Below are 105,941 nucleotides of genomic sequence, written 5' to 3'. Positions count from 1 at the left end.
CTCTTATAAATAAATCATTGAAAATTGAAAGATTTTTAAAATGGCAATTTTGCTTTGAAATTCTACTATAGCTGTATGCTTATCGTTTGAATATTTGTTGCAAAGTTTATATTATTGTTTATATATATATATATATATATATATATATATATATATATATATATATATATATATATATATATATATATATATATATATATATATATATATATATATATATATATATATATATATATATATATATATATATATATATATATATATATATATACATGAAAAACATGAATAAAATAAAAACTAAATGGTAGAGAAACAAGAATGGTAAAAGCAAATAGTCGTTGTCAAGACACATCTATTGCTATAAATGCGATATTTCTGAATAAAGAATAATTATCCTAAGATAAAAATTATTCTTTATATGTGTCGATATCGCAAAAAACCTTATGTTGTAAAAAATCATGAAATAAAAGAAAAATGTAAAAGGAAATCAAACTTACCGGCGTGAATTAAAACGCGGTTAAGGTTTAAAAGTACAATAATAAAACAGTTAACAAAAATCGCGAAGATGTAAAATATTGCTTATAGCTTGAATCGAATATAATAAAATTAAAGAAACATTTGATCGAAGAAGAAGAAAAAAAAATGTTTAAGTAAAATATTAGTGCTGCCATCTATGAGAAACAATTAGTAAAAAGGTAATAAAATTGAAATAATAATAAAAATGTTTAACGGATTGAATAAATCAGCAGTCTTAAAAAAAAAAATAATAAATAAATCATTTATAGGGAAATTAATTTAAAAGTCAGTCTGTCAGGATAGAAAGCCATTTATAGACTTATCCTTCATTCATAAATTCTAACATAATTTTACAGAATACACATATCCATCTTTCATAGGGTGACTTATTTAAAAATCAGAGCCTGCATACAGGAATAGAAAACCGTTTATAGGTTTTATTCTTCATTCATAGAACCTTACATAATTTTAAAGTATACACGTATCACCTGCATTCATTTGGGGTGGTTCTTTACGAACCAGAGCCCATTCCACTTATACAAAAATAATAATTAATTAAATAAATAAATAAATAAATAAATAAACTGTTTATTATACTGGACTATTAAAATTAAATTAATTTTAAGAGGCTACAAATATTAAAAAGTAACTAAAAAATATTTAACTAATACAGTATAAAAGGTCATACATCCAAACTATTCCGTCCAGTGGCTTTAGGAATAGTTTATCATAGTTAGTTCCTACAGTGCCGCTCAAAAGTATCAGTACACCTAGAAACTTATAAAAAAATGGCATAATTCAAAGTGTCATAACTTCTTTAAAAATGATCAAAAATGCTTCTTCTTTAGCTCATTTTGAAGCTTAAAATCTCTACTTTTATGTACTCTAATTGTTTTTAATTAATATGTTTTGAAACTATGTACAATTACACTCTAAACAATCATGGAAAATTGTATTAATTTTTTGTGAAGTTTGACGCGATATACGGGCACAAAGGGGTCAGATATTGTTAATTTTTATCATACCATTGAAAAATTTGGACTTTTAGCTTTCATTTAAAGAAAAAAAATCCAAAAAAACATGTTTTTTGACGAAGTTATTATCAAATAAAAAATAAAAAAATTTTCAGAATTTAATGATTTTTCAGCAATCTATTATATATAATTCTCTTACGTGGCTCCCAAATTTTGGCTGTATTTCTTTTCCGCCGGTGGCAACGTTTACTTCGTTTTGTTTACGTTTTGAAAACACCAAAGCATTCTGCCTTTTAATGATGTGTTTCTGATCTAATATATATATTTCTCTTACGTGGCTGAAGTACTTTGCACAACTAAATAAGATTCTTTTCACAACACTTAAATATTTACTTTATTTTCTTCATATATACAGAGAACAGTCGACAAAGAATTCTGTTAGGTTAAATAACATTTCTCTAAAAAAATTACGAATTCTAAAAGAAATAAAAAATAAACAACTTAAAAAATAAAAATGCTGTTGCCAGCCATAGAATTTTTTGAAAGTTAACTTAGCAACATAAATCAAAATGACATAGAAGCGCAACTGGATCAAAATTATGATACCTGAGCGCTTGACGTAACAAATCCTTCAATTCTAAAAGTGTTGTATCGCCAAATGCCCAAATTAACAATTGTGTTCTTAAAGAAATTCTATAAAAAGTTTTAAATAAAAAACCTACTTCTACAACTGCTTCTTGAAGAACTTGGCTCATTGATTAAAAATATTGTTTTAATTTTACAGTACTAACTTTACTTCAACTTTCATTATTGCTATGACCCTCTTTCATTACATTTTACAACTTCATGCTAAATTTGAGGACTTTAAGTTGTTTTGTGGTTGAATACTGACATTTAGAAATGTGTACATAAAAAAGCAATATTTAGAGGTTAAGAGTTTGCCTCAGAAAAATTTTAATTGTTGACATTGAATTTAACAATGGAAACAATCGTTTTTGTGAAAAATTGAATTGTATTGTTGACATCAAAACTAAAAATATTGTGTTTCAACTTAACAATACTACCTTAATTTATACTTTAGAATTGCCTCGGAGAAATTTGAATTGTTAGAAATGATTTAAACAAAAAGTTTTATTTTAACTGACGCATACTATATTATAATTTTAACTTTTTCTATGACTATACACATTTTCTTACTCTTTTCTTTGTTTTTTATACATTTTATATTTTTGTGATAAAAAAAAAACTTATTGTTGTTCTGCTTCTGAACACCGATGAAAACACAAAATGATGGGCTTCATCAACAATCAAAAATATCTACATTTATTTTACAAATTGCATATTATTAGGGTGGCGCCCTTCAGAGAATTAAAAATACAAAATTATCTTCATCAAAGACGATGCTTTACATCCGGCGTTCAGTGGCAGACTACTATTTCATATTGTTTTACAACACATGGCTTTAGCCCTCTGGTGGGAAAGACTTTGAAATAAAACAGTTACTTTTCTCAACAACTGAAATTTAGAATAGTGTGATTAAGAAAAATATGTGAACTGCTTGCAATTTCAAATTAATATTGAAATGTACAGGTTTAGAATTTTCTACAGTGAAAAGTTTTCGGAACTTCAGTGTTCAAAAAAGTATACAAAAGCTAGACGCTAAGAACGTATCCAATGAGCGAGCAAAGCGAGCATTGGATTGCGAAGCAATCCGAAATGAACTGCGAAAGCAGTTCCGGGGGTTGGTGAGCGTTAGCGAGCAGGGGGCGAAGTCTCCTAGTTATAATGAATTCCGCACAGGAACTATTTAGGTTCGTCCTCCTACCTTTGGTCTTCGATCCATTAACCAGCATAAATCATATGTGGAAAGTCTTTCAAGAGCAGTGGCGCAAAATAGACAAGATAACATTAAAAAAGCTGATTGATCGGATGCCTCGAGTGTGTACTGCAGTTATAAAAGCGCGGGGAGGATATTTTGAAGAAAGCAAAATATGATGTAAAATATTTTTTCATTATTACATTTTTGTTTTCAAATTTTTTCTGAGAAAAATACGAAAAAATAAATTTCAAAATATTAAATTGTAAACGTTGATTCTTATTTCATTAATATTATCGAGAAAAATTAAATTTTAATTTATTTTAATTAAAAAATTTTCATATCATATTATAATTACACTAAAAATCATTATAATTGCTAAAAAATCATTAAATTCTGAAAAAAACCCTTTCTTTTATTTGACAATAACTTCGTCAAAAAACATGTTTTTTTGGAATTTTTTTTTTAAATGAAAGCTAAAAGTCCAAATTTTTCAATGGTATAATAAAAAATAACAATATCTAACTCCTTTGTGCCCGTAAATCGCGTCAAACTTCACAAAAAATTAATACAATTTTCTATGATTGCTTAGAGTGTAATTGAACATAGTTGCAAAATATATTAATTAAAAACAATTACAGTACATAAAAGTAGAGACTTTAAGCTTCAAAATGAGCTAAAGAAGAAGCATTTTTGATCATTTTTAAAGAAGTTATGACACTTTGAATTTTGCCATTTTTTTATAAGTTTCTAGGTGTACTGATACTTTTGAGCGGTACTGTACCTTGAAAAAATCAGAGCTTACTTAAAACAGAAAAATTAAATAAAAATTAAAAATTAATGTACCAAGTTTTTTAAGATTTTTTTAAAATAGAAATTAAGAAATAAACTAGGAAAATGGCTATTAATTAAATCTTTTTTATATATATCAGTATCTAATAAAAACTCGTTATAGTTAGAATTATTCCTGTAAAATCTATGAATTTGATTGGCAATAATATTAGAAAAAACCTTATTGGCTAAGTTAGAGTTGAAATCTATGCATTTTTTAACTGGAAATTTAAAATCATTTCTTTTGTCAAAAAGTTTAAATGTAATATTTTTATCTGCATTAATATTAAGAGTCAAATCTAAAAAATTTGCTGAAGAATTACTATTATTTGTTTTATTAAGAATTAATTCATTTGGATAAATATGTTTTGCTAGAATATCGAAATCATTAAAATTAATATTAAAGTATATATATATATATATATATATATATATATATATATATATATATATATATATATATATATATATATATATATATATATATATATATATATATATATATATATATATATATATATATATATATATATATATATATATATATTTACAGAGCTTATCCACAGTTCCCTGATATTACTGAGATGGCCTAGGCTGTAAATAGCACATGCGCGGCGGCGCAGAAGAAGAGACAAGCAAGCTACTGCTCAGCCTTCCCCTAGGATATAGTTCTGAATTTATACCTAAAAGAAAAAGTAATCTCTCCTAATAAACTACAGAATTTATGTAATTGTTGATAACAATAGTTTGCTAGATATTTGATAGTTGAAAACTAGTAACTGTACTAGCTCACTTCTTCATGTTTGATCACAAAACTGCTATTTTCACTACATGTTATTTTCTCGCATTTTACCCACGTTAATTATTTACTAAGCAGATTGTTATTACTTATTAGAATATTGGGCAGAATGAAATTAAATCCGATTTCAAGTTTATATGACAATTTGTTTCAAGGTTATGAGCTTTTTCATGCAGCTGTTTATGGTTCACTACTTCAAAAATGTGCGAATTTCGGAAATCCTAAATATTTTAGAAATAAGTCAGTATAGTATGCAATTTTAATCCTGAATTGAATAAAATCAATTGCAAATAAAAACATTTATTGTTGAAAGTAATATGCATTATTTAGAGTTTCATCCTATGGGATGTGTATTTATATTTAAACAAGTGTTTGTAACAACTAACTATTAGTTTTATTCTGCTCGGTATTATGAGTTATATAGGAGATATTATACTCAACTTATTTTAAAAGTACTATTTCAAATCATTCTCTCTTAGACATTTTCCTCACATAAAATTACTCACAACTTTAAAATAAATGCTCCTTATCAGCTTGTAATTTGTTCTATTCGATTGAGTTTAAAAAAAGAATAAAAATTGGTACATAACTTTAAAATTTTAATTTATTAAAAGATTGTAGATTCTTGATTACATTGATTAAAAATTATTAAAATAACTATTTTTTAAGAAACTCTGATGTGATTGACAATAACATAAGTCCTTTTCAGAATCAGTGTCAAAAATTTTAAAAAAAGCTGCTAGTTTCTTGAAGTCTGACAAAAAGTTGAAAAATATAGACTAGGTTTATTGAGTTTAAAGATTTTTAAAAAAGAAAGGGAAGGAAATCTAATTATTAAACTTACAAGTACCATAATGTTACAGATGTAAAGAAAAATAAAAAGTGTTAAATTTGCATAATAAGATTGGAATTATACAGGGTGTTTATAAAGTCCCGGATCCATTTTGATGTTTAATAACTCATAAAATAATAAAGATAGATTAAAATTAATAACATTAATGGTTAGAGAGACTCAAAAAGTTTCATGCCCCTTGTCAATGAACTTCCACGTGTGCCCCCTTCGTCGCACGGAGAATATCAAGTCGATAGTCAATTTCACGAGAGGTAGCTTTCTTTTTTACAGAAAAGACAATCTCATCAGTCGTATACTTAGACATGTTGGAAAACTTCGTCTTTCCACAACTAGAAGAGCTTCAGCCACATGTCTTTTTGCAACAAGATGGTGCACCACCTCATTGGGGTATCATCGTTCGTAGTTTTTTGAATGACCATTTTACAGGAAGATGGATTGGGCGAGGAGGTCCAATTCCTTGGCCACCCAGATCACCTGATATAACGCCGCTGGACTTTTTTCTTTGGGAATTTATAAAGGACAATTTTTACAGGAGGATCGTGTCGAACATTGATGGCCTAAAAGCCAGAATTACAACCGCAATAGCCTCTGTTCATGCCGACATGCTTGCCGCTACCTGGCGTGAAATTGACTATCGACTTGATATTCTCCGTGCGACGAAGGGGGCACACGTGGAAGTTCATTGACAAGGTTCATGAAAGTTTTTGAGTCTATCTAACCATTTATGTTATTAACTTTAATCTATCTTTATTATTTTATGAGTTATTAAACATCAAAATGGGTCCAAGACTTTATAAACACCCTGTATATTTGAATTTATGTAAATTTTGTTAATGGTAATACTGTCTTCAGTGTATTTTATTTCGTGGCTGTGATACATGTCATGCTTTTTAGCTACGAGGATTGAATAGAAATGGCAGAAGATATTTATTTGAAAAGGAAAATTAATTTCATCCAGTTAATTTAAATGATAAAAAAAATACTTTCTAATATTTTAAGACCTGCCACTATTATTGTAAATATGACTTTCTTACTAATTTATATTTTTTTTCCTCTTAGGTTCCAATAATTACAAGTTTCAACATGTAGACGGAAACAGTATTTAAAATAATTTTGTTGGTTTGTAAAAAAAGTGAAATTTTAGTTTTAAATAAAAGTACTTTGAATTTCAGCTGATTAATTATTTAAATTTGTAGTTTTATAGCTTTAAAAATTCAAGCACCTTAGACAACTATCTTCTAAAAATACGAGTATGAGTTCCCATAAATAATTTTTACTAACTGTAGAATTTGGATAAGTGTTATTTTAAGATGATTTAAATCAATCTATTAAAATTATAGAAGAATTATGCATTTGAAACTTTCTTTTATAGCTTAACAAAAGAAGCAATTACTGCCGAAGGTTCAATATTAAAAATTTCAGGTTGATAAATGATCTCTACTAGTAAAAAAAAATGTAATGTACATTATTCTTCATATAATATATATAATATCTTTATATATATATATTATATTTCTTATATAGTGAGTCTAAAAATTAATAAACTAGGTGGTCCGTATAACACCTCACCTTCGTAAGTGCTAAAAAAAACGTCTTTGGTTGATAAATTAATACTTCTAAAAGTACAAAAATATATACTTGAGGTTACAAAATAATAACTTAAGGTAGAACATGGAACACATGGCGCAAATTAAAAATAACTTTTCCAATTGTTGAAAATACACTTCAGGTTGATTTATAACAACCAGAAGTGTAAAATAGCCCACCTTAGGTTGAAAAATATATACCTCTACAAGCATAAAATTATATACCTGAGGTTGAAAAACAATTACCTGATCTCGAACAAAATACACCTGAGGTAGATTTATAATAAGCTGAAGTGTAAAATGACACACCATAGGTTGAAAAATATCTACCTCTACAAGCATAAAATTAGATACCTGAGGTTGAAAAATAATTACCTGAAGTCGAACAAAATACACCTGAGGTTGATTTATAATAACCTGAAGTGTAAAATGACACACCTTAGGTTGTTGAATAAATACTTCCACGAGTGTAAAAAAATATACTTCAGGCTGAAACATATATAACTCTGGAGGTATATTTAAGGTATATTTGAGGTTGATTTTGAGGTATTCATTTGCACCCTTTTCAACCTTTACGACGTATTTAAACAACAACCTCCTTTTTACCTTTAAAATATACCTCGTTTATACCTCATTTATACCTCGATTTTTTCATAAGGGATGGGTACCCAGATTTGATACACTCTTACAAAGTCATTCAGACTAAGGTGCGAATTTCACTTGTGCTGTTTTTAAAGGATTATGTCAAATGCTCGGAATAAACAAAACTTAGACAAAGCCTTACATCCTCAATCGGACGGCATGGTTAAGAATATAACCGAACTATCTTGAATAACATCCCAAGTAGCACATAATATTATATAACATCAGAAAATCGGTAAAATCTAACGTTATCTTGCACAACTTCTAATATTAGAAAGATACAAAAGATCGCTGTTTGCTCAGCCTTATATAATATTAGATTCTATACAAACTAATATTATCTAGCGTTCGCCATAATATTATTTTGCATTAGTTTTGATGCTATATAATATTAGATTTTGAATTTTTTGATATTATTTTGCTTCACTTTGTAAAGAGATCCAGAATGTTGGGACTTAAAGCACCAGCTGTTCCTGCTTGCATTTCGCAGGGCTGTTCACGAAACTACGGGATACACAAAACACGGGATACTAAGTTGCTGTTTGGTAGTAAACTTTGCCTCCTTAGTGATCTTCTGTTCCGCCTGAGCCTTCATCGCAGGAAGAATACCTTCAGAATCGACACACGTTTGGAAAATGTTCACTACTTTGGCATAAGCGAATCAACGGGACACGAGTTCAAGGAAGATGATAGTCCAATCCGACGTAAGGGACTTTCTCCCAAGTTACAATCTAACTGAGCCGGAAGAGTCTCCTCAAAAGACAGAATGACGTCGAGGTTCGAAAAAGGAAGTCCCCATCTCCAACACCAAAGGTACATTGTGTACCTTGATACATTGCGATAAGCTAGCCCGTCACCACGGAATAAATTAATTTTACCATTGTCTTTTTAATTGGAAATAAGGCCAAATTATTTCATATTTCTAAAGTGAATTTAGTAATTTTATCTATGTAGTGTTATGTGATGTCATATTTTACAATTTGTAAGTTTTATGTAAGCTTAAACTTCATAATGCTGTTCCATAGTACTGTATTATTTTTGTGTCCCTTGCGGGGATTGTACTTCCCGGGATATGCCGCCCCTGAGAGGAAGGCAATATTACAAATTTGAAAAAAATTTGTAGAATGTTGTAAATATTGTTTCGTCATTAGGATAATATCTCAGACAGTTCAATTGAAAAAGTTATTTTATGAAAAGTCGCGAAATTCTAACGTTATTTTGAGTGAAATAACGCCTAATGCATTTCTTATGGGAAACTCTTGTCAAAAAAGACGCCAAACAGACTTTGTTGCCAACTTGACAATCGATATTTGACCTTCAATTTTGACGACAAAATTATAGTTCTGGAAAATTCGAGTTTCGAAGAGATGGAACTAATTTTTACGGAGTTATTCGAGAAATGTCTAAGATCACGTCGAAAGTTCCGGGGTTGCTTCTCCAAGCCTATATAAATAGGAGTATGCTTTATAGTATAAGAGAAGAGAACATTAGACTGTTTGTAACTGCAATCAGGGCCTGATTATAGCCTAGGCCCAATAGGCTTGGGCCTAGGACCCACAATTTCTGAGGGGGCCTCAAAAATTAGTAAAAACGCTAATTAAAGGTGGGCTAGCTATGTCTTGATTTAAGTACTAAAAAAAGTGACTTTTAGCAAAAATCACTGATTTCAATTGTTTGTGGTCACCAAACTGTTTTTTATTCTGACATAATATTGTATTGTTGCTTTATATTTTGCTTTAATTTATATATACGTAAACTTTTTCTTAGAAAAATAATATTCAATTGTCTGCTTTTAAAATTTCTTAGAATGTTTCTCTTGAATCATGCAGATTAATGGATTCTTTTTCTCTATTAGGACTACTCTTCAGTAATTTAATTTCAAAATATTTTGTAAGGGGCCCAGAAAATTTGGTGGGCTTTGGGCCTGAATTTGTCTTGATCGGTCCCTGACTGCAATAGTGTTCTGATTTGCGAGTCTCTTGTGAACCGTCTGAAGTTTCAAGGTTTGTGATTTGCTGTATACTAGCCAATTATTCATGCTATAACTCAGTGCTGGAAATTGCTGTATTTTCTGGAAAATTCTACCAATAAATTTTTGAAGTTTTAAGAACTGTTTTATTCATTTCCAACCCACTCGAATCCCTGTGCCTGGTACAATCTTTATATATATATTTCGTCTGTTCGTGTGTATGTCCATGAACTCCTCCTAAACGGCTGGACTGATTTAAATGAAATTTTCTGTGTACCTTCAGAAGGATTCGAGAATGGTTTAGATTCACAAAAGAACATTCTGCCACAAACCGTTCCAGCGGTATCAGCGAAAATCGAAATGGAATTTTCTGATTGGTTAAAAGTTAGCCATTGTTTTAAATTTTGCTGTACACGAATCAGTTCTCAAATATCTTGAAGATAACAACAGTGATATTTTCTATCTTATAGCTCTATTCGTTTAGAAAAGTAAATTACATATACTTTAATATTTAATCATAATTCGGTTCTTTATTTCAGGTGAGCACAAGCACGTAAAATCAACGAGAATAAGTTTCGTAATTATTGGTCGTATCACGGATTTAGTATTCGCGATCGCAACGCTCGAGTACGCCGTCTAGCGGGAGCCTGTAAATATCGGACATTAATTTATCACGTTTTCATTTAGTTCCATCAAAGTCATTGACTGAATCAGACGCCATTTTTTAGCAGCAAATAAGAAACAAAATTTCCCTAAGGAAAAGGCCGAAGAACTTGAAAAAAATCTCCAGAATATTAGTAAATCTTTCAGGAACAGAACACGCCAAACATTTGAAGAAAAATTCCTCAATAATTTTTTATTTCTATTATCAACAAACTTGCAACTGATGACTTCCGATTTCGGATACTGTTACAGATGTGTGTATTAAGGTAAAATGCATTTCTTCTGTCCTCAATTCATTACGAATTAAAGTGAAGTCAACATTGCTTTCGTCATTCCAGTGAATAAATATGAATTCAGAACATACAGAATTGTAATAGTTATAGCATATTCTTCTTCGTTATGGAATAGTATATATTTCTGTATCCATATAATTCGGAAAACAACAATAAAAAATTATCCAAGTTACTTGAAATAGTGCCATTTGTGCTGATTCTTAATTAATTTAAATCGTTTTCTTGGTAAGTTTTTTTTAATTTTGAAAGAATAAGTTCAACTAGAATTCAGCTATTCTGTTTTTAGCTACATATTCAAATTCATATCAATTATAAAATTTTGCTGTGTAGTATGTTATCTAAAAGTAATGAAGGTATAAACTATGTATCTATTATTTGAGAATAAAGTTTTCAAACAAGGAACTTATCATTTTGGAATTCTCCGGGAATCATAAATCAGGTAAGTGCAATGATTTTTACAATAAAAAATTTGCTTGTAAATATTTTTTTTTTCATTTGATGATGGTTCTCTACAGAATGGTTTTTTACGTCTGATTAAGAACTATAAGAATAATAAAAAAAGAAACAATATGAAAGTTTTTATTTCAATGTTAATAATTCTTAAAATCGTTTTTTTTATCCTAAGAATTCTTTATTTTCCGTTTTTTAGTTTATAATTTTTTGATAAAAATTGTTCTCAAAATACTTTTGAAAAATTAAATGGTATAACATTATGTGTTTATGTATACTTCTTGTATATTCCAATGTTTGAAATAATATGATTCAGAAAAGTATGGAATAAAAATTCGGTACTTACGACGTATTAACGCCACCGCCGCTACAGATTTGGCGGTTTTTAAGTGCCGCCAATCTACACTTAAAATTTTTGCGACAGTTCATAAAATAAAACACTTTATTTAAAATCAAAATAGTTAATTGGATTTCGGTGGAAAATGAACCGATATAGAGTTTAGCATAGATTCAAAACAATCATATCGCCATATGAACTCTGATGAATAAGATTCCAAATGAAATAACATTTCCAAAACGTACGTTTGCCAAGATAAAGTTTTATGTTGCGGGAATTGGTACATTTTCGTTTTTTCGGTAAAATATTTCCCTCCTGAAAAAATAAAATTGCATCTTGTTTTGTTTTTGGCAAATCCCAAAGACGAATATTCGTAGCACTAAAAATGGCGACAAAAAAGAATTGTTTTTTTTGTTTTTGTTTTTGTTTCGTCAACATTCTTTATTTTACGTTTCTTAGTTTCTAAATAATGATTTTTATTGAAACTTGAAATTTTTTGATAAAAATTGTTGTCAAAAAACGTTGTTTACAAAATTAAATTTCATAAAATTATGAGGCTTATGTATACTTTTTGTTCATTTTAATTTTTGAAGTAATATGATTCTTGAAACTATAGAATGTAAAGTTTAAATGGGCCTTTCATGTTATATCATTAAATTTAGTAATACTATTTCTCGGGCATTAGGTTTTAACTCTTATAAGAATATACATATTTTTTTCTGTTAATGTACAAATATTTTTCCGATGTGTTTTGGATATTCCTTCTCTAATAAAAAGAGATACCATTTTGTTTTCGGTTGTACAAGAAAGAAGATCAAGCATTTTTCTTTTTTAAATTTAATAAGCCACATTAAAGAAGGAACGTTGCAATGCTACACGCTACATTAACGACGTCTCCAGAGTAACTGAATGACGGTTCATATGGAAATCGCAGGTAAGCGTCTCATATACGACCCCTATAGTTCTGTTACCGCGGTGTTCCGCGCAAACAGGAATGGTGATAAACATAAGTTACCAATTTCGTCAAGGGGCACCCACAAGTATATTTTTACCAAAAATAGATTTTTGTTTTAAATTTTATCATTATTATATTTCTTATTTAATTTATTTCATTTTTATTGCTTTTTTATTATTTAAAATAAATACGTGAATTTTCGAATTAGCAAATTTTTCGACCACTGTCAACTTTTACATTTCTTTTTGTTTGAAAGAGAATATTTGCAAAAATATGCCGCCTAAACGAATCGCTCTTAGTCGTTCAACATCTCAAGCACGCAAGAAGAGAACTAACCGTGTTTCAGAAAAATCGGAGCACACGGACTTGAAACTAATCGAGAACACAATGCTTTAGCCCATTCCTTAGAAACGTCTGAGAAACAGGAAAGAAGACTGTTAACAAATCAACTACGCACTACTCACGCCTGTTCCTTGGAAACATCAGAGCAACGGGAAAGAAGACTGTTAACAAATCAACTACGCACTTATCAAGCCCGTTCGTCGGAAACATCAGAGCAACGGGATGCAAGAATAAAAATCAATCAAGAACGCACTTCGCAATTCAGACGCTGCCAATACTCTGATTTGAATCTCAGTGCATTTCACTATGATCCGACCAACTATAGTCTTTCACCCAAGCGTCATCATCGGAAAAATGGATCAATTATGTATGTTTTGTAGTGCTCTCAAATTTAAGAATGAAACAGCTGGAATTTGCTGTTCTGGAGGTAAAGTGTAACTACCAGATTTAACGTCGCCAGCCGAGCCATTATCAACGTTGTTATCGGGTCAAGCAAATCAATAGAAACTTTTCTTGGCGAATATAGGTCAGTACATTCGTGTTTCCAAATGACTTCATTCGGTGCTGCTACAAGTATCGGTGCGCATATGGACAGCTAGAGTTATTTATTACATTCACATGCAATCCTGCTTGAGCTAAAATTAAAGAGCTTTAGTAACTTAGGCAAACATCATCGGATCTTCATGATGCATTATCACACGTGAGTTAAAACAAATATTAAGCTCTAAACTTGGTTTTATTGCGAAAAGTCATGCTTTTAGAGAGACACGGTGTTTGATGCATTCTATTGAACGGCAGAAAAAGAGAATTGCCACATGATTTGGCTTATTGAAAAACTCACACCAGGACAAATTAGTCAGCTCATATCAGCAGTAATATTCATGACGTCATTGATCCAGAATTATTACAGATCATCATCCAAAATATGTTTCATGGTCGGTGTGCATCACCATACATGTCTGTTTGAAAATGCACTAACGATATCCTAGAGAATTAACTGTTGAGACTATCACTGGTTTTTTCACCATTAAATAAAATTCTCTATTCAAATCATAATCACAAATCTCATTTACACACTTAAGTACAGCTAGTATATATATATATTTAATGACGGGCACTTGGGTCTTTTTTCCATTGATCTCAAGTGCCAGAATTGCTTCTCTTATCGTTACTCAGTGGGCTCCTGTGAATAAGCCAATATTCCATCGCCCACGTCAAATAACCACAAGCCCATTTGCAGGGCGGTTTGTGCTCAGGTGGAGAGAGAAATAAAGTTACATCCATACCTACGTTCGGATTCGAACCCACAACAATTGGCCCTGTAGTCCAGTACAGTAACACCACCAAACCAGTGATCTTTTTGTTTATATATATATATGTATATATTTAGGCCTAAAATATTTTTTTATTCACAAATGAGTGTAATGTATTGGTGATCGCAACACTCGAATACGCCATCTGGGAAGAGACTGGTTTCATGCCTTTAGCCCTTCTCCTTTCCATCTCCTCCTCTTTTCAGTTGTATAGGAATGTACTACGATATTTTCCCTTTTCTATATATTTTTCCTTTTTATTTAATAAAGATATTTTTTTAAATTTCCGTGATACTTTTCCTTAGAAATATGTTTAATTTAGTTTTCAGTTCCATATATTTTTCCAACTTAAAAGATTTTAATCTATATGAAAATCAAGAGAGAGACGAAACTAACGTACTTCCTTCCTCTATAACTTCCCACCATTATAATGGGGAAAGCATGTGAAGTTTTGCCATAGGTAGAGAGTTCTGCTCTACGCCACCTGCAGCCCATTCCGATCGCTAATATAAAAGCCCAATTTAGTTGTATTTCTATTCTTTACAATTTGAATGATCCAGTCATATTTAGGATATTTGTTAAATTATTTATTTTATTTTTTCTTTCACATTTTATTAATATTTCTAGATTGGCGATCGAAATGGACAGCAGGTGGCGTAGAGCAGAACTCTCTAGCTATGGCAACACTTTACATGCTTTCACCATTAGCGTGTGGAAAGTCATCGAAGGAGGTACGTTAGTTTCTGTCTTGATTTTCATATAGATGAAAATCTTTTAATTTGGGAAACTATTTGAAACTGAAAAGTACAGTTCTAAAAGAAAGCACCAAACAAATTTTAAAAAATATTTTTCTTAATTTAAAACGAAACATATTAGGAAAAGCAAAAATATTGCAGTACGTTCCTATACAACTAGAAAGAGGAGGGGAAAGAAGGGAGAAGGGCCAAAAGCACGGAACCGGTCTTCTCCCCAGATGGCGTATTCGATCGTTGCAATCGCCAGTAATTCACAGGGGCCACATTATTTGTTTTGGCTTTAAGGGCCATTCGCATTGAATCCTATTACCCTAAGCATACAAATGTAAGCTTAAACAATAGATATATTAACTGCTTGTGCTAGCATGACTCACACTTGCGTGCAATCTCATGCAGTGGAAGTTCTCCCTCGTTCAGAACTAGAGCCCCTGAATTAGACAGGCCGACTTATCTATTTTTGGAGCAAAGAGCTAACATAAGCACAATACTAACATAACGTTAACTTGCGAACTTGTTTGCTCCAATATTGCTTGGTAGGTCAGCTCAGATAGTATAGAAGCCTTAACTAGATCCAATAGGTTGTTGACCCTCAAAAAATCGATGACAAGAAGTGGAGTAGCGTATAAGTCCTCCTTGGAAAGGCCCAAGCAGTCAAGGATATGTTCGACGAGGCCTGTTGTTGTTGTTTTTATTGTATTCCTTTTTATTTCACTAAGATCAAATAGTTACTTTCTTAATCCTGGCTCATTTAATTTTGATTTTAAGCTATTTATGGTAATATATCGCCTGAAGTTCAAACGATTTGTTTACATTTATCATAAGAAATCTATTTAATATGCGATTTTTCATCTATTTTTAATCTACCAATTTTTTTTCGTTGTAATTCTTGCGTTAAATTGCTGAAATAATTAGTTTCTGTGATTGAAATTTTCATGGGAGTATGTTTATAAATTGTAAATTCAGCAAATTCCGTCTTCTAACTATTTTCGCAGGTTCATTTTGAAGAATCTCAACTGGAAATAAATAGAAAAGATTGTCACGATAAAGTTCCACGGAACCCCGGAGTTCTGTAAAGAAATACAGGGGTTCCGCTAGTCAGTACTTTTTATAGCCACATGTAGCTGACCACTTAACTGGAGCATTTTGCTTCTGCACCTTTTAGCCCAAAAGGTGCAGAAAGGTTTTTTAATCTATAGATTAACCGTTCTGTGGAAGAGTTACATCGATTTCACGAGATAGTACTTTTATAGCCACAAGCTGCCGAACACCCAACTTGAACATTCAGAGCTTTTGCACCCTAGAGTAGGAGGTCTAAAAGAACAGTTCCCAAATGGTGTTCCGCCGAAAAGTTACAGGGGTTACGCGAGTTAGTACTTTTTATAGCCAGTGATGTGTTTTGAAACCTCAGATTATATATATTTAGATGCAATCTACAATTTTTTTTAATACTTTGGTTGGCTTTGTGAAATTATTTCTAATAAAATACCAATAAAATAAAGAAAATATAACATTTCTAATAACAGCAGTATAATGAATAAATTATGAAAAGGACAAGCATTCATAAAATACTGCATTTGTATTTCTCATCACGCTCTTCCGATCAAAATAATAACCTTTAATAACCATTTTTACCGTGCATAGCAGTTTTTCTAAATTTTCATTTCGTAGTAAACCGTCCACAATTCGGCTTATTTCAACTTATTTATTTCAACATATTTAGTTTCAACTTATACACTTGAAATGAATTCTTAGTTCGGCTAAATATAGCATAAGAACTAAGAATTTAACGGTTGTTCGGTTATAAAACCGAATTTAATATTATTAATCATAAAACGATGAAAATTTTTCTTTCCTCTAGAAAAATATTTGAAAAATAGTCCTTAATAGGCTGTAAAGTTCACTATAAACTTTAAAAAGTCGGGGGTTCCGCCTAAAGAAGGTTAATTATTTAGGGTTGCGTAGTAGGGATATTTTGAACCGCTGCCCTAGATCAACTAATTAGTGATTGATCTCTATGTCTTTGTCAGAGTACACACAAGCAAAGGAGGGGATACTAATCTCTATATTCTTTGTCTACGAAGTACTTCGATTGGTTGAATAAATTATCAAACCGAGCATAGGTATTAGTAAAATTGCACAAGACAAAAATGCGAAAACTGCCATTCTAGTAAACCTGAAAAAACGAGATAAAAACGATGGTGTTATCGACTAATCAAATGCCTCTATTTATTAACAAGTCGGGCAGTCAAGCAACAGCCATTACTTTTTATAGTCAGTGATGAGTTTTGTCTGTTTGTTTGTTTTTATTTACGTCGCACCAGAGCTGCACAATGGGCTATTGGCGACGGTCTGGGAAACATCCCGGAGGATGATCCGAAGACATGCCATCACAATTTTTGATCCTCACCGGAGGGGATGGCACCCCCGCTTCGGTAGCCCGACGACCTGCACGCGAAGTCGAGCACTTTACGGTAGAACAGTTTAACGAGGACCAATACCGCACACCCTCGGTCCCTACGCAGACTGATCCAAGTGGTCACCCACCCGCACACTGACCGTAGCCAGTGATGCTTGACTTCGGTGATCTGCTGGGATGAGTTTTGAAACCTCAAATTATATTTAGATACAATCCATAATTTTTTTAAATATATCGCTTGCCTTTATGAAATTATTTCTAATAAAATGCCAATAAAATAGAAATGGCATTTTTTAAAAGAAAATATAACATTTCTAATAACAATATAATAAATAAATTATGAAATTGTCAAGCATTCATAAAATACGGCATAAGTATTTCTCATCACGCTTTCCCAATCAAAATATTTATCTTCTTTAATAAAGAAATATGTTTACTTAATAACCATTTTTAACGTTTATAGCAGCTTTTTTAATTTTCATTTCGAAGTAAACCACCATTCGGCTTATTTCAACTTATTTATTTCAAAATATTTAGTTTCAACTTAAATTCTAAAAATGAATTCTTAGTTCGACTAAATATAGCATAAGAATTGGGAATATAACTTTCGGTTATAAAACCCAATTTAAGATTATTAATCATAAAACTATGAAAATATTTCCTTCCTCTAGAAAAATATTTGAAAAATAGTCCTTAATAGGCTATAACGTTCACTATAAACTTTAAAATGTCGGGGGTACCGCGGAAAGAAGGTTAATTATTTAGGGTTGCGTAGCAGAAAAATATTTTGAACTGCTGACCTAGATCAACTAATTCAAATACTGAAAAAATCTAAACTCATTTATACCACCTCCTTTTATAAAGACTCTTCCATTATAACGACCATTTAAGAAAATGAATCAAAGAATTGATTCATAAATCTGTTCATTTTAGTGAATTGATGCAAAAGAATCGATTCATTTCAATGAATCGATAGTCACATCACTACCCACTTGATCTTCAAAAACTATAGTTGTCACTATAGTGAAAATTTCGAATTATGTAGAGATTAGGAAGAAAAAGGGAAAAGCTACGTTATCTCTCGGCAACAATAAAATGTTACCTTTTTTGTTGAATTTAGAACTATACCTCGCTAACTGGCATACTTTTGTTACTTCCGCAAAACGTTCGCTATGAAACCAATTTGATAGGATCAAAGTAAGGCTCTTCCATAATGAGAACAGAACTGTCCGCCATTATGGAGCAAACAAGTTCGCTAGTTACGTAGTGTTAACATTAGCGTGAGTGTTTAGATACTTAAAATTATTGATATGGGTAATTGCGCAGTGATGAATTTGGCAAACAGTTTTCTGAAAAAAGTGTTTTCTAATGTTAATATTTTCATTAGTTCTCGAAGGAAAGAAGAAATGGGTAATAAATTGCAGAATATACAGAACTATCAGCTTCGAAGTGGAGCTCACTTATGAGAGGTAAATGCTCATTTATTTATAATTTATTGAATTTATTTACTAATATACGAAGTAATCATAGTTTATTAGTAATTTTTATACTAATATATGTAGCTACATATATTAGTATAAAAATTACTAATAAACTATGATTACTAATAAACGATGATACTAGTATATAAACTATCTTAAGTTGTTAGAATTTGTTTCTGAAAGCTCGGTTTTGTCAGTTTACTAATATTATCTAAAGTTCGCCAAAACATTATTTTGCATTATTTGTGAGGCTATACAATATTAGATTTTGTATTTTCTATTATATTGCGTTGCATATCTTATTTTTTTGGACTAAGCAAGGGGAAGATTCGGATAGTGGTAGAATGATTCGGCAATACAATTTTACTTAATTTTCGGTATTGTTGTGTAGCAGTAAAGCATGGAACAATAGTTTTATAACTCATTCCACGCATTATTTACAATACTCACAAAAAAAAAAAAAAAAAAAAAAAAAAAACATTATGTTACCGAATTTTGCTACATCCATTTTCTACCCTCTTATTTCAAAGTATATTTTTGTTCCGGTTGATTTTTTGGAATTACTAAAGATATATTACAGTTCGTTTGAATTTGTAAATTGTGCAATAGTTTTTGCGTATTATCTCTTTCGATTACAAAACTCCACGCATTCTTTGATGAAGGAAGTATTTTATTATAAAAGTTCTTTTACCTTTTTTTTTCCATATAGTCAGAGAGTTTGAATTATTATTTTTATAAAATTGAACTATCGTGGAACTTGGGCACTCACAAAGTCTTCTCCGAAGACGTGTACTGTCTCAAGATCTTGAGTTCCCTTTTCTTCTGGGTTCAAAAAATGACAAGACTAAACTGATAGCCGTAAATCCGAGCGACTATGATAAAATAAAATCTACAATTGATAAATATCTAATCTTATAAAATAATATTCATTAACTTAAAATGAATATACCTTTAATTCCAATTACTTTTAATATTCACAGTAGACATACTTAATAAATACAATTTTTCTCTTAATATTGAATCAATTTATTTAAAATGTATTAATTAATATTGAATAGATTAATAATAATTACAGCCATTTATATCAACTATATTTATATTAAAAAGTAACTAAAATGACGAGTTATTAATATATCCTCCTTCAAACACTTTAAGTAATAGATGGCGCCATTAGAATACACACAGTATCTCTTAAAATTATTAAATTTATTTTAAAACCTTAAATTTTCCTCTGATCTCTGTGCATTCAAGGGATACTGGTTAGCGAAACCAAAAACTAGTATCCTGTGAAAGCATTTTGGTTCCGAGGTAGTGAGTTCAACGCCCAAATTAAATATTAACATTTATTTATTTACATATATTTTTTAACATTTTCTAATTTCCTTGAAAAAATAGTAAATATTATAATCACTAGATGGTACTACTAGAGTAAAAGCATGATATCATTTATTTATTATGTAATAAAATATGACGTCATTATTTCTTAATATGCGATTTCTCCCAAATAGCAAAGCTAATAAGTATTGCCATCCTAAGTAAGTGAAATAATATTAATAAGTGTTGCCACCCTCGAAAAAGTAATAAATGAAAATAATATCAAAAAATGAAACTATATGAAAAACAGAAACCGAAACTAAAACTACAGGCGGGCAGAAATAAGCACCCCTTGACTTTTCATGACGACGTCACTTCCGTCCCTTAGATCTCGTGGTATACTACTATATATATATATATATATATATATATATATATATATATATATATATATATATATATACATATATATATATGGGTCATTCTCACAAAAACTGTCATTTTTCAGTTCATAAAATCCCCAAAAAGTAAAGTGAATAAAAAGCTCTGAAACTTTTTATATTAATAGAAATATGTAATGTTATTATAAAGAAAGTATATATCCTATAAATTATACTTAATATTTAAATTAATAAATTTTTTAAATAATTAATTTATAATTAATTAATTTATAATAATTAATAATTAATTTATAATTAATTAATTTATAATAATTAATTTATAATAATTAATATATAATTAATTAATTTATAATAATTAATAATTAATTTATAATAATTAATAATTAATTAATTAATTTAATAAATAAATTTATTAATTTAATAAACTGATTTATTAGTTTTTTATTTTATTTTTCAAATTAATTAATAAGTAAATTAATTATTTTCACTATTTAAAAAGTGAGGGAATGACACTAATAGTGAGGGAATAATATTTTATTTCAATACATGTTTTTATCTAAGTTTCGTCCACCTAAAGTTTGAAAATGATAACATACTAAGTATATCTAATATTTATTATAATTTAGTCTTATATATTTAATAGTTTCTGCAGGTTTGGAAAATAAAATTGGCTGGCACGATTGAACAAAAAAAAATTTGATAATATACTCATCTTGAATCATTCCCTCACTTTATACACTAGTGAGGGAATGATGAATTCAATAAAATTTAAAAATAACAGTTGGGCCTAATCAATTTCTGAAGTCAATCACATACAATTATATTCATACAAGAAAACAACATATAATTATCCACTTTCTCGATGAAGTTGTATTTTATTTTACTCTAAAAAATGACATGAGGGAATGACAAATGTAGAAAATTTTACCTGGTTTGATTCATTCAAATTTATTCCACAGCAAAGCTTCTTTAAGTTGAAGATGGAAACATACTGCAATTTTGTTCTATGATGCCAGTTGTTAACTTCTGAAGTTTTTATTAAAATAATTTTATTCTAAGAAGATTGCAGGCAGTGCCGTAACTTCACCCCTCGGGCCCTGGGGCAAAAATTTCTGGCGGAGGCCCTTTCAAAAACTTTCACTACTCCATCTCTAATCGTCATTTTAGCTATTTATGTATTATGTTAGCGAATATGTTTATGAAAACAAGTTATTTGTTCGCATATAAATTGCATAACAAAGCATTGTAAGTTTTCCACATGGCAAAATACAAAATTTCAGCGAAATCGATTAACCCTGAGAAATTAAATTTTAAAAAAGTCGTACTTATAAAACTCAATTTCTCAAGAACTAATCAACCAATTTCGCTCAAATTTTGTATTTTCCATGTGGAATTAGATACTTTAAAATGATAAAAAAAAAAAAAATATGCCTTGCGATTCAAAAGTTTTCAGACTATTATTGTCCCGTAGTGGACTGATCGTTGAGACACGGTTCCCAGCAGATCACCGAAGTCAAGCCTCACTGGCTGCTGTCAGTGTGCGGGTGTGACCACTTGGATCAGTCTGCGTAGGGACCGAGGGTATGCGGTATTGGTCCTCGTTAAACTGTTCTACCATAAAATGCTCGACTTCGCGTGCAGGTCGCCAGGCTACCGAAGTGCGGGTGCCATCCCCTCTGCAGAGGATCAAACCTCAAGGGATGTTTCCCAGACCGTCGCCAATAGCCTATTGTGTAGCACTAGTGCAATGAATGATCAACAACATCAGACTATTATTAAATAAAAAATACTAAATATTTACTAAAAGTCATTTTTTGCATGGAATTATCTTTAGATAAAAGAATTTTATAACAGTGCGCAAAAATTTTTCAATTCCCTTAACATTTGGGGGTTCAAACTTTGGATAGCTCACCCGACCCAACTATTGGGACCATATTTCCCAGATTACAGCTACCTATATTACGGGGGTTAGAAAATCGAATCGATTGAGCAAAGTTATGTTTATTCAGGGAAAGTATGTTTTTGTGTCTGATTACGTAACTTAAAATAAAATATCGTGCACTAAATTAATTTGCATATTTGAAGTCACACCCTCGAATTATTAAGATGGAATCCTAGAACGTGAAGATCCGATCATTAAATTAAAAGTTATTCAGGATGGTACGTTTTTGGTTCACTGCACGTAAGTGTTAGCAATTTACGTCATCTCACCGAGGAAATGACTAGGGGGGGAAAAGGCTATTCATGTTGTCTCCTCTTGTCCCCCATGCCCACAGTAGCCTCCTTTTCCTTTAAATATAATGCTAATCATAAAATACCAATTTTATAAACCTGTTGAATCCGGTTACTATACCGTTAGGAAGGTCTTTTCAAGACAAAATCATTATAATAATTAAAATTATTTTTTAATTTCAAATCTAAAAGTTTTTGATCGCGTTATGGAAACTGAAGGAAATTATAGACTTTTTTTTCTATCGGCACATATATCCACATTTTGAAAAGTCCTAATTGAAAAAATAAACAGAAATTTTTTCTCTATATACATTGATTAACAAAAAGAAAAGTTGCTTTACTCCAATATGGACAAGTCCCTAGAAAATATAGCTATATTTTGAAAAGAATTCGTTCTTGAATATTTGGCCTATGTATTCATGACGCCATGTTATCATATCTCTGGTTCAAAACTAAAACGACACTTCTGCACTCACTTCTCATTCAAATAACATGAGAAGATAGTGCAGAAGTATCGTTTTAGTTTTGAACCAACGATATGTGGCAAAATTATGACAAAGAGTAATAGTTTTTTTTTTCTTTTTTTTTTTTTTTACGAAAGAAAAATGAGAAAAAAATCAAAGCATATTTGCTAATTAAAAAAAAAAATTATTTTTAATGGTTTGTCATGGCAATGAATTTTAATTGCTACGGATTTCTAAGCTGATGTTCATAGCTTTTTTATTAAATTAAATATGATTTTTTTTATTTAAAATAAAGATTGCATTTCATTTTTTAATGAAAGCAAAGTTGTTAAAAACCCTAAAAATTCGAAGTTCCAATTTAAAAAATTTAAAGGTCTTAATAATTTAAAAAATATAAAATCAGAACAAAATCCATGCACGCAATAAACAGTAAAATTATCAATTAAAATTTAAATGTATTAAATGAGTTAATGCAAACATTTACTTACCTCTTTATAAATAAATTTACATTTGGTTTTCTTGTTTTCCAAAGAAATTTTTTATTAAGAATGGGAATTATTGATATCACGATTTATGTTTGAAAAAATGAAGTTGCAAATAATTTTAAAAACTCTTAATTAAAGTTAAATTTTAATTTCAAAAATTAAACAAAACAAAAGGTAACAGAAAATTTATTTCTCAATTAAAAATGGTTAATATAAATGACGCAATTAAATGAGTTAAAAACTGGAATTTAACTGCAACGTTTTACGTTTGTCTCAGAAAAAATCCCTTGACAAAATGACCTAAGTAAATGTTAACAAGAGTCATCCCCTTGGATCCCTTAAAAGCTTACATCCGTTTTCCTAGAACATCTAGATAATTTCTAGTTTAAGACAACTTAAGGGACATATAGATGGTACTGTAAATATATGACATTTTATAAAAGCACAAAAGAGCCCAGGGTCATAAAAATGATTAAGGCAATTTATAGAAGGAAAAGGTCATTTTCCCATGGTGTAAAAGGAGATGGCTATTTTTTGAGGAGTCAGATAACTGTGGGTCAACTCTGTGGGGGGTATGAAGGTTTTAACACCTTCATACCACCCACAGTCAAAAGATGCTTTCAAATATATCTTTAGTCTCAGTGAAGAATGCATTTTTCAGGATGCAAAACAGTGGTGCTTATTTTAGTTTTCTAAACACTTGTTAGGTTTTTTATGATGTGCTCCTCTTCTCTTTTCGTGTTTTTGTTTTAAATTTTTTTAATAAATTAAAAGTTGTAATATGTAGAAAAAAATTTGAACAAAACCGAAGCATTTTTCTTGGGGGGGGGGGGAATTTCTATTTCAATTTGAAAAATAGCTATCAAATTGGGAAAAAAAGTAATTTCTTTTCCTGAAATTCTCAATTCTGTTTTACTTTATTATAGCGAATGCCAAATTTTCAGAAGGGGAGGCTAAAGTTTTCGATTTGGAAAATAGCTTTAAAGTCCAAAATAAGAGTTAAATATAAATTTCACTCGACTTTATTCTAGCGAATGTCTGAAATTCAGAAGGAGTGAAGTATATTCTTCACCCCCTCACTTTAAGAAGAAAATAAAATTTTCTTTTTGAAAAATAGCTTCAAAGTTTTTTTTTTAAAAAAACAATTTTACTGGACTTTATTATTTCAAATGTCTAAATTTCTGAAGATACAAAAATTTTCTTTGCCCCCCTTGCTTTATATCAGAAGAAATTAAACTTTTCTATCTAACTAACTCAGTGGCGCGACAGCCCATTAAGAGGGCCAAGGCCGACTGTGCCCATCTCAGTTTTCTTGACCTTTGGGCTCTGGGGTGCAGGAGCATATGTTCCGGTCAGGTGGTCAGCCGAACGCGAAACCCCCAGTGTTAGTTCCCAAGCATGCTTGGTACTCATTTTATCGACCCACTGAAGGGATGAAAGGCTGAGTGAACCTTCCCCGGCCCGAGGATCGAACCAGGGACCTGTGGCACGACAGCGCGAAGCGCTACCGCTCAGCCACCGGGCGTCAAACTTTTCTATCCCCTTACTATATTTTAAGAGGAAAATGAAGTTTTTTATTTGGAAAATATCGTCGAAGTTATGAAACAAAACAATTTTTTTCTTTTAAAATTTTCTATTTTACTTGATTTTATTCTATTAATGTCTAAATTTCAGAAAATGAGAAGAAAATTTTTCGCCCCCTTACTTTTATTTCAGAAGAAAATAAAGCTTTCTATTTGGAAGATAGATTCAAAGATGACATTTTTTTCTTAGTTACCAATTTTTATTATTTTTGAGCACTTGGAAATTTCAGAAGGGGCGAAAAACTATGTTCGCCGCCTCATTACTATTTCGGTAGAAAATAGAGTAAAAGTTGGAAATAAAATACTTTTTCTACTTTTACTTTACTTTTTCAAAAGTCAAAAAACATATTAATCACCCATAACAGAATAACTTGATGTATATCTTCAAAGCTGAAAAAGAATAGCTTTTTTTTTCCCTCTAAAATTACCTATTTTACTAGACTTCGTCTTGGCGAATAACTAAATATCAGAAGAGGCAAGGCACATAAATGTTAAAGGAATATAAAGTTTTCTATTTCAAAAATAGCTTCAAAATTGAAAAAAATCTTTTTTTTTAAATTACTGATTTTACTTGACTTTATTTTTGTGAGTGTCTAAATTTCAGGAGGGGTGAAACGCATCGTTTGCCCCATCATCTAAATTTTAGAGGGGCCCTCTGCCACTGGGTCTGACGCAATCAACTACATGCAGCTGTGGCCTTTCCCCTTCTCTGCAAAGCGTGTTTGTTCTTTTAAGAAAGAGAAATAATTTGTGAAAAGGTGTTTTACCGTTTTTTACCCTTCCCTTTATGTTATAGTAGGTACGCAATTACAAAAATGAAAATTTTCATCAACACTATCTTAACACAATTTCTTTCCTACATATATATAATTAGAGTGCTTTATTTTGAAAAAAAAAAAACATAATGTGGTCTCTTCATATGAGGCCCCCTTGACCATCGGGGCCGCGGGGCGGTGCCCCGGCGTAGTTACGGCCCTGGTGATAAGAACATTGTTGTGAGGGAATGACGCGAAACACTGGGGACAAAGTTTAAAATAGTGCTGTGTTAATATTTTTATCAGAAATTAAATTTAAAATTGATTTTCTGAATTCTATATTTCAGTATTCTGAAATAAAAAACACGAATTTGTAAAATTTTTATTTTTATTTTAGAAACAATTTTTTTCTTTTTTTAAATCAGCAGTGGGGACAAGTGAGGGAATGACACATTGGTATATTTTAATTACCTAAAATAAATAAAAAATAAAAATTGATAATTTTATTTTTATTCTTTTGTTAGCTTGCATTCTGAAGGACACTTTCCCTGAATTTTTTTTTTTTTCGTAAGCTGTAAAACAAACATAAAATATACTGGGAACATGAAAATGACTGTTTTTGTGAGAATGACCCATATATATATATATATATATATATATATATATATATATATATATATATATATATATATATATATATATATATATATATATATATATATATATATATAAAGGTTGCAATTAATTTTTGAATGAAAACAGAGTTGTTAAAAAGCATAAAATAATTGAAGTTCCAATTTCAAAAATATAACGGTTTTAACAATTTAAAATAAATAAAATAAGAACAAAATCCATGCATACAATAAACAGTAAAAACATGAACTAATGTATTATATAATTTGATAAACGAACATGGAAAAAAAGAAATTCTTATGTGGCCATTCATATAAAACAATTCTAACATATAAATACACAATTTTAAATGTCTTAAATGAGTTAGTGCAAACATTTGCTTACCTCCTTAGAAATAAATTTACTTTTGGTTATCTTGTAGTCCAAAGTAAATTTTTATTGAGAATGAAAATTTTTGAGATCACGGTTCATGTTTAAGAAAGAAAAAAAAAAAGATTGTTGCAAATAATTTTATTTAGTCTCACTTAAAATTAAATTTTAATTTCAAAAATTGAGCGAAATGAAAGTTAACAGAAAATTTATATCTGATTTAAAAATAGTTGATATAAATTATGCAATTAAATGAGCTAAAAACTGGAATTTAGCAGAGAGTGATTAGAACGTTTGTCTCAGAAAAAGTCTTGACTAAATGACCAAAGTAAATGTCAACAAGAGTCATCCCCTTGGATCCCTTAAAAGCTTACATCTGTTTGCCTGGAACATCTAGATAATTGCTTCTTTAAGACAACTCAGTAAATATACGACATTTTATAAAAGTTCAAAAAAGTCCAGGGTCATAAAAATAATAAAAACAATTTAAAGAAGCAAAATGACATTTTCCCATTGTGTAAAATGAGATGGCTATTTTTTGAGGAGTTAGATAACTGCAGGTCTTCTTTGTGGGTGGTAGGAAGGTGTTAAAAGTCAAAGAGACGCTTTAAAATATCTATATTAGTCATCAGCTTAGGATGCATTTTATTACTCTCTCCAGGATGCGGCAAAGGGCAAAAGAGCCCTTATGAAAATTTAAGGTATATTTAAGGTTGATTTGAGGTATTTTTGAGGTATTAAGGTTGTTTTGAGGTATATTTGAGGCATATTTAAGGTTGCAGAGAAAACAGCAATAAAAATTATACCTCGTAAAGGTTGTAATTAAGGTGTACGAGGTTGATTTATATATACTTCAGCTTGTTTTGAGGTTGTTTAAAATTCACTTCAAATCAAGCAGACTGATAAGGAGATTTTTAAGGTATACCAGGTTTATTTTCTTGCACTTGTAACAAAAGAGGTATTTTTGAGGTATAAAAATTTTTACCTTATTTCAACTAACGATAAAAAGGTATTTATTGAGGTATATGAAATCATTTTATTTATACCTAAGCTTATTTTGAGGTTGTTTTAAATTCACTTCAAATCATCCAGACTGATAAGATGATTTTTAAGGTATACGAGGTTGTTTCTCTTACACTTGTAACAAAAGAGGTATTTATGAGGTATAAAAAAATCAACCTTATTTCAACTAACGAGAGTGAGGTAATTACGAGGTATAAAAAATATACCTTTTTTCTACTAATGATATTGAGGTATTTATGAGGTATAAAAAATATACCTTATTTCAACTAAAGAGCGTGAGGTATTTATTGAGATGTTGAAGTCATTTTATTTATACCTAAGCATGTTTTAAGGTTGCTTAAAGTACACTTCATATTAACTAACTCACTTCCCAGAGTTCCATGCGAGCCGGCAAATGACGTGTGTGTTGACAATCGAAAGTCTATTCGAAATTCGGTAAGTGTGCTTGACATTTATTAATTTAGTTTTATCACTTTTAATCAAATATGCTTCAATTTTGAAACTTAAATTTTATTATTTTTGTTTTAACGACGCGTCCTGATCTTAAATAATTTAAGTTGGAGGATATTCTTAGAGGTTATCGTTGTAGGCTTAGCAATAAAAGAGAATAACCGAAATATTTCTCGTCACTGTTTTGGGTAACATTACTGGTGAATCGTTACAGCAGGTCATGTACAGTATATTTTATTGTTTGTAGTTCAGTCAAATAGAACTATTCCTTTTATTTTGCCTAAATGTATATGTTTTAACGTAGCAGTATGCACGCTGATTAATTGAGAAAAATGTTCACAATTTCTCTTATAAATAAATCATTGAAAATTGAAAGATTTTTAAAATAGCAATTTTGCTTCGAAATTCTACTATAGCTGTATGCTTATCGTTTAGATATTTGTTGCAAAGTTTATATTATTGTTTATATATATATATATATATATATATATATTTACAGAGCTTATCTTCAGTTCCCTGATATTACTGAGAAGGCCTAGACTGTAAATAGCACATGCGCGGCGGCGCAGAAGAAGAGACAAGCAAGCTACTGCTCAGCCTTCCCCTAGGACAGTGGTCGGCAAAGTGCGGCTCCGGAGCCGCATGTGGCTCTTTGGCTCCTTAAGTGCGGCTTTGGCACAAATATCCATGGAAGGCGCAATAATATTTTCATTTTAAAAAAAACTTGGTAAGAAAAATAATTACATCTTATTTTGATAAATTAAAATTCTTCTATAAATCGAGAACATGTATAATTTTTTGTTTAAGTTAAAAGATAGATAGGTAATTAAAATTTTATATTGTAGTAAAAATACGTAACGAACATCGAGTTAAAGTTTATTAGTTTTCATAAACGTAAACACAAACCATGCACAAGCTACAGGCTGAGATTGTTCGTATGTTTTCGGCGTACACCAGTGTGATGCAAAGGTACCACAAGCATGCGCACATACTTTTTCTAAAGGAGTGGGGGTACAAATTGGCATCACAACACAAGTGGTCTGCTTTGAATGACCTGGAGAAGGAAGACATGATCATATTCAACGCTTGGAATAGTATTCCTGACTCTTACGATCAGCTGAAAACGCTCGTGTTTGCTGTTCTTTCCCTTTTCGGTTCTACAGATATATGCGAACAATGTTTTTCAAGCATGTACAGTCCGCAAAAAAAAAAAGATATCACCCTGAATAACTTTTGTTCTAATGATCGGATTTTCACGATCTAAGTGTCAATCTTAATGGTTCCCGGGGGTGACCTCAAATATGCTAATTAATTAGTGCTAACTATTAATTAAGTTACGAAATCAGACACAAAAACGTACTTTCTCTGAATAAACATGTATTTTTTTTTACATATTTGGAATCCTGACCCTTAAAATAGGGGGGTAGACAAAATTTCGAAAAAAATGGGTTGTAAATTATGTCGCAATAGGGATTTATATATCTGGCGATGGTTTAAAAATATGCCAAATTACCTCGCCATAGAAGGGGAAATAATTTATAACAACCATAAAGAAACTGAATGAATGACAAGATGGGAAAAGATAGTGCTTCTTGTTGCTAAGCAACCAAAAGAATTTTTCACGTTGCTTTCTGGGGTTTTTTTTTTTTTATAAATCTCCTTTAAAAAGGAAATTTAAATAAATTAATAAATTATTTTTGATTCTCCAAGATTATAGAATCTTTGAATTTTTATCTGACATTATTTATTTTTGTAAAGCTGTTTTAATGTAATTTGTATGACAGTTTTGAATTAAAACCAAATTTTCATAAGTTATCATAAATTTATGAAGAGTTGTAGGGTTAAATGCTTTTGCCCCGCACTTCGAGTTTCTTAGGAATGGAAAAAAAAGTGATCAAGCAAAGGTGGACCTGAAAAAAGATAGCTATTCTGATGCATAATCGCAAAATTTTATAGAAATCACGGTATTTATTTTCGATAAAATTGTAGAACTTAATAAATGTTATAAGGCATTTTAAAAGCATTTTGATATATATATATATATATATATATATATATATATATATATATATATCATAATAAATAAAAACAAAAAAAACACGGGGAAAATTACGAAAAATAATAAGTTTTATTTATTGCGCATAAGCTGCAAGTAAATAGAACTCATAAAATAAGTAAATAAGTTCAAAATGTAGAAAAAACTTGGGAAAAATTACGGAACAATAAAAAAGGGGGGAAGAAAAATAATAATAAAAAATAAAACAGCAAGAAACCGGAAAAAAAATTCTAAAAATATCCGGAAAATAAAAGATATAATCTTTTCATCAGCTTACACGATTATATCAGCAAAAAAATAGTACTTTCTATTATTGTATCAATATAGCCAAAGTAAAATATATCAATGCAATAGTTTGAGAAGCACTCAAAAAAATTTTACAAAAAAATTACAAACATAATGGAACACAATAAGTAAAAATATCAAGCGAAATCAGAAAATTAAGTATAAAGAAGAAACAGAATAAAACATGAAACGAAATCTATAAAGCGAGCTGCGAATTCAAATGAACTTATTACATGAACGTGAAATTTTTAAAGAATTATTTAAAATATTTTCGAAAAAGATTGCCACATTACAAAATATGAAACCAAAAGCGGAAATTGAGCTAAAAGCTTAAATAGAGGGGTTTTGTATTAAAGTGCGTTCTTACTGCAGTGTTTTGGTTATACCTATTTTATATAATGTGATTATAATGCTTTTTGAATTTATTATTCTGTTTATATCGGAGAAAATAGTAACTTCGTTAAATCATGAAAATTCTTGGAATTAGACATGAAAAGTTATGAATTTGAAAATCTAAAATGTAACAGATACCCTGTATTAAGGAAAATAAAATATTTCATTTGAAATCTATTTTTTTATTCAACATTATTTCATTTTATGCTTTACAGAATATTAAAACGGTGCGGAGATCAAGGAGGTATGTAAATAGGAAAATATATTAAAATCCATATCTTAAGTTCAGAACCTTTTTTCATGGCACTTGTTAACCAAAATGCTGTAATGATATTGTCAGCATTTCAATTAAAAGAACTAATTCGTTCTGTTTAAAACTATTTCTATCACACGACTTTTTTTTTCCGAATGTCGCATACCTCCCTTAACTATATCCGTACTTCTTCAACTACGATTAAAATAAAACTTTATTTTAAGGAGCAAGTCAAGAATTTGTACTTCTTAATATTTGCAAATGATATTAAGTAAACTTAGTTTGCAGTAAAAAGAGTTGATGTTATTTACACACTCCTTTCGTTAGTTCTTTAAAAAACATGATTAAACGAAAATTAGGTTTATAATACCCTTAATTAAACAAGAGTAACAATTGTTACAGTTTTTACAATAATTTTTCATTTCTGACACTCTTTTCATGAGATAACTTCTTTTGCCAACGATTTTGTCCCTTTTTTTTGTTAGTTGAAACCAGCTTACGCATTCTTGTAATTTTTACATTTTATCTTTAAAATTTCAATCTCGAAAGACATGCATGAAGTGACGCCTAGTCCAAAGAATCTAAGTTAAATAGTTGTAAGGCCGATTATTACGAAAACAATTAACTACTCTGGTTCAATGAAACAATTACAGTAAAACTTGGGTAAGTTGACCACTTCATGTGCATTGTTTTAGTGGCCAACGTAGACAAGTGGTCAACTTATAGAAGGGGTGGGACATTGTTTACTTTTTCGTTTCCTACATGTTGCTATACATTAAAAAAAATTTTTTTACTTGACTTTAAAATTTGATTTAGCAAATGGCCAAATGAATATCTCAAGAAATGTGTTTAAACCTAAACGAACTTCAATTTGTTACACAGAAATAATTTTAATATTTAACTAACTTTTAAAAAAAAATTATTTTGTTAGTTATGCATGTGAAGTGTTTAATAAAAATAATTTCTTAAAATATCAGAACACGAAAACATTGAAAACTTTAACAAAACAAAATTATTTTAACACTTTAAAATTTATTCTGTTATTACTACGCATACAAGCCTATTTGCTCACTATTGCAACTGGAAGAGCAACTTTTCAACTAACACACCTGTTTTCAATGAATGAATGAAAGAAATGGTCAAAAGCTGACTCCCTACAGTTTCCCCAGATGGTCAACTCACAAAAAGGTTTAGATTAGCTTTTTACACTATTTCACCAAACAAGTGAAATATTAACATACATTGCGAAATGACAGATTATTTTCTGAATTTTTTTTCTGGTCAATTTATGAGGGTTTTAGAATAGAATTTCATAATACTCCTAGACAAAATTAACTTATTTCAGTGGTCAACATACAAGATAGACAGGTGGTCAAGTTACAAAGGTTTTGCTTCTTTATTATGTAGGAAAATTTCCGTTCTTGATAATTGAGGTCAACTTATTCAGGTGTAAAACTTACAAGTGTGGTCAACTTGGCAGGTTTCACTGTATAAATAAATCATTAATATTCTTGTTTTTTTATTACGAAATATTAGGAGAAATTTGTATACATAATTTCTTCGAAACGTGTGTTAAAACTATGATTATAAGTTATTTAAGAAGAAAAAAGTCAAATGGAGTAAAAGAACAATTTTTGAGATGATGATTCTAAAAATAGCACATTTTGCAAATCTTTTTGCAATTTTTTATTTTAGTAGTTGTTTAACAAAACAAGGCATATCGAACATTTTCCTGATATAGCAATATTTTTTTGAACTGTGCAAAAGTTGAGAAATTATACAAACAACTTTTAAAGAAAATATTTTCAACTTTTTAAGACAAAAGGGTAACTTAAAAGGGTTAGCGCACAAGATTAACTTTGAATGTTGAATTAAAATTGCATGCCCGTAGTTTTTTGTTCATTTAAAAAACAAAACAATCTGTTAAATTTTTCCCCTGTGCGCACATACGCATTTACTTTTCATTACTCGAGTAAATAAGAAGTAATAAAAAAAAAAATTTATAATTTATCTTCATTTTTCGTAAACAATAGTATTTTTAGTAAATAGTCAGCTGTTCTGCTTCGAATGATATTGAGTGTGATCAGTAGAATATTTTTAATTTCTTAACAAGATTTAATTCTCAGATAGCTGGCAATAATTTTAAGTTTTCTTTCAATAAGAACTTAGCAATAATTTAAAAAGTAATTTTATTTTAAAGAAAAACATAAATTAAAGTACTTAAACAATTGATTAGTATATTATTGGAAAAAAATATACATAATAGAATTTTAAAAAAAAATTGCATTAAAATTCAATAAAAAAGTTAGAAAAATAATTCTGCGAAACACGCATAGACAGGTAATTTACAAATTTATTTTAAGATTAAGGCGATATATAAGATGTAAAGAAGTTTTAAAAAACTCTACTCTAAACTCAGCTGCACGACAGCCCATGGAGGGCCAAGGCCTACTATGCCCATCTCAGTTTTCTGGACCTAGGGCTCTGGGGTGCAGGAGCAGATGTTCCGGTCAGGTGGTCAGCCGAACTCGGAACCCCCAGTGTTTAGTTCCCAATCATGCTTGGTACTTATTTATCGACCCACTGAAGGGATGAAAGGCTGAATCAGCCTTGCCCGGCCCGAGGAACGACAGGGCGAAGCGCTACCGCTCAGCCACCGGGGGAAGTTTTAAGATGATTAAAAATGTTGACTACGCATTCGTATTAATAATTATAAAATATATATTCAAGAAATTGATAAATATATTATTCCAAATCTATGCATACGTGTGTATATTATTGAAATTGTATCAGTTATTGAAAAAGAAAATCAAAAATTAAAAAATAATCACATTAAGTAAGCACGATCTGGTGCATAATCATATTCTATCAGAAGCACGCCTTTATAAAACTAGACATTCGTTGAATAAAGTGTTTTTTATTCAAAATGTTTTATTCATAATTTCTTTACTAAATTACAAATACATTATTAAATGACTAAAAAGAAACATCGTATTTTATAGTTTGAAAGAAATGAAAATAAAAAGATTAGCAAACGATTATTAGCGAAAAAAATATGAATGAAATTTTACACTACGTGCGCGAAGTCAAGTTCCTCGCAAGTTTATCACATTTTAATATTAATCGCCCCATTTAATCATTTTTTTATTGTCGCCAAATTATTTTTTTAAAAATAATTAATTTTAATTTTTTTCAGCTTCTAATAAATAAAAACAGTTGAAACTTTAGATTTTTCTATTGAAAAATATGTAGATTATTATGGTATAAAAAAATTCATACCTTATAATTCAAAATTTTTTCATCCTCAATTTAATTAAATAATAAAAAATAATTAATAATTATTAAAAATTATTTTTTTCATGAAATTATCTTTAGGTAAATGAGTTTTATGAGTGGGTGCAATTTTTTTTGAATTGCTTCATTAGTTTTGAAAATATGACTGAAAACGCAAAAAGCGAAATTAACATTAAGGGGTACGAACTTTGGATCGCTCTCCTGACCAAACTATGGGGACCACATTTCCCAGATTGCGGCTACCCCCTATATTTTGAAGGTTAGAAATCCAAATATGTAAAAAAAAATACATGTTTATTCAGAGAAAGTACGTTTTTGTGTCTGATTTCGTAACTTAATTAATAGTTAGCACTAATTAATTAGCATATTTGAGGTCACCCCCGGGAACCATTAAGATTGACACTTAGATCGTGAAAATCCGATCATTATAACAAAAGTTATTCAGGGTGATATCTTTTTTTTTTTTTGCTGACTGTACATTATCAAGAGTAAACTGAGAAGTCCTCTTATTGATGAGAACTTGGAATCATGAACTCAAACTAAACTTAGTGGCGCGACAGCCCATAGAGGGCCAATGCCTACTGTGCCCATCTCAGTTTTCTTGACCTTGGGCTCTGGTGTGCAGGAGCAGATGTTCCGGTCAGGTGGTCAGTCGAACGCGGAACCCCCAGTGTTTAGTTCCCAAGCATGCTTGGTACTCATTTATCGACCCACTGAAGAGATGAAAGGCTGAATCAACCTTGCCCGGCCCCAGGATCGAACCAGGGACCTGTGGCACGACAGCGTGAAGCGCTACCGCTCAGCCACCGGGCATCGACTTGGAATCATGCCTTAAAATTAAAAACAACAGCAAACAGATCTGACTTACTCAAACTTTCCAAGGAGATGCAAGCACATTGTTCGCATTTATAAATATTTATTAAGTATGAAATTTAGTTTTATTTAGTGTACTACTTATTTAGTGTAATAAAAATTTACTAAACAAGCAGATTTGGCTCCCTATTTGTTTTAAAAATTGTTGTAATGTTCATATTTGGCTCTTTGGCTAAAAAGTTTGCCGACCACTGCCCTAGGATATAGTTCTGAATTTATACCTAAAAGAAAAGGTAATCTCTCCTAATAAACTACAGAATTTATGTAATTGTTGATAACAATAGTTTGCTAGATATTTGATAATTGAAAACTAGTAACTGTACTAGCTCACTTCTTCATGTTTGATCACAAAACTGCTATTTTCACTACATGTTATTTTCTCGCATTTTACCCACGTTAATTATTTACTAAGCAAATTGTTATTACTTATTAGAATATTGGGCAGAATGAAATTAAATCCGATTTCAAGTTTATATGACAATTTGTTTCAAGGTTATGAGCTTTTTCATGCAGCTGTTTATGGTTCACTACTTCAGAAATGTGCGAATTTCGGAAATCTTAAATATTTTAGAAATAAGTCAGTATAGTATGCAATTTTAATCCTGAATTGAATAAAATCAATTGCAAATAAAAACATTTATTGTTGAAAGTAATATGCATTATTTTGAGTTTCATCCTATGGGATGTGTATTTATATTTAAACAAGTGCTTGTAACAACTAACTATTAGTTTTATTCTGCTCGGTATTATAAGTTATATAGGAGATATTATACTCAACTTATTTTAAAAGTATTATTTCAAATCATTCTCTCTTAGACATTTTCCTCACATAAAATTACTCACAACTTTAAAATAAATGCTCCTTATCAGCTTGTAATTTGTTCTATTCGATTGAGTGTAAAAAAAGAATAAAAATTGGTACATAACTTTAAAATTTTAATTTATTAAACGATTGTAGATTCTTGATTACATTGATTAAAAATTATTAAAATAACTATTTTTTAAGAAACTCTGATGTGATTGACAATAACATAAGTCCTTTTCAGAATCAGCGTCAGAAATTTAAAAAAAAAGCTGCTAGTTTCATGAAGTCTGACAAAAAGTTGAAAAATATAGACTAGGCTTATTGAGTTTAAAGATTTTTAAAAAAGAAAGGAAAGGAAATCTAATTATTAAACTTACAAGTACCATAATGTTACAGATGTATAGAAAAATAAAAAGTGTCAAAATTGCATAATAAGATTGGAATTAGATTGGATGTTTATAAAGTCCCGGACCCATTTTGATGTTTAATAACTCATAAAATAATAAAGATAGATTAAAATTAATAACATTAATGGTTAGATAGACTCAAAAAGTTTCATGACCCTTGTCAATGAACTTCCACGTGTGCCCCCTTCGTCGCACGGAGAATATCAAGTCGATAGTGAATTTCACGAGAGGTAGCTTTCTTTTTTACAGATAAGACAATCTCATCAGTCGTATACTTAGACATGTTGGAAAACTTCGTATTTCCACAACTAGAAGAGCTTCAGCCACATGTCTTTTTGCAACAAGATGATACACCACCTCATTGGGGTATCATCGGTCGTAGTTCTTTGAATGACCATTTTACAGGATTGGACGAGGAGGTCCAATTCCTTGGCCACCCATATCACCTGATATAACGCTGCTGGACTTTTTTCTTTGGGGATTTATTAAGGACAATGTTTACAGGAGGATCGTGTCGAACATTGATGGCCTAAAAGCCAGAATTACAACCGCAATAGCCTCTGTGGATGCCGACATGCTTGCCGCTACCTGGCGTGAAATTGACTATCGACTTGATATTCTCCGTGCGACGAAGGGGGCACACGTGGAAGTTCATTGACAAGGTTCATGAAAGTTTTTGAGTCTATCTAACCATTTATGTTATTAATTTTAATCTATCTTTATTATTTTATGAGTTATTAAACATCAAAATGGGTCCGAGACTTTCTAAACACCCTGTATATTTGAATTTCTGTAAATGTTGCTAATGGTAATACTGTCTTCAGTGTATTTTATTTTGTGGCTGTGATACATGTCATGCTTTTTAGCTACGAGGATTGAATAGAAATGGCAGAAGATACTTATCTGAATAGGAAAATTAATTTCATCCAGTTAATTTAAATGATAAAAAAAATACTTTCTAATATATTAAGACCTGCCACTATTATTGTAAATATGACTTTCTTACTAATTTACATTTTTTTTTCCTTTTAGGTTCCAATAATTACAAGTTTCAACATGTACACGGAATCAGTATTTAAAATAATTTTGTTGGTTTGTAAAAAAAGTGAAATTTTAGTTTTAAATAAAAGTACTTTGAGTTTCAGCTGACTAATTATTTAAATTTGTAGTTTTATAGCTTTAAAAATTCAAGCACCTTAGACAACTATCTTCTAAAAATACGAGTATGAGTTCCCATAAATAATTTTTACTAACTGTAGAATTTGAATAAGTGTTATTTTAAGATGATTTAAATCAATCTATTAAAATTATAGAAGAATTATGCATTTGAAACTTTCTTTTACAGCTTAACAAAAGAAGCAATTACTGCCGAAGGTTTAATATTAAAAATTTCAGGTTGATAAATGATCTCTACTAGTGAAAAAAATGTAATGTACATTATCCTTCATATAATATATATAATATCTTTATATATATATATTATATTTTTTATATAGTGAGTCTAAAAATTAATAAACTAGGTGGTCCGTATAACACCTCACCTTCGTAAGTGCTAAAAAAAACATCTTTGGTTGATAAATTAATACTTCTAAAAATACAAAAATATATACTTGAGGTTACGAAATTATAACTTAAGGTAGAACATGGAACACATGGCGCAAATTAAAAATAACCTTTCCAATTGTTGAAAATACACTTCAGGTTGATTTATAACAACCAGAAGTGTAAAATGGCCCACCTTAGGTTGAAAAATATATACCTCCACAAGCATAAAATTATATACCTGAGGTTGAAGAATAATTACCTGAGGTAGAACAAAATACATTTGAGGTTGATTTATAACAACCAGAAGTGTAAAACGACACACCACAGGTTGATAAATATATACCTCTACAAGCATAAAATTATATACCTGAGGTTGAAAAACAATTACCTGATGTCGAACAAAATACACCTGAGGTAGATTTATAATAAGCTGAAGTGTAAAATGACACACCATAGGTTGAAAAATATCTACCTCTACAAGCATAAAATTAGATACCTGAGATTGAAAAATAATTAGCTGAAGTCGAACAAAATACACCTGAGGTTGATTTATAATAACCTGAAGTGTAAAATGACACACCTTAGGTTGTTGAATAAATACTTCCACAAGTGTAAAAAAATATACTTCAGGTTGAAACATATATACCTCTGGAGGTATATTTAAAGTATATTTGAGGTTGATTTTGAGGTATTCATTTGCACCCTTTTCAACCTTTAAGACGTATTTAAACAACAACCTCCTTTATACCTTTAAAATATACCTCGTTTATACCTCATTTATACCTCGATTTTTTCATAAGGGAGTGGCAATTATTTTACTTTTCTAAACACTTGTTTTATTATTTTTTATTTTGCTGTGCTTTTAATTTTTAGTGTTCTGCTTTTTTTTTTTCTTTTTGTATTTTAGTTTATACATAATTTCTTTTTTTTTCGAATGAAAATTGTGCATATGTAGAAAAAAATTGAAACTAAGCAGAACTTTTTTCAGGGAGAAAAGTTTTCTATTTCAATTTGAAAAATAGCTACTAAAATGAAAAAAAAAAAAAAAAAAAATGTAGCTTCTTTTTCTAAAATTACCAATTCTACTTTACTTTATTGTAGCGACTGCCAAAGTTTCAGAAGGGGTGGCGCACATTAACTTCCCTTTCAATTAAATTTCAGAAGAAAATAAAGTTTTCTATTTGGAAAATAGCTTTAAAGTTGAAATTGAGAGTTAAATATTAATTTCACTTGACTTTATTTTCGCGAATGTCATGAATTCCAGAAGGGATGAAGTATATTCTTCTCCCACTCACTTTAATTTAAGAGGAAAATAAAATTTTCTTTTTGGAAAATGGCTTCTATTTTTTTTAAACCTATTTTATTTGTCTTTATCACAAAAGTCCAAATTACAGGAGATAAAAACACATTTTTGCCCTCTTACTTTAATATCAGAAGAAAACAAAGTTTTCTACTCCCTCAACTATAATTTAAGAGAAAAATTAAGTTTTCTACTTGGAATATAGCGTCGAAGTTATAAAAAAATATAACTTTTTTTTTTCCTAAAATTTCCAACTTCACTTAATTTTATTCTGCTAATGCCTAAATTTCAGAAGATGCGAAGCAGATTTTTCGCCCCCTCACTTTTATTTCAGAGAAAAACACAGTTTTCAATTTGGAAAATAGATTTAAAGATGAAATTTTTTTACTTACCAATTTTTCTTGACTTTATTTTTGCTCACGTCGAAATTTCAGAAGGAACAAAACACTTTGTTCGCTCCCTCATTATTATTTCAGAAGAAAATCAAGTTTTCTACCCGGAAAATAGAGTGAAAATTGGAAATAAAATATTCTTTCTACTTTTACTTTACTTTTCCAAATGTCAAAAAGCACGTTATTCGCTCATTTAGTTTAATTTTAGAGCACAATAAAGTTTCCTACTTAGTGTATAGCTTTTTTTTTCTTTCTGAAGTTACCAATTTTACTTGACTTAAGCAAATGTCTATATATTAGAAGGGGCAAAGCACATTGTTCAATCCCCCCCCCACACTTAAATTTTAGAGGAATATGAAAGTTTCTATATGGAAAATAGTTTCAAAATTGAAAAAAAAAAAAAATTTTTTTTCTCCCTCAAATTACTGATTTTACTTGACTTATTTTTGTGAGTGTCCAAATTAAAGGAGGATGGAAACACATTGTTTGCCCCATCACTTAAACTTTAGAGGGGGCCTCCGCTCCCAGTTGATACGCTGCTGGGTCTGACACTAGATAGTAGAGGAAACAACTAAGACAAAAATACAATATACAGAAAGTGTTAAGAATCAACTACATGTAGTTGTGACCTTTCCCCCTCTCTGCGAAGCGTGTTTGTTCTTTTGAGAAAGGAAAATAATTCGCGAAAAAGTGTTACACCGTGTTTTACCCTTTCGTTATATATATATGTAACATAAAAAGCTTAAATTAATCTTTTTATGTTGGATTCTTTGTTACAGAACTTCATCCTAATTGATTATTCTAATCGAAATACCTTCTCACATTTTTAAAAGCCACATCCTGTTCTTAAATCTATTTTTGGATCAAGTATGCATTTAATTAAAAGCAGGACATTTTTCCCTTTGCCTTCTGAGGAAAACGCTCGATCTATTTCATAAACCAATAGCAACTACTAAGATTTCCCTAAATTGAAACATTTTACTGGTCTTACTTCGCAGGATTTTCCCTAACATATAACCAATGAGCGCAACTTTTCGTGTTCACTTTTACACTCCTCATGACTGCTCTGTCTAATAATTAATAAACAAATTTTGTACCCTCCTTCCCGGCCTAACACCTGTTTTAATCCTTCCACTCGGCAACGACGTTATATATATATATAATTGAAAGAAAATTTGCAAAAAATATGTGATGCAGGAGATAACCCCTTGACCATCGGGGCCCAGGGGTAGTTACGGCCCTGGATAAAATGAGTAATTTGAGAAAATATAAAAGGTTGCCATTTACAATGGGGGTGTGTTTGAGCCTCCTAAACCCCTCCCTTACCTACCTCCTTGCTATCAATGCTTACTCATGCATATAAATTTATACATATCTTTCTTAATATTTTATTCGAGATCTTTGTGTTGATTCCTTTAGTCCTAACAACAATAATTTTTTTAATTTTTATTTATTTTAAAGAAAATGATATTATGACACAGTTCTAAGATTCCCAAAGCATGGGGTTTTATTTTTCAATCAAATTGTTTGAAAAATAATTCCTCAGCAAATGGTAAATCAGAAGAAAGTTTTCTAGCCCATGTCTCGTAATGTCTCCTACATCTAAAACAATCACTAACACAGCACAGCATGTAGTAACTGTCGTAACATACATTGAAAGTGAAAGTCCTTTACTAGATGGCACAAATATCTAAACTGATTTAAAGTACGGCACTCACTCAACTACGATAGTTAGGTTATAAAATCATATAAATTAAACTTTTCATAATGTTGTGCAATCACATTTGACATAAAATACGCTATTAAATCACACAATAATGAACAAACAACTAGAATGCTATCTATTCTGTGAAAAAAATTTATTACACAAACAACAAAAATCAGGTTTTTCAGCATTAGAAACATGAGAGCTAAAAATGTTGAACATCTTTATTTTTACATAAAATACAATAATAATTTACTCCACAGAAACATATTTATAATAGCTACAACATTATTTTGCTTAAAAAAAAATTCCGAAGATATAAGAAAAAATAAATTTTAAGGAACAGCTAAGAAAATTATTTGAAATATTTTTCTAAATCAATTTCTTTAAATAATGCAAAGTTTAATATTAAATAAAGTGCATTTCTTTTAACCATATAAGAATAAAACAATAGCAAAACATAGTTGGTTTTTTTAGCATAGGTTAAATTTTTTAGGCTAGACTGCATACATATTTCAATAGAATAGCTCTTTAATATAACAGATTTTAAAAAAATCAATCTTAGAAAAACCCGTCCAGGTTTTCCTGGGTAGGTGGGTTTTTTTTCAACCCTGGCATGAACACTACTATGTCCAGTCAAATTAGCTCTTCTTGAAAATCTCTTACTAAATATACTACAAAAATAAGGTTTCTTGCCAGTATGGACACGATTGTGAAAAGTCAGTAGACGTCTTTGTGAGAAACACTTATTACATACACTACAAGAATAAGATTTTTCACCAGTATGAGTACGTGTGTGTATAGTCAGTGTACCTCTTTCTGAAAACCTCTTAATACATACACTACAAGACTAAGGTTTTTCACCAGTATGAACATGACTATGTTGAGTCAAATTACATCTAAATGAAAATCTCTTATTACATATATTACAAGAAAAAGGTTTCTCGCCAGTATGAACACGAATGTGTTCAATCATATGACCTCTTTGTGTAAAACTCTTATTACATGTACTACAAGAATAAGGCCTCTCACCAGAATGAACACGATTGTGCTCAGTCAAATAATTTTTTCGTGAGAAACTCTTATTACATACACTACAAGAATAAGGTTTCTCACCAGTATGAACACGACTATGTTCAGTTAGTTGACCTCGTCGTGAAAAACTTTTATCACATGTACCACAAGAATAAGGTTTTTCACCAGTATGAGTACGTGTGTGTTTAGTCAGTGTACTTCTTACTGAAAAACTTTTATCACATATACTACAAGAATAAGGTTTTTCACCAGTATGAGTACGTGTGTGTCTAGTCAGTGAACCTATTTCTAAAAAACTCTTATTACATGTACTACAAGAATAAGGTTTTTCACCAGTATGAGTAAGTGTGTGTTTAGTCAGAGTACTTCTTGCTGAAAAACTCCTATTACATATACTACAAGAATAAGGTTTCTTACCAGTATGAACATTATCATGTGTAGTGAGATGAATCTTCTGTGAAAAACTCTTACTACATAAACTACAAGAATAAGGCTTCTCACCCATATGAACACGATTCTGTTTGGTCAGAAGACCTCTTAGTGATAGACTATAAGAATAGGATTTCCCAACTGTATGAATTTTGTAGTGCTTAGTGAGACTTCTTCTTTTTGATAAAATCTAGTTACTTATATTACAAGAATAAGGTTATCTTACAGGATGAAAAACACCTTTTACTTTTCTGAGAAAATCTTTATTTGCTCAGATTGAACAAATAAGGTTTCTTAACAGTGTTAAGACAAATGTAAATAATTTGAAGAAAATTTCTAATTACATGAAATGCAAGAAATAAGTTTTTTGCTTACATGACCTGTATAAAGTATGGGTCTCTCTCTTCCAGTTTTAAAATGTAAATCACTTCACTACCAAAATACTATGCAAAATATTGTTGCAAAACACTTTTGCATGTGTTACTAGAGCAAGATCTCAAGAATAACAATTATAAATATGCTGCAAGAAATGAAGATATAAATCAACTGTGCAATGATATTAAAATGGAAATGCATAAATATAAGAAAAAATATAGATTTATTGTTCAAAACAAATTTTTTCTTTTTTTATTTGAAACAAATAGCTATAATTAGATATTGGGAAAATAATTTGCCATTAAATAAAATGAAGGCAAGAATTCAAAATAATTTTCACAACAAAAGTAACTCATTCAAACAGCACAATGAATCCTTCAATAGCATGTTGTATCAATCACTTACTGTGATTGAATTTTCTAATAAATTACTGTAGAAATATGATCACTTTATTACAAGAATTCAATTTATTAATAGGTGTATCTGTGAAAGAATCAATTCATATTTTTTTGAAATTTCCAACAAACTTTACTTCAATAATATTTCTATTTCACCATACATACAAAGATACAAAACTAAATTAAATGATTTCACTTTATGGTTTTTTTTTCTTGCATAAAAACTGCAGAAACAATGAACCTCTTTATGTAGGAGATTCCTTTAAATTTAATACACTATGAATGAATGCATTCTTAGACACACTGCAAAATTAATGTTATTTGTCATTAGGAAAATTTCTTACAAAAATAAACATAATGCTATTTACTATTATGAAATTAAATATTATATACTAGAAATTAGAGCTCATTTACAATTTATTACATACACACATCTTGCAAAAAATATGGTTCAATATATACTTTTATGTCAGACGATATTTTTTTTTTTTTTTTTACTTTCACTGATTTAAAAGGTTTGACATTATAAATATATATATATAGATTTAAGAAATTAAATTGCTAATTTTTATATCAATGTTTCATCATATCTGATAAATGCATGCTCTTATAAATTAACATAAATATGTTTCTATATTATGAACACACAACATTTAAATGAAATTATTTCTTATGGCATACTTTCTATTTTGAATAATGATTAACTACACTTGGAAACTCTTCAATAAAGTGCAAACATTAAATTTCTATGAAAATATTTTTCTCTTAGAACATCATTGCAACTAAGTGTCACACTTTGCCCAGATACTTTTAACCGTTTGTGTCACAGCATAGAATGTTATTGCCAACACAGAAAGATATTGCCTACTATCTCCTTCTGCCAGGAACCATTTAACACACACTGCATGTATAGTTTGTTAACTACATGAATCGAACAGAAAACACAATTCTTTTTAACATTTAGGCACGCACAGCACGTTTTTGTTTTCAGTATAAAGAAGATATCATAGAAATACGATCTGCATGGAAATAACCCTTTCAAAGCACTTTCTATAGATTTTCAATTACTATGAATGTAATTTAATAATCTTCTAAATCCAAACAGCACATTAAGTGAAATTTATTGAGGTGGAATGCAGATTTCTGAAGATTGCGACGAGCTCTTTGCGGTAGCTTACAGCTCTGTATTTTCATTAATGTAGTTTATGGTTGAGGCTTGATCGTGAGACTTGATAGCTGGAGGTTGTTGTGTCTCTAGTCGCCGAAGATCAGGTGGGTCGAAATAGGCAACCGAAAACGTAAATAACTCTCACCGCATTTATGCACTTGTTGAGAATTTTTAACCGAGTTATACTATATTAATTAATACCTTCTTCCATAGTCTAAATAACACTTATACTTACCTGATTTTGTAAGGAAAAGCTTTATAAAATTGCTTTTTAATTTGCAATTTACTTAATGTCATATTTAGAATTAGAAGATCTAATCGTTCTTGGAGACGTGATATTATAAAACGCACAATATCTATGCCTGCGTATTCAAAAAACCTTTCCTATGGAATTGCACTCAGAGTAATGGGGAAAATTTAGAAAACGAATTAAAAAGGTTATTTGCATGCAGATCTTATACTCATGATATTATCTTTTTTATACTAAAAATGATTTTAAAAAAGGATCAGTATTGAACAGTAAATAGGATTCATGTTGTGCGTAATAAATAATTAAAAAAGTGTTTTCTGTACGATTTATATTATTAATGAACTATTCGTGCAATTAGTGTTTAATGCTTCCTAGCAAAAGGAAATATTATTGAAGGCAATATTATTTTATGTAGGCAACATATGACATAACTTTTTATGTTGTGTCATAAACAGTAAATTGTATCTGTGTCATAGTGACAATGATGTTCTAACGGAAAAGTATTTTTATACTTACAAATTTATTTTTGTAGTTTGTGTGCTTATAAGTTTCCAAGTGCAGTTCATAATTTTTGTTCTTTATTAGAAAACATTTTATTTCTTTTCTAAAAAGTAATTTTATTTAACCTTTTTGTGATCACAATATGGAAATAATTTCTTTTGACAGTCATTGTGATAAATTAATTAATCTAAAAAGAATTAATTTGTTTGAATCTGAGTAATACATTGAATGAACTTTTTCATACAGTGCATTATCAGACAGTTGTAAATCAATTAGAATTGAAGATACCGAATACAGTTGCTGGTAATTAAACTATCTCTTACTTTTATAAAACACACATGATTTGATATTCATATATAAACAATTTTAATTTTTTTTTTCGCAGTGAGTAAGAGAAAATATTTGTGTGCAGTTTATACAATTTAATACTTATAGATAGATAGAATTAAATTTTCTTGATACTCTTATAATTTTAATGAATAAACACATGCCTACTATATGTGTGATAGAGCACTGATCCAAAAATGTACCTGTAAAGCAAAAAAAATTGTATTTATAATGTCAAGTCTTTTAAGTGAGTAAAAATAAAAATTCAACTTAATAGTTTATATTGAACCATATTTTTGCAATGTGTGTGTGAAACAAATTATGAATGAGATCATCTAAATTTGATAATTTCATGTACTAAATTGTAAATAGCATTATTGTTTATTCATTTTCAAATTTACAAGAGGTCTTTCTAATAATAAATAACATTGATTTTACAGTGTGTCTTAGAATGCATTCATTCATTGTGTATTGAATTTAAATGAATCTCATACATAAAAGGGTATATTGTTTCTGCATTTTGTGATAACATAAAGTGAAATAAAAAAAATTTAGTTTTGTGTCTTTGTATGGACAACAAAACAGAAATATTATGAAAATATAGTTGCTGAATAAAGATGTTTACAACTCAATCAAATTTAAATTAATCCTTTGGTAAATGCATTTAGTAATAGATCTATTCCTTTAACAAAATGATCATATTTCTACATTATTTTATTTTGCTTCTTTAAAAAATTTAGTCAACGTATAAGTAACTTTACACAAAATGCTCTTTTTTGTAACATGCTAATAAGAGCCTAATTTAATTCAGAATAAGTTACTTCTGTAGTAAAAATTATTTTGAATTCTAACCTTCATATTAATCAATGAATAATTAGGTTTTCCATTATTTAATTATAGCTATTATTTGTATCAAATAAGAAAAAAATAGCAAAATTTTGATTTTGAATAGATTTTCTATCTTTTTTCTCATATTTATGCCTTTCCATTTTAATCTCATTGCAAAGTGAATTGATGTGTTTATTTCTTACAGCATGTTTATGATAGTTTTTCTAGAGATCTAACTCAACTACACACAAATTATCTCTACCTTTATGATTCTTACTCTAGTAACACATGCAAAATTGCTTTACAACAAGATTTTGTGTACTATTCAGGTAGTGTAGTGATTTAAATTTTAAAGTTATCAAGGAAAGACCCACAGTTAATACCAATCATAAAAGGAAGAGTCTTATTTCTTGCATTTCTTGTAATTAGAATTTTTCTTCAAATTTTTATTACATTAACATTTGTCTTCAAACTGTTGAGAAATCTTAATTGGGATGTATGAGTGAAAAAAGTTTTCTCAGAAAAGTAAACATATGCTGTAACAGTGTTTTTCATCCTGTAAGATAACCTTATTCTTGTAATATATGTAACTTGATTTTTTCAAAAAGAAGTAGTCTGACTAAACTTTACAAAATTCATACTAGTGACAAATATTATTCTTGTCGTATAAGAGTATAATAAGAGTTTTTTACAAAGAGATCTTCTCACTAAGCACAATATGGGTGAGAAGCCTTTTTCTTGTAGTATATGTAATAAGAGTTTCTCACAAAAACATGTACTGACAGGACACATTCGTGCTCATACTGGTGAGAAGCCTTATTCTTGTAGTACATGTAATAAGAGATTTTCAACTAGAGCTAATTTGACTCAACATAATCGTGTTCATACTGGTGAGAAGCCTTTTTCTTGTAGTGTATGTAATAAGAGTTTTACGCAAAGAGGTCAACTGACTGAACACAGTCGTGTTCATACTGGTGAGAAGCCTTATTCTTGTAGCACATGTAACAAGAGTTTCTCACAAAAAAGTACACTGACTGAACACAGCCGTGCACATACTGGTGAGAAACCGTATTCTTGTAGTATATGTAATAAGAGATTTTCAGTTAGAGGTAATTTGACTCAACATAGCCGTCTTCATACTGGCGAGAAACCTTTTTCATGTAATCTATGTCCTAAGAGTTTTTCAGAAAAAGGTTATTTGACTAAACACAGTCGTCTTCATACTGGTGAGAAACCTTTTTCATGTAGTATATGTCATAAGAGTTTTTTGTGTAAAAGCAGTTTGTCTCAACACAGCCGAGTCCATGCTGGTGATTTTTCTTGTAGTATATGTAAAAAGAGTTTTGCAAGTAATAGTTATCTAGCTAAACATATCCTCACTCATACTGGTGAGAAACCGTATTCATGTAGTATATGTAAGAAAGGTTTTGTGATAATGAGTCATTTGATTATACACAGTCGCATTCATACTGGTGAGAAGCCATATAATTGTAGTGTATGTCAAAAGAGTTTTTCAAGGAAGGATCATCTAACTAATCACATTCGAACTCACACTGGTGAGAAACCCTATTCTTGTGGCACATGTAATAAAAGTTTTTCGCAAAGAGATCTTCTGAATAACCACATTCGTATTCATACTGGTGAAAAACCTTTTTCATGTAATGTATGTAATAAGACTTTTTCAAGAAAGGATTACCTAACTCGTCACATTCATGTTCACACTGCTTAGATGCCATATTCTTGTATACATAGAAAGAGTTTGTTTTTTCACTTAAAGACCATCCAACATATCATAGTTTTATTCATACTGGTATAATACTGCATTATTCTAATGTGTTTAAAAAGAGTTTTTTTCTTCTTCAAAAAGACTGACTTTATTTATGTTTGTTGTAACATAATGTAATAAGAGTATTTCTCAGTAATGTTATCTGACTAAATGCTGTGTTGTTCATACTAGTGAGCCACCATATCTTTATAGCATATGATAAAGTAGTTTTTTAAATAATAGTGATATAAGTATTTACATTCATGCTCATACTGGTTAAGAAACCATATTCTTGTAGGATCTGTAATAAGCATTTCTCAACAAATGCTAATCGAACTGATCATAGTTTTGTTGACCCTGATGAGGAACCTTATTCTTGTTGCACACGTCAAAATAATTTTTCCAATCATGTCCTGACTCATGCTGGTGTGTTCACTTTTGCAGCATGTGTAAAAATAGATTGACGAAACATAGACCATTTTTCACGGAGGATAAATTTTCTTCTTGTTTCGGTTATAAGTAAAACTTTTCACACAAGTGTCACTGGGCTAAACACAGTTTAATGAAGCTGAAAAAGTTTTTTTCTTTTCAAAATATTTTAAATTTTGTGATGCATTTTTAATTGTATTTTTATTTCTTTGTAGTATATGTAATGCCTGTAAAATAAATTTGAGTATTGAAAAATTGTGGATTGTAATTTAAATAAATCCTTCTAAGCACATCTTAGAAGAAGTTGTGACCTTGGTTACAGGATAACATTACTTTATTTACAACCAGTTTTGCTTGACCAAAATATAAATTGTTATTTATTCTTTCAGCATTAGAATCCTGAGTTGTAGTTAATATTTCTTAATAAAAAAAATTTAAAAAAAAGCACTTCAGTAGCAGCTTTTAATTAAAATTATATGTAACATCTTTTATTTAATGAATATTTTCTAACAGCACATGCTGTACTATTGCAATTTTTTTCATTTCTTTTAACTACGAAATATTTTAAGTTAAAACCAGAGAGAAGTAAATTTTCTTTGTTTGGAAGTAAATTTGATTTAATTGCAAGTATGAAACATATAGATAAAGTAGTATAAATTGCTTCATAAAATCAATTTCCTGTACTACTTTAATCTGAACTTTTTCAAACTTTCGTCATTTTTAAATCTTATATTTATGTTACCAAAATATTGCTGTAATGAGTATTATGACAGTTTCTTAAATGTTTACTTGATATAAATCACACATTAATCACATTTGAACGCGTTAGATGGTATAATTTATCAAACTTTTGAAAAAGAACACAAAAGATTACTCAAACTATTAAAAGATCAAAATTTGTAAATTTTTATTAAGGTCTTTTCTTAATTCAAAAAACTATATTTTGCTAATTTATTATGTTAAATATAGAAGTAAGCAAATAATTTCAATGTGTCATTTGTAATAACTTACCAGTTCATGGATATTCATGAAATAATTTTCTTGTTATAAAATGCTTACATATGTGTTAGTGTGCAGGTGAGATATTTATTTACTGTAGCCCTTTTCTTATAATGGATCAATGCAGTTTAAATGTCTTACATAAAATATTCTACTTTGTTGTATATGTTTGAAATAGATACACTATATTTAATATTAAATTTAGCATTGTAACATAATGATTAAAGAAGTAAAGTTTTAAAAAATTTTCATAAATGTTTTTTTGAATTTATCATTTGTAGTACAATTTCAATATCTGCATAAAATATATTTTTTTTGTTTATATACGATTAAAATAAAATACATTTACTTTAAAATTCCATTTGCTAGTTCGTTGAAAGAATGAATTTTAAAAAATTTGTTTAAGGCATTCTTTAAAATTTATCACTTCTTATATCTGAAGAATTTTTTTTAAAGCAAAACTGTGTTGTAGCTATAATAATTATGTTCATGTGGAGTAATTCATTCTTCTGTTCTATATAAAATAAAGATGATTATTATCATACTATAATGTGAAAAACTTAATTTTTGTTGCGTGTAATAAAATATTTTCACAAAATAGATAGCATTCTAGTTGTTTATAGTCATGTTAATTATTGTGTAATTAAATATTGTATCTTATGTCACATGAAATTACACCGCATTAGGAAAAGTTGAATTCATTAGGCTTATTTATCTCATTTTTGTTGCATGTGTAAAAAAAAATATTTTCTCAGAATAGTGTCTTGGCTGTTCACATTATGGCGTAATTTAATATTATACTTTATATAACGTAAGATTACTGTGTATTATTAAAAGTTGAATTCATAAGGTTGAGTAACCTAGCTTTCGTAGTTGTGTTAATATTATTATTTGAATCAGTTTTGATGTTTGTGCCATCTAGTGGGGGACTTTTACATTCGAAGTACGTTGCAAGAGTATCTATCTGCTGTGTTAGCCCTCGTTTTAGGTTTTCCAGGCATGCTCTAGAGAACTTCTGATTTATTATTTTTTGTTGAGTTATTATTTTTCGATCAATTTGATTGAAAAATAAAAACCCATGGCTCAACTATGGTAAAAAATCATTGTTGAGGACAGAACTATGGTAGATAGGTACCGAAATGACATTCTCATTAAAAAATAAGAAAAATAATTTTTTTTCTTGTTAGGCTTAAAGGAATCAATACAAATATGTAGAATATGCTATGAAAATATTTACCCCGACCTGCCACAATTGAGGGCATACGGGTAAATGTTTATTAAAAACCAAGTAAAAAAAAAACATTAAAGAACATAAAATACAAAAAATGCATAAAATACAAATGTATATGTATACATAAGATATGTGTATACATAAGATATGTAGAATATAGATGAGTATTAAGTATGAGTAAGAATTGATGGAATAAATTCAGAGCGTTGCTTTTATTATTACCAAAAGTGAGGTGTACAGTGCGCAAAAAAAAAACCTGAGTATCTTTTGATTTAATGATTGGATTTTCCAGTTCTTGAACTCAATCTTAATGGCTCGAGGGGGTGACTTCAAATATGCTACATAATAAGTACAGCGATATTTTAAGTCTCGAAATTAGAAACAAAAACGTACTTTCTCTGAATAAACCGTCCTGTTTCTACCCCCAAAATGTAGGGGGTAGCCGCAGTTTATTCAGGAGAGCGATTCAAAGTTTGGACCCCCCCCCACCAATGTTAGTTTTATTTTTTGCGTATTTCAGCATATCTCGAACTTTTAAAGCGAATTAAAAAAATCTTTGCATACAATTATAAAATTCGTTTATCCAAAAATAATCCCATGCAAGAAAATAGTTTTTAGTAAGTATTTCGTAAGCATAGTCTTAAATCTTTTGAATTGTAAGGTATATAAATTTTACATGGCAAAATACAAAATTTGAGCGAAATCGGTTGAATAGTTCAACCGAAATCGACATGGAAATCAAATTTTAAATATGCAGTTTTTAAAAAATTTGATTTCGCAGGCACTAATTCTACCGATTAGCACAAATTTTGTTTTCGCCATGTAAAATTAGCCTACTATAAAATTATGTATTGTCTACCTTACAATTCGAAATTTTTTTCGAAATAAATTAATAAAAAATGATAAGTATTTGTTGAAATTTATTTATTACATGAACTTATCTTTGGAGAAACGAATTTTTTAATTGTGTTCAAAGATTTTTCAATTTGCTGAAAAAGTTCTTGAAATATGTAAGAAGTAAAATTAGCATTAGGAGGTCCAAACTTAGGATTGCTTTCCTGACCGCACTATTTGGACCATATTTACAAAAAAATGTCGACATATGTAAAATAGAAATCTAAATCCATGTTTTAAATTTATATTTGTAAAAGATTAAGCGAAAATTTTCTTCAATTATTTATAAACTATAATATTTATTTCCATTTATTAATAAATAGAAAGCTTTGTTATTTTTGACTCTTTTACCTTGTTTAAGTTCAAATATCAGGGTTGTCAAGGTTCTTCCACAGCGGAAAAAATCACTCTGGATCTCTCTTGAAAAAATTTAAAAATATATTTAGCGAAGTGTTATATTGAAATATTAAACAGATTGCAATTATAAATTAGTTAAAATATTAATATTATTTGTCGTCAGTCCATAAATAATATTTAAAAAAGTTATAGTGAAAAAAAGCAATAATTTGGAATAAAAAATTAATGCAACAAATTAATACAGCTTTATTTTAAAAATGTAACACTAAACATACCTTAACCCAGGGATGGGCAAACTTTTTGGGTCGTGGGCCAAAAATCTAGAAAAAAAAGTTTGGTGGGCCGAGTAAAAGCTTCTGAAATAAAATAAAGTCAATTCATCATTGAGTGCACGTCACTCTACATCAACTTTGCGTTTTTTAGTTGCCATTTTGGGATAAAAAATGTTTACAAATAACTCAAAAAAGCAGTAGCCATTTTATACATTTAATAATTTCACCATTATTTACAATGACATTGTATGTGTGCAACTTTTCCATACGCAGTAAATTATGTTAGAACTCGAGCCGGCAGAAAAATCCGTTCGTTGGAACTTAAAACGCGTAGTCAGCCTCATGTGAAGTACAATTCACCTATATTAGATTCCATATGTCTGCTCCTCGAGAAAGGCAAATACTAGTTGGAGCTAATCTACAGCTATTCTATAAAGAACTTTTGCTGTCAACATTTTACCAGTTAAAGCTGTTTGTGCTAACTATTTTGATTAATTTATGTTTTGTAGAACAAAAATAGAGAAAGTGAAAAGGTCATCAGTACTTTGTTAAAAAAGAAATCAACAAAAATAGTTTTAAACAAAGTAGATATATTCGCCACTGATCGGCTAGTCAAAATTCTGTCCGCGGGCCGGATAAAATCTTCCGGCGGGCCACAGTTGGCCCGCGGGCTGTAGTTTCCCCATCCCTGCCTTAACCGGTCAGATGACCTTTAAAGAACTTTTGCATCGAAATTGCGCTTGTCTTTTTTGCACATTTCACTTCATGACGTTTTCTAACAATTATATACAATTAATATTCTATTATTTCTTATTTATTTTTTGTTGTTTCGAATAATACTTGTCGTATACCTATTTCTGCCACAACCGGCCATTTGACGGAGAAAAATTTGTTACTTTATAAGGTTATCGAATCAGAAATTACGATGTAGTGCGTTTTCGAAGTATTGCTTTCGATTAGTTGCACATTTCTGCAAAGACTTGCGTAGTTAGTTCAATCAAAATAACTGTGAATTCAAATTTCAAGAAAACACCTGAAATTTAAGATTAGCATTTTTGTGTGAGAAAAAGTGACAAAAACGACATGTTTTGATAAGTAGCTTATATTTTATTTTGATAGCTTTACTTCATTTCTAACTAAATGTTAAGTTTTTACCCAGAAAAATATCAAACAAGACATCACAGTTCTTAAAAGAAATAATATTAATTATATGAATAATAATAAGAATTATAATTATAAGAATTATAGGAATACTAATAATTCGAAGAAATATGATTGTGAAAAATGTACAACGGAAACAATATGTAAAAAAATCGTTGAGCAATGAATTGAAAATCTAATTCATTGTGTTTGTTATACATAAAAATTGGCAATATACAATTTTGTCTAATTTTAATAAAGTTTTTTTTTCCTTCATAACATCCATATTTCATACATTCAATCAAGGAACAGAAAGTCCGGTCATGTGACCTGCTAGGGTAGAAATAAGTATTATATTAAGTGTTGGTATGTTTATAGTCCATTCCACCTTAAGTTGGCACTGGAGAGAAAGGTAGGTAGACCGGATTACATGGAAACTGGGTTACTCTTTAAGTCAGTACGGGGATGAGGTAGCAACAAAGGGAGAGAAAGTGACCAGTATTGGCGTTTAAGAAAGCAAAACGCCGATTTTTATTTTTTTTAAGACCAAGAATCGTACTAAAATTTTGTACAGAATACGGAAAAGAGCACGATTTTTTAGAGCATTTCTCATAATTATTATTTTAAGATACTAGTTGTAAGCTGATTTCTTAATTAGTATTTAAAGAGCAGATTTTCTTATTATGATTTTTTAACTAAACGAAACTAATTTTAAATAGAAAAAAATATATATATTTAAAAATATTCTTTTTTGCTGAAATCTAAGTAAAAGAAAAAAGAAATACATAGATGCGCAAAAATACTTTGTTTTAAATATTTATTTTTATATTCTTATTCTTATTTTTTGTAGATTAATGTACATTAATTTATCCCACATTGGTGATTTGTTGGGGAAGGAAAAGTCAGCATAGGCTGGAAATTATTGATCATGAGAAAGATCATGCTTATGTTTTATAATACTTACTGTTTTTTTTTCTTATTATAATTTTTTAATTAAGCGAAACTAATTTTAATTAAAGAAAAATATATTTGAAAAGATTCTTTTTTGATGAAATCTAAGTAAAAAAAAAAAAAAACGAAATGCATAGATGCGCATAAATACTTTGTTTTAAATATTTATTTTTATATGCTTATTTTTTGTAGATTAATGTACATTAATTTATCCCTCATTGGTGTTTTGTTGGGGAAGAAAAAGTCAACATAGGCAGGAAATCATTGATCATGAAAAATATCATACCTATGTTTTTTTAATATTTACTGTTCTTTTTTTTTTTATAAATAAAAAATTTAAAAAAAATTTTCAGAAAAGTTTTTTTTTTTTACTACAAAATTTTTTTTTCTGAAATATATTTGCTTCTAAGAGACAAAAGAACTTACCCGAAAAAAAATAATTAGTATTATCCATATGGGGGGGCGTACTGTTTGTTGCCCATGTTACTGTTTGTCCCACCCTCTTAGACTCAACAGGAACTCTTTGAATAACATGATAACCACCTATCCTGGTGGTTATCATGTTATTCGTTTAATATTTTAACAGTTGACAGTTCCTTCTGCAAACTCTTTGTGGGGTAGCCCTGAATTGAATTCAATCCACAATTTTTCATCAGGCGAAATTCTACTTGGATGGGTAGGCGCATTTCTTCAAAAGAAAATATATATTTTGAAATATCAGAACTTTCCTTTACTTTTCAGGATCTTTGCAGGTGAAAGGAGGCTTAAGAGAAAAATCCCCATAATTTGTTATTTAAGTACAGTAGAATTAGTTAGTCTCGAAATATTTTGTCAGATACTGAAATATCTTAATATTTTCTACATAAGAGAAAGGATTTCTCAGCTTTTTGGGCTTTGTATTTCAAAAGTAATTATTAAAATATTGATTGGTTTAAATTAACCTTTCGTTGTTTAAAAAAAATTAATGATTCAAATTTTGCGTCTTTTTTGAAATTATTTCAATTCCTATACATTTTATTAGTTTATAACTAACGGATTAACACTTCTATAATGGAAATTGTATTTCAGATAACATTTAAAAGTCCCTTTAATTGAACAAACTAAAAATCTTAAATTTTTACATTATTTAAGTTCCTATAAAAAGCGAATTGTACTTCAGAACTAAACATGGCGCAAAAGACGCAAGATTTGAATCTTTACAGAGATCGAATAAAGCGAAAACAATTTTTTCTTTTGTCGTAAAAAAATAATAATAAAATCACATGTTGAATTTGCTGCGTTGTTCACACAACACAGCAAATATGCTCAACTGTCATCAGTTTAATAATATTCACCTGTCTATTGGGCTGTTTTTTTGTTTTTTTTTTCATTTATTCTGAGGGGAAAAATTTTTTCATTAAATATTGTACAGATGAGGTTAATATTTAGAAAATTAAATAATCAAATACAAAAAAAAAAAAAAAAAAAAGAACTGCACAAGAGATAAGACACTTAAGCAAAGCCAAGGCGAATGGAAAAGCTGACTGACCAGTGTAGAAACATAGCCAATGAGCCAATTCCTTGTCCTTGAAAGCTAATTCAGCGCCAAACTAAAGCACCTCCTTCTTCTTTGCACATTCGCTTTACTGAGAAGTTAAATACATTTAAACATGAAAAACTTCTAATGAATGTTTCAAGATATACTTTTCTAACTATGCAACATTTATTTATATTTGTACGCGCATTTAAACTGCAATTAATTCCAAAATAGCGAAGAACTACTTTTCAAAGGCGGAGTATTACATTTCCTACCTTTCTCTCCAGTGCCAACTTAAGGTGGAATGGACTATAGTGTTAAAGAACTTTTTAAATATCATAATAAAATAATATATTGTATTATATTATAGATCCCATATTATATTCACCATTGCAAATAGCATACTAATTTTCTTAATCAAATGCTATTAATTATGATTATTCAAAACTTTTAGATAGTATGCTAAAGATATTTATCAGCCGAAGTTTTTAATGCAGATGTCATTTTTTTCATTCCTCATCATAAAATAAGTTAATTATAATTCAAAAAATAAACCTATGGCTTTTTAAGGATTCTTTATTAACAGATTACTGAATTTTCAAATCAATGATCAGTTACATAACAAACTACTTTCAAAGTAGTTTGCGAACTATATTCGAACTAAAAATTATGAATGTTGTCATGAACATTTTAAATTGCATTTTCAAAAGTTTTTTTTTCTTTCTTTTTTTATATTACAGTATTTTTGATTTACTGATATTATAGGGTAATAAGTTAGTTCTTTTTATTTATTTATTGTTAAATATTAGTTTTTTAAGGAAAAATTAATTTAAAACAAACTTACGATCTAAAATTTACAAAAAACACTTTAGCATAAAACAAAATTTTGTAATGAAAATTTAACTCATTAAAAAATGTAACTAAGTAATGATTATTTTTTTAGATAACTTATCTTTAAGCAAAGTATTCAATAAACTAAAAATAAAATACATAGTGAATTTGCGAGCTATAAGTACATATTTATTTGGAAAAGAAGGATAACTAATTCGAAATAACTTATAATAGATTATATAGGTATTAAAATTCGGAACTAGATCCACTGAATTAAACTATAGAGGAGCCTTATTCGGAACGAGGGAGAACTTCCACTGCATGAGATTGCACGTAAATGCGATTCATGCTTGCGCAAGCAGATAATATATGTATTTTTTAAACCTACATATGTATGCTTAGAGCAATAGGATACAATGCGAAAGGCCTTTAAAGCCAAAATAAATCATATGAAAACAGTTATGTTTTTTCCTTTAAAAAAATCACGTATACAACTGATTTACCAAAGTTCAACTCCGTATGCTTGTAATTTTGAACCAATCCAGAAGACATGGAAACTGCTGGATCAGTACCCCCGAGAGGTACTGATTTATTATGGGAATATGGAGGAATTTGCGACTTGACAGATTTAACGCGTCTCTGTCATCATTTACTGCACGGGAAGTCTTCGGCCGGCCTAGGATCGAACTGTAGGACATGGGCCCAGTGCCCTACCAACCAGGCTAGTTTCAGTTTTTTTTTATCACCGTCGTTGAACAGCCGACTCGATTTTGGGTTTACGACTACTAATGTTCAACTCTGTGTATATATATATATACTTATGAGTTCAAAATATGGAAATCTATTGAACAGGAGTAACAACCGACAGGAGTGTATGAATGGTAAATTAAAGACGACCATCAAGCCCTTTTCTTCGTTGAGCAATTTCATCGAAAGTTTCTTCATTCTCTTAAATTTGTTAAGAAATATGAAAGAAATGAGGAAATATGAAAGAAGTCATTTTTGACAGCCAGGTCTTCCGAGTTAGGAATTGATGAAGCTTTGTACTCAAAACTACTTCAGACATACGCCTTTAGCTTAGTCTCAAAGAAATATGAAAGAGGCCGAAAAAAATGGTAGTAACGGAAGTCGACGAGCATTTTTATTACTCGTATGAAGGGATCATGCATCAAGTATCCCAAACTTCTACTTCGTAAGGCTGTCTTCGGGAATGAGTCTCTACGAGAAAAATTTAGTTCATAAAATATGGACAACAAACTACAATATAGCGAACAGTTGCAGGCACTGCTAACTGACTGATTTTCTGCTTTTATTTCTAGTGTTGATATCTGAATATTTTAATGTTTTTAATTTTCTTATTTATTTGCTGTTATTCCTTATGTGTCTGTGCGGAGTGTTTTTACACTCCAGCGAATGATGTACACATCAAGTGCTGCTGCTAGAAATTAAAAACAACTACAATATAAAACGTCACAGAGTATTTGAAAACAACATCAGTTCGAATCCCCCAGAAATAAAAAATATACACTGAACCAAAAGTGGTGGCTAAATCAAAGCAAAAAATATAAGGAGTCATTTCTTGTCATAAATGAATGTCATATAGGAAACAACTGGACTGGAAGCAGATATGGTGAAATATTAGAACTGATACAAGAGATTAAAAAATAATGATATGAGCTTCGAAGCCAATTATAAATGATCTGATTAGATCATTTATAATTGGTAAATTAAATAAATTATTTTTAAAATATTATTTTTAGTCATTGGAAGAGAAACAATAATTTTGAAATATTAGTTACGGAATCACAATGTTCTGCTGCTACTTCGACAGGCATAAAAGAAGTAGCTAAAATTTCATTAACTGCTATTTTTGATCTAAAGGAAAATCTTGATATTAAAACTTGCACTATGTTCGTTTGTATGTAATAAAAAAGGATGTGCAATTTGATTTTAAAAATGATTCAAAATAGACTTAATATTAGAACCATTTAAAAAATTCAGTTGATCAGTGCTAAGGTCTGTTGAAACTAAAATTGGGTAAGATAAACGAAAATTTATATTAAAACTTGATAAGAATGTATACTCTTTTATTCGTTGGAATCCTTTAGAAAGAAAAAGAGAGTACATATAGTACATTTATTTGATTTAAATTAACTCGCATGTGTCTGAAAAAATATATCCTTGCAAACCTTTCTTGCAATGATTTTTTTAAAAATAATTATTCGACAATTTCACCACTAATTTAAAAAAACATATCATCAAAGAAAGCTCTTATTTTACTAAGCATTCAGTTAATCCCTTTATCTCAGTTAATTTGTGCATTGACATTAAGATTTTTATCGGATGTCATCTGATTCTCGTATGCAATTATATGTTTGTGCAAATTTAATTTAGATAAAACATATTTACTAAATTTTTTGGTTTTGAAATTAAAATGTTAAATAATTTTTTTGCTAAGATTGTTGGTTTAGTACATAACATCTTTAAATATTTATGAAATTGTTGAAAATTTCTCATGGGCCCATAGAAATTATTATTGCATTATAAAAAACTATTGGCAATTTTCATAATATGAGATGCTTTCCTGGTTTCACTCCCTGGAAAAATTTCAATGTTGCGTTTGGGTTTAGTTTCAGGTTCTTTGTTAAATAAAATTTCAGATACTAAAAGAATAAAGTTACGTATTTTTCCATTTAATTTCAGTGAAAAAGAGCAGGGAGAAAATGTTTGTTGTAGTAAGTAATTTGAATATTTTCCAATTATGTTCTATATTGTGTCAATTATTACAAAAAATGACAATATAAAAACTAAACAATTTTGTTTTAGAATTTTAAGTAAAAAAAACTTTTTTAAATTTAAAATATCCATTTAATTCAAATGTAAATATATTTTTATAATTATACAATGCTGTTGTTGTTGTAGTTCATTTATATCGTACTAGAGTGCGCAATAGGCTATTGGCGACGGTCTGGGAAACATCCCTGAGGATCATCCGAAGACATGCCATCACAATTTTGATCCTCTCTAGAGGGGGTGGCATCCTCGCTTCGGTAGCCCGACGACCCGCACGCGAAGTCGAGCATTAGAACAGTTTAGCGAGGACCAATACCGCACACTCTCTGTCCCTACGCAGACTGATCCAAGTGGTTACCCACCCGCGCACTTACCGCAGCCAGTGATGCTTGACTTCGGTGATTTGCTGAGAACCGTGTCTAAACGATCAGTTCACTGCGGGACTAATTATACAATGCAGTTTTTATCCTATAATTTCAGAATAAAAATAATGTATGATTAATGGGAAATTGCAAATAACTAGAATAAAATGAAAAATGTCTAAAGTTAATAAAGTTGGTCAGATTCATTTAATTGGATTATTTCTCAAAAAAGAAAAAAATAGAATAAATTTAAATTTAAAGATAAACACTTAAAAATGATTAATGGAATAAATTCATCAAAAATAATTAATTGTATAAAAGACAGAAAAAATATCAATAACTTAAGTATTATTTCTTAATTGAATTTGAAATATAGTTATTCCAGGAAAAAAAGGGTGGAAAATAGCTGGTAGCAGAATTCGGTAATATAAATTTTATTCAGTATTTCTGTATTGTTAAGTAAATGCATGGAATGACTTATAAGACTATTGCTCCATGTTTTACTGCTTCACAACAATACTCAAAATTAAGTAAAATTATATCACCGAATCATTCTACCATCCAAATCTTCCACTTGTTTACTCCAAAAATAAAATACAGCACAATATATTAGAAAATTCGAAATCTAATATATTATATAGCATCAAACAAAACCAATGCAAAGTAATGTTGCGGCGAAAGTTAAATAACATTGGTTTGTATAGAAACTAATATTATATAATGCAGCGAAAAAAGCGACCTTTTATATCTTTCTAATACTAGAAAGTTGTACCGAATAATGTTTGATTTTTCTGATGTTACCTACCTAACATTGGGTGCTACTTTGGTTATTGAGCCAATCTCTTGCCTTTATTTACTTTGATTTATATCGCGCAAGCACTCAAAAATGTTAAATAAATTATTGTTTAAGTAAATAATGTTGTTTAAAGATCATATTTTATAAAAAAAAATAATAACTTTATAAATGCAATTTTCCATGAAATTTCTTATATATTATCTTAGTTAGAACTGAAAAATTCAAGGAACTCAGAATATCCGCTTATTTATTTCTAAAATAACTGACTAAACCAAACATTCAGAAACAAATTTTAACAACTTAAGATCGTTTATATATAACATATATCAATGAATAAATTTAATTAATTATGAATAAATGAGTATTTACCTCACATGAGTGAGCTCCATATCCCAGCTGCTAGTTTTATAATCTGAAATTTTTTACCCATTTCCTTTTTTCGAGATCTGATGGAAATCTCAACATTAGTAAGCCTTTTTTCTTAAACTGTTTGCCCAATTCATCGATGCACAATTACTTATATCATTAACTTTAAGCATCTAAATGGGCTTCAAACTCTCACGCTAATGTTTACAATACGTAACTAGCAAACTTATTTGCTCCGTAATGGCGGATAGTTCAGCGGTGACAATTGGAGATCAAAATGGGCTACAGGTAGCGTAGAGCAGAACTCTCTGCCTATGACAACACTTCGCATGCTTTCACCATTAGGGGGTTGAGAGTTTTAGAAGAAGAAAGCATTTTAATTTCTATCTTGATTTTCAAATAGATTAAAGTCTTTTAAGTTAGGAAGCTATAAAGAACTGAAAACTACATTAAACATAGTTCTAAAACAAAGCGTAATGGAAATTTAAAAAAAATATCTTTTACAATTAAATATGAAAAATATTAAGAAAAGGAGAAATATCGTGGTACATTATTATACATCGGAAAAAAAAGAGGAGAGTGGTCAAAGACATGGAACTGTTATTCTCCCCAGATGGCGTATTAGAAAGTTATAAATAATTCTATATTTACTAGCTTCTGAAGATCAGGTGAGCAGAGGTAGGCAACAGAAAACGTAAACAACTCTCACCGCAATAAATTCCTTTGTTTGTAGAAGAATTCTTTACTGAAATAAACTATTTTGAATAATACTATCTTGCTTGAATTGAAGAAGTCTTTTTCTAATTTAATATGTGTAAGGAAAAGTTTCATGACATTGTTTTTTATTTGTAATTTACATAGTGTGCTATTTGAAATTATAAGATTTATTCGTACTTGGGGACACGATGTAATAAAACTCTCCCTTATTCTAAAATTTATAAAACTGCGTATCCAAAACCCTTATTAATGTAAAGTGAATTGCACGCATAGTAATTAAGATCTATAGAAAGGGTTATTTTTATGCTGATTTTATTCATATGATATTATCTTCTTTATACTGATATCAAAATTGATTGAATGAATAAATAAAATTTTCTTTTTGCTGACGGTACATAAAATTCATGCTGTGAGTGCCTAAATATTTTAAAAAATGTGTATTTTGTTCCATTCATATAATTAGTTAGCTATTCATGCAGTGTGTGTGTGTGTGTTCATGCTTCCTAGCAGAAATGGATATTGTTATTGAAGGCAATATTCTATCTGGGCGATAACATTCTTCGTTGGGACAATAATGGGACATAGTAATTGAGCAAAATTAGGCACATAGTTGCAAGATGTTCGAATAGAAAAATATTTTAATATAAAATTAATGTTTGTAGTTGTTAGTGTGCTTATAAGTTTCCGAGTGTTGTTAATAATTCTTCTTCTTTATTATAACACATTTTACGTCTCTTCTAAATAAAAAGTTTGTAATAAGAAGGAATTTCATTTAAATGTTTTGTGTTCATAATGTAGGAAAATTTTATTTAAGCAGCTATGATAATTTAATTGTGGAGAGAAGAATTAATTTATTTTAATCTAACTAGCACTTTAAACAAACTCTTCCATGCGCTGCATTACTTGACAGTCATAAATAGATTGAGATATCAAATAATTAAACTGTCTCTTATATGCATGTGATTTGAAGTTTATATACAGGTAATTTAAATTGGAATTTTCTTGCTCACATTATGAAAATATCTTCTCTATGTGGGTTGTGCAAATAAACCTTTTTAGATAGCATTAAATTTTTTTACCTTCTTATATTTATGTTAATTAATAAGAGTATGCCTTTATTATGTATTATGGAGCACTGATACAGAAATTAGCAATTTAAATATTTTTTCATAGCTATATCTGATCTCAAACCTTTTAAGTCAGTGAAAGTGAAAAAAAATATTGTCTAACTTAAAAATATATATTGAACCATATTTCTGTACTGTGTGTGTGAAATGAATTGTGACTGAAATCAAATTTGATAATTTCATGTTCATTTTTATAAGAAGTTTTTCTAATAATAAATAACATTAATTTTGCAGTGTGTCTGAGAATGCATTCATTCACTGTGTACTGAATTTGAAGTCATATCCTGCATAAAGAGGTTCATTGTTTCTGCAGTTTTTTGTGTAAAATAACATGAAGTGAAATAATTTAATTTAATTTTAGTTTTGTATCTTTGTATGTATGACAAAATAGAAATATTATTAAAGTATAGTTTCAAAAAAAAAATTTTTTTTGCTACTCAATATAATTTAAATTAACCTTTTCACAGATTCATCTATTAATGAAACATATTCCTGTTGTAAAGTGATCATATTTCTTCACGTATTTATGCATTTCCATTTTAATCTCATTGCAAAAAAGATTGATGTTTGTAGCATATTGTGACTGTTATTCGATAGATTGTACTCATCTAAGTACAATTTAAATACACCATCTCGATTATTGCTCTAGTAACAGATGCAAAAATGTCTTACTAGAAGATGATTTTGCTTAGTACTCCGGTAGTGAAGGGATTTAATTTTTCAAAGTAAACAAGAAAAAACCCATAATTAATACAGTTCATTAAGCAAGAAACTTATCTCTTAATTTCATGTAATAAGAATTTTTCCTCAAATTATTCACATTAGTCTTCACACTGTTGAGAAACCTTATTCATTCAGTATGAGTGAAAAAAAATGTTCTCAGAAAAGTAAGTTTATTGTACACAATGCTTTTCATCCTGTAATAAAACATTTTTCTTGTAATATATGTAATAAGAGTTTTTCAGAAAGTGATCGTATGTCTAAGCACAGTTGTGTTCATACGGGTGAGAAACCTTACTCTTGTAGCATATGTAATAAAAGTTTTTCTCAAAGAAATGATTTATCTAAGCACATCCGTGTTCATACTGGTGAGAAACCTTATTCTTGTAGTATATGTAATAAGAGTTTCTCACAAACAAGTTCACTGACTGTACACTTTCGTGTTCATACTGGTGAGAAACCTTATTCTTGTAATATATGTAATAAGAGTTTTTCACAAAAAAATAAATTGTCTAGGCACAGTAGTGTTCATACTGGTGAGAAACCTTATTCTTATAGTATGTGTAATAAGAGTTTCTCACAAAGAAGTAAACTGAAAGAACACATTCGTATTCATACAGGTGACAAACCTTATTCTTGTAATTTATGTAATAAGAGTTTTACTAAAAGAAATTATCTATCTAAGCACAATCGTGTTCATACTGGTGAGAAACCTTATTCTTGTAGTATATGTAATGTGAGTTTTTCACTTAGAAGTACACTGAATGAACACAGTTATGTTCATACTGGTGAGAAACCTTATTCTTGTAGTATATGTAATAAGAGTTTCTCACATAGAGGTACACTGTCTAAACACTTTCGTGTTCATACTGGTGAGAAACCTTATTCTTGTAATATATGTAATAAGAGTTTTTCACAAAAAGATAATTTGTCTAGGCACAGTAGTGTTCATACTGGTGAGAAACCTTATTCTTGTAATATATGTAATAAGAGTTTTTCACAAAAAAATAAATTGTCTAGGCACAGTAGTGTTCATACTGGTGAGAAACCTTATTCTTGTAATATATGTAATAAGAGTTTTACTAAAAGAAATTATCTATCTAAGCACAATCGTGTTCATACTGGTGAGAAACCTTATTCTTGTAGTATATGTAATGAGAGTTTTTCACTTAGAAGTACACTGAATGAACACAGTTATGTTCATACTGGTACGAAACCTTACTCTTGTAGCATATGTAATAAGGGTTTCTCACAAGGAAGTAAACTGACTGAACACATTCGTGTTCATACTGGTGAGAAACCCTACTCTTGTAGTATATGTAATAAGAGTTTCTCACATAAGCGTACACTGACTACACACAGTAGTGTTCATACTGGTGAGAAACCTTACTCTTGTAGTATATGTAATAAGAGTTTCTCACATAAACGTACACTGACTACACACAGTAGTGTTCATACTGGTGAGAAACCTTATTCTTGTAGTATATGTAATAAGAGTTTCTCACATAGAGGTACACTGACTGTACACTTTCGTGTTCATACTGGTGAGAAACCTTATTCTTGTAATATATGTAATAAGAGTTTTTCACAGAAAGATAAATTGTCTAGGCACAGTAGTGTTCATACTGGTGAGAAACTTTATTCTTGTAGTATATGTAATGAGAGTTTCTCACAAAGAAGTAAACTGACAAAACACAGTCGTGCTCATACTCGTGATATAGATATAGTATAGATTGCTTTATAAAATCAATATCTTGTTCTTTAATCTAAACTTTGTCTAAGGTTTCACCATTTTGTATTTATGTTACCAAAATATTGCTCTAATGAATATTATGACAGTTTTTTAAATGATTACTTGATATAAATTTTGTTAATCATATTTGCCCATCTTAGATCATGTAAATAACCAAACTTTTATAAAATAACATAAATAATCACGCCAGCTATTTAAAAATCAAAATTAGTAAATATATCTTAAGGTTTTTTTTTTGTAATTTTAAAAACTATATTTTGCTAATTTATTATTTTAAATAATGAAATATGCAAATAATTTTAATGTGTCATTCGTACTACCTTTCCAGTTCATTTTCATTTCTTATAATGGTTCAGTGCAATTTAAATGTCTTGAACAAAATATTGTATTTTTTTGTATATGGTTAAAAGGAAATGCACTTTATTTAATATTAAACTTTTCATGGTGACATAATGGTTAAAGAAATTAATTTTAAAAATTCGCATTAGCCATTTTTAGAAATTTTATTTTTTCTTTTATTTTTGGATTATTTTTTTATGCAAAATAGTGTTATAGCTATTATAGTCATGTTTATGTTCAGTGAATTATTTTTATATTTTATGTAAAAATAAAGATGTTCAACATTTTTAACACTCATGTTCCTAACGCTGAAAAACCCAATTTTTGTTGTGCAGATAATAAAATATTTTCGCAAAATAGATAGCATTCTAGTTGTATATTCATTATTGTGTGATTTAATATTGTATTTTATGTCACATTATGCAGCATTATGAAAAGTTAAGTTCATCAGGTTTATTAGTCCAATTTTTGTTGTGTGTATTATGAAATATTTTCTCAGAATAATATCCTGGTAGTTCACATTATGGCATGATTTAATATTGTACTTTATGCCACCAAAGATTACTCATCATTGTGAAAAGGTGAATTTATAAGGTAGAATTACCCAACTATCGTAGTTGAGTGAATGCCGTACTTTAAATCAGTTTAGATGTTTGTGTCATTTAGTGGTTTTCTGTGGAGACAATCAAAATGTAAAAAAGTTAAATAATTTTTTTTTTTATTCATAATTTATTTCCGAAAAATTTTGAGAAAGTAAGATATTTTATCACATACATTTATTATTTAACCGTGTAATTCTTAGATATGGAATGTCCTTAAAAGCTACAAAAATAGAAATTTTGCTTAATCTGCCACCTAATATAGTTATGCATTTGACGCAATCCGGCCTTACAAAGTCAAAACGAAATTTTTAAAAGGTATTGGATAATCAAATAAAATAGTTTTAAACGTCACCATCTACCGAAATTTAAGAAAATCGTATGCTTGGAAAAATCGTATGAAATGGAACTTATTAGTTAAAAATTCTAAAAACATTCATCATATTCAGTCAAGTTTTACCAAGAAATTAATCCTTGAAACAAATCAGAATATAAATTTATTAAACTCTTGATAATAACAAATGTGTCTTTGAAAATTATTTCACTATATTAATGGAAAATAAATATAATTAAACAAAAATATATCTTTCATAAACTACTAACTTCAATTATAAACTAAATAAATACAGCATTAAATTACAATTAATAATAGGGTGACCCGGGGTAATTCAGGATCACTCTGTTTCTGGGGTAAATAATGATCACCTAAGTTTTATTTTTTAAAAAAATATTTTTTTTTAATTTGAGATATGGACAAGAAAGCTTGTGCACTTTACTAAAGTATAACTACATTTACTTAATAATAGTTTTTGTTTAATTTAACAAAATAAGTATATTTTAAAATGCTTTCTACATTTTCCATTTCAAGGATGGGTTTCAAATTGTGCACATTTCTGCAAAGATCCCCCTCCTTCTCTTAATAATAAGTATTTTGATTTACTTTCTTTTTCTTTGATATAAAAATAGTGTAAGCTTTTGTTTAATTGTTTCACACCTACTGTAAAAATTATAATTGATTATAGGAAACTATTTTAAATGTTTCCCTCTACAGATGGGGTAATTATTGATCACTGGGGTAGTTCTTGATCAATGATCATTTCTTCTTATAGTATAAAAAATAGCGAATAAATAGTTAATTGTCTTTTCTTATATAACTGTTCATATTTATTAAGTGGAACAACTATAAAATATATTTTAAGTATAATCACAAAATTTGTTTTTAACTGTATACAAGACAAATGTGTTCTGATATGCACCATTTCTAGCTTGTCTTACCTTTCTTTTATCTTAATTTTATGTGTGTACATTGTTAGAATAATTTTTAAGTTGATAAATTATCCTAATATAAATATGATGAGAAATTATAAGCCTAAAAAGGATACTAAGCTTCTAGAAAGCAAAAATGGCAGATTTCTTTTAAAGATTGAAAATTTCAGTGTGAGAGCTGCTGCCAGAGCTGAAGTGTTAATCTTTATTCCGGCTTTTAAATAAAACGTTTTAATAGCTGCTTAAAAATATCTTTTTGGTTTATTTGTTTGATCTTAATGTCTTATTTGTTAATTACCGTTGTATAGTTATTTTTAAACAGCCCATTTTCTATAAAAACTGGTGATAAGTAATTACCCCAGAAATGATCAAGAGAAGGGGTAATTCCTGATCACTAAAAATTTAAAATCTTTTAAATTCTAATTAGATTTTCAAACAAAAGAAGGTAGCATAGGACTCATCCCATATAGCCTCAAATTTCCAGTAAATATTAAAATTCTATCTTGAATAGTTTTTTCACAAAATAGATGTTTGCATTTTTTGATCAGGAATTACCCCAGGTCACCCTACTTAAATTTTGTTGCGTTGTTAAATTTAAACTTTTATTTTGTTAAATTATAAATAAATTACCTAAATTTTTAATAAATAAAAAATAACTTTTTAAGGATTAAATCCTTAGAAAGAATTTTTTTAAAAAATCAGAAGTATTGAAAAAAATTTGCAGTATGGCACGCGCTTCCTTTAGGTCCTTTCCCTAAGAATTAATGATCCAGAAAAGAAATTATATGTCAGAAAGAAAAAGTTGTGAGGAAAATTATTACAACTAACACATTTTCATGCTACATGAAGGAATCTGTCAATTACCACTAATACTTAAATTTTGTTTTGTTTTGCTCAGAAATTGTATTTGAATTATGTATTTTTTTAAAAAAAAATCTTGGTACTTACAATAACACTTATATGAATGTGATAATCGTGAAATGATTTAAATTAAAAACCGTCTAAACTTTTTAAATTTTAAAAAAAAATATTTTTCAAGGGGCTAAAAATGACTTTAAAAATTAAACGCTTACTATGCCAATGCTTAAACGAAAGAAAAAAAACAGAAACATAATAAAAATCCGATTTAAATTGAAAGTCACATATAGCATGTACGCAATTAAAATCATAAAAAACCAGTTTGTATAACATAACTAAATGGGGATGTAAGGTGATTATTTGGATTACTAGATTTATTAGGTAAATTGGAATTATTATTTTTTTTCTTATTAATTTTAAATCCATTTATGCTGTGATTATCCTCAACACTGATTCCTAAGATTTTGATAAAATTCTGACTAAGATATTTATTTGCGGATTTTAATTGCGGAATTTATTTTTAAAATATATAAACAGAGGATGTTCCGATTCCCCATTCTAATTAAGATTTTAATCTAAATAGTGCGCAATTATATATAAGCTTGGCTAATATATAAGCTTGAAAGTAACATAGAGATAGTTAGAAGCTATCGAATCATTAGTTAAGAAGAAAGGATGAAAATACGGCAGAACCAATTTGATTGTCTGATTCTTAGATATAGTTCTACCGAACTCCTTTCAGTTTCTTTTTGTTTCGCCCGAAAATCAAATATGTTTCGTTATTTACCCCAACTGGGATTCGCTACTTTTTACAGATATTGTTTCCCCCCCCCCCCCACTTCTAATATAAATATGCATAAAATTTATTTGCGGCCTCTGTCTACTCCTATAGTTTTGACTAAGATTCTAAGTTTTACTATAATTTTTACTAAGATTCGAAGAATCTATATTATATTAAAACCTCGTATTAGAAGTAGCAATTTCGGAATACCCCACGTTTAATTAGATACTTTTTATTTCAAATGTTTTTATTAGAACGTATCGATTTGGAAAATTTTTATTTAAACCAAATTTTATGAAATTAGAGGGTTTTTTTTTTGTTTCGTCTTGAAGTTAAATATACATCTATCTTTGCATTCTCGCCTTCCACTATTTTGGGCCTCATTGCCAAAGGCACGCTTCTTGCTTTACATCTAACAGGCGCCATATCCGAATTTATAGGAAGCGATACTGGATTACCCGTATACGAACCCAATTTGTTATCAAAAATATCGTAATTTTTAAGAACTTTTTCGATAATTCCAGTTCTAATTTCGTTTACTCCTGTTTTTGAAATTTCTAAAGGTTCAAACCAAGAATACCCCCAAAATATTCGTACAGTGATTATTTGAAATTAACAATTCTAACTTAGATTTGAAAAGGTTATGCACAACTTCAACTTTACTTCCGCCAGCTAGTGAAATCCCATTTTTAGAAAAGTCGCGCAGTTTAATTAAAGTTTTTTCGATCGCGGGTTTCTTAGAACGGAAAACTTAATTCAACGTTTGCAAAGAAATAATAGGAACTCGAATCAATTTCCATTTCTAATTTTTCCTTATCAAACTCAACAATAACGTTTTTCTTAAACGGAGATTGAGAACTTAAAACATTCAAATATTCCGGTTGAACTTCAATTTCATTTGCACGCTGTTTTTCAAATTTATTTTTCTTCCGGCAAACTTTTACAATGTGACCCTTAAGACCACAAGAATGGCATATTGCATTTTTGAATTTACATGTTGAACGTTCAAGTTTACCACCGCAACCGAAACACACTTTAGAATTTTGAATTTACGATTTGCTACTACCTGAAACATTAGAATTTTGTTTACTAAATCGCGCATTATTTCTTTTGTTCCTACCACGTACGAAGTCAACTACATCCGAATTCTCAGAATAAGAAGAATTTTGTGTATGAATATGCTTTGATTGGGAAGCCGCAACCTCAGATGCTACGGCAACAGAAATTGCATTTTCAAGAGTTAATTTGGATTCAGCCAACAATCTTCTTTGAACCTCTTCATCACGAATACCGCAGACTAATTGATCTCGTAAAAAGACATCGTTTTATGAGATCCCATAACTGAAATATCGACAGCAGCCAGCGTTATTTAAAGTCTACCTCTTGAATCATCTTAAAATAGCACGGAGTGAGTGAAAATCAGAAATTTAAATCAAACGTTTTTTGGTCCATTCCGTTCTTTTATTTCGTTTCAAAGTACTTTTGTTTGGAATTTTTACTAATATCCTTAAACCTTAAAAAGCCACAGTTTCGCGATTAAACGCTCAGTCTCTCTTCTGAAAGCATTTTTTTTGTTTTGTTTTTTTTTACTTTTCGTTTAGCTTTAGCAATTTTTTATTATTTTTTCCCCCGAATTTAAATATCTTTTAAGAAATTACTAAGTCACAATTGTTGACAGTTTAAAACCATGAACGATGTTTTTTGAACTTGATTATGGTTATTGCCGCTCTACATTTACACATTTTAACAGATTTGTTGCTTGAAACGTTTCAGTTTCCTAAATATAAGTAATGAAATTTAAAAAAATTTACAAAAAAAATTTTTTTTTCCTCAAAAAATAAATGTGTGATGATACGTTTACGTTAAGAAGTATCTGCTATGACTGTTCCCGTGAAGAATTATTACTGCAAAGAACTGTGGCGCCACAGTGGCAAGTCAACCTGTTGTTCCTGCAACAACTCTATGCCAACGACGAACTGTTGCTGCGACGAGTTGTGTCCCCGACGATTTGTGCCCACATTTATCTTCTCTCCCACCTCTTTTTTAAATTAGTCGCACTGTATATCGAGTAGTAGATCTAAAATATTCAGCATCCTTAAAGCAAAGTAGTGTCCAGAGTTCCAATGTTAATAATTCAGCACCAGGACTCGATCTCCGACAGAGCTCCTATGAACAAGAGAAAATATTCTAAAATTCAAATTAATTTTGGACCTTTTTGTTTAAAACTTACGTACACATTTTCATTCCTAAACCCTCTATTGGGCTGTTTTATTATTTAATAATTATAAGTCATTCAATATTTATTTTTTTGTATTATTTAAGCTAAATATATGAAGTTAATCGCTTCGAGTTTGAATACAAAAAATTCATACAACAGAGCATTTATTGTCTTATGTAAGTCAAATGAATATAAAGATAAAAATAAAATAATTATATAACAAAACACGAAAACAGATAAACCTAAAAAGATATCACAATACTGAATAACATTTTAGTTTTATCGCAAAATAGAAGCTAATGAATTCGATTTCATAGGAAATGAATTTCTGTAGAGAGCATTTTAGAACAGGAATAACAGACAGAGTTAAAAAATTAAAACAGAAATACATTTACCCTGATTGGATTCAATAAGTTATTATTCTTTGAAATCAGTTACCGTCACTAACGGGAACGAAATAAATGAATATGTAAACATCGATAGCAAGTTTTACACATTTTACTTTTACCCTCAGTAGATGGCGACACTACATGCAGATTTAATGTATTCCGTAGAAAACTTGATACCAAGATACATAAATTGAAAAGAGAATCATATTTTTGAGTGGATATTAGTGAATGAAAACGAAGATTAAGGTAAGAAGAAATTTTGTAAGTATTTTTTTAAAAGGAAAAATAAAGGATATGAGTAGAATTATATTTTGATTTTATTTTTTGGTAGATGCTTTCTTTGAAAGAGAAAATTTAGATTAAAAAAGAGAAATTTATAAATTTATTTCGTTTTAATCTTTTAAAGAGTGTATAGTTGTGATACTTTTTGAAACGTGAATTAATATCACTTTTTTTTAATAGTATGGGAAAAAGCTAATTCAGGGGAAGGTTAAGGTTTTAGTTAAAATATTTTACATTATCTTAGACAAATCGGAACGTATAAGAAGACGTACCAGTACGGGAGACATATACAACCCGTTATTATGAATAATATCATAAAATCTAAAATGAAATAAATAAATACATTTCTCTAAGATGAAATAAATAAGTAAATAATGATGGAAACCAATCATTATAGTTACATGTTGTAACTTTGTTTGGGAATTGTTTTCGCAAGAATCAAGAATTAAACGTAATTGTTGAGAATCTTTCTTTTTTCCTCCGTTGCAACAGAACGAATGATGGATTCCAATGATTCAAGAGAGGTACGTTTAAACGTTTTTTGATACCTATTTTAATGAAAGGAAATGACTGACTTCAAATTCCTCATCACAATATTAAAATTAATTTAAATATTTAAAACACTTTTTTAATTTTCCGACTAATTTGTTTTGGTATAGATTGCGAACCGGATCGCAGCTTTTTTTGAAATTCCAAGCAATATACTCGCGCTTAACCAACGCACTTGGAAAGAAAAAAAAAAATAGTGACTTGTGGTAAACTATTTAAATAAAAACTACTGAACTTTAGCAACGCTTTTTACTTTTTTTCACTCATTATTTGAAGAAAAAAAAATTTCTGAAATAATTCGTACCACCTTCATTAAAGTTTTGAATTATACACATTTTTACATCATTCGGAAGAATGTAATTTAACATGGAAAAATACAAAACTTAAACGAAATGGGTCGAACAGTTTTATAAAATGTCGTATATTTAAAATTCGATTTCTGAGAAACTATTAGAACGATTACATTCATATCTTTTATTTTGTTATGTGAAATTATATTTAAATATATTCTGTGAAGTTTATTTCTTCAATTGTTACGTTATGAAAACTAATTTAATTTTATGAACAGGTAATTTTATGTAGTAGGTAGTTTTAAATAAAATACTATTAAAAACAAAAATGCAAATTTAAATTGAAATTAATATTTATTTAGTTTTTAATAATTTTACTGTTTTTGGAGGACTCTTTGAAACTTTTAATAGAGTACCAGTTTATTTTATCCTCAGTCAAGGACGAAGAACGTTCCATTTGAACTTTGTTTCGTTTTACGCTTTATTATTTACTTTGATTTGCTGCTACGTCACTCTAGAAAAAAAAAACTGTTTTTAAGTGGGCAGTTCCTATTTCGATGTAAGCTTACTTAGTCAAGGACGAGTGCTATGATATATGTATTCTTCCATATTATTATTGTAACATAAGTAAAGAGAAAGGAATTTCTCATCTAGACAAACTGTCGAAAAGGGAAAATTCTAAATATGTTTTAATTTCTTCTATATAATATTCCCAAATGAACTAATTTAATCTATTTGGCAGCATAGCTCGATACGTGTAAAATTAATGGCCGTTAATATATCAGAATTCGAAATATAAGGTATTTTAGATTCTCTTTTATTTTCTTTTTCTGACAAAATTATACTCAATTCTGCAATCAGCAGTTTCTGAAAGGCAGTTACATAGTATACAGTTGTCTCCTTTGAGCTCTTTGTTTAAAATTAAGTTTTTTTTTTGTGATCTAAATTCCTTGAATAAAAATCTAAAGACTAAAAAACTAAATATAAAAATCTTAAAATGGCTGATTCAAAGTTAGAAATAGCGTAACTAAACTAGCTACTAGGATAACGTTGAAGATTGGGGAAAAAACCCATTGTCTAAAAATAATAATCAAGCACTATTCCTCCTAATCATTGAAACGACTACTTCATTATATTGTATATATATATATATATATATATATATATATATATATATATATATATATATATATATATATATATATATATATATATATATATATATATATATATATAATAAATAAATACAAGAAAACACTAAGAAAGTTAAGAAAAACAAAAAGTATCATTTATTGCGCTTAAGCTGCAAGTAAACAGCACTCATTAGATAAGTTCAAAATGAAGAATAAAACAAAGAAAAATTATAGACATATGAAAAAAAGGGGGTGGGAAATAATAAGTGAAAAAATAACAAACAACATTTTATTTAAAAAAAAAAAAATGAAATGTTAATTAAAAAATCGGAAACCCCCTTTTTTTCATATGTCTATAATTTTTCTTTGTTTTATTCTTCATTTTGAACTTATATATATATATATATATATATATATATATATATATATATATATATATATATATATGTTACGGTGAATGACCGAAGTCTCGAAAATGTCGACATTCACGTAGTCGCTTGGTGTATGTCCGAAATATTTGCTAAATACCTTTATTTCTGACTTTCACCGGTGAATGTCAACAGTCACATAGTCGCTTTGGTGAATCCGAAATATTTATTACATTCGATTTGATATGAATTTATTCGTGGATATAATTACATTTATTCGATATTTTAATACTTACTGACGATAGATCAGAAGAAACATAAGTGTTTGGAGTATCGGGCCATACATTTACATTTGCTCGGTTTACCCTACACCGGAGGTCGCTAAAGTGGTCTATATAGACCCCCAGGGGTCTATTAAACAAAAGCGGGGGTCGAATGGGGGTCGATCCGAATCGGAAGGGTTGATTGGGGGTTGAAGAAAAAACAGTTATTAATACGCAAATCACACATACCTAATTAAGTATGTAAAATTTGCGAATTTTTCTTTAATTGACCTTATATCAGTTTCTTTATAAGACGTAAATTAATAAACGTATATTTATTCGGGTGAAACAAGTATTTACGTACCAGTGCGCAGTGGCACGAACTCAGTCAGCACAGTTAATAAGTCATATGCATATGTGCGCTTGTCCAAATGTCACGTGTGACGAGCATTGACGTTACAAACGCAGAATCATACTCAGTTTCAGCTATCTATGCAAACTGTGAACATTGAATATTTGCAGTGTCATTATTAAAACTTTTATAGTTTCGGATAATTAGTTATTGTTTCGATAAAACCATTCGTTTAGTTTAGATATCAATTTTAATTATCAATGCATGTAAAAAAAGAAGGTAAGCATTAATAATATGGATTAATACAGCCCGCGGCAAAACTATAGCACTCTTTGTATTTTTTTACGAAAATTACAAAATTGACCAATTTTGACGAAAACTAAAATTGACCGATTTTGAACCCAATATAGCGAACCTTGCAAAAAAAAAAAAAACACCAGGCACACCCATCTCATTGATTTAGAAGGAATAAATCTTTAGTTACTTTACTTATTATTTCTACTTATTCATAATTACTTATTTAATGAGTATTAAGGTACTTAAATTTCAACATTAATATATTTTTCATAAAACTATTGTTACACAATGTAATACTTTAATAAATGTTTAAAATCATAAAATAAATGTGCAAACTCAGTATTTAATTTAAGTAACAGAAAATTACTTTTATGGGGGTCGATGGAGATTTCGAAAAATTATATAGGGGTCGATGATCAAAAAAGTTTGGCGATCCCTGCCCTACACTGATGTTTTTTTAAGGTTAAGTGCCACTGCCCGGTATACACCAAGTATCGGGCAAATATATACCGTGCAATGGCACTTGACCTTAAAAAAACATAAGTGTAGGATATACCGGGCAAATGTACACCGGACAGTGGCACTTAACCTAAAAAAAACATCAGTGTAGGGTATACCGGGCAGTGGCACTTAACCTTAAGTGGCTCGGTATACCCTACACTGATGTTTTTTTTTAGGTTAAGTGCCGCTGTCCGGTATACATTTGCCCGGTATACCCTACACTTATTTTTTTTAAGGTCAAGTGCCACTGCCCGATATATTTGCCCGATACTCCAAACACTGATGTTTCTTCTAATCTATCGTCTGTAAGTATTAAAATACAGAATAAATATAAATATATCAAATAAATATAATAATATCAACGAATAAATTAATATAAAATTGGATATAACAAATAATTCGGACATTCACCAAAGTGACTATGTGATTGTTGACATACACCGGTGAGGGTCCGAATGTACAAGAATGTAATGAAATATTCGATCTTTCACCTACGTATTTGGTGTTTGTCGACATTCACCGGTGAAAGTCAACAACCACCTATTTCGGTCATTCGCCGTAACATACACACACACATATATATATATATATATAAATACTTACCTCACACTAAACCTGGCACTATTTTCTTTACTTAAATTATTAACAATATTTTTCTTGGATTATCATAATCAACTGATTTTAGAATTTATTAAACAAAATAATAAAATTAATTCTATTGCGACTTTTGATTTCTAGGATCGTTTCAATAGCATTCCCCTTTCTGAACTAAAAAATGTTCTTTTGAGTCATTACTATAATTTTAAAAATATCCGTATTTGCGATCTTGATTATTGGGAAATTTTACTTTATATTTGCCTTTTTAATAATTATATTTACAATAGGAAACATATTTTTATTCAAATTGATGGAATACCACAAAGATTTAATTTTTCATCTCTCTTAGTTAACTTATTTTTTAAAATTAAAAACTGATAAAATTATTTTCACTATATATTCGTAACAAAGTTTTTTTTTTTAATTTTTTTTTCAAAATAATTGATATGCATACATGAAATTGAACAAAATGAAGGCAGAAATTGAATCACTTTTGGATGGCTGAAAATTCAGTAATTGACCTAAATACTGTTCCCTAGATAACACCGTTACCAGATTGCAAGAAAAGTGCGGCAGTAACGGAGACTCATCCGTGGAGTCACTTGTAGTTTTGTGATGTCGATGCGTAGGTTAAAAAAATTTACTATGTCTTCCTTTAGCAACGCCACATTTTGACGCCACCCAGACGTCAACATGAAAACACACTATGACTTTAAATTATCGCAGTAACGTCATCATGTGACGAAACTGTGACACATCTGCGTCCCAATAGGGTCATGGTGTGACAAAACTGCGACATATTTACGTCTCAACAATGACACGGTGCGACATATTTGCATGTCCGTGACATATTTACATGTCAACGGGTATTGACGCGACGCAACTGCGACACATTTACGACTCAACGGGTTCGCTGTGTGATTAAGTTGAAACAATAATATGTCACATTTTCGTCACACAGGGACGTCATAACGACAATTAAATGTGTCATTGTGGTCCCATGTTGGAGTCTAGGTAGCTTGAAAATGTGACGACACCAAAGGCAGACATAATAATCTATTTACGATCTATGCATTAACGTCGCAAAAACTGCACGTGACTTTTCAAATGAGTCTTCTTGATTGCAATCTGGTAATGTTGCTATCTGGGACGTACTTTTATATGAATCTCGAAGATAGTTGCAATGATCCACCAAAAAAAAAAAGACTTTTGAATAATCTCGTAGCATACTCAAGATTTGGATCGATACCTTTTTTTTTTATTTCAGAACTGCATAATCTCTCAAAACAAAGATGTTCCAAGAGTTCTTTAGAAGCGTTTGTGGAGAAACAACAGCAGCCATCATCGTGATAGTTGTTGCCACCATCTGCATTTATTACTACAAAAGGAATAAAGGTTTGCCTCCGGGACCCGTGTCTTTTCCCTTTTTCGGTTACTCCCTCATCCTGAAAGATGACACTTGTCACCGGACTCTGGAAAAATTGCAGAAGAAATACGGTGATGTATTCAGTTTCACTTTTGCCGGTACTCTGTACATCAACATGGGAAGTATGAAGGCCGTTCAAGAATTTCATTTAACCCATGCAGAATGCTTTCAGAAAAGCACCGATTTTTCAGTTATCTCATGTTTCTTCAACAATGGTATGTTATTTCAACAGCATTTTTTAAACTCTAAGGAGGCTCCACCCCCATCTCGCTCCGTTCACTAAACCCTGTATTGTATCTCATTCATCTTTTTTTTTTCGTTAGTCAATAATTTCCACAAAAATAAAGTACATTTTGTTAACAAAATATACAATAATTGTAGTTTCAATCAGGAACATTTTTCCAACACGTTAATAGTCAGGAAATGAACGATTACCTGAATGTGAGAAATATTTACCTGTACTTGAAAAAAAAAGTTAACCTGAGGAATACAGATTATGGGACTAAATAAGAAGAAGATAACAAGACTTAAAACAGTTCAAATAGGGAACGGTTTTCTATTTATTACGTTTTTTTTTATCTTATAAAATTTTTAATGTAAAGATATCTGGCAAAATCTTATCTCTTATTTTTTATTACTTTTGATTGACAACAACTCAAGGGTGAACGTTTAAAATAACGCTTTTGATTGAGAAAAAGTTTTCTCAATTTTAAGTCTTGCAGTTTTTAGCACAGCAAAATAAAATGTAACTTGAAACCCATAACAGCGGTGGTGGCGGAGCTTACAATTTTTCCCCGCTTGCACTGTATTAAATAAATTATGAAAAGAATATACGAGGGTTGCTATTTATATTTCTGGCCTTGGCAACAGTAAGTGTTGCTAGGCGACCGCAGACGATTTTAATCGAAAGTTTGATATTTTTAAACATAAATTCAGCAGACGATTTACCATTATAGCTTCATTTGTGCTGTTGACAGTAAATTGAAAAGTTCTTCTCTTTCAAAAAATGGAATTGAATAGTGGACATTTTCGTGCCATTTTTTTTCCATTGCTTTCGACGTGGATTGTCATGACAAGAGTGCTTCGATGAACTTAATTCTTTATTCAGCGATAAAGCGCCATCCTACAGCACTGTAAGAAATTGGTATAACGAATTTAATCGTGGTCGATGTTCGATCCAGGACGAATCCCGTGCAGGTCGTCCAAAATCCGTTGTTGTGCCAGAAAAGATCGATGCTGTGCGTGAACTGATAAAGCAAGATCGTCATGTGACATACCGTGAGATAGAGGCGTCTTTGGACATTAGTACGACTGGCATCAATAAAATATTGCATGAACATTTGAGCGTAAAAAAAAATTTGTTCGCGTTGGATCCCGCACAATCTGACAAACGCTCAAAAAAAGGCTCGTGTTGATTGGTGAAAGGAAATGTTGGAAAAATACATTCAAGGTACATCAGCACTGCGGTCTGTGCGAGCTGGGTGTGTAATTCGTATTCATCTGCCGTCGCTAGGATTCGAACCCGGTTCACCTCATTGGAAGGTGACACCTAACACACCACGACTCCTCATTAAATATTGTCAAAATTATTAGTAATATTTTTCCTAATTAATGTATGTACAGCTTGTCGGGTTACTATAGCAACCCTCTGCGCTCCTGCGCATTGTCCGAACCTCACTCAGATAGACGGGGGGATACGGATATGAGCAGACATAAGTAAATGCTCTAGTTATGTTATGATGATTTAGTTGTATTGTACGTATTTTTATCTTCATTTCTTCTTAATAAATATTTTTATCTTATAATCGCCATCATTTCTTCCTATTCGAATCAAAAGAACCCTACAGAGCTGTTAAAAGAACATTTTTATTACAAAGTCGTGGTTCAGTCAAAGAAGTTCGATCATTCAGGGTTTCATTGCCTAAACAAGTTGGGAATTACTGATCTTGTAATTAGTTCAAAATTTTTTTAATAATAAGTCGCTGATTACTAAACAAAAAATTTGAAAGCCCCTCAATAAAATATTTTGTACTTACAAATCCCTTTCTTAACTATCTGTGCAACGGTGAAACAAAGAGCAAGACCCATTTTATTCTTTATATTAGCAAAAAAAAATTTTTTTAAAAATACCTCACTTTATAATGCGAAGAACTAACTATACCGTTTGAATGTTTAATCGTGACTTGTGAAATAACTTCAACAAAAAAAAACTTCTTGTTTAACACTTTGAGGACCATAATCCTGATCACGCATACGTGATGACACAATTTTCCCTTCATGGCCAATGGTATCAAGTATGAGACGAGCTTTTTCGACTCCAACAAATCCTGATTTCGCTTTTTAGGCGACACCAGGCGGTTTTAATTTCGTATAATGTCTCAGTCTTTAACCTTCAATATGCACTTTTGGTTCTGAGGTTTCCCCTCTCCAGGTTAATTAAACATTTAAACATGTTTGGCTCTTTCGAAAGAATTGGGCATGTGGATTAATGTGCCCTGGATTTTTGTTTATATTTTGACGGATGGAATGCTTGAGAGTGTAGACTAGTCGTTTGCAGTATGAGGTTTTGCTAGATAATATTTTGAGTCAGTTCTGCAATTATTATTATTATTTTTTTAAATATCGTCACACTATATTCAGATACTATCCATGATACTAAACTACAAATTTCAACATATTTAATTCCAGCCATTTTTTTATAAGAATTTTTAAATCGAATTAGGCTTAACGGGAAAAGTCGCCCAGTCACGTGTGTATACTTTCGGCTCGTGTGGAACTTGATCTATTCATCGCCGGTTCTATACTCACCTCATCGACACTCCTCAAAGGCCTCGCATTACGAACAATTTTCAAAATCTTCTATAAACTTAACCCCATCCGAACGAAGAACACTCTTCCTCATCCGAATATGGACATAAGTTTGCATCTAAAACTTCCTTCTAGTCTGATATTCTGCATTTTTGTCACTCATTTTAAGTTGGTCATTTTTTTTAAAGCATGAATTTTGTACAAGTAGGATTGATTTTTGATAAACAGAATAATGAATTTAGAAGAGACAGAAAATAATTGCAAAACTAACATTTCTTTATGATTTTTAACTAATTGCCTTATTGTGAGTTCTTTCAATGTTTGCATTGCAATGACTTTCATCTTTCAAGAGCACATTAGGGTCGGATGCCTAAATTAATGTATATTGTCTACTAAATACATACTTCTCGAAAAAGCTTCATTTCGTTCTCTCAAAAATTAAACTAGAAGAGTGTTCGAAAGTTCATCAGCTGTAATATTTATCGATGAACTTTAGACCCGAGAAAAAAAAATTTCTAAATAAAGTGTCCAATTTGACCCTGTCATGCATGAACTTTTCATTTCAAATATAAAAAATATTTCGATATGCTACAAACCTATTTAGTATCTCAGGATTGTGGTGTATTAATTTATTTTTGGAAATTTTTGCCTCGAATAGTCAAAAATGGGTGCCCTCTTATGAGGACATTATGTTCATATTTGTGGTATATTTTGTCGATACAATTTTATTCAAGGAAAAATTGAAAATTTAAACTTCATTCATGAGGTTGGAGAAGATGTAAAATAGTTCCAACCTTACCAGCAATATAATATACTCTATAAAATTTATAAACAAAATATCAGATTTTCTCTTCTTTCTTGAATTCTCCATCGACTTCTTAAGGGATCTTTTAACTATCTTGAGTGGCCTGATGTGGTTTAGAACTGTTTCGTGTCTCCATACATGCAAATTACTGCACAACTATGCAACTGAATAACGTTATGAAAACAAAATATATGTCTTCATTTGAGGCATGAGAGGGTTAAAAATTGAGAGATTTTATCTTACGTTATGGTTCTCCCTAACCCTAATGTAGCGCTATTTGAGCTTCACTGAAATAGCGTGAACATTTCTTTACAAATCACCTTCTCCCTTAGGGGTAGAGAAAATAAGATTAGCCTTACGGTTAATATAAGACAAATGCTATCTAATACCATAAAAACAAACAAAAAATACTAAGAGAAGCTGTTGAATGTGTGGCTCAACATATTTATCATTGTTTTACGAATAACCTTTTCAATTTTAGCTTTCATTTTGCCGTTAAAAGTTGCGCTTAAAATTTTACAGCTGATTGAGCATTCTTTCAATTTAGCTTTTGAGGAATCGATTAAAATGTATGGAGAACCCTCGGCTTACTCATTAAACCTTCAAATGCTCCCCAACAGGGGTCAGTGTCATTAATGGTGAACCATGGAAAGTCCTGAGGAAGTTCTCGTTGCAACAACTGAGGGAGTACGGAATGACCACCGTTAAGGACAACATGAGTGAACCTTTATACGATTCCATCCAGGAGACCATCAGCTTCTTGAAAGCAAAGAAGGGTGAACCAGTGGAAATCGTGCAGCACCTGACCAACAAATGCAACAATATACTCCGCTGCACCATGTTCGGCCAATCTGGAATCACAGAAGAGCAGGTGAAAGAAATAAACGAAGCGTACACTCACGTTGTGGCATTCATTACAATGACCAACTTATTCTACGATGGATTTCTTACGAGGTATCCTCTCAACTCCATTTTAAGTTAGTGAAAATTGGTTTGAAAAGTGAGTTCAAGGAAACATAGAGTAAATCAATGCTGAAAAAAAGTTTTCAAAACATCAAAATGCAAACAGATTATTTGTTGCATTTTGAAAAACAATTTCAGCATTTTCTAGATTTACATGAACTCACTTTTTCCAAAATTAAAATTTTAAATTGTGTATAGGTTAGCTTAAATGACCGAAATGAAGAGAATGTCGACTTTCACCGGTGAATGTCAACACTCACATAGTCGCTTTGGTGAATGTTCCGAATTATTTGTTAGATCCGATTTGATTTTAGTTTATTCGTTGATATTATAATATTTATTCGACATTTTAGTATCTGTTGAAGATAGATTAGGAGAAACATCAGTGTTCGGAGTACCGGTTAAATGCATACTGGGCAGTGGTACTTGACCTTAAATAAGCATTGATGTAGAGCACACCGGAAAGTGACTCTTAACTAGACCTAGTATAAGACATTTACCAAAGCGACTATGTGATTGTCAACATTCACCGGTGGAAGTCAACAACCACCCATTCCGGTTATTCAAAGTAACACAGATACAATGTAAAAACTTTTCGTGTATCTTAACACCAAAAATGGTGGCAACTACTTAACACAAAAGTGGTGTTTCACTACACCAAGAAACAAGGATAGTTCCTGGTGTAGAGAAACGCCTAGAATGTTCTCTTACATTACTTGGTATAAAGTAGCCGTCACCACCTTTGTTACTAAGTAAATTTATAATTATAGTAAGATACGACGCATATAGAAAGAATTATTTTTACGATACAATATAAAACAAGAATCATTAATTTAGGATGCTTTTCTTAAAACAAAATTAGTTTGTTTTTAAACATGCATACAACAAAGAAAGAATAAAAATATGAATTCGAACTAGGGTTAGCAAAACCGAACCGATAGAAATTAAATATTATTAAATTTATTTAATGCAGTTTACAGATGTTTAATAAATAAAATACAATTATTGTTGTTATTCTAGTTAAAATTTACATACATATTTTAAAGGTAAAAATAAAGTGGATATTGTATTGTGGGTTGGAATAAACAACAAACTAACGACAGCTCTTGCTCGATGTAAACAACTACTAGTGATATTCAAAGTGTGCCAACGTTGCTGTTTCTGGAAATTAAAATAACTCTTTTTGTGTGCGAATGCATGTGAGTTGGATCTAATCTTTTTACCAGTTTAGGTGTTCAGATTTAACTACATCCTTTAAATTGTATACGAAAACTCTGCTTGTAGCGTTAACTTGAAATAAAGTATTTCTTTAAACAGTTTTTCGATTTTTCGTCTACGAATTCGAAGAGATATTAGATTAGAGTCCCCTCTCCATCAGGCTCTCTATGTAGCTTAAATGCTTGTTAGTTCCTCCATGAAGTCCTCCTTAAAAGTCCTCCATAAAGACGAATTTATTGCAATACTTGATCCAGGAAATTCCTTGTCTTTTGAATTGGGTTCAAAATTAAAGTGCTATGGAATGGAACACTAGTAGTCGTAAACTAAAAAAAATGGGTTGGCTGTTCAACGACCGTTATGGAATGTTGGTGCAAAATAATTTATCATGAAGGGCTATTTTTGTTGTTGTACAATAGTTTAGACCTCTTCATAACACTTGTTTGAGCAGTAATTTTTTATAAATTAACACATTACATCAACACATTTTTCTTAATTCCACAGTGTGTCCTCTTGTAAGAGATTCCAAGACTTCAAGTAATAATAATAAATACTAATCTAAAATTCTAGGTTTTGAATAACATAACTGTTACTTTTTTTAAACGCTGAAATATTATCTAGCACTTACAAAAAACCACTTGGTTCAAAAATGAATTACTACCATTTTTACCTAAACAATTGAATAAGAAATTGCTTTGTAACAATACTCAAAATAGAATTATGACCGAACACCATGAATTTACTTTTGATTTAATGATTGGATTTTAATGTTTTAAGATACAATTTTAATGGTTCAGTGAGTAGAACTTAAGTATTATATTATAAATAGTAAGTTCTGTCGATATTGCAAGTTTCTAAAAAATATATCCTGCCTCTTCTCAACATTTTGCTCGATTTTGTGGTTTATTTACTTTCTAACTCCCAATTTGCTGAGAGAATAATTGTCTGCTAAACTGAAACATTTGACTCCAACAATTCTCTGTGGTGCAGTCGTACACACCTCCTTCTCGATCGATCCAAATTTGAGACCTGCAAGAATTTCAATTTTTTTTCAAAACAATTAAAGTTCCCTCAGTGACTTAGGATTAAGCTATTACACCCTTTCTGATTTCAGGATACAAATTGGATTTATCTCAACTTCTCTTTGAAACAAGCATACACAGCCTTCGAAAGAAATACAACTGGCTTTGAAGAACTGTTTTAAATCCAAAACGTTTTGCCAAGTCTGTCCCGGATCTATTGAAAATCTATTTATTAGAGCCTTTAAACACCTCCAAAAGTCCTATCTTCAACTAAAGTATTATCAACCCTCTTGACAGCAATCCCAGTTACTCTGTTTTTAGCAACAAACAAAATAATATTTCTCTGTTCATGATAATTCTGATATTCCAGAATGGCATCCTGTTAACAAAAACTGGAAATTAAATTCAAATGGTATAATAAAAGGTCAATGATATAATAAAGTGCATTCTCTTCATAGTCTTCATCATTCGTTTTCGCTACCTTAAACAAGAACTATTCACTACCTAAATTCCTACACAGCATCTCATATAATAATAACATTAAAGGCATACTAAATTAGTTGAATGCTCACCCCTAAAAGCTGTACAAAATATATTAGCATTATTCTTATAACAGTCACACTAGAAAATTTTTTTTCTCCAAAACGTGAGTCACGACACCACTTAATGTGCTCTGAATTATGACATAGCGCAGTGGGCCAGAAGACCATGATCTTTGGCCAAAAGTCAAAAATTAAATTTCAACTAAAATATGTTTAGGCAGCTTTAATATGGCCCAGATTAAGTATTCATAATCATTCCAAACATTATAATTTACTTTTTGGACCGACGAGAGTACAATGTAGTGAAAAATATGTTAAATTTTTTTTTAATGTAACTTTTAAATTTATATTTCAGAAATATATAGAGGAATTTCACCTTTCTGTTACATTTTTATCAGAGTAATTAGTCTGAAATTATAATAAAATTTTTCAATTTGTTGGATTAGTTAATACTCTTGACAAACTTATAGTTTATATCTTATCATTTGACATTTTACAATGTTTGAATCGCTTTCGAAACTTATCTCCAAAAAGTTCCACGAGGTAATTAGCTAAACTTTTTTTTGTTGTCTTCTTTCATGTTTCTTCTTTCGAAAAAACCTGCCCCATTTTGCCCATATTACAAAGGTGGGCTAAATATACCGAAAAACAAAAATTATGTTTTTTTTTCATGTTTTCGTGTTATTTTGTAATATTACTTCGGAAATATAATTTGCTTTTCATTTTTAATATAAAATTACGAAAATTATTATATTTTCATTGCTATATTTAATTATTTAAACGTAGTATATTTATATATATTTTTTTTTCTCGCCATATTTCAGCCGCTATCTTGTTTTTTTTTTTTTTTTTTTGTATTTTTAGTGTATTTCAAAATTTCAACTGTGAATTCAATTTACCTGCATATGAAAACCCTAAATAAAAGCCCCCAAATTTTATCGAAATACTAATTTTGGCCACGAAACCTTGGGTGCTGGCCCACTGTGCATAGCTTTAAATTATCGAAGTAAGCATTAAATTTCGGTAGAGATAATATGATTTCAAACAAGTAACCCATTTAAAACCAGGTTGTGTAACCGAAATAAGGTAGGCTCTATATAACAACACAATGAACATTTAATGGCAATATCAAATTTTGAAATAGTTTATTTATTTTTCGGATCAATAAACATTACAGCATATTCTTTTAATTTGATTGAAATGAATACAATTAAAAGATTAATTTGATAAAAAAAATGAATGCTGAACTAAAGTAATTAAATTCTATATAAAATCATTGAGTTAATTGTGTGTTATTATTATTAATAAAATTACAAAAAACTTCCGTTTTATATAAATTTATATTTTTATCATGTGCAAATTCAATTCGGGCAAATAAGTGGCTAAAAATCTGTACAAACCGGGCAAATCATATCTTTTTAAATAAATGTTAATTTTCTAAAATCATTGAAATTGTATAGTTAAACATCAACCTTATTAATTATAAACTTTATATTATCCAGTATAATTTTATTACCTTGCACACATCCATTTTTGAGCCAATTCAAAGTAACTAACAAATCAAACGCGCTTCAGTGCTGCAGTAAGAATTCGTCATAAAACAAAACGCTTAATTTACGCTTCTAACTCCATTTGCGCTTCTGTTTTCCAGTTGGAAAAGGTGATTCCCACCAGGTGATTAAAAATGGGTCTGCTAAACGCCACTTTTTCCTGGAAAATGTACATCGTTTCCATTTTATTATTATTAATTTTAAACAAATATTGACCACTTTTGAGAATGTCCTTATGCTCTGGGGATTTATTATAAAATTTGTGTTCATTGTTTGCGTTCTTTCTTAGGTTTATTTTCCCTCTTAAACCTGGATATTGGACAGCGATGAAGAATTTCAAAATCATAACGAGAACATTGGAGAACGTTGTAAACGAACACAAATCCATGTTCAAAAAAGATGAGCATCCAAGCAATTTCATTGACGCTTTCCTCAAAGAAAGGAACGACAGGAATCGCAAAGGGGATCCAACAGCAAAATACTTCACCGGTAAGTAATTACACTGTGTTTTTGCACACGATGAATGCATGCGGTTTTTCCCTCCATCAATCCATCATCATAAAGTTCTTGTTGTTACTCTTCGCCAAAATGGTCTATTTAAATTAGGTCAAGTCCATTAAAAACCTCTAAAAAGAGAAGAATTTCTGAGAAAATGGGTGCTCTGTTAATAAGGTTTTTACTGTCCACCTTAACGGGAAAGTACTAAAATAATGACATATTAAAAAACTAACTGTTTTTGATTCAAGCGAACAGTAAAACATGTTTTCCTATTATATGAAAAAAACTGCCGCTGCTGTCTTGGGTATACAACTTTTGATTTGCTGCACAAAGACAATTAGACTTTGAAATTTAAAATGATGAGGGTGTTTAGAAAAATGTATAGGCAGTGCTATGAAATGAAAAATAAAAAAAGTACATTTGATTCGAGAATTCTTAACTTTTAAATTTGTTTTTAAAGATACCTTGCGGATCGCTCTTCAGACGGCTTAAATGCAACCACCGAGTTGATATTCGATTCGCTAAAAGCGCCCTATTTGCTTATGAAGTCAACTTGAGGTTTCCGTTCGAAAATCAAATTGTTCGAAAGTTGAGAGAAAATTAAAAGTGTTAATTATAAGTTAAGTTAGTTAAAGTGTTAGTTAAAAGTTAAAGTTATAATTAAGTGAAAGCTAAGTTTAAATGATTTTTTTTCTCAATTTTTTTTTCTTTACGTTTTTTGTTTTAATGTGAAAAAACTGTAAGACTTTAAAAACTGAAATTACGATAGAACGTAGTAAAATGTATTAGGAATACACAAGACCAAAAAAGTTAAACAGTCAGTAATTAGTTCGAAAATTACTTACTATTAAACTCGTAATAAAAAATACGGTCTGTCTGTGTCGTTCCTCCAAAATGAAACTAAATCTAAGTGAGGATTTCTTTTTTTAACGTCCCTCCCGAACGAATTCATCCAAACTTCGGAACGATTTTTAGGACTGAAAGCAAAAATTACTCCCTTAACTCTTTATCTAAATTTCACTAACGGTTCTAGAGTTTCAAGAGAGACTTTTTGATTTTTATTTAACTGTAAGATGTTTACATAGTTGCTTCAAAGATGTCAACGCGCCACTGATGTGTGTGATAAATTGACATAGCATGTTGATTTTCATTTAATTTTGATATTTTTTTCCCCAAAGTAATGTTATGAAAAGAAATGTTCGAGGTTAAAAAATTCAATTTTCTTGACGTAAAAATTATTAAAAAATAAAAATATTACTGTTTTTTTTTCTGTTTTAAATGGCAATACAACTATTACTATTCACTTTATACCTATTACTTAACAACTATTTAATGACAGAAAATTAATTTGTATTCTTAGAAAAAATTGTTTGATCGCTTTTATTTCCCAACTCCTTTTTTAAAACATTAATCGATGTCTATTGTTGGTACTCATTTTTGCACAGCTTTTTGCTTTGTTTACTCTCAGTAAATGAAGCACACAAATATGGACTGAAAATAGATTTTATTTTTAAGTCTCGTATTAATAGTACTTACAATGCGACATTTCGTCACATTTTCTCATTATACTCTGAGTATTTTCACAACTCGCTACACGAGGGCGCTACTAAAATAGCTCTTATGATTAGGTACGGAACAATTACGATGCTATCCAGTATGCAATATTTTGTTAGGCAAAATCACTATTTCTCATCGCCATTTCTATAAACATATAAATATAGTGATCATTTTAGAATACTTTTATCGTCAATTTTTTTTTATGCACAATGAATAATCTCAAATGATATGCTTATAATATTTTCAGATAAGGCTTTGATTGGTACCCTGATTCAGTTTGTGAGTGACGGAGTCCTTAGCGTAGCTCTGTTCATTGCAATTTTCATGAAACATGTAGTGGACCACCAGGACCACCAAGATAAAATATATGCTGAAATAGTGGACGTCGTGGGAAGGGGAAGAGCTCCGACTATTGAAGATAAAAGTAAACTCTCATATACTACAGCCTACATGCACGAAATAATGCGCACTTTTGAATTCTTCTCTGTGTTGCCTGGCCAGAAATGTATCAGTAAGTGCTTCAAGATATTTCTCTAAAATAGATGTTTTAAAAGTTCCAAAAAAATTTCCCAATAATTCACATTCTCCTGGTGTTGACCAATAATTCTAAATATGTAAATATTTAGAAATAAGTTGAAGAATTCCTGAAAGAAAAAAATATAAGCGAAGTCAAGTTCTTAAGTTGTTCAAAACTCTTATTAAAAGTGCATTATTTAACGCTCTTATACCTTAGAATAAATGTTTTGATATTATGCTACTACATATTTTAAACTTACAACACTTTCTCAGTCATTCCTCATCAAAAATTCAAACAAAATTTTACTTAGTTTATTTGTTATTAAGAAGTGAATTCTAATTGTAGTAGTTCTTCTGTGTTTTTGTAATGCTGTATTATAAATGTAGTCACAGATATCGAATTAAGAGATTCAGAGCTCATATTTCAAATGGACGGTAAACATATGCAATTTCGTAAGAAATTCTGCAACAAAGCTAAATATATGTCACATAACTGAAGGGATTGTTTTGTAACAATATGATATATAATTTTATCGATATAGTTTTTTTTTCTTTTATACAAAAAGCGGCTACACTCTAAGAAATATCCGTACAATTTGAAGAGTTGACCGTTAGTTTATAAGACAAGCTTCTATTTTTGATACAAGAAAATTCCAGTACCCGTGATTGTAAGGAACTTAAGCAAAATTAGTAGAGTTATATTAAACTTCCAGCTTCCATATTTGAGAAAAGGGAAAAAAAACTGTTACCTTAATTACAACGAACTTCAATAGAGTTGACCTATAAATTATACGGTTGTTATGCGTAGGTTTTTAATTTAATTCAAAAGTGTACATCCTTTTCCATGGTGGTTGTTACAGCATTAGTTTACTGACATAAAAGTCCCGGGCTCGAACCCAGCCAAATAATATCTATCTCGTTACCCCCTTTTGTGACCACGGATAACGAACAAGCAACTAACTCTCTTACTCTTCGACAGACACTTTACTACACTGGTGTGCAAAACTTAAGCAACAAGTGGTTTTTCGGCCACAGCTCCCCAACAAAGTATAAGATAGCCATGAAATTGCAGTATAATGTGCACGTAATTCAGTAGAAAGATTATTTGTATGCAAATTTTAGAAATAAAACGTCGTAGGTGATGTAAGTGTACGTAAACCTTGTGGGTCGGCGCGAGCTGGTCAAAGCTGTGATAAAAGGATGAAGAGCACCGTAGTTAAAGACATTCGCTGCAAGTGTTTTGTTTTGTGAAACATGTGTTCAAGAAATCATTTAGACGACTTTACTCGAGAAAGAATGATTGGGACGCTTGAGGAGGGGCGTAGTGTGACCAGTGTCGCCGAAGAGTTCGGGATCAACGAAAATGTTGTTTCTCGTGCTTGGAATGCCTTTAAAACTACTGGTACAGCTGCTCGGAAGGTTGGTGGTGACCGTCCAAGGAAAACAACACCAAGAGATGACCGTTACATTGTCCAAGCAAAAAGAAACCGTTTTCAGTCAGCGAGCGCCATATCTCAGCAATTGTGCACATCCACAGGACGACGAGTATCAAGATTTACAGTGGCCAGACGCCTCCACAAAGGTGGCTTATTTGCTAGACGTCCTGAACGCTGCATACCTTTAAAAGTTAGCCATCGGCGGCACCGTTTAGAGTGGTGCAGAGAACACGAAACCTGGACACCTCATCAATGGAGTCGCGTCCTCTTCACAGATGAGAGTCGTTTTAGTGCTACAAGCGATTCTCAACGTCGGTTGATCTGGAGAGAGGCTGGAGCTCGATTTCATCCCAATAACATCGCGGAAAGAGATCGTTACGGTGGTCCTGGAGTTGTCGTCTGGGGTGGCATTATGTTGAACGGGCGGACTGAGCTTCAGATCTTCGACCGAGGTTCTGTAACTGGAGTCCGCTACTGCAATGAGGTAATCCTACCCCATGTGCGTCTGCTCCGAGGGGCCATTGGACCAGACTTCATTTTCATGGATGACAATGCCCGGCCACACCGTACTGCTAATGTTCAAGAGCTACTGGAAAGTGAAGATATCATACGAATGGATTGGTCAGCTTACTCTCCAGATCTAAATCCCATAGAGCATGTGTGGGATACATTAGGGAGACGTCTTGCGACCCGACGTCTTGCGACTCCACCTGGTAACACCCATCAGCTGAAAGATGCGTTAAAGGAGGAATGGAGACGTTTACCCCAAGAACTCCTGGATAATATGGTGCTTAGCATGGAGAGACGATGCCAAGCAAAAATTACAGTAAGGGGAGGGCATATCTCATACTAGGGAACATCTGCCAGTTGTACTTACGCTTCTTCAGGCAATCATGTGTAACGCCGCTATATGTCAAATAAAGCCTTTTTTTGTTCCATACCCTACTTTAAGCTTTATATTCATTTTTGCGCCATTATTCCTTTACCATCGTTTAAGTACAAAATAATGTACATCATATTCAAATTTCATGTCATGTCAATCGGATGATTTCTTGTAGTGTTATGACAAAAAACGCACTTGTTGCTTAAGTTTTGCACACCAGTGTATTTTGTCTCCATCTCCACCGTTTTCCTCGTTTCGACAAACAAATTGCCTGAGTATCAAACAACGTCAAGTCCCGAACTCATAATTTTTACGAGCATTACGGCAATTTACGGTCATTAGCTTTTATGAGAAAACATTTACGGACAGACCTGTAACTTGCATGGCTTTACGCATAATTTTTTTTTGTAAGTTTCATGTCTTGAACATATTTCACCGATACCTGGCCGTAATCCAGCAGTAAAAAATAGGCAGTTCCAAAATGAGGGTGAGATTTCGTCATAATGTTGTGAGCAGTAATGACTTGGGACATAGTTTTTTATGATGTATTTATTGCACCATTTTCACAATAGTGTTTAATTTAAAGCTTTCTGTTTCCAGAGGAGACTGTCATCAGGGGATACAGGATTCCCAAAGGTGCAATAACTCTTGTGAACATGTGGATGTGCCATAATGATCCAGAGATTTACTCAGAACCTGAGAAGTTCAATCCATCCCGATTCATGTGCGAAGACAAGAGCAAGAGACCCGATCTACCCATCAATTTTGGTGTTGGTAAGTGCTCTCATTCAATGTACGAGATTCGTTTATAACCGATATCAAGGAGATGCATGTATTTTCGAATTTTACTGTCACCAATATTATATACAATCCATTGTCAGCAAGCAATGTAAAAGTCGTATTACGCCTTTCAGTAGAGACTGTTCGGTTGATAGTTTATAAAATCGGTCTAAAATCTGATATAGTTCTGAAACGAATGCTTTGAAGTCATAATCCCAAGGATTTGATTCTTACCATCGATTCATCACATCTTTGTTGATATTTAAAACGACTCTATACCGAGCAAGAAATTCCGTTTCAACTCTATTGGTATTTAAAAGTTCAGGTAATTCTAAGTAATCCTATCACAATTTGTTTATATTTTGGAATTTTTTTCAACATTTGAAACTTTGTGGTTCCTACTCTAAGTTTCTCAAACTCCCTTTTCTCTATTAAATTTACAATATTTATATTATATTTATATAATATTGAAACAGAACATATGAGCCACATTCCTTGTTGAAGAAGTTGGTCACCTTTTAAAGAACATCTTTATGGGCAGGCAGCGTATTATCAAAATGCACCATAAGATGAAGGAAAAACATTCCATGCCTATTGAGGATCATTTAAAGGTATGAATGGGTCAGCAGGGAGTGAATGATCCAACAAAATATGTTGATGTATAAATTCCTATCTTGTGAAAGGGGTACGAGTTATTTGATGGGTTAGACTTCTTTTGCAATAACCCTGGGAGTTTTCGTGGTTTTTTCCTCCATGTAACGCAAAACAGATTAGTTACGTCAAAAAGTCCTCGATGAAGGCTCATTTCTCCTGATTTTTGATTTAGGAGTTCTCTCTTCCTCTGGATCGGGTTCAAAATTACAAGGCTGCGAAGGTGAGCATTAATATACGTAAATTCAGAAATTGGTCAGTAATTCAACGCCGGTTAAAAAAATAAAATAAAATAAAACGAAATGAAAGCAAACGAAACAATTCTTAAAATGCTTATTTAAATTCATTTAGGGAAGCTATAAATGGTGGCGTATTCGTTGAAAATTAGAATGTTTTTCTGCACGTGGAAGAAAATTTTACAATTCCGTATATCCAAATAACTTACAATTTCGCAATTTAATTGGATTGGAATAAAGACACGTTATCGTCTACTATTTATACCCAGGGGTGAACGGAAAAGAGAAAAAAGTGGTAATAAATCAATTTCAGTTATAGCTATTTTGGGAGGAGTAAATCTGTTTATTTCTCCAAACCATTCAACAATAGTATTAACTTTTTCTCGTGAAAGAATAATTTTATATATATATATATATATATATATATATATATATATATATATATATATATATATATATATATATATATATATATATATATATATATATATATATATATATATATATATATATATGATGCTATAATTGTAAAATGTATATTGTAGTTACAGAAATTTTATTTTTATCGGAAAAAATGTTAGAATAAAATGTTTTTCGTACCAGTTTTTGCTCTTTTCTGTCTGTAGCTAGTGATACATTCTACAGAACAAAATCTGGAAATTTTGCTACTATTAAATTTCGCTACTAAAACCGTTTTTTAAATAAGAAATTTAAAAGATTTAAATAAAAGAGATAGTAGAAATTTTTTCTCGAAGTAATTCTTAAAATATGGTAAACATCACAAGGTTCATTTCTAAGATAAAGAAAACTTTTCAGAAACAAGAGTGCGAAATAAGGAAATTTTCGGAATAGTATGAAATGTTCAGAATAAATTCGTATTTATTTTTTAAAAAATAATAATACAATGCATATGGCATGCGGTTTCTACGAAAAGTCCAGTGATTGGTAAGCGACAATTTTTTAATCGCCATTTGTTATATTTAGTCGCCCTGCAGTCCATGGCAACCGTTAGTTATGCCCTATATTGCGTTCTACTTAACCAACGTTATGAATTCAAATTCTATGTGTAGTCTTACTTCAATTAATGTAAAAGAAAAAATGAACAACTTATCCACATTTTAATTGATTTTACTTCAAATTAATGTGATTGACGTTCAGAAATTCAAGTTTTGTCTAACTTAAAGATGCTCTTATTTCTTAGGCAGGCGAACGTGTATTGGAGAAGGTTATACGATGTCTCAGATATTTCTTTTCCTCACTACAATCATCCAGAATTTTAAACTAACCTACCCTGAAGGTTCAGAAATAGGAAATTATGAGTTTCTTTTGAGTGGAAAATTGAATATTTGTGCCATCCCAAGAAACGAAGAGAATTAGGGGAAAAAATGCTTCATTGTGTTAAAGAAAAACAAGTGATTATTTTGAAAAAATAACTTCCTTCTAAGCTTATCAATATAAACAATATATATAAACAATAAAAGCTTGTATATTTATGTTTGTATTATTATACATGTTCTGATCTGTATTCAAAATTAACTATTAAAGAAATTTTATAAAAATTAGATGATTTTATATTAGATAAAATAAGACCCCTATTTGTAATGTTTTGCCACGTTTTTCTTAATCCATTCACAGCAAAAACTATGATGCAATATCTCTCCGATTATCATATTGAACAACCCAAAAAATGTAAGAGGGAACATTCCATTCCAGATTAACACCTATTCGATCATTATCATACAATTTAAAGGGTATAATTTAAAATTAAACACTTAAAATGGAATAATCTTTAACCCAAATCTCATGCTTTCACACCATACGAGAACTATTTTCTCTTCCGAAATCACCAATGTGGGCGCGTTTTGAGTATCAAAAATTCGAGAAACGCAGTTTGTTAACACTCTGGAATAAGCTGACGAGAGTTAATTGTTATTTTTAACGCTATTATTCATCAACAGAAACAAAAATTCATCGTTAAAATATGTGTGCATGTCTGTAGCTACGTAATAAGAATAATTATATTTTATTTTTTTAAATATCTGTGAACTGTATTAACTATTCCACTTCTCTTCTGTTTAGATTAGTTTGAATTCGTCTTAAGATTCTCTGTGTTAAGCGTATAATTTGATGCAGAAATATATTTTGTATTATAGATTTCTGTTAAGAATAGTTTGAATTCGTCTTAAGATTCTCTGTGTTACGCGTATAATTTGATTCAGAAATAAATTTTGTATTTTAGATTTCTGTTAGGAATAGTTTGAATTCGTCTTAAGCTTCTCCCCTACAGATTCTTCCACATAGTGGAAAAAATAGCTCTTTAAAAAAGTATTAATTTAAGTATTATATTAAAATCTTAAGCAGATTGTAATTAAATAGTTAAAATCATAATACGAGGGTTGCTATTTATATTTCTGGCCTTGGCAACAGTAAGTGTTGCTAGGCGACCGCAGACGATTTTAATCGAAAGTTTGATATTTTTAAACATAAATTCAGCAGACGATTTACCATTATAGCTTCATTTGTGTTGTTGACAGTAAATTGAAAAGTTCTTCTCTTTCAAAAAATGGAATTGAATCGTGAAAACTTTCGTACCATTATTTTTCAGAACTTTCGACGTGGATTGTCAAGACAAGAGTGTTTCGATGAACTTAATTCTTTATTCAGCGATAAAGCGCCATCCTACAGCACTGTAAAAAATTGGTATAACGAATTTAATCGTGGTCGATGTTCGATCCAGGACGAATCCCGTGCAGGTCGTCCAAAATCCGTTGTTGTGCCAGAAAAGATCGATGCTGTGCGTGAACTGATAAAGCAAGATCGTCATGTGACATACCGTGAGACAGAGGCGTCTTTGGACATTAGTATGACTAGCATCAATAAAATATTGCATGAACATTTGAGCGTAAAAAAAATTTGTTTGCGTTGAATCCCGCATAATCTGACAAACGCTCAAAAAAAGGCTCGTGTCGATTGGTGCAAGGAAATGTTGAAAAAGTACGTTCAAGGTACATCAAAGGCTGTGTATAACATCTACACAGGTGACGAATCATAGATCTATGCATATGAGCCGGAAACAAAACAGCAATCAACTGTATGGGTCTTCCAAGACGAGGCAAAACCAACAAAAGTTGTACGAGGAAGAAGCACATCGAAACAAATGATTGCCTGTTTCTTCGGCATTAACGGTCATGTGGTAACAGTGGCGTTAGAGCAACGCAGGACGGTCAATTCTGAATGGTACACGACCATTTGTTTGCCAGAAGTCATTGGAGAAATTCGAAAAAAGCAGAAGAACAGGCGAATCATTCTTCATCATGACAATGCGAGCTCTCACACATCGACTCAAACAAAGGCATTTCTGACGGAGCGAAAGATCGAACTGATGGGTTATCCACCGTACTGCCCTGATTTGGCACCCAATGACTTCTTCTTATTCCCACACATCAAAAATAAATTGCGTGGACAAGGATTTTCGACCCCCGAAGAAGTGGTTGATGCATTCAAAACGCATGTTTTGGAGTTACCTCAATCGGACTGGAAAAAGTGCTTTGAAAATTGGTTCAAACGCATGCAAAAGTGTATTGATCATCATGGAGAATATTTTGAAAAACAATAAAACCAATTTCGATCCTACATACTTGTTTTTTCATTATTAGGCCAGAAATATAAATAGCAACCCTCGTACAGTTAAACCTATCTCCGTTCCACAGTGAAATGGTCGTTTATGAAGGTTGATCGTTTTCAGAGGTTAACCCCATCGAAGGATTTTTCACAAACAATTATAATTTTAATCATTTTCTTGGTGCAGAAATGTTACATCTGTTGGTATCATGAAAAGACGACGATGAAGAAAATTTAGCGTCTATAAAAAGGGTCATAACTGATATGTAAGAACAAATTTACCAATCATAAATGATAAAGCTATTTTAAGTAAATAAACAATTATGTTGTTTGTTTTAGTTTACATTTAAATTTAAGTTATAAAAATTATGTACCTTTAAAAGATCAGAAGATCTTTGTTTGAGATGCTTGTTTTTTCAAAAATAACCTTTTTTTTCCTAATTTAAATTTCAATTCTAGAAGTAAATCATTGATAACAACGTCCTTAGTGCACTCTGTCTGCAACATGAAGTTGTATCGTCAAAAAGAGCTCTCTAAATAAGAGCCTCGCACAAATATTTTGAACACATTTTAATCTACTTATTTGTTTTGTTTCGATATTTTTTCGTGTTTCCTTATTTGACCTTTTCCATATTTGGTGCAGATGTTTGCCCGGTCGGTGGGAGAGGTTTTGATGGTCGCTCCTAAACGTTTTCTTCAACACCAAATCGATGGAAAAAATTCCGTGGCCCCCAAAAGTGGTCATAAATAGGTCGTTGCATAGAGGTGGTCTTTCCTGGAGGTTTCATTATATTATTTGCCAAGTCAGTTCATAAATATTTTTTAAATAAATGAGAATAAAAAAAGCGAAAATTGGGAATAAAAATTTAGTTTCTTTCAATATTTTACATTGAAAAAATTAGTACACTGTTATTTCAAAATTCTAATGAACTTTTAAAACATCATATTAAAATAATATATAGTATTATATAATAAAACCTACGTTGTATTATCCATTATAAATATTTTCCCAATGAAATTATGAATACACAAAACAATTTTTAGATAGTATGCTAAAATTATTGATCAATTGATATTTTTAATTCAGAATTCAGATTTTCTTACCTAATCATAAAACAAGCTAATTATTATTCGAAAAATAAACCTGTAGCAACCACAGCGCCATCTGAACCGGCAGTAGATGCTCAGACTTTGGACAGAATGGACCTTCCTTTCCTCCTTCTCGTAATTATTCAAATTTATGTTTGTCTGTGTGCTATTGGTTATTAATAAAAATATATGGCACTAAGCTTTTCTTTATTTAAACCCTCGATACCTACCCAGGGTCACAAACCTAAGAATTTTTATTTGCAAATGTTTTTTATGAGATTACTGAATTTTCCATTTCAAACCAATGATCAGTTACGTCAAGTTTTATAAAACAAAACTACTTTTAAAATTCAAATTGTAGTAACTGACAATGTAGTTATGAACATTTTAAAATGTATTTTCAACTGTAGGCCATTCATTTTAAATAAAACTTGTAAGTTTTCAAATACAAATGTTATAGCAAAGGTTTTTTTTCCCCTTACATTACAGTATTTTTGATTTATTGATATTATAGGGTGATAAGTTAGTTCTTGTTTTTTCATTGTTAAATATTAGTTTTTTAACAAGATAATTAAAAACAAGCTTACCATCTAAAATTTTCAAAAAATACATTAGTATTAAAAAAAATTGCGATGAAAATTTAACTCATTAAAAAAATTAGCAAAGTCCGAAGACTCCCCGTTTAGTAAATGGGGACTGGTCACAAAGTCCTCCATGTTCCCATAGCAAATTATACCTCTGGGTGTACTAAGGTAGTGAGTTCTCTTTCTCAGGTGAAAATTACGATCTGTGGATGGATGTACGAATGGGTCCGTCCTATTAACGGGAGTGGCATAAATCGAATTCTTGGCTATAGATGGCGCCACTGGGAAACGAGAAGAAACAAATGTTCCGGTTGGGTGATCAGCTTTACACAGAGCCCAATTAATTAGTCTCCAAACATAATGGGTGCATATTTTATGTACCCACTGTAGGGAGGAAAGTATGAGATTATCCTTAGAGGAGTAATTTACATAGAGAGAACCAGTCCCCCATCCCTAGTCGCCACGTGATTCCTGGACGATTTTCCCTCCAGTAAATCCTATCCCCAGTCTTTTACTATGGAGGTGGATTGATGAGCTGTGTTTTGAACTATAAAATTATAAAAAAAATGGTTGTATACTGCTGTGCATACGGGTGTAACAAAAAAGTCAAGAACTATCAATGTTTCAAACAGGTAGATAGTATGTTCTTATGTGGAATTTTTTTTAAAATAAAATAAAGTGACAAATAACAAAACCAAAATTTGTTATTTTAATTTAAATTCTCTCATCATGTTAACTCACTAAAATTTTAATTGTATGCATTGGTTGAAATAAATTATTATCTCATGGCAGGCAAACTAGAATCCCAAATAGTGCAGCATGTAGAAATATTAATATTTATTTTAAAAATGAAACAAAATATTTTGTTTTTATCAGAAAAATTATGAATAACACTAAAACGATAAAAAAGTTATGCAAGAGATGAATTGTATACCAGTGTGTGTATATATATATATATATATATATATATATATATATATATATATATATATATATATATATATATATATATATATATATATATATATATATATATATATATATATATATATATATATATATACCGGACAAAAAAATTAGTCACCCTAGTGCGCAAGCAGCGATGAATCGTTAGGTTTCGTTAGATGACGCAGTGGTCAAGTGACGTGCTCAACTGCGTGCACATTGCTTCAACGTGTTCACAGGCAAGTACTATCAGTGATATATTTTTGTTTGAAGCTGAAATTGTGTGTAAATATGGATAAGTGTAAAGATGAGTTAGAGTGGCAAAAAGAGGCAATTGTGTTAGGCCGTGCTCAGGGTCATACGGTGAATGACGTTGCTGGATTTGTTGGTGTTTCGATGCGGTCTGTTCAACGTGTCTACAAGCAGTGGTGTAATACACTCGATCACGAAAGACGACGTCACAATTGTGGTCGGAAAAAGATCCTGCATGAAAAGGACCGGAGACGTGTTTCCAGTGGCGTAGTGAGGGGTGGGCAAGGGGGGTCATCATGCCCCGGGCGCTACTCGCAAAGGGGCGCCAAATGGTCCGCAAAACAAAAAAATTGTAGGATAATTTTTATTATAATTGATTTCTGGAAAATATATTTTAAATTTAGTGCCAGTGTAATATAATAAATGCTAATTCGTAAATAAAAAGGAACACTAATAGTCTAAATAAAAGTGTAATAATATATTCATAATGGAAATGGCACGTCTTTTCTACTGGCAGTACTGACTCGACCTGTGTCTGCCTGCACTTCCTTATAGCATCTACGCTGTGTGGTTACATAAATTATCTCCTCCTTTCTTGATTTGTCTGATGAAATAATATGTCATAATGAATATTTGCTGTGTACAAAGTACAAACATTCTTTCTTTCAGAACACTAATTATTTTTATTTCTATAAACGCTATGTAGCTTACGCTTGTTATTTTAAAACGATAACAACAACACTCTTATGTACTTATATGTACAGTCACTGAAAAAAATATCCCGAAAATAACAACTGAAGGATCGTCTATTTTTTAATATAGATACTTCTCAGGCACAGAACAAATACAGCGTTTTGTCGTTTCTAGGAAAGGACACAAACGCCGTATTTGTTGTGTGCCTGAGAATTATCTGTATTAAAAAATAAATAATTCTCTAATTGTTACTTTCCGGATACTTTTTTCTGTGGCTGTACGTATCCGTGCAACTTGCTACAGGTTGCGGGAGTCCGCAACAAATTCGAGAAATACTCGAAATATTAACGTTTAAGTTATTTTGTGTGTGTATTTTTCAGTTTTGCGCCCTTGTCATCGCGCTCTGCTTAGAATATAAATGAAATGTTATGAAATATTAAATGTTATAAGTTTAATGTTAGCATAAATTATAGTGTATATTTCACTGTGTTCACCTTTCAAGTTCAAGGCATTCCTGGTAAGTAATAAAACAAATAATGAGGCCTTGCTGAAAAACTAGCACTTCAAGATGGTACAAATGTAGGAAACCTATTATCTTTACTTAGACTTAGCTCAGTTTGATCCGCTACTAGCAAATCATCTTAAACATGCCACAGAAATTCCAAAAACTGTCTCATATTTGTCAACACAGATTCAAAATGAATTCATTCATCTTCTGGCATCTACAGTTCGAAATCAACTAATAAATGATATCAAAAGAAATAAATATTATAGACTTTTGTTCGATTCAACTCCTGATATCTCTCATCGAGAACAAATATCCCAAGTCGTTAGGTTTGTAGATGTTGATTTTAACAATAAAAAAGTTTCCATCCACTACTCTTCGACTGAGCAAACGAACTTCAGGGAAATAGGGGACATCAAAAATTTTTTCGTCCAAATCTTGTAAAAACTGCATGAACTGTCGGTGATTTAGTCCTCTGCTCCTTATAAAATTTACATTTTTAATTATAGGTAGCATGACATGGTCCATTTTTAAATGCTTGGATGCCAATGATTCTTGATGAATTATACAGGGAAATCCCACAAAATTTTCTGATGTTTTCTGTTTTAATTTAGTTACAACGCCCGAATGATTGCCAGCCATGGCAGTAGCGCCATCCGTAGTTGTGCTGTTAAGTATATTCCAGTCGAAGATTCCGCTTACTGCTAAGAAATGTCGTTACTGTCTACCTCTCTCGCTTGTCTAGGCACACGCTGCCCTTGAAATTACTTGTAAATGTAGTGTGCACATTTTAAATCCGTAGAGGAATCGAGTGAAGTCTAAAAGCTCTAAAAAACACGATTCTCCTTTCTGTGACATATCGCGATCGCGGGCCGTATATTTGACATGACTGGGCTAGAGAATATAGTAGAAGTATTTGAAAAATTAGCAGAGGACACTACCACTACAAGTGACACTAGCAGTGAAGCTACAATTCTGTTGCAAAATGTAGGGGAGAGGGGGGCATATGTGAACAGGGGGCACATGTGAACATGGTATGTTTTACCAATATGATTTGAAATAAAAAATCTCGAAAAATTTTTAATTGATGGCAGTACTAGTCCTACCTCTCTGAAAAACTTTCAGAACAATGAGACATTTTGTTGGTCTATTCTGACAATTTCTTTGTATCAGCTGGTGTTGCATATATTATAATCGCTCGCTTCTCCAAGTGAAAGTATAATATAAATCAACTAATAAACTAAAATTAACTATTGCAGATCATTATATGAACATTCAGGTAAGTTTATGACAATTATTCTTTTTTTTTACTCAATTAAAAGTTCTTTATTTTTCAAGTTAGGTTTAAGAAGGATGATGGGGGCACTTGTGAACAAAACATCTGGGGCAGATGTGAACAGTTCACAAGTGCCCCTACATAGTATTAAGATTATTATCCTCATGATATTATAAGTTTAAAAAATATGTATGCATTTAAAATTATAATTATTTAATTTTCCATAATTAATTTATTAATTTTTCCTTTAAAAAAATTTTTTTTTATTAAATGGTTGATTGCGCATCACGCATATTAACTGATACACCTGAGAAAATAGAATTGTTAAAGCTACAAATGAAAAGATAGAAAAAATGAAAAAAAAGCATGAAAGAGTATTAGAGAAGAAAGAAAAAGGCCCATTACAACACCCGTGGAACATGAAGTTGCGAAAAACCCAATTACGGATAAATTATTGTACAGCTGAAAAATTATTTTCTTATTGACAGTACTGTTGTACAATTTAAATTCACATAGTAAGCTACAACCCCCTCAGTATAATGCGTATCTAAATCTGTTATATTAAAGATTTTTTTTCTTTGAAATATGATGATTGCTTTGTGTTTTTAATCTTGTTCATATGTGCCCCAGGCCTGTTCACATGTGCCCCCAATAGGGGCACATGTGAACAATTGAAGTCATTTTTCTAAAATATTATAAAGTAAAGAAATATTTTATTGAAAAATCTCAAAAAATTCCACAAGACAAAGAAAATACTATTTAAACATATGGACTTTTTTACTATGAAAAATTGATGATATTTTTCGAAAAGTGAAGAAATAAAAAAATTTGTTCACATGTGCCCCCCTCTCCCCTACTAACTTTTAGTTTCATAACTTCAGTTCATTTCTGGTATGAAATCTTAAGGAGGAATGATCGTGTGCAGCTAAGATTACAAGATCCTAGACTGAATTTTAGAGAAGCATTCCATGATCTTGAATCATTAACGACTGAACTAGCCGAAATTCGAGACAAGCTCTGTGAAGAGGCAATCGAAAAAGCGAAGTTTCTTTGTGGAAAATGGGATAATGATACAACAATGCGTGTAAGAAGACGACGCAAAATGCCCGAAGAATTGGCTCGAGATGTTGGTCTTTCAGCAGAAAGTGAAATTTCTCGCGTTAGGAAAAGCGTTCTTGATCGTCTCCAACAAGAAATATGTACATGATAAAGTGATCTTAATTTCAAATTTGGATTTCTACTAGACTTTGAAAATTTATTAAACGAGGATAATGTTGATAACGACCTTGAAAAAAATTGCAAACATTTGAGTGAATTTTATAATACAGATTTCAATGGAATAGAACTCTTTATCGAAATATGTGACTGCAAAATGTTACTCCTCAGTAGAAAAGAAATTGAACCCAAAACTCCATTAGAATTTCTTACTTTTATAATCTAGTATGGAGAAGATGTTTTTTCAAACCTGAGAGTGGCACTTCAAATACTCCTGACTATCACAGTATCAATTGTTAGCTGCAAACGTTCATTCAGCAAATTAAAATTAATTTTGACACATCAATTTTGACAAATTAATTTTGACATTTGAAATGATCACCTTTGATGATATTATTAATAAATTTGCTCATAGTAAGGAAACTTTATACATAGTGTTTAGTTTTATAAATGTATTATAATCATACTATTGTTAAAAATACGTATCTCCTTAGAGATAATAAATATTTACTTTTTATTGTTTTAAAACTGCGTGTTTTTAAAATATTTCTTTATAAATATATAAAATAAATAATAGGTATCTTTTGAACTAATTCTAGATGATTATATACATATTTATTGATTTGCGAGTATATTTTACGTATAATATTATATGGTTTTCGAGTAGGGGGGGGGCGCTAAAAAGGTATTGTGCCCCGGGCGCGAGTTAAGCTCACTACGCCACTGCGTGTTTCACGACTTGTTAATCAAATTCGCTTCCAAAGCCGACAGGAATTGCTTCAATTAGTAAATGAAGGTTCATCCCAACCTATTAGTGAGAGAACATTGAGACGGGAGCAGCATGCAATGAACAATTAAAGTCGAATATCTCATACGAGGCCATTACTCACACATGAACATAAAGCTGCGCGACTTCAGTGGGCTAGAAATCACCGAACGTGGACAGTTGCTGGCTGGCGGAATGTAATATGGTCTGACGAATCACGTTTTTGCTTTTTTCCAAAAGACGCACGTCATCGAGCGCAACGAAGAGCAGATGAAGCATTTCATCCTGGCGGTGTGCAAGATCAGGTTCAAGCTGAAGGAGGGTCTGTCCTGTTTTGAGGGCGTTTTTCTTATTATGGATTGAGCCCCCTCACTGAGGTGGTCATTAACATGAACTAACATATTTATTTGAACATTTTGGATTATTAGATGTCGCCTTTCAGTCAACATTTTCATGAAAAGTGTGTTGTCAATACCCCTATTTTTCAAGATGACAACAGCAAAGCTCATCGGGCTGGAAGAATATGTGACTGGTTTAATGAGCACTCAGACACTCACATCTAAACTGGCCTGTAAATTCCCTGACCTTAACCCAACTGAAGATTTGTGGGACATATTGGATCAACGGGTAAAACGCCGAATTCATCCTCTTCGCAATTTGGTTGATTTGAGCGATCAAATCCTCAGT

At 30.4% G+C, this 105,941-nt stretch overlaps 3 protein-coding genes across 6 annotated transcripts; 2 read left to right on the top strand and 1 right to left on the bottom strand.

The window, feature by feature from the left end:
* Positions 1-42,145: 42,145 nt before the first annotated feature.
* On the bottom strand, positions 42,146-45,459 carry LOC107443745 (uncharacterized). Its single transcript, XM_043046573.3, has one exon. It carries the CDS (start codon positions 43,546-43,548, stop codon positions 42,859-42,861), a length of 690 nt encoding a protein of 229 aa, XP_042902507.1. The 5' UTR covers positions 43,549-45,459; the 3' UTR covers positions 42,146-42,858.
* A 411-nt stretch (positions 45,460-45,870) lies between these two features.
* LOC107443740 (uncharacterized) lies at positions 45,871-67,034 on the top strand. The gene is made up of 2 exons (XM_087166677.1): positions 45,871-49,045; positions 64,653-67,034. Exons 1-2 carry the CDS (start codon positions 48,038-48,040, stop codon positions 66,315-66,317), a joined length of 2,673 nt encoding a protein of 890 aa, XP_087022803.1. The 5' UTR covers positions 45,871-48,037; the 3' UTR covers positions 66,318-67,034.
* Positions 67,035-72,675: 5,641 nt separating this feature from the next.
* On the top strand, positions 72,676-95,867 carry LOC107443743 (cytochrome P450 2J1). 4 transcript variants are annotated; one of them, XM_016057700.4, is made up of 7 exons: positions 72,676-73,034; positions 78,688-79,061; positions 83,080-83,413; positions 88,041-88,240; positions 90,054-90,317; positions 93,242-93,415; positions 95,510-95,867. In XM_016057700.4, the coding sequence occupies exons 2-7, from the start codon at positions 78,713-78,715 to the stop codon at positions 95,683-95,685; spliced, it is 1,497 nt and encodes a 498-aa protein (XP_015913186.3). In that variant the 5' UTR covers positions 72,676-73,034; positions 78,688-78,712; the 3' UTR covers positions 95,686-95,867. The 4 variants fall into 4 exon arrangements, with proteins under 4 accessions (XP_015913186.3, XP_087021520.1, XP_087021521.1 ...); XM_087165394.1 differs by having other exon boundaries at positions 72,944-73,049; XM_016057701.4 differs by lacking the exon at positions 72,676-73,034 and adding an exon at positions 73,477-73,594.
* The last annotated feature ends 10,074 nt before the right edge of the window (positions 95,868-105,941 follow it).

This window comes from Parasteatoda tepidariorum, chromosome 6 (assembly GCF_982258835.1).
Source record: "Parasteatoda tepidariorum strain Cologne lab strain chromosome 6, Ptep-v5.0, whole genome shotgun sequence".
Classification (NCBI taxonomy): domain Eukaryota; kingdom Metazoa; phylum Arthropoda; class Arachnida; order Araneae; family Theridiidae; genus Parasteatoda; species Parasteatoda tepidariorum.
The sequence above is the reverse complement of the archived record's forward strand: the minus strand, read 5'-3'. Positions and strand labels throughout refer to the sequence as shown.

Coding starts and splice junctions, on each gene's coding strand:
- LOC107443740 (XM_087166677.1), top strand. CDS start 48,038: ATGGGTGAGAAGCCTTTTTCTTGTAGTATATGTAATAAGAGTTTCTCA. Junction 49,046..64,652: donor ACATTCATGTTCACACTGCT/TAGATGCCATAT, acceptor ATCTCTTAATTT/CATGTAATAAGAATTTTTCC.
- LOC107443743 (XM_016057700.4), top strand. CDS start 78,713: ATGTTCCAAGAGTTCTTTAGAAGCGTTTGTGGAGAAACAACAGCAGCC. Junction 88,241..90,053: donor AACAGCAAAATACTTCACCG/GTAAGTAATTAC, acceptor TAATATTTTCAG/ATAAGGCTTTGATTGGTACC. Junction 93,416..95,509: donor ACCCATCAATTTTGGTGTTG/GTAAGTGCTCTC, acceptor CTTATTTCTTAG/GCAGGCGAACGTGTATTGGA.
- LOC107443745 (XM_043046573.3), bottom strand. CDS start 43,548: ATGGGTGAGAAGCCTTATTCTTGTAGTTTATGTAGTAAGAGTTTTTCA.